The sequence below is a fragment of the Haliotis rufescens genome, unplaced genomic scaffold (genome assembly GCF_023055435.1).
Source record: "Haliotis rufescens isolate VD_foot unplaced genomic scaffold, xgHalRufe1.0.p SCAF_7, whole genome shotgun sequence".
Taxonomy (NCBI): Eukaryota; Metazoa; Mollusca; class Gastropoda; order Lepetellida; family Haliotidae; genus Haliotis; species Haliotis rufescens.
The window spans coordinates 28,508,337-28,633,691 of NW_025964361.1; the positions used below are offsets into that span (position 1 = coordinate 28,508,337).

A 125,355-nucleotide genomic window follows, 5' to 3' on the forward strand; every position below is an offset into this window, starting at 1 on the left:
ATAAAAGACGAATAGTTTCTTTCCATTTAAATACGCGCACGCGTACCTGTCACGTAATTGCACAGTGGGATGTATCAACGGGTCATAAAATGGGAAATGAAATAGAAACTTACTAAAATTTAATGTTGTACACGCACATGAATTCGTATGATAAACTGCCAAAACGTTTTGAGAGATAAGGCCGGGTTCATTAAAAATGTTGGGTGCGGTTAGGACCAAAACTTTTTCAGCTCAGAGTGTTAGTGGTCCTGGAACCCATAGTGTCAAACAGGTTCTGCACAATACGTCCATCAGATTCTACTGTTCAGCAACATTGTCACTGAATTTTAGAACTCTGGCATGATATAATAATCAAGGATTTCGAAGGCAAAACCTTTTCTCGCCCATGGGCGAAATATTTCAATAAATCTGTAAAATAGCTGGATTGAGTAAAATTGAGTTACATTATGTGCCATGAAAATAGTAAGAACACCTGCATGTATTTGCGAAACAAAAACATAAGTTTTAAGTAAAGGAAAATATTCTCGCCCATGGGCCAAACCCTTTTCTCGCCCATGGGCGAAATATTTCAATATCGCTATAAAATCGTTGAATTAAGTTAAAATGAGTTACATTTTGTGTCATGATACTTAAATAAATACATTTAATGTATTTGCGAAACAAAAACATGAGTTTTAAGTAAAGGAACATATTCTCGCCCATGGGCCTGCCCATGGGCTTACCAATGGGCCAGACTTCGCCCATGGGCCTACCCATGGGCCAGACTTCGCCCATGGGCCTACCCATGGGCCAGCCTTCGCCCATGGGCAGGCCCATGGGCGACATAGTCTAAATATTGAGTTTTTAAACAATTTTTTTTTCATTTTTTCTTCCTTGGTATGTTCCCATGAAAACGGCATGTTTAATTTTGTAAATACCTTTAACCGAGACTGGGCAAAGAGCGTAGAGTTTCTGGACTTTTGGGTTTCCAGAATTAAAATGGGACGTGTTAAATTATTTCTGAGGGATTCTTTGACGAAGAACTTCTGCGCATTCTGATTGGTTTGTCGTATTGTCGCACAGAACATTCATCGATAGGGGGACGAGTCTTCTTGCAGGTTACGGAAATGGGCGAGTGGTGACGAATGGGTCTGACAGAGCGTCGGGGGTGAGGAAAACATTGACAATCAGCATGAATGATGCGAGGGGTCTTGAGCCCGTCATACAGTCAGGTTTCCAACACGACACGGCTTTATTGTGAAACTGGCGGCCTTGAACGGCGATTTATGTTCAGTTTTACTGATGCTTGGTGAGTGGAGAAATGAAACTACAGCTGAAAACATATTATTTGATTGATTGAAATATAAGCGACAAAAACTTGATCATGATTATAAGGAATCTCTGCTAAAAGCCGAGTCCGTTGTAAGAAGATTGTACCGAGATGGTTTTGTCGTACTTATTCATTGTCGCAGAGATTCAGGTCAAATTGTCAAAACTGAAAGAAAGCAAATGTCATCTGAGGTTTACTGAGAAATTTTGGACTTCATCATTGACTTCATTTACGTAAGATTGGGGTGGGTGGGGGTAAAACATCTATCCAAGATGTAGGCATCAACATGGGATGGTAATGTCAAAACAAGGCAATTTTGCCAAGAAATGTAACTTACACTTCAGGCTTTGATGTTCTGATGTCGCTAAATACCCAGTGAATAGCCAATTGCCCACCTGAACTAGAAATAAAGGAGACCAGAGAGGCCGCTTCATCTGTTTTATATTTAGATCTATGCATTATATTCAGAGTGACGAAACACCAGACAAATTGACAAAATTTCCAAGTCAATTTTCCATTTATTTCGAGCAATATTCCTGCAGCTCCAGCCCTTGGTGTCTACATTTCACAACTCTCGAGGTACAGTCGAGCATGCTCTTTCTACCAAGATTTGACAGAGCGTCATACAACTCTTGCACAGAAGCTGTTTGATCAAGATAACAACATTCGATGACTCAGTAAAGCATGTGGAGGACATTTCCAAATTGGACGCATCAGTGATGGCCGATGCAAATCCTTATTTTGACTTTTGCCATATGTTGCCGTTCAGGTGAACAATTGACTTGCCTTTGCATGCGTTTGTGACGGGTTTCACTGGTGGGGCAGGATACGGTCACCTTTCCGCGAACACCTGGTATCATCACTACTTGATAGTGATTCATAAACACATGCTCATGACATTGTCGTTACCGTACACTGGACTGTGTATTTGACAGAGCTTTCTTAAAAATATGGAAAGGGTATTGTAGCTTTTCTTCTTGTTGCTTATCGATAATGACCTCTACAAACAAGGCTGTCATGTTATACGAAAGCTTTGCGGCGGGAAATGGCCTTACACAGTAAGTGAGTTGTAAATATTTTCAAATAGCAATAACTTATTTTTCTACTTACAAATGTTATTGAACAAGCTGATTCATCAATACATGCATACGATACAGTCTGGACTCCGACAATGGACTCTGCTTTTAGCGAGGATTTCATATGATTATTTAAAGGGGATTGTCTCGTTGATTTATCAACATAACGGTCAGCTTTGAGTGTATTATTTTACATAAACAACTCCTTAATACGAAATAGGTTTGTATTAACAGTGTTTGAACAACCATGACGCAGTTTTATTCAATAAAAAAGCTTTATTAACCACACAGGCCAAAATATAAAATCCCAATGTTTGATCAGTTTAAAAAAGCACTGACTACACAACATTGCAGAATAATGGTACAACGCATCCTTTTCAAGCTTATCGTGGCACTTTCGGGTGATTTTAAACCAAGAATATGGAAACTATTAGTTGCAACCCGGAAGTGAAATGGTGCGTTGTGTCATTTGTGCTTTTGAGCTGTATCGGCCACCATGTATGTAGTCGGCACTTTGTCATTTCTAACTCATTTAAAAATAAAATGAAACAAGATTTTCGGGAAAGGCTTTAAAAATACTCAAACAAACTTTCATGATGCAGTTACTATAGAATAAACGTTCACTATCGGTACCATCTAGAGGTAGTAACAGGTACTTTCTCGTCTTCTGTCCGTGCGTCATTGAAACGTCCGAGTGATGGCCAATTTGCTCACTGACCATTCCAGAGACGTAGTGCAGCGAGATAACTGTTTGACCAATGGTCTCCGAGGTGCCAATTTGTTAGCCTGACCCATCGCCTGATCCATCATATTTCACGCTGGCCAGTCAGAAATGGCTACTAAATTCTCCCGGGTCACGCTTTTATGACAGGAATGATTAACGACCAAATAACCACCCGATGCCAGATTGAAGATATAATGCAAGGTCAGGGCTGCCAATTAGAACCCATGGCCCTGACGCAGGATACTGTACCTTTATGAACTACTCAAAGGGACACATTGTTGTAAATCCCTTGTGATATATGGAGTAAGCATGGATACCTACGGACAAGTGACAGCTCATGATATAAACATTACGATGACCAGTGAACACTGAGATGAACAAGCAAACATGAACACCATAGCGATGACAATAAATGAAGTGTGTAACCCCTTTAACAAATTATTCATTCAAAGGACAAGGCATGATAAGGGCCTATTTTGTCCCAGGGGATCGGCATAATTTAGAAAATGGATAAACCGTTTAGAAAGTCTGTGGAAACTTGTCTGCGGTCATTAGATTGAGCATTAGATTATTATTTTTTTTAATTTCAGCACTTGCGTGTTTTGATTTTAATTCTAATGTTTGAATATGAACAGGTTCGACATAAGCTGATTTTCTTCGAATACTTTTTATGTAGATCATGACAGAGCAGACATATGTTAAAATGTCATCTTGAGTGACTGACTTGCTTATCGCCACATTTTATCTTTATTACTTATGTATCTGACAATGTCGTGAAGTCCAAAACTTGCGAGTGTAAGAAAAAAAACCAGGTCTGATTATTTCTAAGTTTGTCTTAACTATTTTTTGCCTATAACATTTGGCACTTTCAGTAGACCCTAAAAAGGCTTATCCTATCCTACCTCGTGCAAGCGTTCTCCTATTGAGGGAGGGTTGATGGTGACAAGCAAACCTACGCAGAGCAGGACATACGTAACCATCACTACTATTCAGTGATTCATTTAAATAATTTGTATCACTATTTTGCTTTTCGACCAATGGAATTTGTTTGGGCATAAAGTCGTCTGGCATTGGCGTTTTATTTTTGCTGGTGTTTATTGCGGGTTTTTACAGTGATTCAAAAACACAATGTCATGTTTTTGACATAGTTAGGAGTCGGAGTTAGGAGTGATTTCTTATGATTATGTAAATGTGAAATGTTTGGTCGCTTTTATTTTCAAAGTCACAATCGGAATAAAATATTATACCATTTGCATCGATTAGAGATGCATGACCCAGTTCCGCGTCAAGAGGTTGCCGCCTCTGGTTAAGTGGATACTCCAGTAAACATGAGAACAGTTGGGATTATATCAACATATGTACGATCTACAGCATTTCTAATTGATTACCAATCATATTATACCAATATCTACCGCAATCAATTATTTCCATCTTGTTTTCCAAAATCCATATCGGTGTTTCTGTTCGAATCCTTATTCAAAGCTCATTCAAAGTATAACTATTTGGAAGTAAGTCATTTAGGAAGCGATTGGTCAATACACTTTTAAAATATTCTACGATTTGTAGCCAATCGAACATGAATAATGTCACAGTGGAAGGATGAAGAGGTAAGGTAATTGCAGCAACACCATGGTAACAGAAGGGACTGGAAGTGTGCATAGTAACATTGTCTGACATTAATGAAGTTCTACTGGATGACGGGACACAAACACACTATAGCCACAACGCCACTCACAACCTTCTCCCGTAAATGCCCAATTCTATTTCCATTGTTATAGAGTGACACATATATTAGGCCCGAGGGAATAGAAACTATTCATTGGCTGTAGTGTATTAGCGTAAAAATGGTAGAGGTGAACCTAGCCCTGATAAATTATTCATGTAAATGCACAACATATATTCAGTTCATTGTTGTATGAAACATCTAAATACATATATGTATACACAAGAAAAACCGATATTAAGTACAGTGAACCCCGTTAATCCGGACGTTACCGTTAACAAATGTCCGGATTAAAGAACAATGGGTACCTATTAATGACCTTAAATTGTATAATAAAATCCCAACAGTAATCGTCCAGCTTGAGTAATCGTCCTTTATGTCGAGCAATATTTCAGCAGCTCCAGCCATTGGGGGTCTACATTTCACAACTTTTAAGGAACAATCGCAAGCATGCTTTTTCAAGATCTCTCTGAAGATTTCAAAGACCGGCATATGATTCTTGCTCAAAAGTTGTTTGATCATCTCATCTCACCTGATAAAAATGTCGGTTTGTATATTAAGCAGATTTTTTATATGCATAAATTTTCCAAAATACATTATCAGTTCAGACATAATATCGGCAATATCAGCTGTGATTAAGCCAGAGTCCACAATGAATGTACGTGTATAGAATTCCGTGTGTTTGACGCCACCACACGGATATGCCAAAGGCCTTCTCCAACATAACTACATTCAACTACATAATGGCCTAATCACTTAACCTCTGCCGCATACACAGAACATCACTGATTTTATTACTGAGGGTGTGTGCTGGTCTTTTACACCATCGAGAGCTTCATATTAGGATTTGAACCCAGAACACGCGTGAACCGAACAAAACCATGAAACTACCAAATAACATTCGATCGGGTGTCCTTAACATATTTTTCTGTTTAATCTAGAGGTCGGTATTTGATAACACTAAGTGACACAAAAACTCTTGGAAACATAACAGTATTATTATGTGTTACCGTTTATGGAAAGAATGCAGTAAAGCTTTAAATGTTGTGTTCGTAGGGCTTAACCAAAGTATCCATATGTGTCACTTTGAGCTTCTCTAACACATGACGCTGGCACGTCGTGGTATAACTGAAAAACTGTTCAAAGCGGCGATAATCCAAACTCACATACACACTACTCGAAAATATATTTGAAGGTTAAAGCCTTCACTTCCTGCGAACACAAGACAAACCCGAATCGATATATTTTCTTGACATTTGCATGAAAATGATATGAGACACACTATCTTGTGCTGTAAGAATGCCCTGATACGGCAACCGAGCAGCAACGAGAATGAGATGAACCAATGTCTCTTCGCTTTACCCAATTACAGAATTTTTTTCTTGCTCATGTTTGTAACTTTACACCACAAAAACAGCTCATACCTCTGAGGAAAAGTCTTTCCGTACCCTTACTGCTTGAAACAAGGAATCGGCAGTTGCCATGGTTACCAGAAGTCGTGGAATGTTTTACCCCAAGCGACAATGAGTAAGCTGGCATTGTTACCGGTCTAATGTCTCGGTAATGGGTGTCGTTATTCGGTTTACGCGTAAAATAAGATTCGCCTGGTATAATTTCAATCCCTTTGGACACTAAGAAAAAGGAAGCGTAGCTTAGCAATGATGAACGATCGCCTCACAAGCCGAGCTATCAAATAAGCTAGACCTGGAAGTATTCCAAGAACTGCAAGGACAATGCGGAAGAAGGGATCTTTCTCCTCGAAGCGGAGATGAGATGTTTCCGGTGCCTGCTCCTATACAATTAGAGGCTCCAAGACGGAGGGTCCAGTAGGAAAAACTAACACAGCAATTAGCGAAGCGCCATTTGTCTGTTCTCCTGACAAGATGGCGATGTCAAGTTTGAAAACATTATTGATTCACTGCAGGACGTATCTGTAATTGTTGTCTTCTTATGTGAATAGTTTTGATTTTTTTTACAAGGAGCAAACTGTATCCACTGCATATATTATCATAAGCTTATAAATATGACCGAGTGAGTTGGGTTTTCCGACACTTTTAGCAAAATTCCAACAGTATCACACTAGAAATGGCCTTCACACATGGTACCCATGTTGGGAATCGAACTCTAGCATTTTGCGTTACGGGGAGACGCCTTAACAACGAGGCTACCCCACTGACCATTTTTCATATATGATCGGATTCTTTCAAGAAAGTCCCGATCGTGTATTTGCTTTGAAGTTCAATATTTCCTTCCCTGAACTGCATTAATTGCAGTTTGTTTGAATGCAAGTGGACTTATCAACCTAATATTTGTGAATTGGAGGAATAAAACACCACCTGACCAATCTTATTGACGTCAGATGACAGAAACCAGATGGCGCTTTTTTGTCTCTGGGCATATTTTCAAAGAGTTGTCTTTTCCTAGCTAACAAATTATCCGTTCTCTGTGTATCATCAACACTACTTTGAGCTATCAAATAAAATTAGCCAAACACGCGAAGCTGGTTGGGAGAGCCCCCAGCAATTACACCATATTAGCATCAATAATCAATGGCCATATTTGTAACTGTAACGCTTCCCTGTGGCTCGGCTATCTGACGTTACGTTTACGACTATTTGAGGTAGGCCTCTCGGCATGCCGTCACAGTTCCCTGAAATATTTAGTATACGCTCCTCCCTTAGATGCATCCTCCTGAAGTATTTCAGTCAAATCCGTCTGTTCAGCAATTATTGAACAAAATGTCATACATGTTACAAGAGCGGGTACATCCAATTGTGTTAAATGATGCGGAGATGTATCTGTTTTGAATCATTCTGCATATTTTAGAGTGGGTTAAACTTTAATTAAAATAAACCAAAGAGTTTTAAAGAATATTAACAGAAATTGATAACGCTAACAATAATCCAAAAGAGTCCAGGTGAAAAAATAAAATTACAAATTTTATAAGTTCTTTAAATTATTATAGCTGTTACATGATATGCATTGAACCTACATTAGTTTTTCATGTTTGTATTCCTATAACGTTGACATATCAAGTAAATATGGTCATATTACCATCAGCCGTAAATCTTTCAGCAGTGATATTTTGTTCATTTTGACCAGATTTTAATTCCTTGAAAAACATAAGCACATCGTTACATTTATATGCACTCAGGAACATGCAATACCGTTGTTGACATTGTACGATAAACATTCGGGTAACGTTAATCACCCTCTTTATCAATTTTCTGCTGCAAAGCATACATGCTTTTCAAAGAGAAGAATCTCTGGCACCGTGAATACCAATTTTCTATAACAACCGGTCTGTGGAAGAGACGTTATATCAGACTATTCTTTCTATGCGAGACGAAATTGACTCACTTGTGCTCTATTCTTTTCTGAAGTATCTCTCGAAATTTTCAAATTAGTCCGTCTTGTCTTTAAGCTTTCTGAAGCCCCTAGACATCCCATTATAACGACCATAAATACACTGACCTCCAAAGCTAGGCATTCTGTAATTAGATTTCGTGTTTCCGCCACCCCCTAGGGGAACAGGCAATCGATTTTGGGATTCCGCTGCCAGACTAACATCCACTATACAAACCCTTTACACAGGGAGATAACAACAGGATCGGCTAAATATTTGCTTTATAAAATATACCTAATTTTCGCCATGTCGTGTGAAAATCGATCTTGAGTCAAGGAGGGATGAAGAGGGTTAAATATTTTCTGCGGTAAACTACGGCCCAGAAAAGGCTGTTTGACTGGACTTCAGAAGGAACCACTAACGTTTAATCATGCCAAATTTAGAACCGGTAAAAAATTAAACAATTTAACCGAAATTGCGAAGCGAAGCCTCCAATCTAAGGCTATTTATTACGTATTCTTGAGTTAGATTGAATAATGCTATGACTGATTGAATTTGGCCATGATTCCAAACGCCACGAGTGCCAGCCAAATCAATTACTGTTCCCATACCAAGCTCCAAACGCTGCAGCTCGCTTCTTGCTTGCCTCGTGTATTTAAGACAGTTTTATTCCCTTCCATGAAAATCTGAAAATGCCGGAAAGGTCCTCTCAGTGAACAAGTTGCCAACTGTTTTCTCGCCTCCTTGGCAGGAGAGCGGTGTAAGGGAAAGCACTGCGCCTGCACTGTATCTTTACGACTTGCCGTAAAAATCAATAAAGATAAAGAAGGGTGTCACCAGTAAGCGGCTGTATGAGCATGCGCAAAATGAACTGTGACAACCGCCAAACGCACGTGTGTGTTTGTTATGTGGAAATGACTTGGATCTAAAGTGTTTTCGCAAAGGAATTTAAATTAAACAACCAGAATGAGATGCGTTGGCCTGGATACGGTTTGTGCAATTGTGATATTGTGTTTAGAAGTAACGTGGGCATTCCAGAGATTCATACCAATAGGTACGTATTTAACAACACTGGTTGCTGTTGAGAGTTCAGATGCTTTACATAAAACAAGGTGGCCATAGTCCTTTAACGCTATGGCATAAATGCCCAGTACACGAATGTATTCTTTTCATCTTAACACTCCGTGGTACTGTTGTTGAGCAACGTACTCCCCTCAGGGAAAATAACAAAACATGATCGTATTCTAATCAAGCAAATATGTTGCGTTGCAATTAATTTTAGGCCTAGAATGAGACTCCATTATTCATACCATGTGTATTAACTGATGTTTGGGGTACTGTTACCAGATCATATTACAAACTAGCGCTTTTTCCGTTACCTTTGTGTTGCAACTGGTCAGAACGCCAAGACAATTATTTTTTCTCATGAAGTTTTCACGATGCTGAACTATTTGTCTGACCTTCACGCAGTCTGGAAGCCAAATTCTTCATACGTGTACTTGCATTAATCACAATGTCCATACTATGACGTTTCACGTAAATGTTTCATTCAGTTAAATTCATTGCAGTGTAACATATCAATGTTTAGATCACGCTTCACGTAATAAAAACCTTTTCCTTAAATACGTCATACAGTTCTATGCTTGCCAATGTTGCATACCAAGATGTTTGTACCATGTTTCAAGATACGAAAGAGTATATGATCAATGTTTCAATGATTTCGATGCTTACCAGTCTAAGATATCATTATCAAGACTTAATCCTGTTACGTACTACAAATATTACAAGACCCATACTTAATAGTTATCATTGTCATGTTTTTGTCTCACATGACGTCAATGGTAATGTCTTTGTACCATGTTGTCGTTTTCTTAAACGTCAACGTAAACCATAACGAAAGTAAAGGGCTACACGTTAGGTTCTAGCCGATACTGTTGAACAACTTTAATTATTCCCATGCAAATGTGTCGTTTAGAAACGATTTCAAAACCCAAGCATATAGACGTTTGTATGCTTACTTTTGTATTTTCCCAACTATAGTTATCCATTATATTATTTTATTCTTAAATATGATCAAACAGACGTGGATCATTCTTTCTGTTTGAATTAATTAAGGACTCAAAAATAACAGAAATGTCCAGTTCTCCTTTCTCCCTCGTGTGGCATGTGTTGTGTTGATTCAGTGTTTGGCACTGTCTTTCCACGTGGCGTAATTGGGATAATGGAATAACGTTATCCCCATGACAACGTGACATGTGACTTATTTAATGTAATGAGGTTTAACGTAAATGAGGATAGATTTGGCGAACAGAAGAGAATACTTTCAGATGATTTGTCAACTATGTAGATCTGTTACTTATCTACATTGAAACTTTCTGATTTTTGTTACGTAATGATGGTACCAAGACAGTCAGTACAAGTCTGGTTCCAGTAGTAACAGTAAATGCCTTCTTAATTTAGCCTCATTCAAACTCGGAAATGATCTTTCATTTCTTGTCCCACAAGACATGTATGCATTTTACACATAAACGACGAACATTAAATATCATAACAATACAAACGCTATATATTTTGGTAACAGGAAGTATTTTCATACTGACTGATATTTCAACGTGTAGCCCACCCACCGTTGTGAAATATCCCTCAAGTTATATCAATAAAAGCGACACATTTATTTCCATAACCATCAGAAATCCTACTAAAATCCCATTGTAGAAATCCGACTATGTCATAATCATCATAATATGTGATGCATTCACAAACATGAAACATTAATAAAACACTTTTATGTGTGTTAGAGGTAAGGTATTAGAAAGCTAAACATGCACAATAGACACCATTGCAGATTATAACAATGAAAACTGATGGTAATGCCATGTGCAAAATATTCCTTGGCTTTGCATGCAATTAAATGCTGATCAGGAATGCCCTTAAACCTTATGTAGTGAAGGCTACAGTGACCTTTATGCCTTCAGGTTCAGTGGTAGTCGTTTTACTTTAATAACACCGTGTCTGTTCTTCGGGGTATTGTTACTTTCTCCTCTAACGAGGTGAAAACATTGATATTTCCGATATGCCGTTGCCCATGATAAAAGTGACAAACCGTCCTTTTCAGAAGATGAAAGAGATGATATTCCACGAGACCAACCTCATGTCTCTCCACATCAATTATTCTCGTATTATTTTCCCTAACAGGTGCTATATTTGACAAAAATGACCTGATCTCCAAACGAGCGTTTGACTACGCCGTTGAACAACATGCTGCGAATGAAGACAGAGAGCAGTATTTCCAGTTTAATGTCACAGTGGATTTGATAGATATATCGGATAACTTCCAGCTGGCTTCAGCAAGTAAGTACCGGTGTTTAATATAACTACTGTCACCATGCAAGCCGTTATTTAAGCATGACAACCGGTTATTGCAGAACCATGAATTCTGCAATGTGCATGTAAATTGTTTCAGAGAGCTATTATGGTTAACCAACACATGTAATGAAATACAAGTGTTCTTAGCTTATCCTTGTCTAATTTGACATGATCACCCATATTTTGATGTTTTTAGGATATACAATCTCCAATTAAAATATAGATATTGCATACTATCGATTTTCGATGCGCTGTACGTGTGCCAATTATGAATACCGTCAAGCTCTGGCGTGAGTATTTACTGTTACCTCCCCCAGATGACAGGTATATTTTTCACTGGATTCAAGTTAGTATTCCTTTGCTGGCTTAACTATGGGGGTTTCGGGTAAGAAAATCGGTTCCCGACAACATTATGCTTGTCGCTAGAGGCGATTAAAAGAGTGGGCATGCTCGCTGACGTGGTTAATTGTATTTGCATGTCACGGTATCCCAATTTCCATGTCAATCACTGGATTGTCTGGTCCTGGGCAGGAATATTACCCAGTGTGGCGTTACACAACAATTTACAGGCTTGAGAAGTTGCAAAATCTGGGATCAGATTTTAGACTTAATCTGCAGAATCTGTTAGGTCAGACTGACATTATGGCAATTTACAGCGATGCACTTAAAACATTATTTCCGGAGGGTTATGTTGTACTAAATACATTTGGTATTAGTCATCATTAAATGTATCTATGCTGATGTAAGCAAAAATGTCTCTGGCACTCAAGTTCCATTTCTTCGATAATCATTTTACATATTGTAATAATTTTATTTAATTGTAATACATTAAAAAACAAACAATGATCCTTAATTCAATAGTTTCTTTCGTACCTATGTGCCTTTCACATAGTAACCGATTGTACTTAATTAACCCACACAGTAAAAGTAGCTAATATCAAACGTATACACAAATTATATGCAGCTTCATCAAATATCCTCGGTTTATACTTTCCCTACAGCATTGGGCACAAATTCACAAATGCCTACAAGCCAAAATAATATGATAATAATGACAACACTTTAAGAACTCATATCTTATAGTTATAATGTCAATACTTAATACGTTTGCAACACACACACACACACACACACACACACACACACACACACACACACACACACAAAAGAATGGGTTTATGTGGGATTCCTTTGTAAAAATATATGTGAAACGGAACATAATGATTTAAGAGATACATACAGTTATTTCTTAAACCTTAAAAATCAAGCCATTACCTCAAATTAAAGGCTCGTCTCAGAGGAACATCTAAAGACGAACTAATCTTAGTACACCCGACGTAAAGCTTGTCTGTAAACGCCTGTTTAGTAATCTAGCTCTTACTAAGGACACGTTCTCCGACTTCATGACGTCCAAGTGGCGTATAAGGTAGCAATTACACAGTCTGCATGTACCATTTCACTGAACAGAAGCATCTGAAGAGTATCCATTGTATATAAATACATACACTCTTAGTACCTACACACGGACAATTCTTTTGAAGGATATATATTAAAACACATGTACATACTACATATGTATCTACAGCGTTCTCGCTGTTCTACCCATGGAGATTCGGGGTAAGAATGGGCTCCTAGCAGCCTATAAGAGTCAAATTAATGGATCGAGTGATCAGGATGGGGACTTTGATGATTACACGTTTTGTAACCACGATGACATGCATCGCTGCTCATTATATCAATCTTTGGATTTTTCTGGTTCAGATTCAATTTTTGTTGTCATACATTCGGAATGCAATCAAACGAGATAATTGAATCTTGGTATATGAATAAGAATACATGACACAATGTTGTAGAAACTCTCGGGAAGGAGAACCAAAAAAGCGACAAAACCATTTCCCTAATCATAAGAAATCTCTGCTAAAAGCAGAGTGAATAGTACGATTCCGACTATATCATAATCTGTCCATGTTGAAAAGTGATGATACCAGGTGTTCGCGAATGTATTGAACTGTATTCTGTCAAACATTTCGATACATATTTATGTGAAATAGACGTTAGGTCACATCATAACAGCTGCAGCCCACCCTGATGTAACATCTCCGTCAATATCAGTACAGTCGATACCATATAGTTCCCGAATAGGATCTGGACAGTTAACAAATGATCTTTTAAAGCAATTCCCAATTCAAGAAAATCGGCATTAATTTTCCTCTTTCACAGACAGCACGATCCGTCTTATAGGCCTGTCATTAAACGTGCCTGGGTTTGGTGGTATTTTGAAGAACATGGCTCTTTGTCACGATCCCTTCTCCAAGTCTGTTGGCCATTTCGTTCTTCTATCCTGTAGAATCCAATGGCACAAACAGAACCCTTGGTAATTTGGATCATATGTGGCAGGCACGTTTGATACGTGGTCTGTTTCACGCGGAAACCAATTTCTGTTGTTACTACCCAATCTGTTCATGATGTTTCGCTTATATTCTATGATGTATACACCCAATTACGTTAGCTGTAAGCCGAGTCCGGAACATCTCTACCAGAGAAATACCAATTTTCTTATGCTATATGTAGTATTACAACATGATGAAACAGTCTAATTCTTTGTTATGGATATGATATAACGTTGACCATGATTTGTTTCTTATATTAAATACATTGGGACTCTACAAACTTGGACTGTAGACGCGCACAAAAACGGACAATGACGTATTCTTTGCAGTGTTAAACCCGTTTTGTATTTGTTGCATTTGTTAAGGCCAAACTCCGCAATATTCCACCTATATGACGATGGCGTGTAAAATAATTGAGTCTGTACCAGACAATCCAGTGATTGATATTAACCCATCGTCCCACGCCGTCGAGTTTCGGTGACACGCCATCAACCGAGTTAAGCAAATCCCGTTTTACATAATGCCGCGTTGGGGCTCCAGGTTAGAATAGGTCTCCAGAAACATATGATGATCGGAAGAGGCGAGTTAATGGATCGGGCAGCTTCGGTGGATGGTGTGGATCATTGCTCGCAATATCAATCAAAGGATTGTCTAGACTAGATTATTTACAGGTCTTCGTCAAAAAGCTGGAATATTGCTGAGTGCGGCGTCAAAGAACAGATATACAAGCGCACGCGCACGCGCACTGGCACCCAAGTCACACACGCGCGCGCGCAAGCACACACATACACACACAGACAGACGTCCTGGTCAGTCAGAATCCAGTGTTGAAAGATATACAGAAAAGAGGATATACGACAATAATAGGCCCAGGTCATATCAAACAAAGAGAATACGTGGCTCAAGAACCGGTTTCATGCTTGGTATAGTCGGAATCGTACAATGGACTCCGCTTTTGGCATAGATTTCTTATGATTACGAAAGGGTTTTGTTACTTTTATTTTAAGCACATAATGCAGACAAACGAGAGGGACATGAAAGACCCTTCTAAGGCTTTGGATGATCTCCCTCGCTTGTACTTGAGGGTTTCAGAGGAGCACAGTGATTTATCGAAAGGAAAAACACGACATTGGCTTGGATTTATGAGCAATTACCCTTTTGACTTACTCTGTACTTACCGTCCTACGCGGCCCAGACACATAGATTAGTTCAAGTCGAAGCACGCATGTAATTGTTAGTGCGGATTGACTGTGAGATACTACACATATCCTACTGAACGCCTTAAGCGATTGTATCTCCTGTGCAAGTCTTGCAATGAAAATATGTACGTGAATAACATATATAGTAAGTTTTTATATAGTCTTTGTCTTGAAAGTTTATATGTAAATATTAGAGATTCCCATGAAACTATTCAGGTGAATATAGAGATTGATAAACCATCACTTCTCTGATAAAGTTGTTGGAATCTTCACGGAAACTTAGCAACAAAGATGATGATGGCCCGTACCATCGTGTCATAAGTTACACATATAAATATAAGCGACAAAACCCTTTCCATATTCATAATATAAGAAATCTCTGCCGAAAGCAGAGTCAATTGTACGATTCCGACGATATCATGATCATGTTTTTATGAATTACTATCAAAAAGTGATGATATCTGTTTTTCGCGACTGCAACTCAAAGATCGCCTATAAAACTTTACCATGAAACTAGGAATCCAAATCCCATGGGCCTATAACTGCATGTCTAGTATTTTACTGTTCGGGTACACTGAAATCTTCCACGTGACTCAAATCCGCCGCGCTGTCAAAAAATGACTACATTTACGGTCAAGACGTTACCACGTTAAAGTACGACCGCCTCCGTGGCCTAGTGGACAGAGTGTCTGCCCGGAAAGCGGTAGGTCGGTGGTTCGGCCGCGTTATACCAAAAGACGTGAAAAGATTATCTTGTTACCATGCCTGGCGCTCGACAGAAAAGTAATAAAACAACTCTGCTTAGGAGTCAGTATACTGTATGTGAGTAGGGTATTTGTGTTGTTAGTCAGGACTAGTATGAGAAGCCACAAACTGAAACTCGATATCAGTCCGGACTAGTACAAGCCGTCACACACACACACACACACACACACACACACACACACACACACACACACAACCACACACACACGCGCGCGCGCACGCACACACACACACACACACACACGCACACACAACCGCACACAACCACACACATGCACGTCGCTATAGACACGCAATAATCTTGAACGCGACGTTAACCACATTACACCTCCACTATTATCAAGTGCATTCAGCATTGTACGGACTTCGCTCTGTATTCTACTGACTAAAACTATGGGTCAAAAGAACATCTGGTCTTGTACATTATACATTCCCAACTGACGTTCCCCACGTTTTAAACCCCATGAGCAACAGGATGCTGGTACATGTATGCTGGTATGATCTACCGAGGCTGTGTACGTTTCATATATCCAGTAGTAGGTTTATGATGTGAACGTCTCAGGAGGAAAGTTCGCCCTTTTAAGATGAAGTCAGAAAGCCCTCTTTCACAAAAGCCAAAATACTAATATTTCAAGTAAATCGATGAATGCATCGGGCGTTATGATACAGTGAAATGTCATAACTGCGAGAATCCGAAAATATCGAGTTCTTTTCGGATGAAGGATCACGCAAATCAATTTCTTAAAGTAACTACACAGTGCAAATCTCCCTCATTTCAAATCTCTGAATTATCGTGCGGGTGCCATTTCGAACCTATTTCGGCACTGGTCTGTAAGGCGTGTGAATTCTGACAAATGAAAAACAATATCGTAACTGATCTACGATTTATTTCCTATGATACACCGCTTCGATTAAGGTCTTAACTTGCAGATCAAGTTCTGTCCGTCTCCGGTCTCTTCTTTGTCTAGGGATACTACTCCCTCGACAACTGATCGAAGTTCACCAAGGGCACAGACTGATTTCTTAGAAGGATTGTTTTGACCACGGAACCATTAAATTGGGTTGGGAGTCTGGCTGCGTGTGATAGGACGATCAGAGGTTTTATCAAACTAATAAAATTTATATCAGTATTTCACTGTGTGATGTCTGATTAAAGATATTTGTTGGGGAAGACTTGGAAAATTTTATGTCTGATAACACTTGAGACATTCGCCATGCGAGGAAACAAATGGAGTGAACACAAGACACGGAATCAATACTTCCTGCAAGCATTGTGTCTGAAAACTAAACGCCATTCCATATCTCCTGATAAATTCCCGCAATGGCATTTATGCTGAATATATTGGCATGGTGCCTTTACTGCCAACAAGCAAGGGTTATATACACGCATACTCGTAACAAATGCCCATTATGAGCTGATGGTGAAAAACGTGATTCTGGCATTTCATGCAAGCATTGGCCAAGCACGTAATTCCTATTCACACCATTATTTCAGTTATTAACGTCAAAATATGAATATAAATTATACGACTGCCCCAAGAGAATTATCTTGCATTCTTTTAATATTACCACAAACATAACACCAACTTCAGAAGGAATTGGGTCAGTTTGGTCTCAACGATTGATTCAAGATGAAGACGAATGATCTCAGTGAAACCTCCCAAGTTGCATTCATTTTTTATCAGACACACACTTTCATGCTATTGCTCTAACACTTGCGTAGATAACGGTATGCCTGTAACAATGGTTGTAGGTTCGAATCCCAGATTTCTAGGTGGTAGGCTTCATACTCGTGATCGTTGGTTTCACCAATGTAATAACGTCACTCTTAAATCTGCATCACTTCAGGCTTTTCTCTCACATCAAGCTGACACGCCATGGTATAACTTAAATAGTGTTTAAACCCCTATTTAGTCACTCACTCTTAGCCGTACGAAATACTCTGAATAATAAACACATTGCTTGGTGTACCTTGAGTATGTTATTGATTGATGGGTGCGGGTGGTCCAGTTGTCTAAGGCTCCGCATTTAACTCTTCGCCCCTTTGATGTTAATTGGTTCGAATCCTAGATGGTCATCCGTGGTTGTCAACACCAGTCCCTTGCTCTTGGGTTTCTAGAACAGGGATGAACTCAACGTCCTTCGTCAGTTTAGATGTCCAATCGGCATGCCAAGATATGAATGTAATAATCTTCAACGTTGACTGAACCAAAATCATTTGCTAATATGTATGGGGACCGCCTTCCGGAGAGCGGAAGGTCCGGGGTTCGATCCCCAGCCGCGTCATACCAAAAGACGTTAAAAGATGGTACTTGTTGTTACCCTGTCTGGCGCTCGGCATTTAAGGGGCTAAAACAAGGACTGGTCGGCTCGGAGTCCGTATACTGTGTCTGAGTGGGGTATTCATGTTAAACTGCGGCATGGTATCTCAGTGTGCTAGCACTATAAATCGGCATCAGTCCGGACTAGTACAAGCTGTCATTCAGACACACACACACACACACACACACACACACACACACACACACACACACATACACGTGCGTGCACGTCGCTATATAAGTGCAATAACCTCGGACGCAACGTTAAAACCAATTTCACCTCACCTCATATGTATGGTGTAAAGCCGTGAAAGAGACTACACGAATTGACCGCCTTCTCAAACCGAATATCGTATTCGAAAATCTTTTTGCAATATAAGGGTAAAACTTTATCGTCACATGTGCGATATAACTGAGATCCACCAGCTCAATCACTAATGGACAGATAGATTAATGTTTAGTTCTCGCGTATGTATCCTCTCTTAAAGATGAGCATCGATTCGTGCAAAAAGGCAAGAAGATCTGAAGTAACACGTGACTTATATACGTCAAAATGAATATATTTTCTTCACACGTCAGCAGTACAGCATTAAGACTGCTGGGTGGCTTGGCTGACGGCGTGACGTACCCACACAATGTGCATCACTGCTCATGATACTGATCGTGTGGTCGGATTGTGTGGTCCAAACTCAATTCTTTAACCGCTGTTCTATGGCAGGAAGATTGCTGTGTGCGGGGTTAGTCAACAAACACTTACATATTTATTATAATTGTGGTGGGTGCTACCGAAGGAGTTACCCCAATTTTCTCACTGGTTTTCAGTGATCAACTCGTATATTTTTCATCCCTTTTACGCGTGCAGATAATCAAGACTGGTTATTTTTTTAATTTGCAAAACAAGCCATTTATTTGAACAAACAAATGTAACTCCTTCTGTTTTTGTTATGCTAACTCAACTTAAGTTGTTTGTGAAAGAAGTACTTCATTCCTATCTTTCATCCTCCCCCTATATACATGTACGGCTGCATAGTTTCACCATCGTGAGCAGTGGACACTGTACGCTGCTGTGGGTGAAATCATGTTAATTATTCATAGTCTGTGACAGTATTGGTGCTGAAGCATCAGTAATAACAGTCAACCTGTTTATCTAATCGGATAAATACTGTAAGTCGATCATTAACTGCTGACATGGCAGTTTGATTTGAGACACCCTTTCCCGTACCTACTGTCTTTATGCGTCCCGAAATCTGATCAAATGGTTTTGTTCATGTGATTAAAGACTTATGGACAAAATGTATTGATTCCAAAGTTCCAGGAACTTGTCAGGTGTCGAAACACCTTATGTAACTTATATACACAGTAATGATGATCCTTGGTTTATTCGAACACCTTCCAATTTGTTCGTCGTTTAAAATGAAACATCACACACTCTATAGGATGTCGACACTGACTGATAGAGTAAGTGAAGCTTACTTACTTAGTAATTTTCACTCTCCACTCAGACTCTAACATGTTCGTAGACTTTACAAACCACTTAGTAAATTCCTAATTTGACAAGTCGGTGGCTTATCGTAGATTAGTACCATTTACAAATCAGTTATGGTCCATTTTCGGCAAAATTGAATCGATGAAATGCAAAATAGATATAAGTCCGAAAGCAAACAATTCTTCTTAAATGGCCTAAAAGTTATTTATTTGTTCATACCAACTTGTCTTCATAATTTCAGATATTGGCATTAAAGTAGAGACAAAATTGTTTTAAAAACTATCATGTAATTGTCGGTGTTTCAATGCCTGTATGATTTTGCAGTAAACGGACTATATCTGCAGGAGTATGTTTCCTGAGCTGGTAGTAAGTTTTGCTGCACTTTAATAAAGGCTCGTTTCTTGGCCATTTTGGGATCCCTGTTGACAGCTGCTGAATACAATTTTCAAAAAAAAAAGTAAATAACAAGTGGTATAAACAATACAGATAAAAGATAACATATAATAATTTTCAGTGGCATTTTAAATTTATTTACACAATATTACGAAAACGTAATTGACAGGTAAATTTAATATATAACAAATATTGTTTTACACAGACAAACTTAACAAACCGGGTTCGATTCCCGACATGGGTACAATGTGTGAAGCCCATTTCTGGTGTCCCCTGTCTTGAAGTGCTGGAGTATTGCTAAAAAGCGGCGTACTCACTCACTCTTAGTTTTGTCAGTCATGAAACAAATCGTTAATAACAACATTACAAAGCCAATATATACAATAACACTTTCATTCATCGCCTTGTCTCAAAATGGCGAGTGTAATACTGACTAAAGCGGAAGTGAGGACTTTCACGTGGTCTTGACGCCGAAACTGAAATAGGATACCCCTTCTATCCACAGCTACCACGTGCAATCTACCAGACAGGATAGTAAATACCGCTGTTACTTATTAAATTAGTAGTAACCCACTTAGACACCATGCCGCAGTTTAACATGAATATCCCACTCAGACACAGTATACTGACTCCGAGCCGACCAGTCCTTATTTTAGCCCCTTAATGCCAAGGCCAGAAAGGGTAACATCAAGTACCATCTTTTAACGTCTTTTGGAGATCGAACCCCGGAATTCCGCTCTCCGGGCGGACGCATTACCGCTAGACCATGGAGGCGGTCAGGTAACACAATAGCGAAATATGTCTCAGTTCTGATAAAATCCCCTGTACCCGATACGTGCACAACGCGTTCCTTACGCGACCTTCGTGCTTTCCTCACGCGAGACGGTACGTGAGACTCACCGCGGCATGAAGCATGATAACTAGTACGCCACGCGTTATAAAAGCGTTTCGTCGAAAATTAATTGAAAGTTGTAATGTGCATATGCATCGCTCATTCACGAAGGAATCTATAAGTCCGAGTTTCATGAAGGTTAATCAATGTATTACTCGTTGCTAATTTATTTTTCAGAAGAACGAAAAAAATGTATGAAATTTCAACTTCACTAAAGTAGCCAGCCTGTTCTTATGACGGTAGCAGTTTGTCACGTCATGAATAATTAATGCCGCCGTTTAGAATTATTCTCATAATTGAAACCGTTTGACATTCTCCTTCAGCCGACCAATACGTTTTCACAATGAAAAAGCAAGAGTCCGGAAGGCACATTCTGCTCGATCATTTAGCGAGAATGAGTAATAGTGGGTGGTCGTAATATAGGATGTATGATCCTGAAACTCTTGCAGCTGCAGCAGGATGGCTTCATCTAATTAGGTTGCATCTCTTGCAGTGGCTAAGAGGTCAATGCATCTTGTTTTCATGTTAGCCACAGTGAGCTACAATGTAGAAGATAGACAGAATAGCTTGTTATTCATAGAACTGACACCATGGCAAATTCCCTATAGTTTTATATGAAATTATGATGCCAATATTCCACAAGGGAACGTCTGTTCTTTATCATGTAAGCCAATTAGTCGGTTTAACTGTCGTTGATGTAAGGCTATTGGTTGGAGGTGAATATGAACATGGTATGATTACAGACAGGAGTGGATATAGTCTTGATCAACTCAGTTCGGAGACGTGATATATCATATGTCTGATCAGAGAAAGCATTAGCGTGGGGAAGGGGGGTGTCCATGGGGGATGTACTTTAAAGCTGCCTAACACAGGCGTATTAAAGGGGCAAGGCCTCATGTTAAAGATGCAAGTATGCTTCTGAGGTAGATACTTCTCTGGGAATGGGTGAGTTAGTGTGTTGAGGCAAAGGCCTATTGGAACAATATTTTAGTAATGATGTGATGCAGGCACAAGACGTTTACCATTTTTGTGAAACTCACGAGAACTGGTATGATGCTGACAAACAACAAGTACATGGCGTCAAGTAATACATATTAAAATGCTGCATTTAAGTAAGTCAGTTTTCGTCTTGCATTAGGGTTTATTGTTTATGGGCAGCCGTCGCTTGGCAGGTGTAGTTTTGTGCGGCGTCACGCAATAGACACTTACGTTTATACGCAAATTGTGTGAGTGGCGGGTTCTACCGGTAGAGCAGGACATGCTTACCGTTTTCGCGAATACAAGGTCTCAGCACTGACATTCAACGATTCATTCATACAAGTTGCACCGCTATTTTGCCTTATAATATACCCAATTGAATGTATTTCGGCTGATTATCAAGACTGATAATTTTCTGGTGTTAATTACAACACTCTTCATATTGCTCATATGTTTCTTAATAACAAAGATTAATATTGCTGTTGGTAGGGGGGGGGGGGGGGGGGGGTATTGTGCCAATCAATATGGAATATAGTTTCCTGCTGAACAAGAAAGGTTTTTTCTGAAACGGTAATTCAAGATGTGTTTTTTATGCTGCATGTATGATTGTGCATGCAGTCCAAGCGCCTCTCTGACAGATTTGCCCGTACCTTCCTCCTGAAGAATGTGGGAAATTGGCAAAAAAGGTATGAATATGTGACTCAAATAAAGATTGCATCAGTTATAAATTCTCAAACTTTAGAGAAAGAAAGCACATTATGAATGAGTTTATGGACATGAAGTTAGATTGTATTGGGTAACCGTTTCTTTTTTTGAGTTCATTGCTGTAAAAGGTTCACAAAGATTTTTAAACATCGGATATTCATTCTCTCAGCCCCCAGAATATCAAATGGCCGGCCCCTAACAGATCATCAAAACTTGTTGTTTAGTATTCATAGACCTGATTTTCGTGCAGTTGATGTAGTTATCGTTGGGTCTTAAATGTTTATAATTCCTTGTAACCATCTTTCGTGCCACATCCCATCAAAGTTTCATAACTGGATTAATTAAAATGATGTAATAGTTCTCGTTAATATTCGACATTATGTTAGGATAAAGAAGAATGTAAGGATGTGTTGGGTCTCCTTGATTTCAGCATCTCCATTTTCAATTATGATACTTTTTTCCTGCACAAAGCGAATATCTCGCTTGTCAGATCACGGATGTTACTCATATAGATATCGAATAACTCACCACAGTAATGTGCCTTTACACATCAAAAAGATGTCGCAGCACACAGAGTGACGGGAACCAGTCTTTAGACGGACAGTAAAGGAGAAGCAATACCCTCGTAGGGGAAGGCTACGGCCGGTGAAGACGGCGTTGAAGGTGGTAAAGAAATTTGTCATAACGTGAGTGAGTGTGTTCGCTTTAACACCGCATTGAAAAGTATTTCAGTTTTGTCCTGGCGTGTCTGTCTGATGTGGGAGGAAAACCCGAAATGATGCAGGTCCTTGGCGTTTTACACTTTGGTGAAACTCAGAAGCACGGGATTGGTGTTGACAAAACTAGAATCATAATGAGGGCGAACCGAGTTTCGAACCCACGAACATCGGCCTGCACAACGAATTGCGGCGCCAAAGACGCCACTCACACTAGTCACTACATGTCTGCTTCGTTGTTCTGACGTCATTATCGAGATCTATATGTACACCATTTGTGCAGTCACGAAACATGCCTGATGTCTGTGGACCCGTGAAGATCCGGGGTAGAATAGGTCTTCAGCAACCCATGGCGACTGTGCTTGTCGTATGAGGCGACTAACGGGATCGGGTGGTCAGGCTCGCTGACTTGGTTGATGCATGTCATCGTATCCCAAATGCGTAGATTGATGCTCATGATGTCAATCACTGGATTGTCTTGCCAAGACTCGATTATTTACAGACCGCCGTCATAAAGCTGGAATATTGCTGAGTGCGGCGTTAGACAACAAACAAACATACTGCTAACTGTTGATTTGATTTACATCTTAAACTCGGCCTTTAGGCTCACCAATTGACGGAACATGTTTTTCACTTCGAAGGTACCTGGGGCGGTCGGGTAGCCTAGTGGTTAAAGCGTTCGCTCGTCACGCCGAAGACCCGGGTTCGATTCCCGACATGGGTACAATGTGTGAAGCCCATTTCTGGTGTCCCCCCGCCGTGATATTGCTGGAATATTGCTAAAAGCGTCGTAAAACCATACTCACTCACTCACTCACTCGAAGGCACCTGGTGTCATCAAACACAAAAATGATAGCTGTGTCCATGTGTTGTAATATTATTGTATACGACTATCAGACCCAGAGGCATCATGACGCCGCGATGATTCAAAGTCGGATCTGCTTTCCTGCACCGGAAAAACATTATCCAATATTGCAATAAAGCCTTTGTGACCCTGCAGCGGTCAATGGGTCAACCAGTTCTGATATAATACTATATCTTGCAATTGTTCCTAATGTATTTTATTGTATTATTTGATGATACCCCACTGAGCACGATCAGATCGCTCAACAAATGTTGCACAATAATTGCATGGCTGGGATCAGCTCAGAATTGCACTCGATAACTACATTATGTTGTGGTAAACGAATTAGCAATTATGCAATCGTTATATTAGATTATGGAGCTGACGAGGGGCCAATTTCAAGAGCTTGACAGTAGTGTTGACAATAGTCAGTGCAATTGGAACACAAAATTTGGTGGAAAGATGAGATGAGATGAGATGAAATGGGGTTTAACGTCGCGTCCAAGATTATTGCATTTATATAGCGACGTGCATGTACGTGTGTGTGTTTCTGTGGCTGCGTGTACTAGTCCGGACTGCCGATTTATAGTGCTAGCTCACTGAGATACCATGCCGCAGTTTTACATGAATACCCTACTCAGACACAGTATACTGACTCCGAGCCGACCAGTCCTTGTTTTAGCCCCTTAAGGCCGAGCGCCAGACAAGGTAACAACAAGTACCATCTTTTAACGTCTTTTGAAATGACGCGGCCGGGGATCGAACCCCGGACCTTCCGCTCTCCGGAAGGCGGACGCTCTTCCATTAGACCACGGAGGCGGTCTATGGTGGAAAGAAGAATTGGGGCGTATTCGTGATCACCTTAAGGACAAAACAAAACATTTCAACAACGGAACTCGGGGGCACGGGTGGCCTAGTCTGAGGCACCGGAATTCACAGCGCAGAGTGGCGTCCCTTAACTTTGCTAGACACCTATCATTTCGGATCGGAATTCGAAATTTGTCTTGATTATGTTTTAAGGGTTGTTTTTACGATACTTGTGGAGAACACGTTAAACCTGCATCACTTCAGGCTTTCCTCCTACATCAAGCTGACAGCCGTGATATAAGCGACCTACTGTTCAAAGTGGCGTTAAACTAAAGTTTCAAATCGTAATAACCTTCTCCGATTGATAAATGCTTCAATTTCGGTTCCAAATTCATATAGCGGTCAAATCTACTGGTAACATGGCCGGTTAGAAAGTATGTTGTCTCATAAGTATTCCCACTTGCCGCTGTGCTGTCTGACTGAAAGGTTGACGGTGAGATCAGCAAAGGGTTCCCGGGACATGGTTTGGATTCCTCTAGCAAGTACTCCTGACATTTGCATACTCAGCCTTAAGACCTGGAAAGTAATCCAAAGGTCTCTCCAACCTGCGGTCAACAGTCACATAAGTCATCTTTATGGTTAAGGCGCATTCCTCGTAACTATTTATATGGATTTACAAGTATATTCGCCGGAAGACCACCCACTGGCCCCAGGAACTGCCACCCTCTGTCCTTCCCGACCCTGTCTTGGTGCCAGCATCTTGTGTCCCAGAAGCCCCAGGGGCATCTGCAATGTCTGTCCAATTTGTGAAACTACTTTTTTATCACCGACGCCACAAAAACTACAGCTGCCAATAGACTTGTCAGACCTCACAGCCTACACAAACTTCACTGGCTTCAGAGTGGGCATCACGATTATTCTGTTTTTATATTTGACTTAGTTAGCTGTAATGGATACCTTTGATACTATTTGCGGGATTGCCGTTTATATTCAATTAAATTCCATCATTTTGTTTATCAGGGTGTACCAAGCAAAGAAGTAGGATATACTGTCTCCACTTAGAACTGTTTTACATTTGAAAATATTTCTTTTTTATATCTCCATTATACATCAAACAGTTTGTAGTGTTTGAATATATATACCAAGAAAACTCTGAATTGGATAGATGAACAAAAAAGAGCTATTCATTACCAACTTCATTTATGAGTAAACGTATTTAAATGTGAGGGCTTGCAGTCGTCGCCCGGCGATCTAAGGCGCCTCTATGAGAAGTGCAGAGTTGAGTCCCATTGTAGTGCCAGGATCTGCTAGGTTCAGATTCCAGATTCGCTCCGAGTATGCCCCTTGGTTTGTCACTCCCCAACCCGTGCACATGCGATTCCCCAAATGGAACATCTCTACGACCAACGTGCAATCTGGCTCCCTACGGCATTAAAGAGGGACTATGTTCCACCGCCTGTCCCCGTATGTAAGAAGATGAAGGCGTTGAAATTAGTTGATGTGAGTTTTTTCTCTGTGCAATTAGACTTTTCATATACTGCTAGATTGATATGAATCATACAGTTTAGATTAGCAGATCGCCAAAGTTATTTTTAAACCACTTGAAATGAACTGTATATATCTGATCCTCTTTTAACATCAGGGAACAACAGCATTGAAACTCACTGAAATTTGCAATGATTTCGCACGGGTGCTCCAGTCGTGTAAGACGCAGCAATTCGCTTTGCAGATTTACGTCCCTTACTTCTGCCAGTATCCTATGATCGTAGTGGGTTCTAGTCTCGGATTCGCCCTGATTATGATTATCGGTTTCAGCATATGCCAGCGCACGTTGGTTTCATTGATGTGGTAAACGTGTAACACCTGCATCACTCTGCATCTTTCCCCGTATCAATCTGACACGCCGTGATATAACTGAAAGAATTTCAAAGCGGCTTTTCACTAAAAATACAACTCGATCCGTCACTCCTTCATAATCAGACAACGTCAGCATTGCAAATCTTTGACAATGTGTTATTATTTTTCATTTTGATGATGCATTTAATATACATGGAATCAGCAGTTAAAGTCAAATTGATATTATATTTCGCACATTTGCCGATAGTGTAATATATCTGAACTAAAAAAAGAATAAACATCTTGGGTCTTATTTTCAAATGGCAGTCATATTTCCCAGCTCATGTAAAAAGGTGTACCGACATCAGAATTAACATGATTATTAGTAATTTGAAACAATAAATTTTGACATTCAAGAAATGGGAAGCTTTTATTCAATTTAATGGCAATTTCAGTATAATTTCCCAATAACATGTTTCCTCTAATGTTTCTTCAAACGAACTTGCTATGAGTGAAGGAGAAGTTTAAATGAGTACATGGGTTTCAAACAATTTATCCCCCACTCTCTGCCGCTGCTGACTGAGGGCTAGATTAGGAAGTTAAGGTACAGAATAATTATATTTACGAGTTCTCAAACATGTTTTAAAGACGCCAGAGTGTCTGTGATATAATTCCCACCAGACGTCCTCTGATCATTTGAGCAATTTCAAACTGTCTTGTTCGTAAGTAGTCCCAACCGTGTTGTTGGAGTATTGATTGTATTCTGTGGTATCACTGTTTCACCCACACACACGATATTGTCACCACAGTGGGCTCATCGTGGTTCCCTCCCATAACGTAGACCTCCAAAATGCAGACCTCCCAAAAAGCAGTTAAAATTAGCTCACTTATTAATTGGGCCATGCTGGTCACACCTAATTAATGAATGGACTGGTCCACTCCCTGCTATGAGGGATTATCAATATGTTGAGACAATGAGCAGTAGTGGACAACAACAACATTGTCTTAAAAAAAACTCCTCCTTTCTTTAATCTGCTCCCGGTACATCACAAATCTTATTCAAACATTACCTTTAAACAAGTTGTGGGATTTGTGTAAGAATATACCAAATGTTCTCAATCACTAATACTTCCTTCTCTTGTGTATGGTATAACATATAAATATATTTGAACATGAGCTTCAACCTCGTCCAATTAAGCTATGGCTTAAACAAGTGAAAATGACTGATAATCATAAATGACAATGAAATAACATTTGAATAAAAAATTGTGATATCTACCCAGCTTTCTTTCTTGTTACATGGGTGATACCATTTTACTTAATCAAGGGTACAGGGTACTAATTACTGATGCAACCATCCATAACGAGTGTTGTTTTAACGGGTCTGCGTTTTGGCAGGTCTACGTTTTGGGAAGATACCCTCATCGTCCGTCGTCCTGCGTTGACTTCGGGTGTGAAGTGGGCCAGTCGTCTGAGGCCTCCCAAATCGATGTGCGCTGGCCATGGGTTCGAATATCTGATTCGACCTCTTTGTTATTCTTGGTTTCACCATATTCGTGCTACTGGGTTTCAAGATTGAACACGTCTACGAATTACAAAATTTCCTGCCATATATAGCGGTACTTCAGATCTGAACGACTGTTACTTTGGTCTTTCCTCACATTAAGTTGACACTCCGTGATACAACAGAAATAACGTTCACAAGCGGCGTTGAACCCAACTTACTCACTCACTTTAGATTGTATATCTCTGTAAACTTAATATATCGTGAACACTTAGCCTGTTTTATGAATGATTACAGACATGTTCCGAAAGGGAAAATGGTATGTGTTGCAGCATCAATAAAATATCTATCTTTAACGTTTGAATATAAAATACGTCTGACGTTTATAATACACAGAGGAAAACTAAACCAACCAATATCTGTATCGCAGATAGTACATTACTACTCAATCTGTATTCAATTACTGACGAACAGAAGATTGCTTACAACTGATTAAAGTCAGATGAACATTTGGTATTGTTGACGTCGAGGAATGACAAAATACCAACACGACCACCCATTTGCGACTTCGGATATATTCTCATAGAACAAACTCAGTATGTAAGTTTCAAAACATCATTCAATTCTTAACAAATAGAAGATTGCTGAAAATCAGATGGACATTTGGCCTTTGGCGATGGAGAAGAACATATGACGATGAAATTGGACCTCTGCGATAGTCTTTTCCCAGAATTAAATTCTGTAAGTTTCCTCAGAAGGCAGGTGTTCCTAAAGTATGTCCCCGGTTTGAGAAGCCGTGAATGATTGGACGAACACAGGGTCAAGACAGTCTACAGGAAGTCCCTCAGGTCAAGTCTTCTTTGATTCGCTCATCTTGAGTGACCAGGGGTCAGGTTTAGACCTGTGATAGCCAGCGGAACAAAGCCCAGACTTGATTTGGTTGAGAACAGCGTTGAAAATAGAACGCTGTTGTCTTTGGATGTTGGCGTAACGGATGGGTATTGTCTTTAACCTATTACACGGTAGAGTAAAATGGTAGCTTCTCAGACGAAACGGGAATACATCATAGGGAGGTTGAAGACAATGGTTGTCTGGCGGTGTTGTGAAAAATAGCAAATGTCACAGTGACGAATAGTGTCGGGGGTATCAAGAAGGAGCGAGTCCCGGCGGTTCTTGAACTGCCTTGTGATATGAGTGATGCTACATATACTTAATATCTTTGCAAACCATTGGTGCCGTCATCGTTCACAGAGGTTTGGTCATGAGTTGACAACGATATGTCATTGGGCTCTGATTAACGAAAGAACGTCTTGGCACTGTGCTGGCATTTCGCGAACACCTGGTGCCATCACTCTTTCATAGTGAAAGATTATTAAAACATGTTATGTTTATTAAAACATGGTTATGATATAGTCGGAACGTACAATTAACTTTTGTTGCGTTTGTCTATTATATGTGTATATAGTGACAAGTTAATATTTATTACGATACACAGCATGGGGAATGATAGACTCACAACATTTTGGCCAACACAGCATATTATATAATTGTAGTGATAAAGGCTGATAAGTGATCGATCATTTGCTATTGATGGTAGGGATGGGATTTCTTTTTAAAAACATATTTATCAGAAAACACTGGAAAATCATAATTTGCGCTCAGCTATTCCCAACAAAATTGTTTGTTCGCTTGGCATGCCGTTATCCTGAAGAAAACATAATTGAAAGAAGCGGCTTGTTTTGAAGCAGTAACCGAATCAACATAATAATAACAGTAATGATAACAACACAATTCCCCAGAACCAACATCCCACCCATCGACACCGCACCACTCTGAACATCAATCACTTATCCAGACTCTGGTCCACACAGACAATTTACAGTGTCGATGTCATATAGTTGAACTACCGCTGACAGCGGAGCTAACAAGCATAAAACATAACTAATAAAAATAAAATATAAATTGAGAAAGATGCAACATTTCATTTAAAACACCAGCGTGCTAGATTTAGGTAAATTAATTGAAACCCCATTACTCCGATATTCTAAGTGGTTACTTTCCGGAAAAATTAGTCAATAATTAACGAGTCGAGCTTTATTATGCATCGAGTATTTGTAATTCAAACATATGTAAATTCGAACGATTGCACTCCTCACCGTCCAGATTATCGGGTATCACGTTCGGGTTAATGTGACACTGAGTTTTAAAAAACTAAATCAAACAGGATTGATTAAACCATTTTGAAAGATATCATATTACATTTGATTAATAACAATAAATTTCAGTTTAACGTGATTACTTTAATAAATGTTGTGATTTCATTACATTACGACATGTTTATCACTTTATGTTTGCTTGTCTTCCGCTTCTAAACTCATTGTGCATATAAAATCAGTCGTCAAGCGATGTCACCTATTTTCCCTTCCATGAAATCATTGTTTGAATGTGTAATGTCAAACCCGTGTTCTATTCCATTCAAGAGTTGTTATATTCGCCAAAAATCACACTTGACGTCGAACTTACGTGAGACTGATTGACGTCTTGGTTGTAGGAAGGCAATCACATATGTTTGCCGTGTTGTCAGTTATCAGCTTAAATAACTTGAGTTATAAATGTTATCCCGATTAAGCATCACACAAGATTGACACAGCTTTCCCAATCACAAAAACAAATTAAAATACTCAGCATAATGGAAATCCATTTTCCTGGTAATGGCTCATCGACACTCGCATCCCTAGCACGTGTATACATAGAAATTGACATGCAATGTACACACAGTTAGAGAGGCATTGGTAGCACAAGTACAGCTATTGATGAAGAAGGACATCCTTGTACAGAGGAGGATGCTCAAATTGATTAAACAACCATGCATGCATCACCAATATCGCTCCAGTCATAACGTTGAGGGCCGCAGCATTTCTTATCATTCTCTAATAACATTTTCGCGATAGTCAACATGCCTTTTAGGCCGTGTGGCGGGGAGCCATCCCCAAAGTTGAAATGACTGCCTGTCAAAACTAACGGCAACGCACTACCAGACATGGCTTATTGAGATAACATTTGAGTTTTATTATCGTTTCTGGGGATTTCGCTTTTAATCTGGTAAAGTGGTGAGTATGCACAGGGACAAATCTCAGTGTGCCTGGATATCGATCAAGGATGTATTAGAACTGATATTCTTTGGTGCCAAAATCTTCAACGCATATTCCCGGGTTACCGCTATGATTTATCCTGTTTGTGAACACGTGTATTTAAGAATTTTGATTGATGTGAAATGATTTTCTAGTACAGTTGGATCGTGTGTTAAATCTTTAATGCTATTACATCACAGCGTGGTAGCAAGCCCATGGAAGTGTGAACTTGACAATGAACGCTTGAATGTGGAGCGTCTGTCTCATGAGGAAGTTGCAAGGTATCGACAAACAGAAATTCCCAAAAGGTTTTCAGTAGGATCATGGATTACATGATTATATATGAAATTGAGAATTTACGTTTAGGAAAATGGAGTATTCAACTACAGTATCACGGTTGCCACGTTAGAATAATTAAACAATCTATTGACGGTAATGGTGGACAAACAGTATATGATGCTATTGCGTTGAATTGCAGGTATCCACTGTTGGTGCATATGTGTAAATATAATAGGACTCCGCATAATACTAGAAGGTCAGTAGTGTAAAAGAGGTGAATCAGTTTCCACACATGTCATCATAGGGAATAGTTCCTTGTCACACGAACACTATTATTAATCTTCTTCTTTCACCAGAAGTAACTGTAGGGGTCTTTGAGTTTACGCCACTTTGAACTCTGTTTTTGTAATATCTCCGCCAAGAAAGCCCTAAGTGGTAAAGGTAGACTTTTATCAGTTCGGTAAATCCCACAATGACGGCGACGGTGCTGACAAATGTATGATCTTTGACGAATATCATATTTGAACCAACGATGAGCCGATCCTGGCGCGATCCTAAGGGGATCAACTCTGCAGAGCTCCTTAGATGCCTGGGCAATCCGTGTCCACTATTTAATTCTTTTGATGGTATAAATAACACCGGGTGTTCTCAAATGTTCTTATTTACCCCTGCCACACCTGGCCGCCTCCGTGGTCTAGTGGTAGAGCGTCCGCCCGGAAAGCGGAAGGTCCGGGATTCGATCCCCGGCCGAGTCATACCAAAAGACGTCAGATTTTACTTTTTACCCTACCTGGCGCTTGACATCAAGGGGATAAAACAAGGACTGGTCGGCTCGGAGTCAGTACACTGTGTCTGAGTAGGGTATTCATGTTAAACTGCGGCATGGCATCTCAGTGGGCTAGCACTATAAATCGGCATTAGTCTGGAGTAGTACAAGCAGCCACGCACGCATGCGTGCATGCACGTCGCTGTAAAAGTGCAATAATCTTGAACGCGACGTTAAACACCATTTTACCACACCTATCCTGCCATTCCTGGTAAGAAGAGTCTTTGATGTGAAAACAAACTCCCGGACAAAAGAAAGAATACATCAATGTTTGATGGTGGCTAGAAATGAAACACACAGGAAATGGCTGTCCGATAGTGATGCATTTGATACGCTTGTCACAGGCGATGTTGTCCCCTATGACTGCAGTGTTTCGGCGACTGTTTTCAACCTAATAACGATTTGATAGCGTTTGTAATTTGTTGGCCACATCCAGTTACATATGTATGCTTTCTTTTGCCCGACAGTTTATCAAAAAGATGCATCTACATAGACAATTCATTTTATCACAATTGCGTGGATCGATGCTCATGATATCAATCACTGGATTGTCTGGTCTAGACTCGATTATTTACAGACCGCCGTCATATAGCTGGAATATTGCTGAGTGCGGCGTTAAAGAACAAACAAACAACAACATGAATGCCAGCCATGGCCAAACTGATAATAATTTGGCAAAAAGGAAGTGCTTGATAAACAACAAACAAACAAGCAAACAAAAATATAGACAATTAGTTTCAATTAATATACGACACGCAATTAACGACATTCAGATTGAGTCTATAAACCATCCAAGTCGCTTTCAAAAGTTTTAGAGAATGATGCTTTTGACAAAGGGGCGGTAGTGGTTCATCAGGAGATCCCAATAGGCGTGTGTGAAGTGTGGTCGTTTAATTCTTAAGTGTGACTGTAGTTCCCTAGCATTAGGCCTAGTGTTATGCAAACGTAATGAACAATAGCTGACGTCAAAAGGGACCAAACACGTTATGTATATCTATGTGTATGCGTCAACTTGGTGCATATACCAGCCGCGTAATAATCTAGATGTCCTGTCTAGTGAGCTTGAGTTTTTCTCTGCATCCCAGCTGGAAGCTGGTATTTCACTCATTGTGTAAGTTGTGTCTTCTTTAAATTTTTGGGGCGGTCGGGTAGCCTAGTGGTTAAAGCGTTCGCTCGTCACGCCGAAGACCCGGGTTCGACTCCCGACATGGGTACAATGTGTGAAGCCCATTTCTGGTTTCCCCCGCCGTGATATTGCTGGAATATTGCTAAAAGCGGCGTAAAACCATACTCTCTCACTCACTCACTTTATATTTTTAGTAAATATTTCGGTGATACCGATGTCATTTCTGAAAGAATTCACTCCCTGGAGAATAGTGACACTATTGGTTTTTTTTGTAGACATATAGCCATGTTCGTTGACATTCTTATGATGTTTCCGTTGAAAACCCCACAGTGTGTTTTTATGCATTAAATCATTACAATCACGAATCTAAAGAAAATTTCAGTCCCGTATTTTCAACAGAAGAAACTAAAATAATATTCGTAATCAATGTGGATCATTTCCACTGAGGAAATTAAATCATGTTTATTGGCAAACATTAAGTGCTAGCCTCTCCTTTCAAAACAACATCATGAATTATGTCCAGTCAAACATGAACTCTTTCAGGAAACTCTCAGTCGTTCATGATTTAAGCCGAGCGTCATGAGGGTGTTTTGAAACCCAGTTGTTCATTAGGAAACTTAAATGCTACCGAGTTAGCCCCACACCTCCCCAGCCTGGTCGATACGATGTTGAGTAGAAGCATGGATCGAGTGTTAATCTTGACACTACTAAATAGCAACTCAGCTGCATCGACAAATCATTTGTTAGCGCCAACGGTAATGGAGGCCAATGAATCTTGTCACGCATGCGTACTCAACCGGAAGTGTGATAAACGTTCTGAATAGACTCTGGTTTATCTCGACTAACGGTATGTTATCCACACTCTTCTTGGAATAATAAACGCTTCATATCAATGAAGTCGTTAATGTCCTTTTCCGTAATGAGTCAGTGTTTGCTTGTTAAAATATCGATCGATAATCCCGTGATGGAATTACGTTTAACTCCTTAAAAGAAATTAAAAAAATGTATTTAACGCGTCGATTGTATGGTGATATAGTTCATGATGCATGGACGTTGCCTCTGTGCGAATGCGAATCAGAAAAACGTCCCAGTTCTTAAGTCTTGCTGCCTAATGTGGGAATGGGTAGGTCAGTCTCTGACTGATGACATAGTTGGTAGTTTGTTATAGTATCTAAACCGCAGGTAGCGGTGCTCATGCTAGCAACCACTTGTTTGTCAGTTATGACTAGACTGCCGAGTGAGTGAGACATCAAACTGCACACAGCCGAACAAATGTAAGTTGCAGCGTTATGAAAACCTACTCTGAAACCACTTGATAGTCCGTATTTCGGTCCTCGATTCCAACTGTTACTTACCACGCGACACAGGACACACCATCCGTATAAAATGGCCTGCATTCTCTAGCAGACGCGGGAAAACCTGCAAGAGACAAGGCCCCGCCCCCATCTGCACATCGCTTTAAACCCAGCGTCCGTATCTGGTAAAAAGGTGAGGTCGGTGAGCTATGTTTTCCAATAGCGTGATCACCGAAATCAATGGAGCAATGAAATACTGTAAGGAACCCACTTTAATTATTGTTTTTACCTGCAAAAGTGATACATCGACACAGTTTTAACAAACGTGCGTACGTATGTACATGCATGTACTTAGACTGGCGATAACGCTACGATCTGGTCATGAATGCCAGCAACCCGTGAAGATCCGGGGTAGAATAGGTCTTCAGCAACCCATGCTTGCAGTAAAAGGCGACTATGCTTGTCGTAAGAGGCGACTAGCGAGATCGGGTGGTCACGCTCGCTGACTTGGTTGATGCAGGTCATCGTATCCCAATTGGGTGGATCAATGTTCATGATTACAATCACTGGATTGTAATGTCCAGTCTCGATTATTTATAGACCGCCGTCATATAGCTGGAAAATTACTGAGTGAGGCGTTAAACAACAAACAAACAACGACATGGATGCCAGACATGGCCAGACTGATATTAATAATTTGGCAAAAAGGAAGTGCTTGATAACCAGAGACGACCCGAGATTCTTTGTAGGTTGTGACCCACCTTTAATGATTCAAGGCTTGTCTAAATGCAATGTGTGGGTTTGTTCAAACAATATTTCTACGACCAGTACATATTTTACATATGAAAAGGAAACTAACTAACTGTATTCCCTAGTATCACGTGCGCTTACCCTAATTTCAACTACCAGTAGGAGTTTTCACAGTTTTAGAATCCTTGAGATAGGGCACTAAGGTCTATTGTCTTCTCATCTTAGTTTTACAAAAACGATAATGAAGTTCCTGCAATTCTGTTGCATAATTCAAGTGATAGGGTACACTAGTCTCATACTTCATGCCCAAGAAGACGATTCTCCATCATAATTATTTCACCTCGTGTTACATGGACGTTGTCAGACATTCTAAGAGAACGCTTTTTTAATTTAAAGACTGATTTGGTTGGAGAAGCAAAAGGTTGTTGAAGTGCCATTTAACAGTAGCACGCAATATCGATTCAATTTGTAGACTTTAATTGCACGTCAAGGCCTGTTTAGCATCAAGGGTAGGGTACCGGGGAAAGGGCATCGTTAAATATGGTATTTATCTTTCAAAGACACTCATTTGCTCTGGCACAGAGCTGCGTGCTTATCTTTAACGCAAAACAGGCCATGGCCTGAGATTAGACAGGACTGCAAAGCGTATACCGTAACGATGGCGTACGGAGTTTAACCAGGAGGAATGGCAGATACTCAATCTGTTGATTTAGCCCTAAACCAAGTACTCAAATGCAGAAGGTCGCTGCTCGTGCATATGAAACTTCCCGCATCTTTCGGAAAAGTAAATCTCGTTGATTCTCGTGCGATTACAGATTCTTGCCACATCCAATCACTATCACTAAACTCCCGCCTTTTGAGGAAGGGACGATTACAGCCGACGACGGCGACAATTATCACGTGATCCCTTGGGAAGAGCACATTATTCACGTGCACGATGTAACCACGCCACCTAGCGACACGTGATCTCCATCCTAATGTGTTACTTCGCGCGGCTTGTTTTCGGCTTGGAAGCTATCTGAATTCTATCAGTTCCTTATCACTGGGTAAAAAGCTTGGGAAAATTGCAAATCTCTTAATAGGTTCTCTACGAGCCACAATTCAATTTCTTCGGCGCGGCCTTTGAGCCACTCAGACCAAATAAGGTCTTTCTGGGAAGAACACGCAGTCAAAGAGAGGACCTACCTATAGAACCCCAGTCTCTTCAGCGTTGCAATTGGCAGCCATGATGACCTTCCTTTTCTCTGCTTCGTGATTATCCATAACAGCCTTGCTAATCTTAGAATTCAATGTGTAACTATAGCTTGTGTTAATGTGCATCCAATATTAGCTTTCAAAACCATGGTATAGGTTTGATGTAACTATAAAAAGGCAATATGCAAGAATCCAGTGTCTAGATTGCTCTTGTAGTTCTCAGTGATTCAGTGACACATTAGGTTCTGGATTGGACTTATGAATCACGTCAAATGATTTATTAACCTCTGGGAATCGCATCAATCAGGCTTAATATAAAGTTCCATGTGCATTGTCATGCACAGCCGATAATCCTCCTCTTATACATCTGTCGTTCGTGTCCCTCATGAACTCGCTGTGGGGTTTTAATGATCTTTTTTGAAAATGGAATTGTTAATAATTTACATTTGCATTTCAGTCAATACACTACTCTGGCCCTTTGTTCGAACGCACAGGAAGCCTAAATTTTGTATTATTTTTGTGATTTTGTTACTCGCCATCAAGCAGTCGCCTAAATGATTGAACTCAAAGGGCAATACAATCTCTATATATTTCCAGTTTTAGAGAAACGAGAGCATATCATTAAAACAATGCTTGATACTGCGTCTGATTTGTTTGAAGCAAATATATTATCTGAATAATTATCTTTCACGCAGAACAGAATAAAATGAAAGAGTAAAATACCGAAAACGAAGTGTGTAACTATAAAACCTTTTGAACAAATATGAACAGTTACATTGTAGATGCTTACTACAAATTGTATCTGACCTATCGGGCAGAAGAAAGCATACGGGTTCCATAGTAGTGTGGTGTACCTTACATGTACGTTCGCAGTATTTCGGCGACTGTTTTCTGCATAGTAACGCTTTGAAAACCCGCGTTTGTAATGTTTTTGTCAAATATAATTTTCAAAAGGTATACCTTCTTGTGCAGTGTATTTGAATTGTTACTAAGAAAAATCCAAAGGACGAATCCTCTTCTATTTGTACATGAAATAAGAAATTTCCGAGCGTCCGGCAATTCCCTAGGTAAAGAGATTCTAATTGCAGCTCGAGTCTGACATGATGATCATGAGTGCCAATAGATAATGACTCTCAGTTGTTCACAACAGCTTATAAATACAACAACAAAAATAATACATGTTCCATGTGACAATTATTCTCAACGCAACCACCCTCAACGAAAATTAATGTAATAGTAATCTCCCTTTACGTCATTTTATTATCACTAATAATAAAACATAAAACAATCATAAAACCATCACATAATCCATGTTACATTTTTATTATCCTTCACACAACCAACCTCAATTTGCTGTGTAATAAGTTACTAATAATCTACCGTGACGTTCTACTTCTCTCAATTCAGCGCAAACATTTCCTCTGTGAAATGTTCTTCTTTAAACCATTGACTGAAATTCACTACAGAGGCCGTGAGAGTTCCCCATGCCACAAATTGATGATCTGTTAAAGGCTATTACGGGTCCTGGTTGGAATTAGTCCATACTGAGATGTTCCATTAAGTCGTCGCGCGTCAAACAGCAATATGTTGGACACTGCTGAGCCGATCAAATCGAATCTTGTACGCAACTTCCGTTGACAGCTGAGACCGGAAATGGACAGAAGAGTGCGGAAATGCAATATGGAGAGCGAAAGGTTCGTAGCAGATTTCAAAACGAGAAGGGTGTGGCTGTTTCTTCATGCTTCCGGTTATCACTTATGCAATAAAAAAATATTATAAACAGTTCATTTGGAAAGAATGGGAAATCATTAGTTGACGTTATTTATTTCAGTTGGACACAGACGTCGGCTGTGGTTGAAAAGTGTTTCACATCACACAACTGCTGTTCACCCCGTTATGTTTGGTTGCAATGGGTTATGTTTAATGATTTGAAACTAAAATCAACCTAAATGCGAGACAGTGAATATGTCAGTGGACGCATCTTTTCTTTTTCATCTGCATGTCCTGCATCACATTCAAATCCACAGAAAAGCTTTCAAAAATGTTTGTGGTAGATATGTTGAGGAAATGTCCAATTTTCCATCAGTGACAAGATTTATGTCTGATGGTATTCAATATGTAGACTTGTATCGTATGTTTTTTTCAAGTGAACAATTGACTTTCCTTTGCATGTGTTTGTGACGGGAGTCACCAGTGGCATACACTCACATTTTCGTGAACGCCTGGTATCATCACTATTTGATATGCTCATGATATAGTTGCTGTCGTACAATCGACTCCTCCTTTTGGGAGAGAGTTCTTATAAATATGGACAGGGTTTTGTCGGTTTTATTTTCAGTTGGTGTACACGATGTATCACATGGCTGATTTCGTCCCCCCTACGGCATTGGTCGTTGAGGAACTGATTTCCCCGTCAAGGCTCAGACTGATAATATCCAAGCTATCGTTATTTAACTGAAATATTGCTGACTGATACAGACAGACAGTTTTTTTGTATATATGGCCAAAGGCCAAAAGTACATCATGTATACAATAACATTGTACAAGTTACAGCACAACCTAGACATTGTAGTTTCAGAGCATGTAGAACGGGTTTACAAACATAACTTAACATAACTTAGATAACACGTTCGCATCTTCGGTTTGGAGTACATCATACAGCTTTTCTCTGGATGGCCTATTTCTGAAATACTGTTGGACGTAATCATTTCTTAAACTTGCATATTCTGGATATCTTAATAGTACGTGATATTCGTCCTTATTGGGTAGTTACTTTATGGACAGGATGTATTTTCAATTAACGGGTTTCTTAAATATCTAGCTGCTCTAATGTTACAATTATGTACATTGCACCTAGCTTTCGTTAAAACTCGACGGAAGTGCACTGCTTTTATTGACGTAAGGTACGCATCAGATGCAATAGAACTTTTGAATTCAAAATAATAATGTACACAATTTGATTCTTGCACGCTCATGAACCATTCGTGTTGACATATATATCTTTACACTTTTGTTCAGAAACACTGTTCTGTCAGCTACAACTTGTGCGAGCCAGACGTTTAAATAATAGTATTCTTACAGAATAAACCTGGCATCGTCTAGTCTTTGATATCTTGTAAATGGGTGTCTGATAAGCCTTATCCAATACGAAGGGACTCCACTGTGAGCATTTATGAACAGTAGTAAGCGACCACGTTCTGCTCATACAACTTTATTTGCAGCTTTGTAATATGTGTGCAATAGAAATTTGCAACACTTTGTGTGAACTTTTTCAATGGCCAAACTGTTTTTATTCGCCACTGTTCTGATCCATTTGCAGGATCGGTTGGATTTTCACATCAAATAGTTTGAATGAAGATGCAACTGGCATTTTTTATAGCTCAATATAAACTTTTTATTGTTATGTAAAGCTCTTTCACCTTGCATTTCAGGTGTCTCACAGGCTCTGGTGAATATATTTCTACACGAAAATACAATGCCTAAATATTTGTAATGCGACACAATCACAACACTCTTTCCATCGAGAAACCATTTCTCAAATCCTGATATCCTACCTCCATTTTTAAAGACTAATATTTAGACTTACCCGTCTTTATTTTTTAACCCCGTTTCAGACGTGCAGTATATTTTTCTCACATCCATCAGGGTTCATGATATCATCTTTGCAACCTTCTAAACGCGACGCTATATGTGTTTATACCCATAAAAGGTGGGGACAGGGGAGGGGGGGGGGGGGGTTGTACGCTAGGCATGAGGGTAGAAGCCTTAACGCTCTTTGGCTGAGAAGATATTTCCCTTCACGCAATGTTTGTACGCTAGACATGAATGTAGAAGCCTTAACGCTGTTTGGCTGAAGAGATATTTCCCTTCACGCAATGTTTGTACGCTAGACATGAATGTGGAAGCCTTAACGCTGTTTGGCTGAGAAGATATTTCCCTTCACGCAATGTTTGTACTCTAGACATGAATGTAAAAGCCTCAACGTTGTTTGGTTGAGAACTCGAGATATTTCCCTTTACGCAATGTCTGTACGCTAGACATGAATGTAGAAGCCTCAACGTTGTGTGGTTGAGAAGAAAGATCCCTTCACGCAATGTTTGTACGCTAGACATGAATGTGGAAGCCTCAACGTTGTTTGTCTGAGAAGAAAGATCCCTTCACGCAATGTTTGTACGCTAGACATGAATGTTGAAGCCTCGACGTTGTTTGGCTGAGAAGAAAGATCCCTTCACGCAATGTCTGTACGCTAGACATGAATGTAGAAGCCTCAACGTTGTTTGGCTGAGAAGATATTTCCCTTGGAGCTGGATATGGTGGATGTCCTGAAAAACGTGTTGAAAAAGAAATAAGAATGGTTCTGCTCTTCATTTCAGAGAATAATAATGACCTCTTAAAGTGACAGAAACGCAACTCTGTCACCAAGAATAATCCCCAAGTAATCCGACCTACTTTTCCCAAGGCTTACCTTAGAAGGCCAGTGACTGACGTGCACGATATGTTCCGTATCCTGGTGGATTTGGTTGGATTCAGTCACATGTGACACAGTGGTAACCGCGAAGCACATTCAAGCACCATCGATCCCGCTCTGTCCTCGAGTCTTCTTGTCAGACGGAGAGAAGTGTCAGAGATTTCTGGAAAGTATCCATGGAATTAGCTACCAACGACCAACTGATTTGGTTTCGTCATTCATTAAACTGGTTAGAATAGGTCCACATCCACCTGTCGTTCGAGGCAACTAAATGGATCAGTGGTCAGGCTCAGTGACTCGCTGTTTCATCACTCGCCCCCCACACAGAATTATTTCAAATCCACCCTGCCACAACTCTCCACAAACATAGCATACTCCCTACCACACCACACCATCAACACACAGCAACATCAGAAGCCCATCACTACTCGCCCCACTAACAACAACATCCTATCCCCACCACTCCTCGCCCTACTCACAGCAACATCAGAACCCAACCACTTCTCGCCCTACACACAGCAACATCAGAACCCCACCACTACTCGCACTACACGTCACAACATCAGAACCCAACCACTACTCGCCCTACACACAGCAACATCAGAACCCTACCACTACTCGCACTACACACCACAACATCAGAACCCTACCACTACTCGCCCTACACACCACAACATCATAACCCCACCAATACTCGCCCTACACACCACAACATCAGAACCCTACCACTACTCGCCCTACACACAGCAACATCAGAACCCTACCACTACTCGCCCAACACACAACAACATCAGAACCCTACCACTACTCGCCCTACACACCACAACATCAGAACCCCACCACTACTCGTCCTACACACAGCAACATCAGAACCCTACCACTACTCGCCCTACACACAGCAACATCAGAACCCCACCACTACTCGCCCTACACACAACAACATCAGAACCCAACCACTTCTCGCCCTACACACAGCAACATCAGAACCCCACCACTACTCGCACTACACGTCACAACATCAGAACCCAACCACTACTCGCCCTACACACAGCAACATCAGAACCCTACCACTACTCGCACTACACACCACAACATCAGAACCCTACCACTTCTCGCCCTACACACCACAACATCATAACCCCACCAATACTCGCCCTACACACCACAACATCAGAACCCTACCACTACTCGCCCTACACACAGCAACATCAGAACCCCACCACTACTCGCCCTACACACAGCAACATCAGAACCCCACCATTTCTCGCCCTACACACAGCAACATCAGAACCCTACCACTACTCGCCCAACACACAACAACATCAGAACCCTACCACTACTCGCCCTACACACCACAACATCAGAACCCCACCACTACTCGTCCTACACACAACAACATCAGAACCCTACCACTACTCGCCCTACACACCACAACATCAGAACCCCACCACTACTCGTCCTACACACAGCAACATCAGAACCCCACCACTACTCGCCCCAAACACAACAACACCCCAACACCCACCACTACTCGCCCATACACACATCAACATCCGAACCCCCACCACTACTCGCTCTACACGCCACAACATCAAAACCCCACCACTACTCGCCTCACACAAAGCAACATCCCAACCCCTCCACTACTCGCCCCACACAGCACCCAATCCACCACCAACGACACAAGAACACCTCACCACAAACCCACAACCCCACCCCACCCCCACACCCACACCCACCCCCACCCCCATGCCCACCCCCACCGCCATTCCATCCCACCCACATCGTCTTTCACACAGCATCATTCCACCCAACACCAACCCTACCCCCACCAACTCTAATCATCGCCCCTTACCAAGCAGGATGCGCTAAAAACACCGGGACTGCTGCAGGACAGACAGAGAACGTTCACCACTGACTGCAACTTCTTCAGCCATGATGAACGGAATATATCCCATTATCAGTCAAAGTGAACTGTAAATCATTTGGATATTTCAAATGGCTTTCGTGAAGATTAATTCCCTTATTGTCCTATTCATATAACTGTAAAAGCTGGAATTACACAATTACCCCAAAACTGAAGAAACTTAAATGATCCAGATGAGATAGCTTTATGGTTCCCGAGATAATAAATCGATGCGGGATTATTGCAAATACTCGACTGATTTCTTTTTACAGCAAGACACCAGTGAACATTTCAGATATGAATATATCATATTTCTGTTTACACATTATTCTGAATAAATAACTAAGCGATCATATCTTCAAAATATGCCGTTAACTATTAAACCGGCTGTGATAAACTGTCACCATATGCCGGATGCAGTAATGCATTATCATGTTTATCGTGTAGTTATAGTTTAGTTATGATTTGGTGTAGTTTATTTGAAGCATCCAGTGTAACGGTTTTGAGTGTCTTATTTCGGAAGGGTTTTCATTTATGTTCTTGGTTTTATCCACCTTGTTTGATTCCCTTTGGTATTTGTTTTTAGTAATTACTGCCCATCCAAACACCTGGTTTGTTTGGAAGGATTTGAGTTTTAAGCCGCTTTTAGAAATATTTCCCGGAATATCACGGCAGGGGACACCAGAAATGGGCTTCACACATTGGGCCTTAGTGAGTGAGTGAGTATGGTTTTACGCCGCTTTTAGCAATATTCCAGCAATATCACGGCGGGGGACACCAGAAATGGGCTTCACACATTGTACCCATGTCGGGAATCGAACCCGGGTCTTCGGCGTGACGAGCGAACGCTTTAACCACTAGGCTACCCCACCCCTCTTTGTTCAGATATTACTGCCAGTCATAGGGAGATAGTGGATTGGAGTTCCATTTGAGTGCTTCGGTCACTACGCCAAGACGTACAGAACAATCTAACAAAATAGCACAACGTGTGGGGTTTTTTCATGACATCCGGTATTTCCAGTAAACATTTTTATATTATTATTTGTAAAAATAAATCAACCATTGCATTTTTTTCTTACTACATCTAAATCCGTCATTCATCACCCCTTATCCGTCACCCGACATCCGATAAATGTTAGCCGTAGTCCTTAGGTCGACATCCGTCGCCCAACATCTAAGATATGTTACACGTAGTCCGAGGTCGACATCCGTCGCCCGACATCAGACGTATGTTAGCCGTAGTCCGAGGTCGACATCCGTCATCCGAAATCCAAGATATGTTACCCGTAGTCCGAGGTCGACATCCGTCACCCGAAATCCAAGATATGTTACCCGTAGTCCGACGTCGACCTCCGTCACCCGATATCAGAGATATGTTACCCGTAGTCCTTAGGTCGACATCCGTCACCCGAAATCCAAGATATGTTACCCGTAGTCCTTAGGTCGACCTCCGTCACCCGATATACGAGATATGTTACCAGTAGTCCGAGGTCGACGTCCGTCACCCGAAATCCAAGAATTGTTACCCGTGGTCCGAGGTCAACATCCGTCACCCGATATCCGAGATGTGTTACCCGTAGTCCTTAGGTCGACATCCGTCACCCGACATCTAAGACATGTTACACTTAGTCCGAGGTCGACATCCGTCGCCCGACATCCGACGTATGTTTGCCGAACTCCGAGGTCGACATCCAAGATATGTTACCCGTAGTCCTTAGGTCGACATTCGTCACCCGAAACCCAAGATATGTTACCCGTAGTCCGAGGTCGACCTCCGTCACCCGATATCCGAGATATGTTACCCGTAGTCCTTAGGTCGACATTCGTCACCCGAAACCCAAGATAAGTTCCCCGTAGTCCGAGGTCGACCTCCGTCACCCGATATCCGAGATATGTTACACTTAGTCCGAGGTCGACATCCGTCACCCGATATCCGAGATATGTTACCCGTAGTCCTTAGGTCGACATCCGTCACCCGACATCTAAGATATGATACCCGCGGCCGTAGTCCGAGGTCAACATCCGTCACCCGACATCCGAGATATGTTACCCGTAGTCCTTCGGTCGACATCCTTCACCCGACATCCGAGATATGTTACCCGAAGTCCGAGGTCGACATCCGTCACCCGACATCTAAGATATATTACCCGTAGTCATTAGGTCGACATCCGTCACCCGACATCTAAGATATGTTACCCGTAGTCCGAGGTCGACATCCGTCACCCGACATCCGAGATATGTTACCCGTAGTCCGAGGTCGACATCCGTCACCCGATATCCGAGATATGTTACCCGTGGTCCGAGGTCGACATTCATCACCCGACATCAGAGATATGTTACCCGTTGTCCGAGGTCGACATCCGTCACCCGACATCCGAGATATGTTACCCGTAGTCCGAGGTCGACATCCGTCACCCGACATCCAAGATATGTTATCCGTAGTCCGAGGTCGACATCCGTCTACCGACATCTGACATATGTTTCCCCTAGCCTGTAACCCGTAGATCGACAGCCGTCCGTCATCGGTCACCCGTCACCCGTCACTCGTCACTTATTTCAATGTACAGTTCGTTCATCATCTCCACACCCAGTGACATAACAGTTCATGTATAATACTTTGTTTTCCTAAATGCATCTTCCACAAAATCTAATTCTGTCCGTCCCCGTTGCTCCGTGGTCCCAAACACACATCTACACAGCCAGAATCATATCTTTAACACAATGACTGATACATTCAAGTGCATATTCCTCACCACGAACGCATCTCATTAAACCTGAACAGAAAACATAGTGTTGCAGCTGACGCAGGAAATATGTACAGAGCGCGGTAGCTGACGTTGTCGCAAGGGACGTCACCAAGAATGACAGCTTGAAAATAAATTGAAAATAAACTGCCTAAGGAATTCATTTTTACGGTCTCCATGCCAACCGTTGACTTTTATCTGTGAAAACAGATATCTGAATCGCAAAAGCGACCGGTGTATCTTTACACATAGGGAGGGAGTACTGTATCACCCTATGGCTGAGTCCTATGCCATCAACTGTAAGGATGTTGATAGGTTTAATTTCCTGAGCCGGCTTCATAGTGATGTCCCAGTTGTCTTGTCCTGTTCACTGCAGCATATTGATGAGGTTGCCTGGTCCGAGTTAGTGCAGTTTTATTAAAACAATTGTACGATTCCGACTGTATTATAATCATGTGTGTATGAATCACTATCACTATCACATCACATCACATCAGGTGTTCGCGAAAAGCGTAGCCTATACGATGAGTCAAATTTGACATCCACGTGTCTACAATAAAACCTTTTGAAAGTTTTACAAAGGCCTTGAATGTTGAATCTCGAATCAACAATTGAGCAAGAGTCGTATGACGCTCTTTTAAATTTTCGTGGAAACAGCATGGTGTAAACTGTAGATACCAAAGACTTGGCCTTCTGGAACATTTCTCTCACAGTCTTGTCTGGTGTCAGTTTGTGTCACTCTGAATCCTGATTCGTCGATCTATATATGAAATAGATGAGGCGATTTCTCTTATTTATCATCCAAAACTGGCTCCCACAGGAGATATCGCTTTGATGAGATCAAGCGATATCTACACTGTATATATCGCTGCAATGAAATTACATCTTAATGCTTTGCAGACCATTGTGACGTCACTGGTTACCATGACGTCACAATCAAATGACATCACTAATGGCTCTGCTACTGAAGCTGTTAGCAGTACTTTTTACACTAAAGAAACTGCTAATTATTGTCTACAAATTGAAAAAGTTGGAAGAATGATGTTGGATGATAAATAAAATCTCACCCGAGTGTCTTTTGATATCAAATATATCAACACTCGTTGATAAAAGTGGCAAAAATCCTCGACAAGCCTCGGAATTTTTCCACTTTTATCAACTCGTGTTGATATATTTGATATCAAAAGACACTCGGGTGAGAATCTCTACATCATATATTTTTAGCTCAGGTGGGTAGATCAGTGAAGAAAAATATTTGTCCCAATCAGACATTAATACCCGCTGGCACGCGGATGCAAATATTTCTCCTTTCTTATTTATCTTTTTAGGGGGATAGAGGGATGGGGGGTACACCCATGCCTTGATGGGATTACAATGACAGCTTAAAACTGTCAGTTACTACAATAGAAAGATATAAAGACAACTCCATGATCATACGAAACCTCTGTTAAACAATCACTATATCACCAGCATGTTTATCAATCACTATCAAATGGCGACGGTATCAGGTGTTCCTGAAAATGTAGGCGTATACTGACTGTCCTTGCACCCGAGCATATCTTCAACATAACCGTATATATTCGTGTGTAAGCAAGCTGTATTTACGCCTCTTTGAAATGTGCTTGTATTCCAGGTATATCAGAGTATTGGGTCAACTATTTAATACAATCTTGGCTTGGATTATTTAGTAAAGACAAAGTGTATTTCTGCTACTGGCATACAAATCTTCTCTATGAAAGGTAGGGCCAGACAACACAGTTTATTCAGATCGACAATTGGAATAACATTCAAAAATATCCCGTTGCCAGTTGTGATTCTCATTATGACAAAAGTAACAGGCGGGTCGTCTAAGGGTGCAGCTCTGTGCTGTTAATTGCAATGCTTCAAACTGTCACACATTTATTATTTTATCATTTATTTTTTTCTTCTGTCATACACGCTACACGTATGCATCCACACGTTTCCCCCGCGTACAAACTAACGACAATAATTAGTATTGATTCGGGTCAACGTCGATCGGACCCGTGAAGATCCGGGTTAGAATAGGTCTTCAGCAACCCGTGCTTGTCGTAAGAGGCGGCTAGCGGGATCGGGTGGTCAGGCTCGCTGACCTGGTTGTTGCACGTCAGCGTATCCCAGTTGCGTTGATCGATGTTCATGGTATTAATTTCTGGATTGTCTGTCCAGATTCGATTATTTATAGATAGCTGCCTTATAGCTGGAGAATTGCAACAAACAAACAAACAACGTCGATCGTAGGATCCTGGCATATTCAATGGAAGTAACTTTGCACAATGAATTGAAGAGCCTTAGAAGACTGGACACACCGACAGTCATCATTCAGTTATTGCCAGTTGACATGTTACGAACTGATCGTAAAGAAACGTTAATGTCATATCCAGTACGCTTTGGCCAGTTCCTGGGGTTACAAAGGCTTGGGCGAAGAATACGAATATCGACAAAACCATGAACAAAGTCACATGTGGATTAAACAATGTCTTTTTTAATAACGAAGTTCTGATATCACGAACTTATTTCAAACGTTATTTGATTTAGTTCGAAATGTTCGTTGGGTGAAATTCCCTTTCGATATGAGTGTTAAGAAAACAGACCTCTGGATGAAACAGCATGAAAACCTTTCACTTCACTGATCCTCTGACACGACTGGTTCAATTGAGAAGTGGAAAGCTTGAAAAAACAGGTCACTCTATTTCAACTCTCTTACAGTAAATGCACCTGAGTCCAATTATTTTTTTTCAAAATGAATGAGTCCTTTCTCGGGTCAGTGTCAAGAAAGAGCTAAATATAAATCCTTCTTGTCTGGTAGTCAATTCAAGTGGTTTTCAGGATGAGAGTCTAGATTTAAAGGTCGACTTCCACTAAGCGCTGGGGATCAAAACATGTTCCATCCCTGGCTTTTAAGGTGTTTTAATGATAGTTTGAAAGACTGGGTTATTTCAAACTGTTGGCGTTAAAAGTGTTTTTTTCATATTCTGCAATTATTTTTAATGCAAGGGTCTTGTGCGTAATACTTTGTAGATACATGTACTTCAAGGGTTTATACCACTTCCTGAGACTGAAAAATGAATCTTGTCATTTAACCTGGAACCGAAATCATTGCTCTCAAATCAACGAATAATGAATGCACGTACGTCGTATTTCTATATGTACCATGTCAAAAACTCATTTTCAGCCTGTGCTACGAGTGGGCTGCAACTTTGATCGTCTTTCAAATATTAACATCTCCATATATATCAAACAACATGTTTTTAAACATCATATATTTACTTTACCCACAAGCACGAGAGGCACTTAAATGTGCCGAACGGTTCCGTTGTAGTCAAACATTAATGCCAACCCCACTCTCCCCCACCACCCCACTCCTGAAATAATATGGAGCTAACTTTGCACATCACTATTATGGCGTTTGGCATTGTGACGCAGAAAAAACGACGTCACATTGCTTGATAGAGACGAACCATGTCAAGATTCCTGGTTTCACTAAAATGTGTAGTACCCTCTGTCAGTCGTTTTGTTCTTCCCAACATGTATTGTCACACATATTGCAGGCACCACAACTCGATATATTGTAAACCAGTAGAAGTGATATTTCAAATACAGTTCTGCAGAGACGTTTGATTCAGAGGCAGGTTGTTGTGATTTGAAAACCTCTAATTGACCAATCATATTCCAGTATTCCCAAATTCATTGTATGGTGCCCGTTTAATCATGTATAATATTTGATAGTTAAAAAGAAAAGTTAGACGTGAAACGCCATAGTGTTGTCAATCATCTTTTCATCCGTTGTATAAAGTTTCTTTTCTAATTCTATCACAGCTGAAGACGGTAAAACATACGAAAACATAATACAAAGAATTTTATAGATAATAATCCTTCTTGACGAAGTACCTTCAAAACCTCAAAACTGATGGTCCTGTGAGGGTGCTAGGGTAGCATGTCCCCTTTACAGAACGTCTTGTGCTGAGAGGCGACTAAATGGATCAGGTTGTCAAGCTCGGTGACTTTATGATCGTACACCGACGGTGTTGCACGTTACTCACAGTATCAACCAATGAGTGTTTTCTGTTGCTTTATGTTTCAAAGCAAACCTTTCCAATAACACTCATCGGACTGGGAAGTGGCCTTCTGTGGTGACATCAAAGACTCACTGAGTGGCAAATGTCTACGGAGGCTCTGAGATCACTTGATGAGTTTTTATGAAGTAAATTATTAACCTGGTTAGAACAGTATAACCAGTGACTGATTGCTCTTTTACAGAAGGAATTATTGTAAATCGATAAATGTTCATATAGCATACAAATATGATGGCTGACGTGTGATGGCAATTTGTAAAGATGGGAGCCTAGTAATGCTGCACTATACTGGGGCATTAAAGCGTCTTCGGCTTTAAAAATTCAGGGCGGGCTTAGGAGGTTATTCTGATGTTGGATTAAATCTCTGCCGCTGGTGTTCAAACTGTCATGACTTTTTTGTCTGGCCTTTGATTGCAAGGATCTGTAGGTCAAGGTGAAGGCCGGATATACCGCCTACAATATACCCTTGCTAGCTGGTGAGGTTCACTTTAGACTTTTATTTTACCCAAACCTGGCTTGTACTGCTTCAAGAATCATACTAGTATATAGAATCTTAATTTGTGTTTCAAGTTTCCAGATCGACCCTATTCTGAAGCACGCTAACCTTTTTTTCTATTTTTTCTCGAGTTTCACCAAAGCTATTTCACTCTTCCTGTATTTGCCAGTATTTTATTACACAAACGTAAATTTGTTGTACTTCACTAGGAATTAACCTGTATCAAATTTTGAAAGCAGATTTTTCTGTTTTCCAAAGATAAAATAGAATATAAAGTACCTTTTGTTTGCTAAAATAGAAACACTTGGAATAGTGTGGAGGTTTTGTGACAATAAACCCAACTCACATAGTTTCAGTCTTCACCAAATAGTCATTTTGACAGTTTCATCTAAAATGTCACACACTAATTTTTAACTGAAGGACTGAGTGTTAAAAGAATATTTAAACCAAATCGCTGTACCACTGTCTTCACCAAATGGACATTTCAACTAACGTCTGATGATAATGATAGAAATGAAAGTACAGTTTAATGTGACGTGTTTAAAGTGAGGTTAAACCTAAACCACTCCCTCACTCTACTAGCGTTGTCATTCTGAAATAACACTGCTCTAACAGATATTGATTAGTTTTATTGTTGTGTATATGTTGTCTTCTTTCTTCACAGTGTTGTCTGGATAACAGGAAGAACTGTTGTAAATTATGAAAACTCTGTCTCTGTTAAAAGACTGATATCCCTCGATAATTCTTCACTGGCACTAGCCTTTATACATAGCCAGAACTGTAGCCGTTGATGCACTAACACCTGCTTAGCGCACAGTCCACTGTACGATTTTGACTACTAGTATTACCATTAGTATGTGTTTATGAATAATTAGCACTATCACTAGTGATGATGCCACGTGTTCGCGAAAAGGTGAGCGAAAACTGACACAGTGGCATCCGTCACTTACCATTGCAAAGCCAAGTCAATTAATCACCTAAAAAAAATACGGAACATATTATGCAAGTCCAAAAAATGAATTGCATCAGACATCATTTTTGACTCGTCAAATTTGGAAATGTCCTCCACATGTCTGCCACAAAACATTTTGTAAGCTTTGCTAACCCCGACAATATTGTACCCCTAAGCAAGTATCGTATGACTCTCTTTGCAATTGTCGTAGAAAGAGCCGGCTCGACAGTACCGCAAAAGTTGTGATGTCTAGACACCAAAGGCTGCATCTGCTCGAATACTGGTCGACATAACGGGAAAGTTGACAATTGGAAAGTTGACGTCATCCCTCCCACTCCACACAGGCCCGTGGATAGCTGTATTGTCACTCTTGGTTGATAGCGTGTCAACAACGTACTCCGACGTGAGCCGTTGCTCATACTATCAATCTCTGGTTTGTCTAGCCTGTACTTGATTGTTTACAGCTGAGTTCGGCTTTTAACATCAAACAAACAAAGCATTCACACACGATAGTATTGTATCAGTATTACAGGTATTTCTAACAGAAGCAATTTGTTCACACTAGGCATAAGGAATGTTGCTCTTTTGTTTGTTTCCCTGTATATAGGCGTGTCATGAAACCGTTCCTTAAGACCACACGATGGGGTAGCCGAGTGGTTAAAGTGTTCACTCATCACGCCTAGGGCCCAGGTTTCATTTCCACACTTAAGATGTTATTATTGATATAATCGATGTTTGAGTTCCAATTCATTGTGTGAAAGGACCTCTTAAAAATGCAGCCAACCTTGACTGCAAAAGCGCAAGCAGACATTGCATCAATATACAGAGCTATAAAGTACATCTTTCAATGTAACCTCATTTGCATATTTACCGTTATTTTGTTAACAACATTATTTGAACAAGATATTACTTTCCGCACTTTCGAAAAGGTGTGGTCAGGGTAATAATTATTTTCATCATCATCATCATCATCATCATCATCATCATGTACATAATCATCATCGTCCGTATTGTTATTGTCGCTATATGAATGAAACATAAATATTTTATTGTTTTCGCTCTTGCTATTATGAGCACCATCTTCGCCGTATTGTTGTTGTTGTTGTTGTTGTTGTTGTTGTTGATGTTGTTTTATATATATAACGCCTAACTACTTTCATTGATTGCAGTATGCAAACAGATGAGCGATGGAGTTTTTGCAATACTTGGCCAGAAAGAGATGACCTCCACCGACATTGTCAAGTCTTTCGCGAAGACGTTCCACATGCCGTTCATCACGCCGAGCCTGTCCCGCATTGCCGTCAGTGAAGAGTCTAACTTCGAGCTGCACATGCGCCCGGACTACACGTACGCCCTCACTGACGTCATTCATAAGCTCAACTGGGGACAGGTCCACTTCCTGTATGACAGTGACGAAGGTAAAGGTCAAAAAGGGAGATAACCCACTTCGGATTGTTTTGAAAGCCATTGCCAACTTCAAAACCCGTTTTGTCCAGTTTAAACCGACATTACGTTAGCGGTCAGAGCCGAGGGCATACTTGGTGCAATGATAATCGTAACAGCCATACTATAACATAAATCTACGATAGTCGTAAGCGCTAAAACTGTTTTAAACCCCATACGTTATAGGCCTAGGATATATGCGATAGAATAATTGTAACTCCATTGTCGGAGCTTGAAACGACGTTCATACAATGTTTCGCCCTCACTCTATGAAGGTCCATACTCCAATGAACTCACACAAAGTGAAAGCCAATTCTTATTATTTTTTCTATCACTATTTTTCACCTCGAAATATGTAGGCCTAGATCTATATACAATTTTTATTTTAGTTCGTGCGACATCATGTCTACATTGACAGCCATTTTTATCGCGGAATAAAATCTTCCTCAAAATGAGAGTGACATGAGCGTATGTATGCTGAACTTGCTTTGCAGGAACATCTGTTGCAGTTTGTTTACAACAAATGTATTCACATAACAACATCATTGGATGAGAAAGGTCTGTTAAGAACTACCTCAGCAATGACAGCGCGTCGTAATACATTTACATCAAGTAGAAGACGTAAAAATGGCCAACACGATGAAAGTGACGGGAGCGATTTTCGAAGTTGTTAATGAACCTGTGGCGGTTACATGTGTTAGTCATCACTGATCAACTGGCTGATCATTGCAACGTGATTAAAGATGTGTCAAAAAGATACTAAGGTAGATTGCTGTCGACTGTCAGTCAGTCTAGACACGGATTGAGTTGATACTGGTATAGTTTAGATGTGTATTTTATCGTTTTCTTCACTAGGATAGCTTCGATATTCCCCGGGGTTTCCCTCGGAATGTGTAACTAGTCAAATTGTTCCGTTCATACACTTCACACGTCACCTACGTGGTCATGTGACCGACCTCATGTCCAATGGAAAAGTCGTACATCGTGTAAAGTTTACATTAAAATATTATAGTGCTATGACCCCGGTAGTGACCATATATATATATTGCTGGTAAAATGTACGTGTTTGTGTGTGACTGCTTGTTCTAGTCTCTACTAATATAATGTCGGTTTTACAGTGCTCGTCCACTCAGATACCATGCCGTAGTTTAGAATGGAAATTTCACTAAGATACATTCTACTGACTCCGAGCCGACCAGTACTAGTTTTATTCCCTTAATGCCGAGCGCCAGGCAGGATAACAACAAGAACCATTTTGTAACGTCTTTTTAAACGCGCGGCCAGGGTGTCGAACCACCGACCTTCATCTCACGGGGCAGCCGCTGTGTCCACTACACCTAGCCTTGAGTACGGACACGCGTTAACTATGTAATTAGAGTAAGTTATTATTGGTAGAGTGACGGAACACATAAACATTTGTATTTGATACGTTTGGTTCATCAAAATTACCACAATTCAAATTGGCACGACCCAAGTTCCTCTTTGACACTCAAACTATATTTCCAGGCTTGTTGCGCCTGCAGCAGATATTCTGGTCCCTTCGAGATCAACCTTTTGTCGAGGGATTCGCCGTACAGCGTCTGCAAGACGTCCGAGACATCCACGACGAATTACGTCACCTTGACAGAAGTTACGCCGGGTCCTACAAAAACATCGTCCTTGACCTTTCCTCAGAAGAAGCTTACGACCTCGTCCTACGTCAGGTAGAGAATCCATTTTTGACAGGAATTGATTTTCTGTAGATTGTTTAACATTCATTGTAACAGTTCAAGATTACAACTCCCTGTTTACAAGCGGAAGGCAATGGTGTGGGAACAATCCCTGGCCATTATAACGCGAGCGCAAAGGGATGTAGATGACGTGCCTGACAATAGTATTTCCCTCAAGCTCTACATCAGTACGTGCCACGGATCGCGGCTTTCCCGGTAGTGGCGATGCCCTCGGAAACATTGCCCATTATCATTCAAATCGTATATGTGTCATTTATAGCCCCGAACAAAAACAGATGTCTGAGATGGTCTGAGAGTTGAATGCCTTAGGGTTTTGTATATTGACATTGATATCAAATAATATATCACTTTCACATACCGAGTGTGGTATTGAGTTTATTGCCGTGCGTGTTGTCGGGATTATGTGAATCACTGCTATTGGTTATAGGTGAACTGTTTTGTTTCACAATGTGTAATTAACATATCCGGTATCAGTAAGAATAATAGTGCATAATAATGTGAACATGAGATAAGGAGCCTTGTTGGTGAAAAATCACATTTTGACTTTTCATTATATTTTAAAACTACGGTATCTTTGGAACATAAAAATACAATTCACAAGCTTTAAATCATCATTATTACAGAGATACATGACATCACACATGGCGATCTTTACTAAAGTGAGCTGAAGTCAAGCAATTGATGATAGCACAATTGTTTCCTAGAACCCATATGGTCCCTTTTCTCCTGGCGGGTCATATCACTGGAACTCGATGATAGCGTATATAGCGCTTGTTGCTTCTAGAATGAGTTGTGCTTGAATTTTAGCCTGCTACTAAAAGAACAACCCATACACCTTCTGTGCCAAAGCCTGCTTGAAAACATGTGACATTCTCATTAAAAAGAGCACTGTGGTAGCCTGGTGGTTAAAACGTTCGCTCGTCACGCTGAACACCCGGGTTCGATTGCTCGCATTGGTACATTGTGTGAAGCCCATTTCTGGATGATATTTCTGGAGTATTGCTTAAAGCGGCATAGAACCATACTCACTCCCAACTCAATCTCTATAATCTTAAAACCGACTCCACGCCTCTATTACAAACTCATGAAAGGAGGTCTGGTGAACCCTTAGCGCTCTATCAAAATGAGGGATTCGTCGGCAGACCAGTAGTCTAAGACACCGCAACTCAATATACAGGATCCGCTGATTATATATTTACATATCGTGGAACAGCGTTATCTAAAAGACTTTGGCCGATGTTTGAGATTTCCTCCCACATTAAGCTGACACGTCAAGAAATAACGGACAAACTGTTTAACTGTGGCGTTCAACTCAGTCGCTCACTCGCTCACTCACTCACTCACGCACGCACGCACGCACGCACGCACGCACGCACGCACGCACGCACTAACCACAGACGTCTCTCAAACCACTACACGCGGAAACGCTCTTTTGTCTGCGTGAAATCTAGAGACCCATGTAGCTTTTAGCGTACATTTATGCAGATGAAAAGCTTCATTAACCCTAAACCCAACAAGCGCGGAAACAGCTTTTGGAAAGGGGTGTTGTTTTAGCTAAAGTTCTCGGTGAGTAAACCTGTAATTTTGTTGAAAATATTTCATAATGCTCGAATGCGTTTAAATTTTAATACCAATAAAGCTGAGGAATATAAGCACGTTTAGAATGCTAAAAAGGAGTTGCGGCACGTATGCATCATCATGTGACCCCGACACTTCGTCTTAGCCTCGAACTCACCAAATGCATCTGCACTCTCGTGATTCGAACCCTATTTCCACCTCAACTCCAATATCCCTTCCACGGAGAACAAATTTGTCAAACATGTCAAAGTATATATGGTTTAATCTAAAAGTGCACTTGAAGCGTTCAAAAGTGCTCGGTAGATAGGTCTATTTATGCCGTATCTACATGCAGACCTTCGTCCCAAAGACGCGCTGGTAATGTAGCGACGGCAGGCCACTCGATTAGACACTCGCTCTCGGTTGAAGTGTGCACCGTGTCAATAGTTATGATTACCGAGCAATGCCGTGTGTGGATCAATATTATTCATCCCTGCAGAGTCAAACCTCATTAATCAGGATCCAGCTAGTTCCTTCACCGTCAAGAATTCGAATGCCAAGACGTAAAAGTATCTTCCATCTATAAACAACTTGGGACTTACAGGATTATCAAGCTCGGATTAACGAGATCCTGAATACCAAGGTTCTTATTTACGAATTTTGGGCAAAATATTTCGGATATATTGAGGTCCGTAGAAATGAGCTGTTGGTTAACAGGTTTCGAAATAAATAGTTTGTTAATAACGGATTCCTGATTAACGAGTCTGTAATCGAATTCTTAATTCCTATTTATTCCTGGGATGACTCGGCACCGAATAAATGAGCTCCCTGCTTAAACGCCCCAATTTCTTTTCATATAGTTACATGTACATACAACGTATGCGTATATTTAAACAACAGGTAGGTTATTTAATTTCCAAAGTAGAGAGAATTAAAACGGAACATAACTCAAACCACATAACTACTTTGCACTACTTTTGACAACGTTGATGATGGGCCTAAACACCGTCTCATATCCCATACGTAAGTGTCTAATATATGCTGACTGACACGAATGCACTAGCGTATGACTCATGAAAGTATTATTCCCCTAACGACATGTATTACGAGATGTAAGTAGACCAAGATAAAGAAGGAAACCCATCCGTGCAATTACATCCAACGTTCAATACCGGCTAGACATATATCAAACCTGGCCCAAACACCTGATTACCTAGTTATTTACCATAATACCCCAGGCCTCCGCTAAACACGTGAAATTACAATTTGGATAAGTCGTTGTGGGGATGTAGTTCACGTAAATACTACTTAACAGATTATGCATTCATTTGACGTATTGATTTATTCAATTTGAAAGGTAGTTTGTCAAGTATAGCTAATCGGGGAACATCAACCGCTTGTCAATGACGCAGAGAATCGATAATCGCGGCAATGACGATGTAATAGCGGTTGTTAACTTGGGATTTATTAACGTGGAATGTTTCCAGTTGGGTTTGGTTGATTTATTTGCGATTGAAATCTATCCTTGCTTTGGACTTTGAAGTTACTCACAAAAAGGCTCCATCTCACTCCAAATACAAACATTGTATTGTTAATGTTGTTATGAGACTCGGTTGAACAAATATTGGTGGTTTATACGGGGAGATTATATCGATAACTGCATTGAAGTATGAACTAATTGGAGGCACTTTTTCGTAAGAATTGCTTTTAAACTTTACGACTGATGTACCATCTTATCTCTGGATCTGGGGGAATCCAAGACCAAACGTCTAATTAGTTGGGTTACTGGGTGTATTCCGGTCATGGGGTGTAAATAACTGACTGTATTTGTTGTGTCAACGTTGTTCGTTGGTTTTCGCTGTTTTCGGGGGATGGGGGAGGGTGGGTTCTTTGAGCTTTAATTGTGTTTTTGTTGTTGGGGGTATTTCTTTTTTGGTGTTTTTGGTCGGAGTTTTGCTGTGCTTTGCTGTGCTGTGCTGTGCTATTATCGTTTGGTGTGTTGTGTATTGTTCGGGGGAACATTTTTCTCCTTGGGCGGGAATGGTATTTAAACAATCTCAGATTTCGCTAAATGACACTTGGGTTCAAATTTAAAATCAATAAACATTGACAGTATTCATTTTCAAATTTGTCATAATAGCTGTTCAGTCGAACTTCATTGATATAAAAAAAATAATTAAAATATAAATACTTCCCTAAAGTGTTGTTTCCATGGCATCTTATAATGTTCCGGCTATGAAGAATGGTATATGCACAATGGTATATGAAGAATGGTATATGGACAATGGTATATGAAGAAGTGTATATGGACAATGGTATTTGAAGAATGGTATATGGACAATGGTATATGAAGAATGGTATACGGACAATGGTGTATGAAGAATGGTATATGGGCAATGGTATATGAAGAATGGTATATGGACAATGGTGTATGAAGAATGGTATATGCACACTGGTTTATGAAGAATGGTATATGGACAATGGTATATGAAGAATGGTATATGGACAATGGTGTATGAAGAATGGTATATGGGCAATGGTATATGAAGAATGGTATATGGACAATGGTATATGAAGAATGGTATATGGGCAATGGTATATGAAGAATGGTATATGGACAATGGTATATAAAGAATGGTATATGGACAATGGTATATGAAGAATGGTATATGGACAATGGTATATGAAGAATGGTATATAGACAATGGTATATGGACAGTCATTGTGCACATTGTGAACAACTACTGGACCAACAGCTGATAATATGCCCAAAACGTCAACTTTGCAAACAAGAACACGTTTATACTTCCTAAGCTCTTCCAATATTTTATCACCTAATTCCAGCAAAGTGTCAATTTATGACACATCCCCAATCAATACACCCGGACTCTCCCCTGGGTACAAACTAAATGATTGCGTAAAATCGATTAAGGTTGTGTCTCCCCGCAGAATTTCTGCCAAACTCACATTCGTGTTTTGTTTACTAATATTCAGAGCAATTATTGTGCGCCGTAGCCTGTTCCTCTTTGGTTGTTTCAAGTGAAATGACGATCATGAATGAATTCATGAACAGCATTCATGAGGTTCTATAAACATTACACGCCATCACTGAAGGACAGGGTCAGAGGTCAACTGATTTCAATAAGTACAAGCTGTGTCATAGATTCTGCGACCTTGAATAGGCATAACATGCCTAGTGTTAAATACGGTGACGGCGTTTACACATAACATCACTGGGGTCCGTTCAACGAAAGGAAACGCAAATACTCAAGGAATAACTGTAGTATATACCCAACCTTCTACTGCCCAATTCGGTTTTGGGTTGTTGTTTTTTCGGTTACTACAACTAAACCTGCGGATTTTTCACTTTTCAAAAGCTTGAATAGTTCTCAATTCAAGTAATTTATATGTTAATGGTAGCACAGGGGAGATGTGCGAGTCAGGCACAACCTCTTAACTGATACTAGAAATTCAAATCATCATTCGTTAAACCTCGCTTCCTTCTTTTCCTACTCGTTATTTCGATTATTATTTGGCAATTTGGAATCCTGCTTTTAGGGATAATATTGCTTGGCAGAACTCATAGCCCTTGGGTTTATGCTTGTTTAAATGTAATCGTCTGACGTTTATCTGACGAGCAAATGCCTAATTTTATAACTTTGGGAACAGCCAGGAAGATGTTAATCGCGATCTTAGCTCAAGTTGCAGCAGTATTGCCGTGCTGATGTATGATTGGTTTGGTTTGTTTGTTGTTTAACGCCGCACTCAGCAATATTCCAGCTATATGACGGCGGTCTGTAAATAATCGAGTCTGGACCAGACAATCCAGTGATTGACATTATGAGCATCGATCCACGCAATTGGGACCGATGACATGCATCAACCAAGTCAGCGAGCCTGACCACCCGATCCCGTTAGTCGCCTCTTACAACAAGCATAGTCACCTTTTACGGCAAGCATGGGTTGCTTAAGATCTATTCTACCCCGGATCTTCATGTACAGTAAACCACGTTCATAACGAACACGCTAAAACGAACTGACGGATAAAACGAACAGTTATTGTTCCTTATCCATTTGCTGTATATATGCTGTTACATATTCTTATAACGACCTACGGTTATAACGAACTAATATTAGTGGTCCCTTTGAGTTTATTATAACCGATGTTTCTCAAGGACACAACACTACCCACTCAGGGTGAAGCAAGACGTCAACTGACGTCATAAAATGTTAGCGTTAAGTACCGGTGGAGGTCAGGTTGTAATTGTTTGGTTTGATACCTCGAATATTAGCATTCATATCACATCAGTAACACGATGTATTATGTTACGCGAAATTTTAGCAATATTCCAGCAATATCACGGCGGGGGACATCAGAAATGGCTTCACATTTTACCCATGTGGAGAATCGAACTCGGGTCTTCGGCGTGACGAACGAACGCTTTAACCACTAGGCTACCCCGCCACCCCTCATGACAACTAGTGGCTGTACAGTTCGGACTTGAGGTTCATGTGATACAACTGGAGTTCGATGAAAACAACTGGTTCTTCCGATTTTCACTGTCTTCGGGTGTTATTACAATTAAAGCAGTCCCAGTTTTCGCCACACACTCACTCACTCACTCATTCCGTTTCTTACAACGTGAATTTGCGCCGTAAAACTTTATTCATTGGTATTTGCATATATATTCATACATTAGGATTTACCGTTTCTGTTTCAAAACATACAGAAAGGATTTGTCCACATATGTTTTGGGTTGAAAACCGTGGCAGAATTATGTTTTTTACAGTATTGTCTGAACAAATTACTTTTTTAACCCCCTCCCTCAGATTATAAAGTTGACGGTCGCTTTTTGTGATGTTATCGTCTCGGATATGCCGCTGTGGTGCCTCACTCACTCATTGTGTTTGGATAAGATGTATGTTGGTCTGGACGTTTAATCTTGCATTATTTGGACACGTTGATCAGAAACCAGAAAACTAGGCACCTTTCCAAGACCAACATCGCCCCGAGCTCCCACCCAAGGTCATAAAATGGAGAACGTTTTATGGACGAAGGGCATATGCACTTCCACGGTGCTGACATTCAAACCTTCTTTGAACGTCAGGCACATACTATTTCTTACATTTTTATTTCCCTAAACGAAATTTCACTTTTCCGATAATTGCACGAAGTTTCAAGACCTCGTCCATTATAGTGGCAATAAATCATGCATAAGACCATTAGGAGTTGTAGCTGGTATATGATGGTAATGCATTTGGTCCTTCGGACGGAAAAATGGTAATTTCATTTCTTATCAAAGGTTTCCTTCTAAGTATAACACCATCAAACTCGTTGTCAGTAAATTACTTTCTCGCCACAAAGGTTAATGGTATAGAATGTACGGTGAATAGTTCTTATTTCAAGTAATTTATATGTTAATAGTAGCACAGAGGTGGTGTATGTGTGAGACACAACCTCTTAACTGATACCAGAAATTTAAATCATAATTCGTTAAACCTCGCTTCCTTCTTTTCCCACTCGATATTCCGATGATTATTTGGTAATTTGGAATCCTACTTTTAGAGATCATCTTGCTCGGTAGAATTCATACCTCTTAGGTTTAGGTTTGTTATGTGATCGACATTTAGCATGGGGGCCATAACAAGTTTTATAACTTTGGGAGCAGTGAGCAAGATCTTTCAACCGGCATTCGAAATTGTTTTTGTTTTTTTACATTTTCAGCGGTATAATATTTCAGTTAGTCCGCCCGAGGGGGGCATGTGTCATGTGATGTTGTAGCATAATGATGAGAATGGGATACAGCAGGGAAAAGATACAGCTGCAGTTTACTATCAGCTGTTCAAAATGTCACTACCAGAGGTACGAATCGACCTGTTAGAAAAGTGTACCAACGTGCTTTGAATATTTACAGCGGACTTCTTTGTGTCCTATTGGATGAAAATAATTCATTTTTATAAACCTAATACCAATCTCTTTCTCAATCACTTATGTCAAAAACTTTAAATACATTTCATTGAGTGAACTTGTTAGTCCAACAAATGGTAGAAACCAAACATACGTCAGTCAGTCAGTCAGTCATCCTTTTAACCTGTTGGTGGTAGTTTTGTCAAAGACAGAATACTTCACCTGGTACTGCTCAAGGGTGTACATATGTTGTCTCTGTAAAGGATGATTCATTTAATTTTTTTATTTGTTGTTTAACGCCACACTCAGCAATATCCAAGCTATATGACGGCGGTCTGTAAATAATCGAGTCCGGACCAGTCAATCAAGTAATTGATATCATGAGCATCGATCCACGCAATTGGGATCGATGAAATGCATCAACCAAGTCAGCGAGCCTGACCACCCGATCCCGTTAGTCGTCTCTTCCGACAAGCATAGTCACCTTTTACGGCAAGCATGGGTTGCTGAAGACCTATTCTACCCGGATCTTCACGGATCCAGGATTCCCTTAGTTTTTTGGACCAAGGTTTTATCAGCAGCATCCAGTGACTTCACATCATTGCCTGTCAGGAGTTAATGGAACATTAGTGGTGTGGCCTTTTATATGTCAGCCATGTATGATGTACCCTTTGTTTCACCCCGTGACTGTTTCATGCCCATGTATATAGGATTCAAACCCAGAGTCCGTTTAATCATAAACCCAATGTAATATCATTGTAACGAGATACAAAAAGAGGAAACTCTATGCATGTCGTAATTCAATTTGAAAACTGGAAGCTCAATATTTGATTAATAATATCACATATAGCGCGGATTGTTTCCATTCTGACTGAAAATGGAGCTTTGTCTGGCAAGACTGGTGTCAGGGTATCGTCTTGACTGACGTGATTTCGTTAGAAGTATTACTTCTGTCGCTGCAGTGTCACACTAGTAGCAAGGGGTTTTCTATTAATACGATTAATATTGAACAAGGGGATATCTAGCTTCATTATACAGACCAGAACCAATTCCAACTGCTCAAACGAGTTGATAGTTAAAAAAATATAGATTCATAAGAGAGCGGTTGCCTTCCTTTAAAAATCAACGATGAGCAAAATGTCATCTTCAATCGGCAAAAAATAATTAGTTTTTGAAATAAATTATATTTTTAATGCTTTTGGTATTATAATCGATATCTCAGATGCTCTTTGAACAAACGTTTAAACGTTAATGTGGTGAATTCATCAAGACAGGGGAAATTACATATCGATTTTGCTGAAACGTCTAAGTAATTATCTGAGAAACATGCACGTACCACTTTGTACCCCTATTATTATTATTATTATTATTATTATTATTATTATTATTATTTATGCTCACGTTGGTTTTAAATTAGTTAATAACGTATATCTATGTATAAAACTCTCCAAAATGGTAAGTGAGTGAGTGTAGGTTTTCGCCGCAATCAACAATAGCCCAACTAATTCACGACAGCCAATAAATACATTCGACAAACGTAGACCTGTGTTTATGTAGTAATTTAGTTCGTAACAGACCAGGCTGTTGGTACACAATGACGTACAATGAACAAGACCAGTGTTTGTGAACACAGATCATCCTTTTTGTTGTCTCTTACGAAAAGAATAAAATACTGGAGACCCATTTCTTAATAATAAGAGGGCGGCACCTACAAAAATATGCATGTTTTACCACTGGAAACGAACCCGGATTTGAGTGTGTACAAATACCTTAACCACTGAGCTAGCAAATTCCCATTAATTACTAACTATACATGGAACTTATACATTGAGGAACTATCTGCAGTCAGGTCTTTCCAATCGATACCCAAGACCCCCGAGATTATTGAGACTTCGCTTTGACCATAATCACTCCCGCTTGGGGGAAACTGAGACTTTGTCTCTTTGTTTATGAATACGATAGTTCCTCCTGAATATTCATTAACACGGATCGATCACAGGTCGTTCGAGATGGAGTGGTTGCCAGTTCACTTTTGAATAAGTTGATCTAGTGATTGTTATATAATGTGGATTGAGTTACAAGCAGGGATTATACGAACTTATATCATACGCCTTATATATGGCAGATTCACTTGGACAGTAGGGGCGGAAGGTGTTTTTTTTTTAAGTTTTAGCATCACATGCTGGGAGCGCACTTTAGTTTCATAATAAAGGTGTTGATTGTTCTTGAACGCCGCTCTCAGCAATATTCTAGCTATGACAGCGGTCTGTTCTTGTTATTGTAATGGCCGCGTCACGCAACAAGAGATCCGTGAAGATCTGGGTTAGAAAAGGTCTTCAGCAACCCATGCTTGTCGTAAGAGGCGACTGACGGTCAGGCTTGCTGACTTGGTTGATGTATGTCATCGTATCCCACATGCTTGGATCGATGCTCATAATATCAATCACTGGATTGTCAGGTCCAGACCGCCGTCATATAGCTGGAATATTGCGTGGCAGCGTTAACCAACCAACAAACATACCACAAGACGTTTAAAATAGAATTTACTATTGTTACCCTGCCTGGCGCTCGGAATCAAGAAGTAAACAAAGGAATGGTCGAGTCAGTATACTGTGTCTGAGTGGGGTGTCCAAGCTAAACTGCGTTATTGAAGTTGAGCGTTTCTATTAGTGCGTGAGTGAGTATGGGTTTACGCCGCTTTTAACAATATTCAAGCAATTTCATCACGGCGGGGGACACCAGTAATGGGCTTCACACATTGTACCCATGTCGGGAATCGAACCCGGGTCTTTGGCGTGACGAGCGAACGCTTTAACCACTAGGCTACCCGACCGCCCCAGAGTTTCTATTAGACTAGACGACAACGTATTTAATAATGAATAACCGAATTTACGACCACAAATCCAGTCACGGTTCTAGTATGTTTTGATTTTTTGATTTACGGACCAAATGTTTTTTATCGAGCATAAATATATGCACTATATCTGAATGATATAATTTCCATATAAAATTGATTTATATGATGTGTTAGAATATTACATACCGAGGCGTAAAACAGCATTCACTCACGCATTCACCAGAGCCATCCTAATTCATCCCAAAGTAGGCTGGAGATGCCCAGACAAAAAAGTCTGTCTCTTAAACTCTTTAACAGAGAAGAACCAGACAACGCCAGTTCTCACAGCGCAAAACCACACACCCAACCCCACCGCAGACAGTGGTCGACAGAGAGCATCTTCGACACAACCGAGCAAGACTAAAATGGAAATATATGCAAGAAGGCATAGCGTCATCACGGTTCAACAAACACTGTATGCACGTACACCCCAACAAACAAAGACCCCATGCACTGCAACCTTTCCATCAGCCTCCTCATTCCGATCGCCCAGTAGGGAGAGATTTTGATTAAGTTTTCCAACTTTATAAAGACTATTTCAGACAAGGTTCCACCCTCATTCATCATCCCATCTTTCAAAGAGAGGTCTTAGCATGGCAAGAAGGGAATAGGCATCATTAACAGAAATCAAAAGAAAAAACAACCTCCTCGCACTGCTGCCTCATCAGTCTACATGTTCGTGCGGGAAATTGCCTATGCAGGATCCCAGTATTTTCTTAAGACAGTAGAAGACAGTGGTCGATCTAAACTTAAGCCTCTGGGATCGATGCAATCTCTTGGAAAACAAACCTGTATCCGCCCTTCGACTATTAAGGCTTGCTTTCGCAGTAAAACACTAGTTAGATGGGGAGACTTCTCTTATCTAGGAGTGCAGGCGGGTGATGATGCTGGCCGCTCCAGTTAGAAATATTCCGATGAACATGCTAATGTGGATAACGCGACGTGTGGTGATAGAATTGTCATTAATATGTAATGAGGTTTACCGCATGAAAGGTCATTCGCCTATATACACTTGTCAGTTTACAAAATATATATCTGTATAGGATAAAACACGTCCTAGGGTTGTTTTGTACAGTTAACGTACCAAAACGTAAGGGATAAATACGTCATTAATTTTGTTTACGCTTTTGTATTGTTTTTAAACTAAAATGCAACAAAAATATAAACAGCAGATAGGGTGTAACTCGTCATATGTGTCAATTGACATTATGCGTGCAAAATGACATTTTGATTGCTTTGTTGTATATACTTTTAACCATAAATGTATCATCTTGGTCTGGTTGGAAAAAGACAGAATAAGACCTACTGTGAATAGTCTTCAATTTTATAGTTTGTTTGTTTATCTTTTGTTTAACGCCGCACTAAGCAATAGTCCACCTATTTGACGGCGGTCTGTAAATAATCGAGTCTGGACCAGACAATTCATGAAGTGACTGACATGATAAGCATCAACCCCTATTCTACCCGGATCTCCACGGGTGTACAATATTCCATAATATGACTGCCTTACTTCAAGGACATATTCGAACATGTTGCAGAACAATGTTGTGAATATAACCTAACAGAAACCTCCACTGTCAGTAGTCACTGAAATGCTAGACATTGAGGCGCTTCGTGACTGCTGTGCTTACGGAAGGGTAGAATCCTGGCGCTCAACAACCTGGTCCTGACCAACATGTTTGTCGGACTGTGAGGATCGGCGGGGGTCAAGGTCACGCTGCTCAGTCTGTGGGGATTATTGTAATGGTCAAGGTTCATGATGCTCTGGCTGCAGGGATTCGATGAAGTTGAAGGTTGACACTGCTCTGAATGTAGGGAATTCAATGAAGGTCAAGGTTGACGCTGCTCAGACTTGGGATTACGTTGAATATCAAGTTTCACGCTCCTGAGGCTTTGGATGTCGATGAAAGTCAAGGTTCACGATGCTCAGACGGGGAGGGTTTACGATGAAGGTTTAGGTTCACGCTGGTCTCACTGGGGATTTTGGCGAAGGTCAAGGTGAACGCTGCTCTGACTACTCGGCTTACGTTGATACCGTTGATGGCTTCATCTTCAACACTGATATGTTCTTCTAACGTGCAGTAACCCCAGTTAATTCGGAGAACTGATGTCATAAACAGCTACCCGAATACAGTTATTTTAGATTCAAACAGCGTATGGCGTTCACGGGCGGCCCAGTCGTCTGAGGCGCCGCAATTCGCTGTGCAGAGTTGCGCCCCTTACATGTGCCAGAAAGCTGTGATCATGGGTTAGATTCCAAGATTCGCCCTCATGTTTCTAGGTTTGCCAGTACCATACGCCTGCTATGGTGTTTCACTATAGTGATAAAGGTCTTAGACCTGCATCACTTTCTTTCCACATTAAGCTGACACGCCTCAAACAAAAACAGCATTCAAAGCGACGTTAAACAAACAGGTTACTGATGACAGCGTCAAATATCTTGTCGGGAAAAGTTCACCAGATCATTGCGCCAACCACTCTGTAAGTGAACATTATGTCACCCGCATAGTAATGTATGGGAACCTACAGGTCCTTTGTCAATATCCGTTTTATGAGGTACAGTTTAAAAACAAAAGGATACATGAGGTGAGGTGAAATGGGGTTTAACGTCGCGTCCAAGATTATTGCACTTATATAGCGACGTGCATGTACGTGTGTGTGTTTGTGTGGCTGCTTGTACTAGTCCGGACTGATGCCGATTTATAATGCTAGCTCACTGAGATACCATGCCGCAGTTTAACATGAATACCCATCTCAGACACAGTATACTGACTCCGAGTCGACCAGTCCTTGTTTTAGCCCCTTAATGCCGAGCGCCAGACAGGGTAACAACAAGTACCATCTTTTAACGTCTTTTGGTATGACGCTGCCGGGGATCGAACCCCGGACCTTCCGCTCTCCGGGCGGACGCTCTACCACTAGACCACGGAGGTGGTCCATACATTGTATGAAGCGTCATAGTTCTCTAAGCCAACATTCAACACAGTATCTGTCTTACACAACATCGTTTTATTCAGCACCCTGTATGAGTAAAATTTATAGAGGCATAGTTGGTTCCGGTTGCGAGCAATATGAAAACCTCAGTTCCTCTAATCAGGAGTTACGACAAACAATACGGGTGAAGGCATAAAGACGGTCCTTCAGGCAACAAACACATTTCCATGCAAATTGTGTGAGGCGGCCGTTACCAAAAGGACACGCTTACTCCGTTCGCGAACACCTGGTGTCATCGCTGATTTTCAATTATCCATTCATATAACTGTCGCCACTATTTTGCCTATTACGGCCAAGGGAAACTGTTTCCGTGGTTAATCGAGGTCATTTACTGTCGTTGACGTTACCTTTTCTTATCTTAAATTACTATATCTCTTCATAAGAGGGGGCACGGGTGGCCCAGTCGTCTAAGGCGTCGCGATTCGCTGTGCAGAGTTGCGTCCCTTGGGCACGCAAGAAACCTATGATTATGGGTTCGAATCCCGGTTCGCCCCGATTATGTTTCTAGGTTTGTCAGCACCACACCCGCGCTCGTGGGTTTCACCGAAGTGGTTAACGTCTGAGACCTGCATCACTTTGGGCTTTTCTCCCACATTAAGCTGACACGCCGCGATATAACTGGAATACTGTTAAAAGCGGCGTTAAACCCAACTCACTCACTCACTCACTCTTCATAAGACAGGTAAAACATGTTGATGATTTTATTCACTTGACCCTTGATGGATTCCAGTTCGGAATAGGTCCCAGTATTTCATGCTTCTCGACAGGTATTAATAACCTGGGGAGTGGGTGGCCAGGCTCTTTAAATTGGACTCTTGATGGTTAGCATCGTCTGTCGTGCTTTTAGTCACCGATCTGCCTGATTCATACTCGATTATTTACAGGCCGCTGTGATATTGCTAGAATGAGCTTCGGGGTAAAATAACATTCACTCACAATTCATGGATGCACGATCTATAGTCGCTACTGGACGTCGTAAATATTCACAACTGTGTTGCCAAAGGATATTTATAAGCCACATTATCAGCAGAGCCACTGCTTCCGGTTTCACTTCTGTTACATGGCCTGATGTTTGTAGTAGATATCTGACCCACTAACACTGCCCATCCTTACTTTGATAAACCGAGCTATAATATTCACCTGTTATATGTATTTATTCATGAAACACAAATCTGTTGAGTTTTGGTTATTCCTGGTTCTCTGATCTCTACAGAAATTACAGTTCCGTGCTGTTGGAACCGACATTAATACCTCCGCACGCAATATGCTTTTCATTTACAGCAGCGATCCTTATTTGGTCTCACTTACTGCATACCAATCGAGCACAGTGCACAGTTTTGTTTGTGTTCAACTGACGTGTGTGGCTCGATGTGGAACAGAAAAGTCGTGAGTGGGTGAACTTGGTTTAGCATTGCATTGAACAATATCTCGATTACAACAGAGCCTGTCAGCTTTCAGTGTTCCGCGTTTTAGTCCTGGTACAGAGATTGTTCTGTAGGGGTTTTTACCTGGGCCAGTCGTGTGTGTTGTGGATTATCAGTAATGATTTGGTCCGTGGCTTGATAATGGTTGACCAGGATGACCAATCTTTGTAATCAGTTGGCAATTTGTTGATAAATTGCCAGGATAAGGTGAAACTTTAATTTGAAGATTGCGGTCGATTATTCTGCGGGGACTAGTACCGGATGATTTGAAATTTCAAACAATTTCGTACAAAAAGACGAAAATTTGGACGTTGAAAACGATGGGCCATTCGTGTGTGTTGTGGATTATCAGTAATGATTTGGTCCGTGGCTTGATAATGGGTGACCAGGATGACCAATCTACCAGCAAAGAATGACATATATAACTATTTCTTGGTTCCATCCATTTGCTGTATATATATATATATATATATATATATATATATATATATATATATATTGTACATATGCTTATAACGAACTATGGTTAAAACGAATTAATATTAGTGGTCCCTTTGAGTTCGTTATAACCGTAGTTTATGTAGTTTAAGTATGTTTGAAGCCTTACGCTATCAAGCGATTGGTTTTTTTCTGTTAAACAAAACTTTTTAAGATTTTTAGATTTTTAGAGCATGCTTCCATGGCTAGAATCGAATTAGTGTATGGTTCACACTCTATGCTCAGTTACAACATTAATTTGTTGCGTCTAGTTTCAATGTGTATGCTTATTGGACGCAGTATTTTCGTTCTGCAAAACCCTGGTTTGAGAACTCTTTTACTGCTTGACATAAAGCATCATACATTTTGAAATGAAAGAGCACGCCAATGCCCCAGAAATTTAAAACACAATAATTAAAATATGAAATGTGTCCCAAGTGTCCGAGAAGCGGTGCTGCGGGACGGTAGGCTAGTCTGGTGGTACAATTGTCAGCTCGTCACGCCGAAGACCCGGGTTCGAGGACCCACAAGGGAACAATGTGTGGAGCCAGATTTTGGTGTCCCTCGCCATCATAAGACTGGATTATTACATTCACGAGCTAGCCCGTCCTGTGGCCAGTGAGATGTTATTGGAACTAGTACTTCTACAAATTTCCTTTATCTTCTTAACTTATTTGTGATCGTCATTACGCAGCTGATCGCCTCTCTGTTCAACGGCATAATGTCGGCAAGGAGAGCGGAAGGTCGGTGTTCGATGGCTGGCCACGTCCTAACGAAAGACATTAAACATGTTACTTTTTATCGCTATCACCATATAATCGGCATTAGCCAGATTAGAATAATCAGCCACACAAACACACAACCTTAATCCCCATTTCACCCCACCTCACCTTACCTCACCATTAGTCAACTTTGTGAATTTACAAATTTACAAATCATGTTCAGTTTTGTGTGTGTTAATTTGATCTGTGTGGTTTTATGTTGAAAAAAAAGTGGCTAGTGAATGATATTGGTTTGACGACGCTTTGAACAGTATTTCTCTCACGTCGTTGCGTGTCAGCCTACAGACAATCTCATTAAAATGAGATATTTTTCACCGATACGATACTTCTCTGAAGTGAATATCTAAAGCGCCTGAACAGGATGCCGCGTCAGGTGAACTTTCTGATCAGTCAATAAGCGTCGCGCGAGGCTTCTAACTTCTTGGTACCAGTGAGCGAAGCATTCGGACCAGCGCATTTGATTTCTGTATGTCGAAAATGAACTTAAACGACCATACCCGAATGCACACAATAAAGGCCGTTCCATTATATTGTTGTTGCTATGTTGTACAGCATGTCGCTTCTGGGTTCCGTGTCATCGACATAAAAGAGGGTACCATGGAAGGCATTCTTGTTCCCTGCGTGGGTTGCATTTTGTTAAAATCGGAATTGGTGCAGAAACGAAACCAAATCGTTTTTTACTCAAAGCTGGCGTCTCGGAAACCCACGCATCCTTCATTCAGATTTGACGGTCAAAGGACATTCGGGGTTCACATGACACTACCTTCTATCGAGGTGCCCTTCATCATATCTGATTAAACTATTTGATTGTAATGAGTTCACGTTCTGGATCTGTACACCAGACTATGACCAGAGTATGGAACTATGTTTAAATATGATACCCATCACTTGCTGGGCGGGACGAAAGAAGTATAACTTGAAAATTGGATTTGACCCAAAAATTACAACCGTTCAAAACGTTACTCGGCTGCACACAGACGTCCAAACACTGCTAACGTTAGGTACATCACACAAATGATACCCGTATCAAATGCATCACCATCGAATAAGTACTTCTTGTGTATTTCATTTTAGCCACGATCAAACATGGGTTTTTTTGCCCATTAGTTTACATCAGAAATAGGGAAATGTGGACCTATTCTTGCCTTGAATCCAAAAAGGACATGTCCCTCTTGCGCTATGTGTCAAAGAGAACAAAAGACTAAAACAGTGGACAGAAGTTCATCCTGGCTACGACCGCCTCCGTGGTCTAATGGTAGAGCGTCCGCCCGGAGAGCGGAAGGTCCGGGGTTAGATCCCCGGCTGCGTCATACAAAAAGACGTTAAAAGGTGGTACTTGTTGTTACCTTGACATTAAGGGGATAAAACAAGGACTGGTCGGCTAGCAGTCAGTATACTGTGTCTGAGTGTGGTATTCATGCTACAATGCGACATGGTATCTCAGTGAGCTAGCACTATAGATCGGCATCAGTTCGGACTAGTACACACGCACGTCGCTATATAACTGCAATAATCTTGGACGCGACGTTAAACTCCATTTCACCTCAACTCATCGTGGCTAGAGAACCAAACTTTATTCTGGACGTTCCATCCACTGGCTGTCAGTTATGACACAAACGTCAGCCAAATCTAGTTACTGGGACGCTCTGCAATGCAGCGTTTCAGCGTCTGGTACAGACTTATTGACAGGCATTCGTCATACGGTTGTAATATAGTGCGGCTTAAAACAACAACCACACACGAACACTCCTCAGCCGCTTTGTGATGCTATAATGTCAGCCAAGACAATCACCAACCTCGACAGCTTGAGTTACGAACAAAGGACGCAGTTGTCCAAAAAAATATGAACCAGCTAAAGCCCTCTCCGAGGGACAAAAGCTCTTACATAACAGCATGCTCTTGTGTCACGTTGCAAGAGCTCTCAGAGCGTCGAGGAGCACTCATGGGATGTGTGAAGGTCCTCTGAAGCATTTAAACCAAAAACGTGATTTAAACTGACAAACAGAGTCACATTTCGTGCGAGGGGATCGCCTTGCCAATTGAAATTATTCACCATGACAGGGCGGCGTAAATGCGAGCCTTTGTCAAGAAAAATCGATATGGAGGAGCGAAAGCTTAGAAACGATGCTTGGAGCGAAGACCCGTTCCAGTGAGGGAGGGCTTGGGAGAAACGGCGGGCAGTGCGTGGAAGCAATGGCTGGATTGGCCTGCTACATTGAATTATACTTGCCACTTTAAAATACGCTGGATCAATAGCAAGAACCGTGTTGAACTGTATCTGATCCTTATCCGTCGACGACATAAATATGGATCCTTATTACCCACTCAAACCGGAGCAATTTGTAAATTGTCAACAATTTAGTTGTTTCGGCGGCGAACAATGCCTCATTCTGGAATGCAGGGCAGTTGCTACGAACCCGTACAAAAAAAACGTTGGAATTAAATCGGAATCGAGATCATTTTTTTTTGTTATCAGTTGGCAATTTGTTGATAAATTGCCAGGATAAGGTGAAAATTTAATTTGAAGATTGCGGTCGATTATTCTGCGGGGACTAGTACCGGATGCTTTGAAATTTCAAACAATTTCGTACAAAAAGACGAAAATTTGGACGTTGAAAACGATAATTGCAGCCAAATGTTTGCCGTTGGCGTATCTTTTCATCTTTCCTTGCTTGTATTTTTGGCGAGTCTCTGAGAACGTAGACGTGTCATTATGTATTAGTGAATAACGGAATAACTGGTTGGATGTAATATTGATAAATATGACGCCAGAAACATTTAGGGAAATTTATCACATTACCTCATCAGCATTAATGAAGGCGATAGTACCATCTCAGTGTAAGGATTATTGTATTGTCCAAATATAATTATGAATTGTCATTGCAAGAGTAACCAGTCAAGGTTATTGGAGTCACACACACACACACACACACACACACACACACACACACACACACACACACACATATATATATATATATATATATATATATATATATATATATAAATGATATCTGATACATGTATATACATATTTGCTTGTAATTAGGTAATATCTTAAATATTGCTTTAGACACAATTTAGGTACAGTGTTCGCAAAAAATGAAGATTCGGTTTCTCGAAGACATATTTCGTGAAATCTAATTCCAACATTTGAATATGTTATTCTTGGACGTTTAGTGCCTGTACAAACAAATATTTTGTAATCAAATTGTATGTGTCAAGATGTGTTTATATCGAATGAAAGATATTATGCAGACATGCTGAACAGCTTCATGATATGACCCGTCAAGATCCATGGTAGAATAGGTCTTCAGCAATCCATGCTTGCCCTAAAAAGCGACTATGCTTGTCGTAAGAGGCGACTTACAGGATTTGGTGGTCAGGCTCGCTGACTTGGTTGATACATGTCATCGTATCCCAATTGCGTGGATCGATGCTCTGATGTCAATCACTGGATTGCCGTCATCTAGCTGTAATATTGCTTTGTGCGGCGTTAAACAACAAACAAACCAGATAATACACTAAATTCCTTTATGAGAGAAACGCGTTACGATACATAAAGCTACGTTATATGTCCTATAACGTACTGTTCCAAATACCAAAACCCTCATAAAATCAGATGTTTGATCAGCTTTCTTCAGACAAGCAGGAACCGCAAGAGGTGGCCAAACGGCTAAGCCCCTATCTCACATACACGATTTAAGAAATTGCGAACACGATTTAAGAAAAGTTGAAAAATCGTGTTGATTCGTGCTCGACCTTGTGGTTTATGCAAATTTCTTAACAAAACACGACCCTCATACGACCTTCATACGACTGAACACGACACTCATACGACCGTCATAAAATATTCATACGATACAACACGATTTAACCTCATTTAACACGACCCCAATACGACTGTCATACGACCAAACACGACTGTCATACGACGCCCATACGACTTAACCCGAATCAACACAACCGCCATACGATTAAACCCGAATCATTACGATGTCCATACGACTACAAAAATAAGCACGATCTCCATACGACTGAGCAAGACATACGACATATTTTTGTTTATTTTGGTCACGTGGGTCATGTAGTATATAAGCTGCACCATGTTCAACAACGAACAAGACCCGCAAGAAGCAGAGTTTGGTGGTGGTTCAGAGGTTTCAGCTGGCTCATCCTGTCCCTTGGTACCGGGTGGATGTTCATCCATGGTTGGTGGTGAAGGATGTTTCCCTTTCGAAGGTTTTGCTTGGAGGAGCTTCCGTTTCAGTCGCCTGGGGTTTGGCGTGGCTGTAGAATGAGCTGGTTTCCCACGTTCTCACTCAGTCACGTGATGGGCTCTTCCGGTCGTATGACAAACGTATGGATTTCGTGTTCAGGCGTATGGAGGTCGTATGAAAAGCGTATGAAAGTCGTTTTGAATCGTGTTAAAACGTATGAAGGTCGTATGAGTTTTCCCCATGCTCCCCAACACGACTGAACACGATCTTCATACGACTGCATTGCAAAAATTTATAACACGATTTAAGCCGAGCTGCGACGTCCATACGACCGCGCGCGACCGACCACGACTTAACACGAATGAACACGAATGAGTGCGCGACCTTCATACGTTCTAACACCATTTAAGGAAAAACGTTAAATCGTGTTCATTCAGATTCGTGAATGCGAGATAGGGGCTTTAAAGCGTTAGCTCAGAGCTCTGGTTAGATTCCCAGGTCGGAGCAGTTTGTGGAGCCCATGCTTGGTGTCCCCTCCCGCGCTGTTGTCAGAATGTTGCCACAAATCGCGAAGACACTCACTCATGCAGCAAGGTCTGGCACCAGCCGATGTAAATTCAGACGGTTTATCCTTTTCTGAAAATCGCTTGTGGATGGCCCGAACGAGTCCCTTCTGAATAGACGCTGGAAATTAGACTTTTATTCGCCCAGTTGCCGAGTCCTCGGGTCTTTATTTCCCCGAAAGGAATGTTCGCAAAAGGGATGAATCATTTATACTGATGGACGTCTTGGGTGTAATTTCGTCAGGCTTCTTCCTTTGCGATCTGTTATTTCTGAGGCCTCCGATACAGTTCGCGTGCAGGTTTTAAAGTGATCATATTATCCCAGACCAAGACTCTACAGTTCTAATCAATTTCCTAAACTTTATTCAACTTTCCACAGACTGAAACCGTTATTTACGACAACTGGGAAGTTCTTCTGTGTCTGTGTTGTGAACAGTGAAAACCAGTTTGTCTTGAAAACCCGGTTCCTCGACGTTAACGTTCGACAACATGACCAGGAGTATTGTTGATAATTACAACTTTATTATACATACAGACAGACAGACAGACAGACAGATCACGTGACTACCCATTCAGCGAATCAGCAGCAAAGAAACAGTGTAAAGTATGAAATTATATACAAGTACACATAAACATACGCAAACATATACATACCCTTTTTACATACACACATATACATACATTCACATATACATTCACACATACCACATATACACATATATATTACACACATTCCACATATATAAGCACACACACACACAAACACATATAAAACAAAGAATATGCTTGCGCACATCATCATCATCATCATCATAATAATAATAATAAAGAAGTGTTATTTGTAATACATCTCGTCATAATATATCTAACCGCCTGTGAAGACACTCAACGTTTCAGAACGTCTATAATGTTAAATGTTGTTATTACTGGCAAGTACGTGATGATGAAAACATATTCTCCTTGAGAAAATAAGGTACTTATGTCATCTGTAATACTAACAAAGTACATACTTATCGAATAATTGGTCAATCAGGACTTGGCTAATCCGGACACGGTGACTGGGAATTATACCGTCCGTATAAACGGGGTTTGTTGAATGTGGCTACGGGCTTTAAACTGTGCAGCATTGAACACAGCATACAGGATCATATTTCAGAGTTTTTCAAAAATAAGCGGAAACAGAAATAGAAACGTGTACTGGCTGCTTCGCAATGTTGTCTTTACCAACCTGAATTAGAAGCTGAAAGTCTAAAAATACCGGGAGGTAGTGGTTAAAGCATACGCTCGTCAAGCTAAAGGCCCGGGTTCGATTCCCTACACGGGTACAAGTTGTGAAACCCATTTCCTGGTGATCATGCTGTAATATTGCTAAAAGCGGCGTAAAACCATACTCACTCACTCTTTATATTCTATAAATATGACATTGAACTCTGATCATGTTCTTTTTTAAGATATTTTTAAAAGCACGAAACTTTAAAAACCTCGTTTTGTCTGTTTAAAGTGCGCTTTAGTTTAGTTTTGTTTTGTTTTTTTTGATTGGGCTGAAGATGGACCCACATCCTTTCTGAAGAAGTATACACAGTTTTAATTAAACACCTAAAAACGGTATCAAGCTACCCTGATCCATCGTTACAAGTGCTTTGTTGTGCTTCGGGACGGATCTATCTGTAAAGCCAATTAGTCGAAATCATAATAATTTTTATTAGTGATTATTAGTTTATAATGGGGTGGCAACGTTGTGGTTCCGCATGTCACTCTACGGTGTTATGTCCCTTAGGAACGCAGGATCCCATGATCGTGAGTTCGAATCCAGATGTGCAAAACTTCGATTGTCTGCACGAGGCTGTGGTGGCTTGGGGCTGTTCTCCCATATTAAACGGACACGCCGTTATATAACTGAAACACTTTTCAAAGCAACGTTTAAGCAAACCCACTCACGCACAACTCTTTTAGCCCTCACTCTGTCTTGTGTTTTGCAAAACAAATCCGCAAACTGTCTTGTCAATACAGCAAAAATGTAATAGTTTACGATACACATCAAGTCCTTTCATGGACGATGTGTGACTTTGAACAAAAATTGTTTTAGGTTTTGTACATCACACAATCTTCTGTTTCAAATTGAAAAGTCTCGTCAGCACTTGTGGGCTTTCTTCCAGCGATTGTACTGGTCATATTTCATTAACTGAATACATAGAATTGTTTCAAATATTGATTGTCATCCCACCTCAATGAACAGACCTAGTTTCGTATGTCTCCGGTCGGTATAAGAGTAGGTCAGATTTCTTAAAGAATCTAATTATCTCTATGGATATGTATGAAATGAATGTCTGTGCGGCCCCCAGCATGCTCGGGTCTGCACTGAGGTGTGAGCAATATACATACTTTGGGGTTTTTTGTTGTTTTTTTCTGTTTAACGCCGCGCTCAGCAATATTACAGCTATATGGCGGAGGTCTGTAAATAATCAAGTCTGAACCAGACAATCCAGCGACTGAATCATGAGCATCGATTTACGCAATAGGGATACGATGACATGTATCAACCAAGTCAACGAGCCTGACCACCCGATCCTGTTAGTCGCCTCTTACGACAAGCATAGTCGCCTTTTACGGCAAGCATGGGTTGCTGAAGACCTTTTCTAACCAAGGTCACATTCTTTGTACCAGAGGGGATGTAGTGGCGCTGGCCATGCAGTTAACACGTCCGTTTGGTTTGATTCCAAAGTGGATATAGGTTTTTCTCCCTGAAAGTAAGCCATTCCTGTTGTCTCCATAAGGAATATTGCTAAAAAAGACGCCAAACCATACTCACTTACTTTGTGACGGGTGCCAACAGTCGGCACGATACGCTCACGTTTTCACGAACACCTTGAAGCATCACTATTTGATAGTGATTCATACATGCTTGTGATATAGTCTGAATCGTACAATCGACTATGCATTGCATTTAGCAGAGATCTTTCATGAATACCGAAACCCTAAGAAATTATTTTACACAATCTTTTTGTCAAACGAATTTTTTTTGCGTTTCCTGAGGCAAAATAGAATTTCCTGTATTTCTTTCAAAATAATCCCAGGAAATGGGTTCTTTGTCGCCCGCAGGATTGCTTTATTTGGGAATTGTGGAAAACTATTAGAAGTTGTTATGTATGAGAAGTAGCCTTTGTGCACTTCAACAACTACGTGCTGAAGATGGGCCCACATCCTTTCTGAAGAAGTATGTACAATTGTAATTAAACACATAAAAACGGTATCAAGCTACCCTGACCTATGGTTACAAGTGCTTTGCTGGCACACAGACGGGTTGATCTGTTAAGCCAATTAGTCGAAATCATAATAATTTTTATTAGTGATTATTAGTTTATAATGGGGTGGCCATGTCACTCTACGGAGTTGTGTTCCTTAGGAGTGCCAGGATCCCATGATCGTGATGACTTCAACAACTACGTGTTTGGGACTTAAAACACCAAATGCATTTGTAAGGATACAGTGTGTCAAAAAGCTGATATTTTCGATTTTAATGAAGCGTCTTTCTAATATTTGAAAATGTCATTGACCCCAGTTGTATTCACAGGCGATGTACATGGAAACAGTACAAATATGTGGGCAAAGAGTCATCTTGGGTCACCGACTTTCTCATTATTAGATTTTCATTTTCTTTAAATCATTCCTTTTCGCCCTTTCAGCCATTCTGATCATGTCAGAAGTCCAAATTTCCAAGCCCTTTAAATATGTCTGATCATTTCTATTCAACTTTCGGTTTCTTTTAAGTCAATTCATATTCCTAAGGTGTACGTCTTTTTCGGATCTAGGAGGGGCTGGAAATGCATAGAGTGCGCATCGCCATTAAGGGAAGAACATAAGAATTGTCAGACTCGAAGACAGTATACTGTGCACACACACACACACACACACACACACACACACACACACACACACACACACACACACACACACATGCATGCATGCACATGCATGCATGCACACGCATACACTGCACTGTCAGATGTAAATGCACACACGCATGCGTGCACGCACGCACGCACGCACACATGCATGCATGCACGTCGTTATATGAGTGCAAGTGTCATCTTGAACGCGACGTTAACCCCATTTCACCTCACCACACTATGTCGAGAGTCTGTTGCAGAAATTGCGTTTAGTGATACACCTCGTTCCGTACGATTAGGTTTATATCTGTGCCACATTTACGTCTGAACCATTGTCCTCCAGTCTGGAGAGCTGTGAAAGAGCGCCGATTCAGTGGTACTCTGATTGTTGCGTCGTCATGTATCAATCTCCCGTCTTCCCGGAGCCGGTGTCACGTGTGGCAACTGACTGAAGATGATATGTCCGATACAGTTAGCCAAGGCAACCTCAGCGCTGTCCAGCCGGAGAATGGACAGTTGATTCGACAAGGGTTAACGCCAGATACAATTTGCAAACCAGTCTCACCCACGCGAAGCTTTGATTACCCCCGATAAGGGCCGCAGGTGGGTATAGAGAATCACTCAGCATGGATCTCAAGAGATGTACTTTACTGTTTGAAATAACGGCACCATTCCAATAGTAGGCGAGCGATAAGACCAATGTCAGATACAATTAACAATAATATGTATGATTCAGATGGCAATCCTTGATCAGGGCTGCAGGGGTATATATACGGACATTGAAAATGAATATCTTTTCATTAAGTTTCTAAAACGAAATCAAAACGATTTCATCGCACACGTGATGTTTTCAATTAATTTACAAGACAGCTGAGTCACCTATTTTCGATAGTGGCACAAGGGGTTCGGACGTTAAGATACATGTATATGCGTGTGGAAAAATCGGGCGTGAACGGTATTTTTATGTGAAAAAAACCAACTGGCTAAATTAACACACAAATGGCATCTCTATGCAAAATTATACACATTATCGTGTCACGCAGGGATGAAGAGACTGGCGTGTTCTGACACCGTGATGACACAGCATCCAGACAGAAGATCGTAAATGGTATTGATGGTATTAGTAATGGGATATGATCAGGAGTCGAGAACGTAGAGACTACAATGTCAGATAGTATTTGCAAACCCATCCTATCATTATCTTGTCGTTAAACACAGATATCATGCTGTAACAACGCTCGAACTAGAACCTAATGAGCCCTGAATGTGGATTCCTGATGTGAATGAAATCGCGTTTCCTTCGACATTCACGCCTTTTCGGACCGTTTCGCAAAGCATATGTAAACATTAAAAATTATTAAAATAAATAGAGATTTTTAGCAAATACTACTTCAGAAAAAGCTATAAATCCTTTTAATCCGGAGCTCATCAAACAGGAATCCTCGGATTCCGGAATATTTTTTGTTATGTTTTTATAGAAATCCAAAGGGTTCCTTAATCCGGGTATGTGTTTATCCGGTACATTCCATTGGGAACGGTTGTCCCTTATAACGAGGTTCACTTTATACCCGTGCAGTATAAGCTGACATTACGGTTATGATATTGAATGCCATGTGTGGATTTGTTTTAATTTAATTCCTATGAATAAAGTAATCAATCCGCAGTGTGCATATACAAATACAGACTGGCTAAGCACGTCGAGTGCGGAGAGTAGGTGCATGGATGAGTTTCTACCCAGCATTCTTCTCTTCAAAATTTACTGTCATGTTTTAAGGGAGGGGAGAGGGGTGTGACATTCACGGTCGAGAATACTTACAACAAAGCTAGCTTTTCTTTCGCTTTGGCCCTTGGAACGCGGCCAATGTCTGGCTTTATCGGACACCTGTCGCAGTCGCTGTGGCAGTCGATGACGTTGGTGTAATCCCCCTGGTCAGGTTTATGTCAGCGTCATCGCTATTTTATTGCAGCACGTGTTCGGTGGTAGCCAGCAGCACGTGAACGTCATTTTACGCAGTGCCTTCAAATTACACACCGGTTTGACCACAGACGATTCCAGTTAAGCGAGAAATTAACTGAAATTGCAAATTTGCAATGATGTTTAGTCTTTGAAGGAGGAACGGAATTTATTTTGGAAAGTTTTTAACGAGAACTTCTTGCCTCAGAACAGACGTGTGACTGTCATCCACATAGAGTGAAACCTTTTTGGTCCGCGAGGCCCGACTTTCCGATGAACTTCTATGCACAACTTAGAGGACGTTTCTGCGTAATGGATTTGTTTATTCCGGAAATATGTAAGATAGAATATTAAAGATAAAGATATTGCTTTAAATACGTATCATTTCTCTGGTAATAATAATATGAATAATCATCATCGTCATCATCACCAAGTGTAGTGTGATTATTTTTATTTTTATTATTTTTATTATTATTATTATTATTATTATTATTATTATTATTATTATTATTATTATTATTATTATTCTAAACAAATAGTCTAGGTACAAACCTTTAAATGCATATTTGGTGTCTCACTTTTATTTGTATTTCCCTTCAGACTGTTATACAATTTCAAAAAGCAAGAATTTGAATTTGTATAATTTTAGCCTTCGAAATTTAAAAATCTAAAAACACAAATGGGGTCAATCTTCAGCCAAACGAAACACCATTCTCTTAAATCTTCAAAGAGCGGGACAGGTCTGCGATTAAGCATATCCAAATATTCATACAAGTGCACATACGGCATTTAACGCCTCAGCATCTCTGCAATGATGGCGATGTTTAACTGCATGGTACTTGGTTCCACCTCAAGCATGTAACGTCTACGAAAGAGTTGTAACCCTAAACTATATATCGTTCCATCGGTTACTATGACTACAGCCAGCGGATTCCCGCCACATGTCAGATTAACTAACTACATCGAACAAAATCTGCAAAAAACAACGAGTACCGAACACTCTTGTGAGACAATAGCCGTACCTGAGAGCCTGTTAACCTGTTTCGCCACAAATCTAATTCCAACAAGTACCAAAGCGAGCCAATAGTGGGTCATTCCTGGCGCTGGTAAACATGTGGTGTTTTAAAGGATGTGCCCAATGGCTGCTTGATCTCATTACTCGCCAAGCCCCACAATCTGCGCTCGCTTTCTTCTCCTCCTCCTCCTCCTTCAACAATAGTTTCTATCTATCCCCTCGTTCCATCCACGTATAAATTTATCCAGTGTAAAATCCAAAGTTCTTCGTAATATCGAAAAACATGAGTTATCCGAAGTCGGTACAAACGCCCCAAACCACCCCACCACCGTGTACTGATATTATACCATAGGGAAGGTAAGACCTATCCGATAGTTACATTGTTGTTGTTTTTCGAGTTTGAATTAAAGATATTTATTTAAGTTTTTACGCACTGCATTCTTTGGGTTGGTAAACAGTTCTGAGCTTAACTATGATAAAGTGTTGGTGGAGCTGGTTGCTTGCTGTTTTTCAACACAATCACTCCAAGGTCATCACACGTCTGTCCACGGTGCTGGAGTCCCTGGATCCAACTGTTGATGACGGATTCCACCTGGTGGTCAAACGATCCCCACAGAAAGAATGACGTCATGATCATTTGAATAATGCTTGCCAATCAGGTCTTTCCTCAAGATTGGAAGTTGTAGAAATCTGACGTTGCTAAATCTGGTGAATACGAGAATGAATTCAAAGCCAGTCCTGCATTGGCATGGTGGCATCAGACATGTGCACAGGTGCGTTGTCCTGGAAGAACAACAGGCCATTTTGTTAAAACGCTGGACAAGTTCGTGTCACAACAATGTTATTCTTATCAGTCTTATTGACTCTGAATTTCAGTCAATTTGTCCCCAGGAAGTCGAACGATGACGCGACAGACCAGATGTGTTTCTGTGTTATTGTTCCCATGAGACAGTTCAGTCGCCATTTCATTATAATAAAATACAAATAATGTATCACATTGCTTCAACAATTACAAAAACCTACAACTCAAAATAATATTAATGTTACAAAAATGTTATGAAAGGGAATCTTTGTTTTGGGGCATTCGGAACAAAATAATGAAGCGGAAAGAATATACCCGATTTTGTTCTTTGTTAAATTTATTTTTGAAACCGGGACTGTTGTCCGTTTGTGTCCCCTTGAATACAATGACACCGCAAAGCTTTTTGGTGAAAAGGGGATGCACAGGTTTTTGAAAGAAATGGGGTGCGCTTAAAATAACAAATATATATGGAAATAATTCGAGAAACAATGTGCGTTAAATAGACTTAAGTTCAAAAATTAACACCGCCTGTCTGTGTTCGCTCGTCCAGCTCTACGCATGGCTTAGATCCAACATGGGCACATAATGTGAACCCTTCCCTTAGTTTGGTTTCAATATATTTTATTAACATGAAAAGTAATTGACACAATTGATCACAACTATCGCCCCCTCCCAAACCTATCCCCAGATCCCCTATGATTTTGCTGGTAACTGGAAAATCGGCATGAAACATCACACACTTACTCCTTGTTATATGTATCGATAACTCCATATATCGCCTCTAAACCAGGAACTAATCTAGTAATCAGAGCAAATAAGGTGGAATAGAAGTGTTTCATATTGTCACAGCTTTCATAATGGATATGACAATGTAGCTCGCCTCTCCAGCATCAAACGATGCAATTACGCTGTTCGCTTCATCACCTAGTGCAAACACGGTGTATTACTATTGGCCACCGCGACAGCCCGGTGTTTCAGAGACTGTCTGGTCGCGCCACAGTCACCCACATATAAACACCCTGGATCGATAACATGCACAACAACAGACAATCTAGTTATGCGTATAAACGTCTATCCGTTCTCGTTCTGCAATGTTCGGTTGTCAGGAAGCCGAGAACAATATAAGGGAGGTAACTCTTGGAATCGAATTTTAGTATGCCAACAAAGATTGTCTCCCTTTATCTTTTATCGCAATCCGTTGCCTTGCGGGTGATGCCACAAGCTCATTATTTTCGTGATTATTTGATATGTTTATCGCATACTTTGTTTTTATCCTAATTTGTCGTGATTGGGTTGGCATTAAACTACGTTGCCATAACAATCTCGTTGTAATACCGCAACACCATCAGAAATATTGTTATTTATTTATTGAAAATATAGCATTGCCAATATTGAAACAAAACCAAGACTTTCATTTTCTTTTTCAGATACCCGAAGTTGGTATGAACAAATATGGCTACAATTATCTGCTGGGATCTCTGGTGAGTTGATTTATCTGGATAAACACTGCATTGTCGCATCAGTATTATTAACTAGGTTGACTATAATATATGTAAATATGTCAATGTTTAGCTTTATTTACCTCAAACTAATTCATCGTTCAACCTGTTTTTGATCTGACTCAGACAACTCTCAGTTTGATCAATGAGTAAAATCTTCCCATGAAGCTGCTTGAAAAAATAAAAGTCGGACACATTGTAATGAATAGTGAGGAAGGAGGTCGACCATTTTTTATAAACAATATATTATATTATATATCTTTTGCTCTTTGGTACACTATTAGTGTCGTTGGAGTTCATGTTATGGAACCCATGAAGAACCGGGGTAGAATAGGACTTCAGCAACCCATGTTTGTCGTAAAAGGCGACTATGCTTGTCGACTAACGGGATCAGGTGGTCAGGCTCGCTGACTTGGTTGATGCATGTCATTGATCCCAATTGCGTGAATCGATGTTCACGATATCAATCACTGGATTGTCTGGTCCAGACTTTATTATTTACAGACCGTCTTCATATAGCTGGAATATTGCTGAGTGCGGCGTAACACAACAAACCAAACCAATCATGTTATGGATTACACAATATTTTTCAATGCGCAAAATTTGATTTGATTTTTTTTAATTTATTTTTTTTGCAATAAAAGTGACTGACAGGCAGGATTTAAAGTGACATGTCAATGCCCGAAAACATTATTATCCTAATATATGTACCAGTTTCTTACTTTACAACTTTGTGTCTATATGTGTAACAATATCTCTTTCAGGATTTCAAAAATTTAAATTTGACACGATATCGTCACGGTGGTGTCAACGTCACAGGATTCCAACTTCTCGACGAGAAAAACGAGATTAGCCGAGATTTCCTGGAGGCCTTGGGCATGACCCCTGGGCGTTTCTCGTCCCCCAAGGATTACCAGTCCGTCCCGGTAAGTCAGTACAGGTCATGACGTACCAGGGCCCTACACCACAAAGCGATCGTATCTCTAAGACAATCGTAGCTCCAATACTTTAACATAGGCTTTCGACAGACGTAGCATCAATATCGCTTCATGGAACGGGTCCAATGTCTACTTTCTCATATGTAACGTGTATGCTGTGTTTATAAACTTACAGCCAAAACCGGCTGTCTCGAAGTCGGATGTGTCGAATCCCCGGCTGTGTCGAACTCACATTAGGGTCGCGGAAACTCTTACTTTGTTTATTACGATTTGAACTTGGAGGTGTAGAACTGGATGTGTCGAATCCCCGGTTGTGTCGAACTCACATTAGGGTCGCGGAAACTCTTACTTTGTTTATTACGATTTGAACTTGGAGGTGTAGAACTGGATGTGTCGAATCCCCGGTTGTGTCGAACTCACATTCGGGTCGCGGGAACTATTACTTTGTTTATTACGATTTGAACTTGGATGTGTAGAACTGGATGTGTCGAAGTCCCGGTTGTATATATGTTTAATAACTGAATTGTTCCTTTGCCATTGAAAGTTGCTGTGGAAAGTACACATACAAGAGGTTTGCCTCTCCAGGCTCCACCCCCTTGGCGCATCACTGTACCGTAGTGCGATCTGGCTGATCTCAGTGGTGAACACATTTCACACAAAATAATAAACAATTTGACAATGTGTAGGAATTCGCGGAGTTTACTCCTAATAATAAATTGATAATTGGTTCTGATGACTCCATCCTTGTTTTAAAATATTTTGGGGGATTTTGATTTTTAGTTAAAATATTCATAAAATTAGCTACCTTATTACCTGTCGTTGTACTAAATAATTTATGAGGATAATATGGAGCCGAATTTGATTCTACTTTATCTCAGCAGAATGAAAAATGATAAAACCCATTGTTAAACCATCATAGGTCAAACTATAGGCCATTATCGAAAATTACAGAGAAATCATATGTCAACCATTACATGGTTTAATCACTCGAATCTATTGATTTCGGTGCTCGTTAATTCTGCTTTCGGATTTAACAGACTCTCGTGATTTCTACATTACATATTCTTCTAGATGACGAGGTGTAACAAATATGTTAATAAATAATAAAAACTGCCAGCTTGTGTTCATATAAAATTTCCAAACATTCACACTCGTCCTACATATGTCCGCGCCCCAATCGTCAGGCCAAAATGACTTCTTTCTTTGTTTTCCTTTTTTTGTAAGAGGCGACTAACGGGATCGGGTGGTCAGGCTCGCTGACTTGGTTGATGCATGTCATCGTATCCCATTTGGGTGGATCGAATCTCATGATGTCAATCACTGGATTGTCTGGTCCAGACTCGATTATTTACAGACCGCCGTCACATCGCAGGAATATTGCTGAGTGCGGCGTTAAACAACAAACAAACACACAAACAAACAATTGGCGATCGCGACCAGGCGGACTGTGTGTCATCTTGCACGGACAGAGGGGATCGCAGACCACGCCATTTTCTGGGCCCTGGCTCTATTACTTCGGGACGCCGTGATATAGAAGGAAGGTTGTTGGCATATAACATGTTTACACCCAATTCTCCATTCCCTCTCTCACATAGACTCGTGTCGTCTAACCATTCTCCAATGTGTTGTGGTGTTCAGTACTGTAATCCATGTTCAGGTCCGCGCGGCCCTGTTGGTGGATGCTGTGTACCTGCTGGGCCAGGCCATCTACAGCATGATGCAGAACGACACCGACGTGTTCCGCTACAACTTCAGGCGAGGAGACCTCTACACCTACAACGACACTAAGGGGATCCCATGTGATAAACGCCCGCCTGTGCCTTGGATGCACGGGGAGGAAATTCTACACAGAATAAAACAGGTAAAGAACAGGAGTGTGTTTCTCTGTGTTCATGGGTGCGTGCGTGTGTGCATATGTGTGTGTGTGTGTGTGCGTGCGTGCGTTTTGTGTGTGTACGTGTATGTGTTACGTATGCGTGTGTGTGCGCGTTACGTGTGCGTGTATGTGTGCATGCGTGCGCGTGTGTGTGCAGGCGTGCGTGTGTAGTGCGCTTGTTGTGTAAAATAGTCCAGCTACATGACGGCGGGCTGTAAATAATCGAATCTACACCAGACAATTCATTGACGGATATTGTGAGAATATATCCACGTGATCGGAGAATGAAGCCGCGTAATCAACTAAGTCACCGAGCCTGCCCACCCGAGCCATTTAGTCGCCTCGTACGGCCTCGAAAGATTTCCCGTACTGATCTGTATAATGTAACCTGGAAAATGAGGCAGACCGAAAGTAGTACCGGTCTTACTGTACGTTAACTTGTTGCAAGAATGATGTTTTACTAAACTGAGAAGTTACGCCAGTCCATTACTCCGCCTTGATCTCAAATGGGGTCCTCGGCGAGCCAACCTAGCTGACAGGGTGCACTGGTTAAAAGTTAGATTCCAAAATTCACCTTGATTTTTAAAGAGGACAGGAATTTATTTATTAGAAAAAGGATGTAACGATTAGATTGCTGCATAATAATATCATGACTATATAATATATGACATAATTCATTTCAATTATTAATGGGACCCGTGAAGATCCTAGAAAGATAGGTCTTCAGGAAGCCATGCTTGCCGTAAAAGGTCATTATGCTTGTCGTAAGAGGCGACTAACGGGTTCGGGCGATCAGGCTCGCTGACATGATTGATGCATGTCATTGTATCACAAATGCGTAGATCGATGCTCATGATGTAAATCACTTGATTGTCTGGTCCAGACTCGAATATTTACAGACCGCCGTCATATAGTTGGAATATTTCTGAGTGCGGCGTTAAACAACAAACAAACAAACACTCATTAATAGTATCCAAAATGATATTTCCAGATGCAGCCCACGGGTCTGTCTGGCGTTCTTTCCTTCGACAGGAAGGGATTCAGACAGGACTACAGCCTGGGGGTGTACTCCGTCAGTCTGGACAACGGACCCTCAAAGGTAAGGATGCTATTCTCTGCAAGTCAACATCTGTAGGATTGGCCGTCAAAGGTCAGAGTGGGGTGTTCAGTAATCCTGGACAATGGCCTGTCCAAAGTTAGAAAGTTGTATTCAGTAGAATGGTATATTCAGTAGAATGGTATATTCAGTAGAATGGTATATACAGTAGAATGGTATATTCAGTAGAATGGTGTATTCAGTAGAATGGTGTATTCAGTAGAATGGTATATTCAGTAGAATGGTATATTCAGTAGAATGGTGTATTCAGTAGAATGGTATATTCAGTAGAATGGTATATTCAGTAGAATGGTATATTCAGTAGAATGGTATATTCAGTAGAATGGTATATTCAGTAGAATGGTTTATACAGTAGAATGGTATATACAGTAGAATGGTGTATTCAGTAGAATGGTATATTCAGTAGAATGGTATATACAGTAGAATGGTATATTCAGTAGAATGGTATATTCAGTAGAATGGTGTATTCAGTAGAATGGTATATTCAGTAGAATGGTATATTCAGTAGAATGGTGTATTCAGTAGAATGGTATATTCAGTAGAATGGTATATTCAGTAGAATGGTATATACAGTAGAATGGTATATTCAGTAGAATGGTGTATTCAGTAGAATGGTATATTCAGTAGAATGGTATATTCAGTAGAATGGTGTATTCAGTAGAATGGTTTATACAGTAGAATGGTATATTCAGTAGAATGGTGTATTCAGTAGAATGGTATATTCAGTAGAATGGTATATTCAGTAGAATGGTGTATTCAGTAGAATGGTATATACAGTAGAATGGTATATTCAGTAGAATGGTGTATTCAGTAGAATGGTATATTCAGTAGAATGGTGTATTCACTAGAATAGTATATTCAGTAGAATGGTATATTCAGTAGAATGGTGTATTCAGTAGAATGGTATATTCAGTAGAATGGTGTATTCACTAGAATGGTATATTCAGTAGAATGGTATATTCAGTAGAATGGTGTATTCAGTAGAATAGTATATTCAGTAGAATGGTATATTCAGTAGAATGGTGTATTCAGTAGAATGGTACATCCAATGGAGTGGTGTACTCAGTAGAATGGTGTATTCATGGGTTTCAATAAAGTTGTAGACGCATGCGACCTGCGTGGATGTAGGTTGACAAGTCGTGATACATGTTTAACTGAAATAATGTTCAAAATGACATTAAACCCTGACCTGTTTAAACTGTTGAACGCCTTTACATGGATATTTGATAACTTGGAATATTCACCATGAAACATAAATGAAAAGCCACGACTGACAATGGTGTGAGAACAGCCACGTGTAGCAATATGCCAATCATTACACGATGTGTTGCGCTGACAATAGACTTCATCTGACCACCCTGTAGGCTGAGTGAGTGAGTTTAGTTTAACGACGCTTTAAACATTATTTCCGTTATATTCGGCGTGCCTGCTTGATGTGGGGAAAAAGCCCGACGTATTACAAGCGTTTGCCACTTGCTGAACCCACGAGCACGGGTGTGGTGCTGACAAACCTAGAAACATAATCAGGGCGAACCGGGTTTCGGACCTAAAATCATCGGATATTGGCACTGGCTTCTGTTACTCTTGTGGGACAGCGGATTATGGCGTCTTATGCTACTATCACACCAAAGTAGTTCTATCCCGTTCTAAACAAAATACTAGAACGGGCTGTGATCACGGTAGAACACGTAGTTTGGCGTAAAATACGATGCTAGTTCGTTCATAAACAGTCCTCGATACGTCTATCTCGTTCTTAGCCAGTCTGTAGTCCGTTTGTATCCAGTTCAGATCGTGTAAAAGTGCCCGTTCACCTCATCCCGACAACGTTTCGAAGCGGTTCGAGCACGTCCGTAGCCGTTCTGAACCCGTTCTTAACCAGTTCAACCTCGTTCTACCTCGTTCACGATACGTCCAAGACAGTTCTAACTTATTCTTAACCCGACCAACTCGTTCGCAGTACGTCCTCATCTCGTCCCAAGTGCGTGACTGTGTATTCGCGTCCTGGCCCGACTCCTGTTGATACCGAGCGCGCTGTAGCCAGTCTTCCTTCAAGTTCAGGGCTCCGAGCAGTACACATCATGCCTCCAAAGAGAAGTCGACCCGGTCGGTGTGCACACGTACTGAAATTTATGTCCGACTGCACGTCCCTAGTAGGTTCGAAGTACGGCAATTCCGTTCGTAATACGTCTTTCTCGTTTTAAGTACGTTGTCAATCCTACTAATTACAAAACGGGATGGACGGGATAAAATTTTGAGCAGACTCAAAGTTCCAGGGCACCCTCCGCGTCCGAGCCCGTACACGAAGTTTGTAAATAGACTGTCAATAGTGTCTACTACGTCCACTACGTTCATACACTGTTGGAGCTCGTTCGACAACATTGTCACGAACGTATTGAGAACTAGTTTGGTGTGATGAGGGTACTAGGCAACGTAAGGCCCCGTTCAACATAACGATCCAAACGTTCTATCTTTGCGCCCATACACTCTAACAAAGATTCACGATGGTCTCAGCGCTAAGATCGCTTTGAGGAGCAGGGCCCGGGGCATGGGATCCTTGTACCCTGGAGTGAGTGAGTGAGTATGGTTTAACGCCGCTTTTAGCAATATTCCAGCAATATCACGGCGGGGGACACCAGAAATGGGCTTCACACATTGTACCCAAGTCGGGAATCGAACCCGGGTCTTCGGCGTGATTGTACCCTGGATAACGGGTTTACAATAGAGTACCGTGTCGGTAGACTAAAATTGTATTTCATTTTATCGCTTTCAATTATAATTATCACCATGTCTCATAGAGGCACTGATCCGTCACTGTTGCTGTTTGACTTGCAGATCGGCACCTGGTACAGCAGCGAGCGGGGATTCGAGAGTGAGAAGCAGGATGCAGGGCAACAGATGTATGAGCAGTATCCGGAGCGAGGAGCCAACTCCACCACCAAGACCATAACGTCTATATTGGTAATAGGATTCACCGTGTCCGCCTCATCATACACCAGACCGCCTCCGTGGTCTAAAGGTAGAGCGTCTGCCCGGAGAGCGGAAGGTCCGGGGTTCGATACCCGGCCGCGTCATACCAAAAGATGTTAAAAGATGGTACTTGTTTTTACCCTGTCTGGCGCTCGGCATTATGGGCCTAAAACAAGAACACACACACACACACACACACACACACACACACACAAACACACGTGCATGCACGTCGCTATATGAGTACAATAAAATCTTAGACGCGACGTTCAACCCCATTTCACCTCACCCATCATACATGATAAACAACTGCGTCCAATATTTTGAAGACTTGTTGCAAAGAGCGTTCTTTCTTTTATTGCATAACACGATATGCACTGTGTTTTGGATATATGTACTATATATCTTATATATAATAATGTGATTTTAGAAGCACGGGAAATGTATTGGTGTTTAACTGGGCTCAAAATGGACCTCATGTTTGTACTAAAGACGTTCCATATTGTTGTGGAAATATTTTTTAATTAATAATTTTGAAATTCAAACCCTAAGATCTTTATCCGGTGACTTTACCCAAATACAACATATGCATAAAAACATCAACCTTGATACGTTTTTAATGGACGTACAGTTAGATGGATGATAAATCGCCATATAGTCCATATTATTATTATTATCATTAATTAACATCGTATCAATATATCTCTTCAGCTTTTGGTGTATCTGAATTCTAAAACTAAAATAAGTCTTACGGTAATCTCATATAGGAACCATATAGCTTTTATTTACCGCCTTTTAAAATTACTATGCCAACACTGGCTTCCGGGACAGCAATATACAAGTAAAGGACTCGTCATTTAATGTACCACCGTCAGCATGGGTTATAATAAAGGTTTAAGTAGCAAACTAAGTTGTATCACACAGTTCATTGCAAGTAAAGGTTCATTAAGGGATCAAGATGAGGGGATAGTGTAAAATTGTTCTTTGTAGGATTTGTTTGTTTCTTTCTTTCTTTTTAACGCCGCACTCGGCAATATTCCAGCTATATGACAGCGGTCTGTAAATAATCGAGTCTGGATCAGACAATCCAGTGATTGACATTATGACCATCGATCCACGCAATTGGGATCAATGACATGCATCATCCAGCGAGTCTGACCACCCGATTCCGTTGGTCGCTTCTCACGACAAGCATAGTCGCTTCTACGGCAAGCATGGGTTGCTGAAGACCTATTTCAACCCCGGATCTTGATGTTTTTGTAGGAAAGTAAGTTGACACTAATGTGGTCAGTGGGTCTTGCAGAGTAATCATAGCGAAAATAAAATATATTATGAAAGAGGTAACGATTCTGAGAAACAAATATTAATAAATTCATGAGCAAAGGAAACTATACCTCTCAGCTGATTTTATCGTGTTTCATTTTCACTTGACAATATCTTAAGATGGCGATACTATATCCGCAAAATGAACTGTACTGGCGCTTAGTCAGCACACAAAGAATACTTTCACATGGTTCTATTTTTTATTATATAATTTGATTGAAAATCTCTAAAAAAAAATATAAAATATCATTTCGCATAATACACAAAGGCTGGTGCAATTCATTTTTTATCCCATTCTTAATTGAACCAATATATTTGACATTGCATTTGGAGTAATAAATGATGGTTAAATAGACAAATCAAATCGAACGTTTCTTTCAATTTTCAGTTATACTCTGTATACTTTCTTTTGAGGTTTGTCTTATTTCTCTTCAATGGTGTGTTCTGAATGCATTAGAATCCTTTTGAAAACAATGGTTTGTTTCAGTTTGTTTGATGGATCGTTTGGTAGATTGTTTGATAGATTGTTTGGTAGATTGTCTGAGGGATTGTTTGGTAGATTGTTTGAGGGATTGTTTCATAGACTGTTCATGTTCATGTCAGATATAAATTACCATTTTTGTAACAAAATGAAGACTGTTTACACCTACTCAAACGATTGCAGTGATTACATAGTATTTAACGTTACTGTTTACTTTCAGATAGATCCTTTCTTGATGTGGGCCAAGGAAGACGCGGGAAGGCCCAAGATTGGTAATGAGAGGTTTCAAGGTAAATATACACAGCGTGGTTATTCACGAGAGGAGTCTGCATTAAGTTGAACGCCTTTGTGTCGAATTTGGATCATCCAGAAAATAAGTGCGACTTATCCGACTTTTCGACACATCAGTTGTTTACAAGTTACATTTAAACATTGATGGTGATGCAGGGTATATTGATATTTTTCAGTTAGACTTATCGGGGAAATTTTGTATTTTTGTAAAGATCCGGAGTAGAATAGGTCTTCCAAATTAACGCTGTGTCTGAGGAAATCTTGAAAAGAAATCGTCATTTAAATGGAATTTGTTGATGGACATTTCTCGGTTTATGAGAAGTTTATGGACAAAGTTTATGGACAAGTTTATGGACAAAGTAGACACAATTTATGAATAACAACTTCTTTATTTTTCTGTAATGGCGACGTTTCGGTACAGATCCTTATATAACGTCGCCATTACAGTAAAATAAAGAAGTTGTTATTCATGTATTGTGTCTGCTTTGTCATTTAAATCTTTAAAAGAAAATGTAACTCAACTGAGGGCAAAATAAAGTATACCGACTTTTTATGCAATTGAAAATTGAAAAAAGAAACTGATATTAAATTCAGTTATGTTCTTTCAACCATCACTCATTCCTGCAACAATAACCTATGGCTGAAATTACGTTATGTAAAAAATTGGTTCAGTGAAGACTGGAGTAAGAAATACATTTCAAACCACATGACAAATTGTTCTACTTTTTGTAATTTTTAAATCAAATTATGTTTTTAAAAATAAAACCATGTAGACGTATTCTTCGAGTGCTAACTAAGCGCCAGTACAATTCATTTTTATATACAGTACACTACGTTTATAACGAACACGCTTATAACGAACAGACGGATATGACGAACTTGTTTTTTTGTCCCGGCCACTTCTGTATATATGCTATAAAGATGCTTATAACGAACTGCGGTTATAACGAACCAAAATGAGTGACCCCTGTGAGTTCGTTATAACCGTAGCTTGCTGTGTTATGTCGCTAACTTACGATATTTTCAATTGACAATCAAACGTATGATAATGTGAAGTGTGAGGTATAGTTTCTCTTACCTCTCAGTCTATGTGTTGTACAGGAAAGAAGGATCGCTGTTGATGATAGAAAGTCGCCCACTTTGAATAAACCGCATGAATACTAAGTCGCATAATGGAGGGTTTACAAACATTTTTATGTTATCGAGTTTTGTTATACAACGTAATTCTAATTTTCTCATTCGTTTTTGTGTCTTTCTTTTGTGTTGCTAGGCTACGCCGCTGACCTGTCCTACGCCATGTCTCAGAAGGTTGGTTTCGACTACTATATCAGGCTTGTGAAAGATGGAGCCTACGGATTGAAAGAGAATAACTCTCAGAAATGGAATGGTATGATCGGAGAACTCACACGAAAGGTCAGAAGAAATATTGCTTTCACTGGTGTTTTTCTTTCTATTCTATTTGTTCTGTTTCATTTTGTTTATTTTCTTTATTATTTTTTTATGTTATCGTTTATCTTTATTTAATACTCACCTATTTAGGGACCGACCATTTCATATGGGGCCTGGGATTTCTAAGGAGATTAGATATTGTTTCAGCTTCAGCTCAAAAAACAGATATTTTGTTTTGTTAATAAATATGAGCTTGAATTGGGTTGTTTTAATAAAAACACCTTGCAACAATGTAATTTTGTGGCTGGCAATTTCTTTTTATTTCAAAAAGGAGTAAAAAAAATTTTTTTGAAGAATTTTCAGAGACAATTTATTTTTTTCATTAAAACCCCAGCCGCCACTCACATAATTTAGAAACAAAGTAGTGTTTGTTGCCTGCCGCCACAGAGAAGTACTTCTGCCACACAGTGACGGTTGTAAACAACCGAGTATTGATCCGGGGTAGAATAGGTCTTCAGCAACCCATGTTTGCCATAAAAGGCGACTAACAGGATCGGCCTCGCTGACTTGGTTGATACATGTCATCGCATCCCAATTGCGGGTCGATGCTCATGATGTCAATCACTGGATTGACTCGATTATTTACAGACCGCCGTCATATAGCTGGAATACTGCTGAGTGCGGCGTTAAACAACAAACAAACAAACAATCGAGTATTGAGCAGACAAACGATATGTTAATTGTGAATTTACGTCAGTTAATACGTACAAGTGCACAGATTCTGATGCTTATAACTGAAGAAAAACAACAAATAAACATGTTCGTTTTGCAACACAGTGGGGGTGGGGGAAGGATGGGGTAGGGGGATCAATTATGTCCAGTCAATGTTCGTGACCACCGCACATGATTATCAAAGGCTATAAATATTGCCAAATAATATCTAACGAAACTGATGCTTAATGACTTAATATCCCGCTAGTCTAATGGTAATACCAGTCATCTGTCTTAGCTGACATGGGTCTTTTTTCTTGTGTGAAGCAAAGACCTCCATTGGGGCTACAATTTCAAGGATAAAGTATAGGTGTGTCTATATTGCAATAGATAGATATGACTAGTCATGTACATGAAGGGAAAATAATATTCACCATGCGTTAATAATAAATGCACTCGTAAAAACATTTTAATCAGACTTAATGCCTTTGTTTCTCATAGTGAATGAGTGAGTATGGTTTTACTCCGTTTTTAGCAATATTCCAGCAATATCTAGGGGACACCAGAAATGGGCTTCACAGATTGTAACCATGTCGGAATCGAACCCGGATCTTCGGCGTGACGAGCGAAGGCTTTAACCACTAGGCTGCCCGATCGGCCCTGTTTCTTATAGCATGTTTAAGGGACATACAAACTATTTGGGGGTGTATGTAAGGGTTTGGACATACTGAGAATAGAGTATAGAGAATATCGAGACCACTTTCTATTCACACCACAGTTGGTACCGGTCATCCAGCATGCGAACACTTTATTTCGGGAGAAGAGATACTTTTCTTCCCGACCGTTAAACGGTCGGTCCTTGAGACGACTCTGCTTATTTGTTTTTCCTAGGAAGCCGATATGGCAATAGCTCCATTGACCATCACAGCAGATCGAGAACGTTTTGTGGACTTCTCAAAACCTTTCATGAACTTCGGTATCAGCATCATGATCAAGAAGCCCGAGAAACAGAAGCCGGGCGTGTTCTCCTTCATGCAACCCCTGCGGGTGGAGATCTGGGTGTGCATCACGGTGGCCTACATCGGCGTCAGTGTGGGGCTGTTCCTGGTCAGCCGATTCAGCCCCCTCGAGTGGAAGAAGGGCCCCGAGGCTACAGGGGAGGAAATGGCCAATGAATTCTCCTTGTTCAACTCATTCTGGTTCTCTATGGGTGCGCTCATGTTCCAAGGAAGCGACTCCTGTCCGAGGTAGGTTCTCATCGCTCGACTCCACTCGGGTTATTCCGCGCAGTACACTGAAGGCGACTGAAGGCGACCATCATTCGTGACCAACTCCGGGACAAGCCGAATAGCAACTCGTGCCCCCCTCGTCGCCATTATTGCGACCGGGTTCCGTCTTAGCGCAAACGGGCATACCTAAAACAATGTGTCAGCTCGTTGCGTAATGATTCACACATTTTCCCCATATATTATATATATTTCAGATGCAATTTAAAGCACATCGGGACGTGCGTAATTATATAGTATATTGAACACATTTAACTGTGTCTTTGGTACATTTTAGATGCAAGACATATGTAAAATCAAAAATTATTTCTGAGGGATTCTTTGACAAAGAACTTGAAATCATACGCGCATTCTGATTGGTTTGTCGTATTTTCGCACATAACATTCATCGATAGGGGGACGAGTCTTCTTGCAGGTGACGGAAAGGGGCGAGTGGTGACGAATGATAATACTGAAGGCGACCATTAGACCCGCCGATTCATTCGTCACATCTCGCCATTTTCCGTAACGTTCAAGAAGACTCGTCCCTTCTATCAATGAATGTTATGTGTGAAAACACGACAAAGCATGGATTTGACTTGTCTGGAAGTAGACGACTTGGTTACGAATATGTCTGTCGATTCCGGAGTGACACAAACGTTCGCGACTGAACCCGAATGTCAATGTGGACCTAAGGTAAAAAGGACGTCAACAGTTTGTGTACGGGCTAGTCACTTACGATAAAGGGAGACAATTTAAGGGGAGGTAATTCTTGTATGACAATAGTTCCGTCAAAGTGTCATGTTCACTGCAATGAAATGTCAAGGGTTATGTTCACTTCAGTGAATTATCAAGGGTTATGTTCACTGCAATGAAAATATCACTTTTCGCAACTTCGGAAAATTAGTCTTTCACACTAAAGTATATATAATAAAACGGTGTACGGTGTGTTGTGGGCATAGTCTGTTAACATGTAATATCACTGCTCAAATGCAGTCCGAGTGTATATGGCGGAGAAGGCCGAGGGAATCAGAGTGGTATCAGAGAGAGACACATGTTCTCCGGTACGGTCCGGTACGGTCCGGTTTGGTGCCAACTCCGGGCTAGATCTGGAGGTTGTTGTACTTATAATGCCATGTGTAAAACCGACACTTTCTGCCTGTGTAATTGGTGTTAATATTATCTGCTACGTTGATAGTACTGATTTAACAGGAAAATTAAACTTTATTAAACCATTCAAGAACCTCAAATTGACATACAAAGGGAGAAAATTCTATACCGAACTGACATTTTGGGCTCGTGGCAATTGCTAAAACATGCCTTTAAGGGACCGTTTGAGTGATGGTACTCAACAACTACGACATCAGTTAACACCCGGCGCTGTGTTAATCGAATACTACATGAAAGACTTTAACCGGAGAAATATACATACGTATTTTCTAAATTACCGTAGATTTAAATGAAATGTCAAAACCAATCGATATCAACCTTGGTCAGCGTGACTTATCAATGGCAATTAATATAGTGTCTTTTAATTTCTGAATTATGTATTGATCTTGGACATCAATGGCTCTCAAATCTTAGTTTCCGTGCTCAGTGCGGTTCACCCATCATGAAACAAAATGAAGAAAAAGAAACGTCTGGCTTCAATAAAAATAATGTTCTATTGAAACTGCATAAGCAACGGCTTACGACGATGGCGTTTGAGTTCTAATATTAGTAAACTCTTTTCACTTATGTGAGTATTTAAGCAAATTCTATATAAACTTGATAATTTTCAAGTATATTTTGCTCAGATAAATTAAATTAAACATTAATTAAATTGAATTTCCTTTCAATTTGCGAGATTTTGTAGCTGATCTTTTAATAATTCATATTTTCCGCTAAATATTATTTTGTTCTCCCAATGTATTTGTTTCTGTTTTAGATCGGTGTCGGGTCGTATAATAGGAGGTGTGTGGTGGTTTTTCGTCCTCATAATCATATCCTCCTATACCGCCAACTTGGCTGCCTTCCTCACGATAGAGCGGATGTTTACACCCATAGAGTCGGCTGACGACCTTGCCAAGCAGACGACAATCAAATATGGAACGATTGATTCAGGAACATCGTTACTTTTTTTCAAAGTGAGTTTTGTCACATTCCCAACGACCTGAAACCCCAATGGTGTACTTCAGACCGGAATCTACTCAAGCTCATATCCGGTAGCTCAAAGTAGACGCAATTGGTTCCATCAGTTGACGACTAATCAAAGCTCCTATTGTCAAACCATCAAAGAGCATGTATAGCCAGAGCAGGCGATCCCGGACAAACGAGGGAAGGTAGTTTGAGTAGTCTAGTCGTAAAGGGAGACCGCCGCCGTGATCTGGGCCCCGTTCCTCAAAGCGATCTTAGCGTTAAGGTGATCGTAAGTCCCATACTTTAACATAGGCTTACGATCATCGTAGCGCTAAGATCGCTTTGGGGAACGGGGCCCTGGTGGATAAAGCGTCTGCCCGGAGAGCGAAAGGTCAGTCGTTCGATCCCCGGCCGCGTCATACGAAAGACTTCAAAACGGTACTTGTTGTTACCCTGCCTGTTGTTCGGCATTGAGGAGATGGTCGGCTCGGTGTCAGTATATTCTGGCTGAGTGGGGTATCCATGTTAAACTGCGGCATGGTTCTTCATTGAACTAGGCGAGTAAACCGGCATTAGGCCTGAGTAGTAGTACAAGCAGACGCACGCACGCACACACGTCGCTATATAAGTGCCATAGTTTCGAACGCGATTATAAACTCCATTTGAAAATGCGATGACTCGAATTGCCGAATACCCGGATGTACTTCCCCATGTTTGAGCTGTGTGAAGAGCTCATTTTCTCTCTGAAATGGGTGGAATATTGCCAAAATAGGCGTAAAACTAAATTCACGCTCTCGCGCAAAAAAACGAAAAGGATAATGATATTATTAAGAACGTGATCGCACCTTCCCTAACTCCCTACATTTAATATGGTTTGAGCGAACAATGATAGTTGTTCCCTAAGCATGTTGTATCTCCTGCAAAAAAATGATGTTGTCAAAAAGAATTTTTAAAATATGCATAGGTCGGACTTTACACGTGATTCTGTCTCTAACATTCCATGTTCATCCTCATCCTCTGCTGCAAGAACTCCGAGGTACCCACGTACAAACAGATGTGGAACTTTATGAGTGCCAACTCAGATGTGTTCGTCAAGACGGCGGAGGAGGGCGTGGCCAAGGTCAGGGACTCCAAGGGAAAGTACGCGTTCCTCCTGGAATCTTCCATCAACGAATACACAAACAACCGGAAGCCGTGCGACACCATGAAAGTGGGGCCAAAGCTCAACTCAAAAGGCTTCGGTGTTGCGACACCAAGGGGCTCAGAACTAAGGTAATTTAATATTTTGAAAATCCTGTTGACAGATAGTTACACCCTGTACGAATAATACTACTACTAATAATAATAATACAGTCACGTTCCGTTAATCCAACATTGTTGGTTGCATATGATGATTAGGTCGGATTAACGGGTCTAAATAGCACTGATTTAGTCGGTTCCCATCAATAGTTTCGGATAAAGCCGATTGTCGGATTAACGAGACTTGACTGTAGGTGGTTTGGTACCTCCCAATCTGTTGACTGACATTTGGAGTGTACCCGGGTTTTCTACCAGGAATACAGCCCTTCTGACAATCTGGGTAATGCAGAAGGCTGCAATGTTGGGGAGTCTTCACATTCTCCGAAAAGTTCTAGGTGGGTTTGACTAGGCAGCGCTTCATGGGAGAAGTCCCGTTTCCTGTCTTGGCTGCGTGTAGAGAGGGCAAGGGCCCAGAGCCTGATGATGAGCCTGACCAGCCTGACTGTGCCAGGATCACCCAAACCCTCTTTGCTGCATTTTTCATTACCCTTGTTAACCCAGCGAACGCTTTAACCACCAGGCTATCCGACCGCCCCCTTTACAACCTGGGTTCGATTCCCCACATGGGTACAATGTGTGAAGCCCATTTCGGATGTTCCCCGCCGTGACTCAGTCATGAAACAAATCGTTAATAACATCATTACAAAGCCAATATATACAATAACACTCTCATTCATCGCCTTGTCTCAAAATGATGGGTGTAACACTGACTAAAGCGGAAGTGAGGAATTTCACGTGGTAGCAAAAGTACCCTATATTTCCAATCAAACTTTGTTTCCAAGAATCTTTTACAATGAGGGGCGATATGTACGATATTAACCCTTAATGTAAAAATAAGATATCTTACATTAAGTGTTGCGTCTTGTTACTTTTCATGTAAAATATTTGCATTAAGAGTTACGTGTTAATACATAATTACATTAATGGTTGTACCTGTGCATAGACGTTAAGCGCTTTGGTGTAACCCAAGAGCACAGGTATGGTGCTGACAAACCTAAAAACATAATCGAGGCGAGTCTGAGATTCGAGCCTGCGGTCATAGGTTTCTGGCAAGTGACGTAACTCTAATATTCCGTTCACATGCGCAACCTTTACTCACGTAAGTACTCATAATTTGGCACGTGTGTAACAATACACATGTGTGTATATGTAATTGTACTATGCGTTCACATGAAAATAACCAGGTGTTTAAATATATAATGGTGTGAGGCACACATATTCATCAGACTGTTCACGACTTTCACCGTGGAAAGGTTGTTTTCCAATCAAAGTCGAATGGAAGAGAGTTATCACACAAAAACAAAAACAACGAGTTTGATTTAATCTGTACACAACTTTTTGACTCCTTGAAACCCAAAGAAAACACTGTCCGCCCAGCTCTGGATGTCCGCATACAAGTTGGTATTGCTAGATTCAGAGTTACAGATAAGCTGCGTATTTGGGTAAATTACCAAAAGAAAATATTCAAAATCCAATAACTTTCAATGAACTTGCGTACAGAACGCATGCATTAGTGGTAAAACTCAAATATATAAAAAAACAGCACCTTTAAATACCCAATAAAGCTTTTTGACGGAAGTAATTTCCGAAACACATTTACGAGCTAAATTACTATCTGAGTCAAGCCTATGTTTAGAACCGTTATATACATCTAAAACATTATTTCATTAATATTGAAATCTCAAAATGTTTACTCAGTTTGGGAAAAACCCAAGAGAGTGATGAATAGATGAGTGAAAAAATACTGGCTACCCAATGAAAAATGTAATAACCCAATTAAAATAGAATCAAAGAAACCTTCGAGTAAAAACTCAACTGCTCAAAACGTTATCTGGAGCTCTGGCTAGATGCTGATTGGCGTCAACTTCAGAATACAAAACTGTTGCCAATTTGTTTGGCATTATAAACGTTCACATGACAACATATAGATACAGTGCAAACAATTTGCACTTATGTGAATTTACATTTGCTCCTGTTCCAGACATTTACTCCTGTGTAAATATACACACATGAGTAAACGCGTTCACATTACAAGGATACTCACATATGTATATTTATACACGGTATGCAAATATACACACACATACACCTTTTTGGAGGTGCATGTGAACGGGGTATAAGAACAGCATCACTTCGGGCTTTCCCCCAACGTCAAGCTTACACGACGTGATCACTGAAACTGCTTGATACCAAAATCACAATCTCATTGACAGGGACAAGATCACTCTGGCAGTTCTAACCCTCCGCGAAGATGGAACTCTCCACACGCTGCAGAACAAATGGTGGTTCGAGAAAGGCCAGTGCGGAATAGACGGAGGGTCAAAGGTAAAAAAATAGAGCTCTTACGAAAAGGAGTGTTTATTGTCATGTACTTATATAACTAGAATTCCGTGTCCCAATATCTAAAAAATATACCCATTTCATTAGGTTACTCGGACAAATAAACCAAACTTGTAACCATTTATATGTTGCGTGTCCGCTTTCATAACGCTATTACTATATGTTGAATAACTGGGTCAAACACAGAATGTTTTTTATGACCGAGACAGTTTTGCATTTGATTTTGTTATGTTAGATTTCTCGGGGGGGGGGGGGGGGGGGGTCAATTTTGAGGCAGTCTTTGTAACATTGTCAAGTTTACGGTGGGCTTAGCTAGATCGTTCTTTTTAAAGGTAAAGAGAACGGTTGCCGCGGTTCATTGATCAGACAAATTAACAACTGTACAGTTTGCTGTGTATATTTAAAATATGTACTTTCACGTTTCTCAACGTGATATACATCTATTTATCTTTAAATCCTAATTTAAACACGTGAAGAGATAATAATGTTTTCCTGACGTAATCTATTCAATATATTTTCAACCTTTGCAAATAATTGATGTATAATTTCGGCAAATAAAGAATAATTAATTTGTTCATGATATCATTGGGTTGTCGAGGAAAATCGAAAGAATATATTCTTCACTTTGAATTGTCTAATTTATTTGGTAAGAAAAACGAAATTCCTTTTAACCCTTGTCTCCAAGTTGGCAATACGTTCAAACATTGACCGACGGGCAAAAGAAAGTATACAGCCATGTTTGGTAGTGGCTAAAATGAAACAAGAATGGTTATTCAATGGTGATGTATTTGATAGGGGTCTCACAGTTGTTTTTTGGACATTATGTTTGCAGTGTTTCGGCGACTATTTTGAGCCTAGTAACGTTTTTATACGTAAACGTAATTTTTGGGTCAAATCCTATTTTCAAGTGTATGATTTCTTTTGCCTGGCAGTTTAGTTGAAAATAAACATGAAATCTCGAAATAACTTCTCTACAAAACTTTGCTGTTTCTTTTTGTGTTGTCACGACGTGAGGCGATGAGGTAGCCATTTTTGGTGTCCTAGCCTTGATATTGAAACACTATTGCTATAAACGATGTGAACCGACTCACTTCCTACATGAAAAACCTATATATGTCAGCGATCTTTCTTTTCTTGTAGGACTCCGGGAAGCGTTCCCTGTCGCTAAGCAACGTTGCGGGGGTGTTCTACATTCTCGTCGGCGGTCTTGTGTTTGCAATAATTCTGGGAGTGTTTGAGTTTATGTGTTTTAGAGCGAAAAATCCAAAGGTACAGTTATAATTTCTTGCATCAACAGTAATTTTGAGGTGTCCATATTTGGTTTAGGGGCTCCTGTTTAAAGAGAGACAATCTCGAGTATATCTACATTGTTTTTAGTGCGCGTTAGTATGCTTCTCTTCATGTAGTGGAATTATATTCGTTTTAAAAGTACATGTAATTGATAAAATTGGAAGAAATGGATTCTGGTCCTCATTTTCACATTGGAGGAATATTTATACATGTATAATTATAAAGACATTATTACGTATGGAAGAGTCGTTAATCCAGACATATGTTAATCCTTACGATTTCACTGGGAACGACAATGTATGGAATAACGGGGTTTCAGTGTAACTCAACAACAGATAAGCGCCCACGGTATCTGCCTTACAACATGTGTTTAAGAATTGAACAAAATTTTGGAAATTGTTATGAAAGTTATCAGACATGTTCATATGAATGAGAACTAAACATTGTCATTTTAAAGGTTTTCATGAAGTGTTTTTTCTAATATTACCCAATCTGAATATTATAGATGTACATAAAGCAAAGTACAAACGTATAGTTGAAACCATTTTGCCCATGCTGATATTTTCAAACAATCTGATATTTACATTCTTTTTAGCCATTTTTGTGTATTTGACCATATCCGAAAGAAACAAATGCTAGGTGTCAGCCATTTGAACATGTCTGACGATTTTCATACCAATATTCCATACCACGTTTCCCGCAACTTAAAAATTTCCAGTGGGCCCTTAGTTTACCTCCTCCTATATTGCAAAACCCCACTCACTCACCTACTACCCACCAACTCACCCATCCACTCACCTACTCACCTACTACCCACCAACTCACCCATCCACTCACCTACTACCCACCAACTCACCCATCCACTCACCTACTACCCACCAACTCACCCATCCACTCACCTACTACCCACCAACTCACCCATCCACTCGCCCACTCACCTACTACCCACCAACTCACCCATCCACTCCAAACTCACCTACTACCAACTCACTCGCCCACTCACCTACTACCCACCAACTCACCCATCCACTCACCAACTCACCTACTACCCACCAACTCACTCGCCCATTCACCTACTACCCACCAACTCACCCATCCACTCACCAACACACCTACTACCACCCAACTCACCAATCCACTCAACAAGTCACCTACTACCCACCAACTCACCCATCCACTCACCAACTCACCTACTACCCACCAACTCACTCGCCCACTCACCTATTTACACACCCACTCACCCATCCATTCACACCCCCACTCACCTATCCACTCACAGATCCACTCACACATCCACTCATCCACTCAACACCCACCCACCCACCCACCCGCTAACCCATCCATTCACACACCCACTCACCCATCCACTCACAGTCCACTCACACATCCACTCATCCACTCAACACCCACCCACCCACCCACCCACTAACCCATCCACTCACACACCCACTCACCCATCCACTCACAGATCTACTCACACATCCACTCAACACCCACCCACCCACTCACCCATCCACTCACACACCCACTCACCCATCCACTCACAGATCCACTCAACAACCACCCACCCACCCACTCACCCATCCACTCACACACCCACTCACCCATCCACTCACCCATCCACTCACACATCGACTCAACAACCACCCACCTACCCACTCACACATCCACTCATTAACCTAATCGCCCACTCTCCACAGGCTGCGTGCACGCCATCACAAGCGACGTACCTGCGGGGGACCGAGACGGCGACGACGTTGTGTACTCCAAACGACAGGGAGGACGGCAATCTACCGTATGATTATCAAAATGAGAAAAATTTAGCAGAGGTACACGTAAGTTAGTTTCATTCTCGCCATTGTAATACACTGGGAATACGCAACACACCCAGTGTTCCTTGTGGCCAGCGTTGTACAAGTCCCACAGACCAACCTCGTGTTGTATTCGTCACATATCAAAATTAATTATTTTTAAGAAATTAGAAAAAAATAATTCTCGTTAAACTCCATTCGTGACCAACTCGTGTTATTCCGGGACAAGCAGGTTACGGAAAGGGGCGAGTGGTGACGAATGGTTAAACTCACGTTTAGAAACGTTTGCTGAGTTCAAGCTCGTGTAGCGCCGTAATTTCCGGCCATCTTTTTCTTGTTTACCTCTGCGGCGCAGCATAGAGCTGACATTTGATGGTCGTTTAAAAATAAATACGAGGTGAGGTGACCACAGATGAACACGATTGTGTAGCCTATGGTTTGTTTAGCAGGCGCCAACAGGTTGAAATAAATGACATTCATATTTCATGCGATATCGAGCTGTGATTCGAACCGAGTGCGAAAACTTGAATAAGGACCAAGATGGCGGGTGTCACTCCTTGTCTATATGTATACAAGAGGGTGTGATTTTTTTCTATACGAATATATTACGCTATACACGCTATCATCGAGTTTCTGTGGGTTTTATTCCGTCGATGTGTAAAACACATGTTGGAACAGTGAGTCAGAATTGGGCCCGGGTACCTAATTATTATCGTGAGAGACCGGATGGTCCATTTATTACATACTTCTAGACCTTCGTGACAGCTGCAAAAGTGCCGACTGAAGCGATAATCAACATTCCTTGATCTCTCATATGGGATTCGAACTGTCCTGTCATCGAAGAGCTACTCCACTTCGGCGTGCCAGAAACCTATGATCGCGGGTTCGAATCCGAGTTTCGCCTGATTATGTTTCTAGGTTTGTCAGCACCGTACCCATGTTCGTGGATAATTTCATGACATTTTTGTTATTTGGGTGTCCTTCATCAAAGGTACGCTCACTTTGGTATGGAAAACTCGGAATTGGATCTGATAACCAAATTATTGTCGTGAGAGTTTGTTTGTTTGTTGTTTAACGCGTCACTCAGCAATATTCCAGTGGTCACCGTGAAAAGTTACACTGTGAATCCGTTTGGGTTCGAACCCCTTCACTCCGTGGTCTAGAGGAAGCGCGTCCGACCGGAGAACAGAAGGCCCGGTGTTCGATCCCTGGCCGCGTCATACCAAAAGACGTTGAGGCCGCGTCATACCAAAAGACGTTAAAAGATTGTACTTGTTGTAACCCTGTCTGGCGCTCGGCATTAAGGGGCTAAAACAAGGACTGGTCGACTCGGAGTCAGTATACTGTGTCTGTTTGGGATATTCATGTTAAACTGCGGCATGGTATCTCAGTGGGCTAGCACTATAAATCGGCATCAGTCCGGACAAGCAGCCACCCACACACACACACGTACATGCACGTCGCTATATAAGTGCAATAATTTAGATCCCATTTCACCTCACTTCACCTCGACTCACTTTATGATTCAAATGGGATCCATCAGTGTGGTACACGTCTATACGATCTGGAAACTTTTGGCTTCATATGAAGGAAAAAACTGAAGGAAAGACAAATTCGAAATAAGGAAAATAAATATTACCAACAATATTGAAAAAATTGAATTTATTAACTTTCCTCACTCTATTTATTTCAGTACACGTACGACCAACCTCGACTTTTTGGATTTGAGGCTTTTAACGACAACAAACCAAACACAGACGTTTAAGAGAAGATTTCCCTACAACATAGTGTATAACGAGCACTACATCAAAATAACGTGTCTCTTCATCAAGGTCAGATGTAAAGTCAAACAGCTCAACCGCCCTTGACCTTGGTGACCTCAAACGTGATCAAACATGGTCCTATAAAATTCAAGTGGCCATAGAAAACAAGAAACAAGATTACCCATGAAGGTGTTTTTTATTGTCAATGAAGATGAAGTAGGGTAGTCTAGTGGTTAAATCGTTCCGTCGTGACGCCGAAAACCCGGGTTCGATTCCCTACAATGGTGCAGTGGATGTATGCAGACTATCATTAGACATCACGCGACAAGATTAACCCTTAACACGGCATCAAACAAATCTCGCTCACCTAGGGTGTATGGGTTTTGTCTTGGATTATCATACGGATTAATGTAAGACGCATAACCTAACTCCAGGAGAGTATTTCTTTACCCCTTCTGAAACAGGGGGCACAGGTGGCCCAGTCGTCTAAGGCGCCGCAATTCGCTGTGCAGAGTTGCGTCTCTTGGACACGCTAAAAACCTATGATTGTGGGTTCGAATCCCGGTTCGCCCTGATCATGTTTCTAGGTTTGTCAGCACCATACCCGTGCTCGTGGGTTTCACCAAAGTGGTAAACGTCTGAGACCTGCATCACTTCGGACTTCCCTCCCATGGTAAGCTGACACGCCGTGATACTGTTATTAACGGCGTTAAACACAACTCTCTCACTCGATATTTATGCATCACAGCTGACAAAATAATTGAAGCAGACATTTCACATTCACAAACAAAATCTTTAAAGTCTCGGCCCTGCGCAGGGCGGAATAGTTTAGATTCTGGTATCCAAGGCGAGACGGTTTACATAATTCTCCAGACTTACATTTCAGTTAACCAGAGAAACCATTTACGAAAATGTTAAGGCAACTTGACAAAAGTTTTATGTGTATATCACACCTAGTCATATACATGAAAATGAGTGTATCGACAAAAAAATTCATAGCAATCAACCCGATGTTGGATATAAATATATATTTACAGTTTTGTTAGAGTCGTTTACGTTAGTGTTATCTAGTAAGTGCAATAATCGGAAGCAAAATGGTTAATTCCGTTTAGACTGGGTTCATGTCTATACAAACTATAACAGCGCATAATGCATTGGGCATAGGACCACAAGAACCATTACTGAAGCATTCGTGACCACTCGTGTCTTTCCGGGACATAACGAATGGTTACGGAAAGGGGCGAGTGTTGACGAATGAACAAGCTCATTTGAACCAAATATGTATATATGTGAATAAAGGGGTTTACGCGCCGTAATCGTGTGACAAAGGTTTTATGTAGTTTTACAAGCATTCTATTGTTACTTCCTTACCCGTGAGCGTTTGGTATACTGTGATTTTGTATGCTTGACTATTGAATAACTCGTTCACTCTTTAAACAATCATTTAGTAAGAGCATTAGGGTATGCCAGTTATATTCATCAGGCTCAATGTCTGAAGACGGGGTGTTTGCATGTTTGAAGGGTTAACGAGAATGCCCTCGCTGTGTACTTGGTTACAGCCCAACCCCGTTAATCTGGAATCTACCATTCCTACTGAATAGTCCGAATACATTTTCGAACTGAAGTAGATCTTTGACTCTGATACGATACCTAGCTGCGTGATGATCTAAGGACACCGCCATTAGAGTTCATGTCAGGTGAACCTTCTAATCAGCCAATCAGCGTCAAGGCTTCTATATTCTCGGTACGTATTCTCATGGTGCATTCAACCAAGCACATCTGATTTCTGTATTTCTAAAACAAATAAAAAGCAGGTAATCCTAATGGGAAAATAAATAAAGCCTCGCTATTATATTGTTGTAGATATTTTATACATTCTGTCATTGTGATCGCCATGATATCAAGGGGGTTCGATGATGGGTATTTTTTGTGTTCTGTGGGGTTTGTTTTGCAGAGATCGAAATTTCCGAATCGGGGTGGTAAAATAATGAAGCCGGGTTGTTTTATAAACTGAAATCTGACTGGCTCAAGAAGCCACTTATCCTTCATTCTGATTGGGCGGTCAAAGTTCATTCGTCGTTTACCTAACGCGACCTTCAATGAAGGTGTGAGAATTTTGACATAGACAGGTATCGTTTCGGGGTAAAAGATCTGATTTTCGTGAGACTGTAAGTTATCGTCAAGGCGAGGTTTTCGAACTAACAGAGCTTCGCTGTTTATAACTTATTTGCCAATCGTTTAGACTTGTTTATAGGGATTGGTACTTGGGGCATCTAAATGGTGTGCATGAATCGAATTGTTTTTGATAAACTTAGAAAAAACTACGTTTGTATGTAGTTTGCTTTCGATACCGCCTGTTTTAAGTAATAGACTTAAAGGAGGCAATCGACCCATAACAAAAGGCTGGAAGACTTAGAGTAACACGTGACCTAAATACGTCATGATGTCATTCCCTTTGTGCACCCGACACCATTGTTATGATAACGGTATCAGCATTGGATACGCGTCTACTAGCCATGTCCAGATGTAAGGGTGGCCAGAGTTTAGGGTGTCCATTGTAGAGTGATTTTAATATAGTCAGTTATCAAGTGTCCGATGTGTGAATCAATCAGCAAATGGTGGAATGACAGTATATTAGGAGGTCTTTTATATTGAAATCCACACTCCAAATCCTCGACTACATACGTCTGGATAGTGGGAGATCTGGTCTACGATACATATGTCCGTTTAGTAGAGGTCTGCTCATCTTCTATTCTACATTTCCTGGTGCCGAGGTGTCCGGAATACTGAGGTCTGCACTAGAGAGTTTTAGCACACAGCTCCACACATAGGTATGTACTCGAGGGCATGCACAGATCACGTGACTGACACGGGTGACCATATTAGCTTGAGGAGACAGAAGGCGAAGTCGTACGACCTTGTCTTACTTCCAGGTTATGTTTCTTATTATTGGTTCCAGGCAAGCTCCTCACAGCGATATTCCGTCCGCGGGGCTCTCTATGCTATAATACAGAACGGGTAACGAAGGTGTCACGCGCTGGGAAGAAGTTTGTGTTCAAGGGAGGTAAATTTGGAGCTAAATGGAGTAACGTCCCTTTTCACTGCAAAAGAAGCTCAGAGAATTCTGATAAATTGGCAAATTGGCATGCTCGAACAAAATGGCAACAACGATGGGCATCATCCTTAAAAGGATGTCATCTCTATGGCATTGAGCCTTTTATTACTAAATTACAAATACCGCAAATCAATCAGGGAGAAGAGGTTCTCTAGACCAGACTCCGTCTTGTGCATTGTGGTCATGGTTCTTATCTCAATGTTATTAATAAAGACATTTCTGAACACGGTACAGGGTGTAATCACCTTGACAATTATTCAATGCTTTGCCAAAAATATGTAAATCAAAGTAAGGTGATGGTCGAGTCTCTCACAGTTCTCAATACTGACCTGTCATTGGATGGACTATTATGTTCGAGGGATATCGTTCGCAATGTAATTCAGAATGTAATTCCTGCTCATTCAGATTTAATACTTTAGGGCATTTCTAGGAACTTTGCCAACCTTTTTTATGGGCAAGTTGCCCGAACACCTATAAAACATACAATTCATCAATCAATCTTCCCAGCGCGTGACAACTTCGTTACACTCTCGCGTAACATCGCTGCCGTCAGTGTGTGACTGGCCTTTGCAGGAGCTGAGACCGGTGGCAGCGATAGTAAATGGATCTCCACGAACGGGCTATTGCTGTGAGGAGCTTGTAAAAAAAAGATTAGTTAATTCGAAGACAAGTTAATATAACGTCTGATTATTATGAGATTATTATCTACACAAGACTTCAGTGAGGAAGTACAAGGACAAAACATGATACTCCCCAGTTCTTCTTATAGTTCAGTTGTACATAGTTTGCCGATAGTCTCAGCTGTATATTCATTGTGAATAGGTACGTATGTTTATAATTTGTTACGCTCATCTCGTGATAACATCTCTGTACAAATGTAAGGAATAAATGACAATAACATGTGATATATATGTGTCTTAGTGTCGTTGACTATCATAGTTAATAATGTTGGCAGCTATGACAGACCACATTCACAATGTTTGTCAGGGTCAAGTGAAACCGTTTCTCCCAATGAACCTGTTTGTGGATGAACGCCACACCCAGCACATCTTCCCGAGGCAAGAGAGTTAACTGACCATAAAAGTCCAGTTTCCACCCTTGCCGAACTAGGCTGGCATTATGGAGTTACATTTTGGCTGGACTAACGAGTCTTTGCATAGTCCAATCAAAATCGCGCAACGAAATGGAAATCCGGTTCCTTAACTGTCGTGCAGATTGCGTTCGATTGCCGGATTTGCAAAACTTGTACACCGCCAACTCGTTGTCAACAGATATTTCCATATGTTTTCATGTTTTTAATCAAGGTGCTCACGTGATTTGATGCATTTTGCGATGTTAGACCCGTTTTATCACATTATAGATCTTGATTATCGAACAGATCGTCCTGACTGGGCGCCGCCATTTTGTTTGAAGTAAATGCAAGTGATACGAGAAGTGAAATCTGATTGGTCCATTGGAGAGGTTTAGAAGGGACACAACTCGTAATAGCCACTGGTGGCGCTACGATCGAGCCCAGGAATTCCAGCCTAATTCGGCAAGGGTGGAAACTGGACTTTTAAAGTCAGTTAACTCCCTTGCCTCGGGAAGATGCACCCAGCAATATTCCAGCTATAACACGTCGGCATGAAAACATCGTGTCAGGACCAGATAAACCAGTGATTGATAATATGAGCCACGCCCCAGCCTGTCGGGATAAGATGAAAAGGAATTAACCAGGCACATATATCCAAACATACACACGACAGCCTGTAAGACATCGTCATTGAAGGTGACACAAGCATTCACCACCACAGCGTTACGTTCCTTCTTATTGAAGTGAAAGACCCGTGAAGATCCGGGTTCGATTTGGTCATCAGCAACCCATGCCTGCCGTAAGAGGTGACTAATCTTGTGAGGGGCGATTAACGGTATCGGGTGGTCAGGTTCGCTGGCTTGGTTGATGCATGTCATCGTATCCCAATGGCGTAGATCGATGCTCGTGATATCAATCACTGGATTATCTGACTCGATATTTTCAGACCGCCGTTTTATAGCCGAAATATTGCTGAATGCGGCGTTAAACAACAAACCAAACGAAAACGATACTGAAATTGACATCTCGTGGAAAATGGTTTTCATTCAAGATAAAGTAGGGACACGGGACGGCGCGTGGCTCTCCACTGATGACGAATTTCATCAGTAAAGGTGAAGGTCGCCTCTAGGACACCTGTACACAATATAAGTACTAATTATATAACTCGTGTATGATGGTGGATTAATACGTTCCGTTAACATAGTAATTGAGTAATAGAGATTCTGAAATACTTTATTGTGGACATTACTTGATGTTACAGAGGTCTATCCACAAAACTTGAATTAATCAAGCAAATTGTATCGCTGTGACAAGTCAGTAAAATAAGCAGGGGCGTGTCATCCTTGCAAAATGGATAAATTAGCATGCCTTGATCAAGTTCTTGCGAAAAAGGCTTAACTCCAAAAGCCATACAACACCAGGGAATGACGCCTCCTTCCACTGCCGAGAGATGGACAGCAGGGTATTAAGGTGGCAGGGAGAGCCGGCGTCCTGGATGGCCTGTGAACAACAACAGAAATAATCCAGAGGATCAACGATATGGTAAATAAAGTGTTGTATTGCCTCTTCAGTCGGCATTTCCCAGGATGGATTATATTATATTATCACAGAAATCTTTTTGCAATGAAGAAAGCATTAGTTCTTTGTGTTCCTAAGCTTTTGACATCGTGAGAATCTGTTTTAAGCAGACCCAGAAAAGTTCTTCCAATGATTTTTGACTGTTGATGAAGCTCAAACATCAGCCTTTGGCATCATCGCCACCAAAGAAGGCAAACGCTGCCTCATCACCTGGAAAACTTACGGCCTCCGTTTTCTTGGATGCCGAGGGTGTCATGGCGGACTATCTTCCAAAAGGCCTCACAATCAAAGAAATAAATTATTTAAGAAAACGTACAACTTTATGGATAACAACTTCTGGTTTATTGGATATAGCGACGTTTTCGATGTAGATTCTTACACTGTTATCCAGCTTGAAAACGGTATAAGATTCTACACCGAAACGTCGCTATATGCAATAAACCTGAAGTTGTTATGCATACAGTTGCACGTTTTCTTACTTACTCACCAGCTTCTAGAATGCCAATCATACATGAAGCATATTGTGCTGCAGTCCTACTTTTGAGGCAATTACAGGATGGTTTAGACTAAGAGACGTGGTAAGCTGAGTAAAGGTGTGCTCTTCTGGCAGGATAATGGTGAGGTGAGGTGAAATGGGGTTTAACGTCGCATCCAAGATTATTGCACTTATATAGCGACGTGCATGCACGTATGGCTGCTTGTACTAGTCCGGACTGATGCCGATTTATAGTGCTAGCCCACTGAGGTACCATGCCGCAGTTTAACATGAATACCCCACTCAGACACAGTATACTGACTCCGAGCCGACCAGTCCTTGTTTTAGCCCTTTAATGCCGAGCGCCAGACAGGGTAACAACATGTACCATCTTTTAACGTCTTTTGGTATGACGCGGCTGGGGATCGAACCCCGGACCTTCCGCTCTCCGGGCGGACGCTCTACCATTAGACCACGGAGGCGGTGTCAGGATAATGGGCCAGTTCACAAATCCATGGCAACAATACACGTGGTTTTCAGCTCCTTCAGCACCCATCTTATTCTCCTGAACCAAAATGTTTGCCAAAGGGATATCAATGTGGAGGGGGATTATAGTATGTTGACAAATATATTTTTTAATGTCTTTGGATCACGTGTTTCTATTCGAGTCTCAAAAACGTACCAGTCACCCCTCGTGTGACAAATGGGTCAAACTGGGGACACGACCTCCTCCGTGGTGCAGTGGATAGAGCGTCTGCCATGAGCGCGGAAGACCCGTGAGTCGATCCCCTGAGCTGTCACACCAAAATACGTAATGAAACAAGGCAGGTGTTGCTACCCTGCCTCGCACTCGGCATTAGGGGTATAAAAAAAGGGCTGGCCGATTCGGAGTCAGTATAATGTGTCTGATGGGGTATTTAACTATCCATGTTAAATTGCGGCATGGTATTTCATTTTTCTAGTACAAGAAGCCAAACACACGTGTATGCATGTGGCTATATACGTAAATCAATCTTGAACGCTACGTAACAACCCATTTCACACCACTTGCCTCGTAGAATATGCATTGGTTTCTGTACACAAGAGACCCCCAACCCACGAGATCGCAGATTAACGGGAAAGTAACCCTGGTGTCACGACCTGGGAATTAGCTTGCGGTCATGGATGACAAGGGAGGTAATTTGGTAGCTACGTAGAGTAACCTGTCCCTTATCTTTGATGGTGATTGTTGTTTAACTCAGCGATATTCCAGCTACATGATGGCGGTCTGTAAATAATTGAATCTGGATCAGACAATCCTGTGATTGACGTCATGATCATCGATCCACGCAATTGGGATACGATGACATGCATCAACCAAGTCAGCGAGCCTGACCACCCGATCCCGTTAGTCGCCTCTTACTACAAGCATAGCCGCTTTTTATGGCAAGCATGGGTTGCTTAAGACCTTTTCTTACCCGAATCTTAACAATCTTAGTTAACAATTAGTAATTCCTGAAACATGACTTGCGGTGCAACGTTTAATATGTAATCCAGGAAGTATGCCGTAGATTTTACAGTTACCGTATCCCCACTTCCGTTCATCATTTATCATCCGCTGTTCTGTGTATGTGTGTGACAACGGGTCCATCCCTTTGAATAATCTGCCGACGTACGCCGTGGGACTAAAAACAGAGCACGTAATTCTTTATCCAAAATCTATAAACAAATCTTTTCCTTGATCACTTACCTCCAAGTATCTATACTTTTATTTCGAAAGTGAATATTTCCATATCGAAAACAAAATGTGTGATGTTTACGTTCATACCTTCACAAACGCCGAATAAACTGAAGTCAATTCTCAAAAATATACACGTTAACCATAATACCTTCACAAACTGCTTAGATATTTAATCATTTACAGAAAAATACCGCAGACAACAATACAGGGCAAGAATGCAACGCAATACCCGCCCATTCAATTATCAGTATTCCGTTAATGGGCGTGGACGTTTTTGGGGGTTTGATTTTGAAACATAAGCGGGAAAATATGCATGATTAGCCTGTGAAATGACGAGTAAAAATTTGCAATCTTTTTATTCAATAATACGATAAAGCGACGACCCGGAGCAAGTCTACCTATCACACATTCCACTCGAGAACTGGAACAGCGGGAACCCCGTGTCACAAAGTAGGACAACGTGGTGGTGACTGTCTCTCACGTGACAGATGTGTAACACATAGCGCCCCAAACTAAAACCGTTGAATAATGCCAAGGTACGCGTAGCTCGTGTTACGTAATCGTCGACCCTGATTCATTCTGACCCCTTACACAATTTGGACTCCACACATGTGTAAACGTGTTATCGCGACCAATTCAAATACATGGACGTTATAGTTATATCTACATGTACCATTTTTAAAGGGGACAAGAATTAAACTGCTTGCGTTCCATTTCAAAACCATGGACAACCCAGGTGAACCCGTAATTTGGTACTTTATTCTTTGGGCGCTTCAATACAGTCTGAGTGAAAAAAGGTACAATTTTTCCGACAATTGAAGACATATGGAAAAATGCAAAACATATGGAAAATAGATTCAGTAAAACGGCCTTGGTAGATCCCCCTCCCATAATTGACTAAGTGTCTACCTGTCTGTCAGTACGTGTGTGTCATCGTACTCCGACTGTGTGGTTGAATTCGTGTACGTTGTCGTGTTTGTTGACGTTGCCGTGTGTGGTATATGTCTATTCGATAAACATCAGTCATGTACTATACTATACAGCTTGCCACGATTTGATGGCGAGAGGGCTTCGCATGATGCCCCATACTGTATCACGACCGGCTGTTAATGAAGGTGTCGTCACATCACACAGCGAGGTATCGTATCGGAGACGGCTCTTACGACACCATTCCTCTGTTAGACGCCGGGCCTCTGACTGACGCCGGGCCATATGCTCTGTCTCAAAAAATCCGGGCCTCTATTAGACACCGAGTTTCCGATACTGTGATATGTTGGGGATTAATAATGGCCAGTTCCTACAAATGTACCCTTTGTATAACTGTAAAATTTGGGATAAGGTGAGGAAATAAGTTAAACCAGCTTTAAACAGAAAAGACGCCGAGCCTCTAATGTAGTGTCAACGTCTTGCGAAACTGAATTTATAGACGTCCTGACGTCTAATAGAGGCTATACTGCAACTGTAGTAGAGGTGACAACATTCAGCCTTCTTCTGTACTTGATATCGGGTCTCAGGATGGTAGAGAGTCGGAAACATGACATTTTTAAACAGTGAAAAGTGAGCGAGGTCAAAATGGAAGCCACCATGTCGAGGCTAATATCTAGGCAGGAAACTGTGCCGTGTCAAGTTGTCCATGCTTCGGGACTACTGAGATAGTCCGCCCTCATCCTGACTCGAATGACATGTACATACATACATGTATGACAATATTTCCAGTAACAGGAAGTGTCCGTTTTCGGTAGAAACCAAACTGGATTTTCACTATGGTATTAGATGTGCCAAAATAGAACTTATGTTAATGGTTCTCAGACCAATCTAACCGTACATGTCAAACTTTATGTATTGATTTTACCCTTGATTTATGTGATAATTATTTATGCTGGACTGGAGGTCAATGGTAAGTGATCGTTTTGCGGCAATATTTCATGATCAGGGCGTGAGAATGGATGCCACAAACGGTCTTCACACATTGTACAAATGATAGAAATTGAATCCTGATCTTCGGCGTAGCGAACTAACGCTTCAACCGCTAAGCCACCCCACCGCCCTTGATAAGAATGAGAGAACACCAAAAGTTTTCTGCCGTGTATGTGTGTGTGCGTGCGTGCGTGCGCGCGTGCGTGCGTGCGTGTGTGTGTGTGTGTGTGTGTGTGTGTGTGTGTGTGTGTGTGGCGTGAATGTGTGATGATACCATACTATAGGTTTTGTCACATGCAAAAATAACCTTGAATGACGTCATTGTAGTGAGTCAATGTTGTTTTACTCCGCACCCTGCAATATTCTTGCTATATAACAGGGGCCATAAATAATCCAGTCTTGGCCTGGCAAACCAACGGTTGAACCATAAGCAAGCTTTCATGGGATGCTGAAAACAGTATCCGGGTCTCACGTTGTATAACCAGATGTTCAAAAGTCCGTTCTCGCGATAATTATAAAGAGCACGGGCAGAGATAAAACATTCTCTCACGTCTCTCAAGTCCAACTGTTTCTGTAACCCCAACTCGTCACAAGAGTCTCGTGACTCTTGTTCAAGACGTTGGGGGTATATTTCTGCTGATATTGTGTACCCTTTCATGTCCTTCTGTAAACTGAAGCCACTCAAAGCCGATGACCCCAAACTGAAGGAGTTAAAACAATACTAGTGCCGTAGCCAGCAGGCGGCGGGGGGGGGGGGCAGTTGCAGTTATAGAAAACAGTTTTATTTGAATCAAGTTGAGGACAAGTGATACTTGTACAAATATTTGCCCCCCTGTAAAAAAAAAGTTAACTACGGCCTTGAATATTTGGACGGAAGACGTTATATGTACTGAATGGGTGCAGACGGGGTTTAAAAGCGGAGTGAACGAACGATTCCCGTCCCTCAAAGTACTCCATGTCAACGAGCCCTGCATTCACACAACCACCATATGTCACGTCCAATCTGTCAGAATCCAGACCCTGCTGTCTGTGAACAAGATACTTTTTACCATAACAATATATATGTTTAGCATTCCCAGGTGATGTTGCCCTGAAAAGGGGCGTCATGTATCTGTCGACCCAGCACATGGGCAGATCAAGTCTGAGAGCTTGGACCTGGCTCCTAAACAATAAAACTGTTGACTCTCAGACGTATAGATATCGCAGCCAGTTCACAGAGCACCAACATCTGCTTGGGATAGATTAGTGGAACTACCGGCGCTGATAGCTCCATGCATTACAAAGTGGTTTCAGGTTTGTCTGCATATCTTACACATTAGTCTCCATCCGGGTTCACAAAGTCCACATCTGCTCTTTAAGGTGATGGTACTGCAAGTGACTCTTCCTGAATCATTACTAACACAGTACGTGGTTGTCCCATGTCCCTCAACTATTGAGGACTTATAGCACCCACCTATACTGACAGTGCGATTCCACCGTTCTTCAGTAGCACTATCGGATGTTCAAGTGACTGACGACCGCCTCCGTGGTCTAGTGGTAGAGCGTCCGCCCGGAGAACGGAAGGTCCGGGGTTCGATCCCCGGCTGCGTCATACCAAAAGACGTTAAAAGATGGTACTTGTTGTTACCCTGTCTGGCGCTCGGCATTAAGGGGCTAAAACAAGGACTGGTCGGCTCGGAGTCAGTATCCTGTGTCTGAGTGGGGTATTCATGTTAGACTGCGGCATGGTATCTCAGTGGGCTAGCACTATAAATTGGCATCAGTCCGGACTAGTACAAGCAGCCACACACACACATACACGTGCATGCACGTCGCTATATAAGTGCAATAATCTTGGACGCGACGTTAAACCCAATTTCACCTCACCTCCCTTATTCCGTGGCTGACAGTCTCTCAATTTAAACTGTTTCTGTAACCCCGACTCGTGTTCTTGTGACTCTTCTTCAAGACGTTGTGGGTATATTTCTGCTGAAATCATGTCCTTCTGTAAACTGAAGCCACTCAATGCCGATGTGAGCCTCCCCATTACATCTGGTATGAATGTTCTCTCATCCCACGGGAATGCACTTCATACGCAAACTATCAATTCCATTGTCTTTTGCTATCGCTCCCATTCAACATTCCTCGAGACACTTGTGGCACTCACAATATCTTAGGAGATCACTCTATTGTGATATGTGCATCTTCCCGAGGCAAGGGAGTAAACTGACTATATAAGTCCAGTTCCCACCCTTGCCGAACCAGTGGCTACAACGAGTTATGTCCCTTCTATATCCCTCTTATTGACCAATCAGATTCCACATTTCATATCACTTGCATTGCTTCAAACAAACTAGTGGCTCCCAGTGAAGACGATCTGATCGATAATCAAGATCTATATTGTAATAAAACGGGTCTTACTTTGCGAAGTGCATCAGATCACGTGAACGCCTTGCTTAAAAACATGAAAAGATTTGGAAAATTTCTGTTGACAGCATTTTGACGGTACACATGCTTTGGAAATCCTGCAATAGACCGAAATCTTCACAGTAGTCTAGCCAAACTATAACTCCATTACTGTATTGTGATATGTGTGGACACACTGGTCCGTTATCACCTCTCGGTGACCCTTAAGTAATTTACCAACAATCAATTAATCATGTCATAGTAACCCCCAACGCCTATAATACTCACGCCAGAAAATGAATGTCTGACTTCAATCTTGACCTCTCTCAAACTGACAAAAACTCCTGGCATGTACTGGGTGCCAGCATGGCCGTTTTGAATGAACACGTGTATTCTCCCATTCAATAGACACAGGTGACAATGACGCTGTTCGAGAACGCACCTACCCAGTGCATCCAAACCATAGACATGATCTTGAGACCAACATAAAGGATATGCTAGACAATGACATAATCACAACATTCTTTCTCTTTGGCCTGAGTGTGAGTGTGAGTGAGTGTGTATGGTTTTACGCCGCTCAAGTTGATGATAAATATGCCTACAGTTGCAGTTAACTAATCCATCAAAAGTTGCTACATAAGCATTATTTCAATGAAACAGTCATGACTTCATGATGAGTGAGTGAGTATGATTTTACGCCGCTTTTAACAATATTCCAGCAATATCACGACGGGGGCCACCATAAATGGGCTTCACACATTGTACCCATGTCGAGAATCGAATCCGGGTCTTCGGCGTGACGAGCGAACGCTTTAACCACTAGGCTACCCGACCGCCCCTCTTTTGCTTGAACCATTGCTACTAGATTACAAATAATCAGGAGAAGCAAGACTTTGTAGTATGAAGTGGTTCCCACCAGATCCCAATGTCAACAGATAGTACAGAGAATACTGCTTGTGTTGTTCCTGGTCATGGACAATGTCACTTCAATAAATTGCCCTTTGATCCTGTCAATGCCCCAAGTTGTCTCGCATTCGTTATGTCGTCTCTCTTCATGGGAATGTCATACCAATATGTTCGATCACATTTGGACAATCTCCTCGTTAGATGAATTTCTCCAACATCTAGAAACGGTATTCAACAAATTTAGGGAAGCAGGACTTAAATATGCCATCCAAATGCAACCTTGTTGTGAAAGAAATTGCTGATGTAACCAGATATCTCAAACTTGATCACCATCCTTAACCTCAAACTTGATCTCCATCCTTAACCTCAAACTTGATCTCCATCCTTAACCTCAAACTTGATCTCCATCCTTAACCTCAAACTTGATCTCCATCCTTAACCTCAAACTTGATCTCCATCCTTAACCTCAAACTTGATCTCCATCCTTAACCTCAAACTTGATCTCCATCCTTAACCTCTAACTTGATCTCCATCCTTAACCTCAAACTTGATCTCCATCCTTAACCTCAAACTTGATCTCCATCCTTAACCTCAAACTTGATCTCCATCCTTAACCTCAAACTTGATCTCCATCCTTAACCTCAAACTTGATCACCATCCTTGACCTCAAACTTGATCTCCATCCTTAACCTCAAACTTGATCACCATCCTTGACCTCAAACTTGATCACCATCCTTGACCTTAAACTTGATCTCCATCCTTAACCTCAAACTTGATCACGCTCCTTGACCTCTAACTTGATCACCATCCTTGACCTCAAACTTGATCACCATCCTTGACCTCAAACTTGATCACCATCCTTGACCTTAAACTTGATCTCCATCCTTAACCTCAAACTTGATCACGCTCCTTGACCTCTAACTTGATCACCATCCTTGACCTCAAACTTGATCACCATCCTTGACCTCAAACTTGATCACCATCCTTGACCTTAAACTTGATCACCACCCGTGACCTCAAACTTGATCACCCTCTGTGACCTCAAACTAGATCACGCTCTTTGACCTCAAACCTCATCACCTCGTTGACTTCAAACTTGCTCACCCTCCTTGACCTCAAACTTGATCACACTCTTTGACCTCAAATCTGCTGATTTGACTAGACCTCACAATATCCACGATGACAATTGTCTCCTTCAGGTAAGTGTTTGTGGCTAAGAGAACAGGTCGCGATCTTCGCGGAATGACGTCACCTGAGGTTGGCAAGACCTTGGATGGTCCTTTACCTCATAATAGAGCTAACAACCAACAACTTTGTCTTTACCAACAGCATGCCTACCTTAGTCAAACCTATTGTTCGCCATATTTCGAACAGATAATCTTCTATGGGCCATGTTGAACAAGAATGAAAACTACAGTTGAGAGTAATTTCAAATAATGCTAGGATTGACTGATTCATGTGTTATTAAGGAGTTGCGAGTGGCTTGTCGCACGTGCTTTACGTGTCAAAGCTCTGTCCAACATTAAAACATTCGCTTTGGACAACTGTTTGTGTCATTACCTAAGGATTGTACCTATCACATTCGCGGACGCGTGATACTGAGGGACTCTTAGGACAGCCCATTACAGGTCACGTCAGAACTATCTTTCATCCCGCCAATAAAACGGAAGAGACGTTCCACAGCCCGAGGAATGAATTGCTATACAAACTAGGCTATCTATCAGACATTCCAGCATAGTCGCCTTTTACGGCAAGCATGGGTTGTTGAAGACCTATTCTACCCCGGATCTTCGCGGGTGACAATGAAGGTGTAGTGATTTTTTATTTTAAAAGTTTGTTCAATGTTTTCAAATACGGGCATTGAACAAATAGGAGTATTACTAAATGACATATTTAAGTCTTGCTTCAGTGTATAAGAATTTGAACATAGTACATATAAAACAAAATGCTTTCAATGTACAAGTATTTACTTTCCAAAGCAATAAATATATTCATTATTCCACACACTTTGTCCTAATGCACATTCAATGCTTAGTTTATAGATTCTCATTTACAGGTCTAAAGGTAAGAGGACATTCAGAGTTTAAACGTCACTATTTCGAAATAGCAAATGCAGCGTTGACCAAAAGCGCCAGTTGACAAATAAGAACATTTGGTTATATCATTGTATGGAATAATTTCTCGCTTTATGCATTCTATGCTTGGAATAAGTTCTTTTCTACCACATCTATAAATAATTTGCTTAACTAATACTATGATTGCATTGGGATTGGTTTTTTTCCCTTTATGCCCAGCATGATCTTGTGTTTTGTAAAATGTAAAGGTATTGGTACCACCACATTTCCAATTCCTGCCATGTATTCAGTACATTTTCAGTTCCAAAATCTATTATCTGTAGTTTCTAGTTCTTTGTGACAAAGGTGGCAAAGTGATGAGTCACTATATCCAATCTTATAAGGGAATTGTCCAATTTGAGGCGATTAGCGTGAACGGGTGGCCAGGCTCGCTGACTTGATTGATGCATGTCATCGATAACCATTTGCGTGTTTGGATGTTCATGATATCAATCACTGGATTGTCTGGTCCAGACTCGATTATTTACAGACCGCCGTCATGTAGCTGGAATATTGCAGGGGGCGTCGAAGACGATCAACCAACCAACAGTATGTTGACAATTTATTTTTTTCACATCTGGAGAAACATGATACATTTTTTATAATTTGAATTGAGAGGAGTAGCGTACAAATGTTTACTTCCAAATGTAGAGTTGACTTTCAGAAGATGGAATGGGTACAAAGGGTTACTGAAGATCTTCTTACATTGCTCTCTATTCAGTTTTCGTGCATATGACAAAACTTTTTTGTAACACTAATGTAGGTGTAGTGATGAGTGAGTGAGTATGGTTTTACGCTGCTCTTAGCAATATTCCAGCAATATCACGGCGGCTGACACCAGAAATGGGCTTCACATATTGTACCCAGGTGGGGAATCGAACCCGGGTCTTTGGCGTGACGAGCGAACGCTTTAACCACTAGGCTACCCCACCGCCCAGGCGTAGTGATGGGGCTGGGTGCGACAACAATACACTGACAATGGTAACACGATAACAACGAGGCAATCAAGATGTCCATTAGCGGTTAATGGTTGGTTTAAAGCACAGGAGAGTACACGTTGGGTAGGTACCGTTATGTGCGATGGTCTTGTCTTGTAAATATCTGACTTTTTTCTTTGGGTTTTAATAGTTTCTTAAAGTTTCCTCTTTTTTCCAGTGATTGATGTTGGTACGGAGAATCTCGGTTTGTTGCCAGGAGTTTGTATGAGGTGCTCCGAAAGGGACAATTTGTGTCAAATTTGGCATCAGATTATCCTGGTGACTATGGGGCGTGAAGTCTCTCCAATTTACGTGTCATACACGAGCCGTAAAAGTCGAAAAGCTGCTTTCTGATTGGCTAATGTGAAATATTATGCAAAAAAGATCATCCTAGGGGCACCCTGTGCGTATTATGTTAATGATAACGGTATACATGTTCATACTCACGTCAACGTCAGAGAACTATCAGCTTCTATTATCTGCAGGAACATACTCCTTTGCGTAAGTATAACAACGGTGAGAATTACATGAATGGATCTCTAAATATCTGGGAATTATGGTGAAATGGGGTTTAACGCCGCGTTCAAAATTATTGAACTCTTATTGCGACGGCCATGTACGTGTGTGCGTGCGTGCGTGCGTGCGTGCGTCTGCTTGTACTAATCCAGACTTTAAAGTGCTAACCCACTGAGATACCATGTTGCAGCTTAACATTGACACCACCACTCAAATTATTCTTGACTCCGAGCCGACCAGTCCTTGTTTTATCCCCTTAATGCAGAGCGCAACTCTTGTGCCATCTGTTAGCGTCTTTCGCATGACACGCCCGGGGATCGAACCATCGACTTTCCGACAGATACTCTATCTACTAGACCACGCAGCCAAACCCTGAATGACACCAGGTTCTCGCGAAGAGGGCGTAGTGCCAGGCCCCATCCGCAACTCCACACAATCAGCATAAAAACGTAGGTGATTTTATTGACTGACGCGACACAGCAGTACTCTTGCCCTACCTGTCAACAATAGAGTCCCACAAATTCAAGTGATGCATCAGATAATCCAGTGAAACGATAGCATGTATTATAGCCACTGGCATTTTACTAGTTTTGTCGAAACTAAAAACGATGTAAATTTGAATTATGTCTTCTGAGATTCTGCTGCTTATAAGTGTCCGTGTGTGTGTAGTTTCAATGGCTTGGCCCAAACAACTATTTCATACCTGAATAAGCATAATTGTTACAAGTCAGTTCTAGAAAAATCCTTTCTGGAGAGTCAAGGATGATCTCATTCAGTCTCCCGACTCAGAATAAGGACAGTCAGGTTGT

General features: G+C 40.9%; 1 protein-coding gene across 2 annotated transcripts; it reads left to right on the top strand.

Moving 5' to 3' along the window:
* Positions 1-8,825: 8,825 nt before the first annotated feature.
* LOC124146952 (glutamate receptor 2-like) lies at positions 8,826-108,349 on the top strand. 2 transcript variants are annotated; one of them, XM_046517534.2, is made up of 18 exons: positions 8,826-9,232; positions 11,374-11,529; positions 52,811-53,059; positions 54,591-54,787; positions 84,721-84,774; positions 85,557-85,718; positions 87,388-87,591; positions 88,598-88,705; positions 91,556-91,681; positions 93,715-93,784; positions 95,056-95,198; positions 96,777-97,132; positions 99,078-99,276; positions 100,296-100,540; positions 102,781-102,892; positions 104,048-104,176; positions 105,898-106,032; positions 107,702-108,349. In XM_046517534.2, the coding sequence occupies exons 1-18, from the start codon at positions 9,145-9,147 to the stop codon at positions 107,771-107,773; spliced, it is 2,805 nt and encodes a 934-aa protein (XP_046373490.2). In that variant the 5' UTR covers positions 8,826-9,144; the 3' UTR covers positions 107,774-108,349. The 2 variants fall into 2 exon arrangements, with proteins under 2 accessions (XP_046373490.2, XP_048243838.1); XM_048387881.1 differs by having other exon boundaries at positions 105,898-106,026.
* The last annotated feature ends 17,006 nt before the right edge of the window (positions 108,350-125,355 follow it).

Excerpts from the sequence above, each read along its gene's own strand:
- LOC124146952 (XM_046517534.2), top strand. The coding sequence starts at position 9,145 with ATGAGATGCGTTGGCCTGGATACGGTTTGTGCAATTGTGATATTGTGT. Across the intron at positions 54,788-84,720 it reads ACGACCTCGTCCTACGTCAG|ATACCCGAAGTTGGTATGAA; the intron begins GTAGAGAATCCA and ends TTTCTTTTTCAG. Across the intron at positions 87,592-88,597 it reads TTCTACACAGAATAAAACAG|ATGCAGCCCACGGGTCTGTC; the intron begins GTAAAGAACAGG and ends TGATATTTCCAG.